The sequence below is a fragment of the Psammomys obesus genome, unplaced genomic scaffold (assembly GCF_907164565.1).
Source record: "Psammomys obesus unplaced genomic scaffold, mPsaObe1.curated_primary_1811, whole genome shotgun sequence".
Classification (NCBI taxonomy): domain Eukaryota; kingdom Metazoa; phylum Chordata; class Mammalia; order Rodentia; family Muridae; genus Psammomys; species Psammomys obesus.
The window spans coordinates 22,016,686-22,160,864 of NW_026596064.1; the positions used below are offsets into that span (position 1 = coordinate 22,016,686).

Below are 144,179 nucleotides of genomic sequence, written 5' to 3' on the forward strand. Positions count from 1 at the left end.
TGCTGTTGAAAGGTATCCCTCTCCTAAGATCTAATAATGTTTGGCTGACATAATTGGGCACTCCAGAACCGGGTTCACATGTGCTCAGAATCTTCATATCCCCTTGTTGAATTGCTCCACTAGTCATTATGTAGTGACTTTATTTGTGTCTGTGTGTGTGGAGTGAGTTTCAGCTTTTATTTCACTGAATATATTTTGTGAAATCAGTTTACCTTTCTCTTTCTGGAAGATGGAGAATTTAAGTATTTACTTTCTTAATGGTGTCTTACGAGTCTAAGATGACTTTTAGGGTTACATCCAGGCCTAGACTTAAAGTTGAGAAATTCATCTGCTGTGCACAGTGTGCTGTATCAGCTGCCGGTTACACTCTGACTTTCTTAGTTTCAACATTTCTGTTCGGTTCTTCATTTTTTTCTAAACTGTTTATTGATTTATTGATTCTTTATGAGCTTCACATCGTGAACCCCAGTCCCACTCATCTCCCCATCCCCTTTTATCTGCCCTCTACCATGTGACCTCCTCCTCCAAATAAAAAAACACACATACAAAAAACAAACAAAAATAAACAAAACAAAGCATAGAAAACATCTCATCATGGAAACTGTACTGTGTCAAACTGTGTGTCCTACAGCATATCCCTCTGTCCACACATCTTTACTTCCGAATGTTCATTGCAGTGAGTCATTGATCTGGCTTCTGTGACACCATCAGTATTGGATTCTCACTGAGACTCCTCCCTGTTATCCTCTTGTTGCCTAATGTCTTGCAGATCTTTCGGCTTTGGAATAACAGGACTGGCCATTTCATGTGCCCCAACAGTTCGCAGATGATGTAGATTTGGTGATGGGCCAACTCAAAGCCCTGGATCTGGGCCTGGGTGGTGAATGAGCTGGGCAGCCCACCTGCTCTCCCTTATCTGTACCACCAGGACAATCTCTCCAGCACTGCTCTGGCTAGGCCACCCAGTACTGCCATTGGCAGGAGACAAGGTCTGCTCTCCTTCTCTCTTGTGGCCAGATGACCAGCACCTGCACCTCCAGAGCCAGCTCCACTGTGCTGTCCAGTCAAGCACTCTCCCAAGTGCTGTAGCCTGAGAGTTGCAGGGTCTGCTCTCCCACCGGGAGGGGAGAGGCCAGCTCTCTTGCTCTCAAGACCTCGAGGCCAGCTCTCCTGACTACTGAAGGCAGGGAGAATTGAGAGAGGAGAGCATCACTCTGATGCCCACTCTACCTCACTGCAGATACGTGGCAGGCCCAGCTCTCTCACGCTCTCCAGTTGGCTCACCTGCCTGCCAGGTTAGGGACAGGGTCCAATTTCCCAATTGCTGTGGCCAGTGAGAGGTGGGGCTAATCCTTCAGAGTGCAGAAATGGGTGAGGGGAGAGGCCACTTCTTCACCGCCTCTGGACATTCACGTGGTCCTAAGCAGCTATCCAGACCAGGGTCGTCTCCATGTTCTCTTTTGCAATATGAGCCATGGACATTGACATGGCCCTCAGGGGCAGCATGGGCTGGGACCTCAACAAGGCTTCAGGTGGCAGGGCTAACTGCTCACCACGGGCTATTCCCCTCCACCCTTGACTCTACAGTTTCATCTCCCTTCAACAATGCTCAAACTGATCTGCTTCTCTTTCTCCCCCACCTGTCCACCACATACTTGCCCCTTGTAGCAGCTCCTGCTGCAAGAGTGTCACGCAGCCGGCGGGCCTCTGGTTGACATCCTTTGCCCAAGCTGCGTGGTGGGTGATGGCAAGTACGCTTCTAGGTGTCTACAGTCTGCCCTGAGGCATGGCAGCAGATCAGCCCATGGATGTCTTTCCCAGCCTGTGCCACAGTGACATGGCAGCGGGCAGGTCAATGGATGTCTTCCTCCTCCCATGCTGCACAGAGTGGTGGTGGCATGAGTGTCCTTCCCCACCCATGCTGTGTAACATGGAGGTCAGCAGGTCCCTAGATTTCCCCTGATTTTACTTTCAACCTCCCCTGCTTCGATGGCCTGAGATACTGTGATGGCCTCTTGTCACTTGACATCATAGCAACCAGAGGTCCCAGCCGAAGGCAAGTCAGGCGGTTCTTCATGTTTATCTACCTCCTTGTTGAATTTCTCATTCAGATGGTATTAATCAAGGCTTTCCAGAAGCACAGGACCACTGATTAGAAAAAAGGCTTATTGGATTGGCTAACACAGTTAGAAACTGAGTTGTCTGATAACGGCTGGCTACAGGTAGGAGAGGCAGAGAAACCAGGCTAAGAACCTGGAATCGTCAGGACAAGGGGACCCGGTGATGCACTCCTTAGAGGAAACCAAAGGTGACTCTCCTTAGAGAGTCACTGGTGGGAGTCTGTGTGGGAAAGCTGACGACGCTAAAATCTGATGTCCACAGGCCATTACAGATGCACTTGCTCAGGAAGAGCACAGCTTTCTCTTCCATTTTCACTCTACCCTGGTGAACAGCTTATCCCATAGTAACACTGTCATCCAAGTCATCAGGGGGTCATCAGCTTCTATTTCCGATGGCAGAACTCTCCAGAGATGTGCTCACAGACATGCTTTACTAATGGCCCTAGGCACCTCTCAAAGAACCAATCAAGTTGACAATTATGACTAACCAGTCTTCTGTTGTATCCTCTTATATTTTACTGAATGTTCTTAAAATCATTACTTTGAATTATTTGTTAAGTATTTCATCAATTTTCTTCTCTTTGTGGTTATTGGTAGAGAGTAATTGTGTTCCTCTTCAGGTGGCATACCAAGTTTTGTTGTGCTTCTAGTTTCCCCTTGTTGATATATGTATGTCTAGCAGATACAATGCCTCTAATAACTTCACAAAGCAGCTTTTTGTAGTGATGTTTCTTAGTGTGTGTGTTGATTTGGTTGGAGGCTAGCTGGGTTTCGGCTTTCGTTGGGTGCAGTAGTGTATCTCCACCTAGATTCTAACGCTGCAATGGACGGCTTTGAGTGGAACGTCCATGGAAAGAGAGGCAGCCGGTCCACCAACATGCAAGCCACATGAGACTCAGGGATATACAGCACACCAGGTAGGAACATGTGGGTTACCTATTGTGTCTGAGGGCTGCACAGGTGATTTGTGGGACCTCATGTGCCTGATTAACACATATAAGGTTGTCCAGCTGGGACCTGGAGCTAACACTGGATGGGTAGGGACATCCTGATGCTTCCTGGGGGCCTTGGTAGACCAAGCCTCTCAGTATAGGCTGTTAAGCTCCTTATTATGGCCATGAAAAGGCAGGTGAGAGCACCTTGGTGCTTTCCTAGGAACTTGGAGAGGTGAAATGCTCAAGAAAGCTTTCCTGGCTGCTTTACAAGGGCAAGGGTGGTGTCCGGAATGCCCGTTTGCTTCCTAGGGGCCTCTGATGAGTCAAATCACTCAACACCAACTGCCTGGCTGCCTCTTTAAGCTGGGAGTGCATGGATAGGGTCACCCACCTGATTTTCAGTGCTCCTTGGGACAGTCACCTACTATCTCACAGTACCCCTGCCAGGCAGATTCATCTCAGGATGGTGTAGGGAGGCAAGAATCCAGCTAGAAGGTATAGCGTAGACTGGGCTCCTCCATCATTCTTCACAGCTCTGCAAACCAAGCTCAAGGGGGACTGAGAGAGTCTCAGGCTTTGCCCAAAACAGATATTTTATGTGTACGTAGCTTCCTACATGCCCTGTCTGATGTGCAAAGTCATTCCTGGTTCTGTGTTGATAGCAACTAGAAAGGTGAGGCAGTTTACTCTATATAAGTAGCCCCCTTCTTTGCATGGCCATCACATACTCGTGTGCAACATCTCTGCTATGTCTCCACTGTGCTCCAGCCCTGAGCCCCAAACACTCAAGTCAAGAAGGGGTTGTCTTGTGTCTGTCTGGGTCTTCTTTTGTAGAGAAGAAGGGCACCAGGCACTCTAATAGACGTCTGCATTCAACTTTCAAAGACAGAGAAAGAATCCTGAAAATGGCAAATGACTCAGCATATGCAAGGGGCCCCTGACCAATTAACAGCAAATTTTTCACCAGAAACTTTGGAGATGACAGTCGATAGGTCAACTACAAGCCAAGAACCCTGTGTCTGTGCCAAAACTGTCCCTCAAAAGTGAAGGAGAGGCTGGGGCCTTGCAAGATAAGCAAAAGTGGGGGGAGTTTATTACCATTAAACCTGCCATACAAGCAATCACTGACCATGATGTCCCGCATGGTACAGCGAACAGGCTCCAGACAGCAATCTAAAGCTGTATACAAATATAAACACTTTAATTATTATAAATATAAGGTCAATTACCAAAACTTATATCAGTGAAATAAGGTTATTGTACTTTTTTTGTCTATATGATTTAGGAAATGGTTATGGTTTTCTAAAAACACTCATTAGCCTAACAGGTAGCATCTGTGACTTTAGAATTCCACATTTGGTTTTCTACATAATTTAAAAGATTAATGCACTTAAAAGAATAATTTATCCGTGTCTGGGGGCACACACGCGTAGAGATGTAATTTAATAATGCCAACAACTGGAAGGGACAGGGTCGGAGCTATAAAGGAGGACAGTACTTATATGTCATCAAAGTTAGACTGCTGAGCATTGAAATTAGAGTTATGTAACTTGGGGATGTTAAATGCAATCCCCATGGTAACTGCAAAGAAAATAACTGAGGATATGCACAAAAGGAAATGAGAAAGAGTTTAAACATTTCACTATATAAATCAACTGAACACCAAAGGAGAAAGTAATGTATAAATAAGAGATTAAAATCCACGGCTTTTAAAGATAGAAAACACATAGCAAAAATGACAGAAGTTAAGTCCTTCCTTATCAGTAATTACTTTACATGCAAATGGATTAAACTGTTCAATCAAAAGACAGAGATTAACAGGCTGGTTTAAAAAAAATAATCCAACTATATGCCATCTACAAGAGACTTGTTTTAGACCCAAAGGACCAAATAGGTTAAACATGAAAAGATGCAGAAATATTTCATGTAAACAGGTACCCAAAGGGAGCAAGGCTAGCTACAAGAATATCAGGCAAAATAAACTTTAAAACTGTTTACAGGAGACAACGGACATTTTATGTTAATAAAAACATAACAATTATAAATGCTTATAAACCTAGTTGTCTCTTTGATGACCTATTAGCCATCAAAATACATGAAGTAGAAACCAGAATTTTTGAAAAAAGAAATAGGCAGTTGCATATTTTAATTGAAGACTTCAAGATCCCACCCTTAGGAGTAGATAGACTAACCAAACAGAATAGGAGTAGAGGACATATCCTAATAGGCCAGCTAGATTCAGCAGACAGAGACAATATTCCCTCTGGTCACGATGGGATAGTTAACAGCCATTAACAAAATAAAACTGGAAAATTTACAAACTACAAAAAAACAAAAATTTTTTTTGAATACTCTTAGCAAGCAAATGAAATAAAATCACAAGGGAAATTGGAAAACATTTCAAGGCAAATGAAAATGGAAAAACAATATATCAGATTTATGGGAGAGAGTGGGAACCATGCTAAGAGAGAAAATTATGGTTATAAACACTTTCATTAAAAAACTAGAAAGATTCCAAATCAATAAACTAACTTTACAACATAAGGACTTTTTAAAATTGCGTTTGTTTGACTTTATGTGTGTGAGCGCCTGCACGTGTGTCTGCGAACCACATGCACTTCCAGGGTCCTCTAAGGTCAGGAGATGGTGCTGGATCCCCTGGAACCGGAGCTACAGATGCCTGAGAGGACCCCAACCCAGGTCCTCTCCAAGAACAAGAAGTGCTTTAAACTGCTCAGCCATTTCATAGCAAAAAAAAAAAGTCCCTCATAAGAAATTTTTAAAAGAACAAACTAAACTAAATGCCGGCAGTAGAGTGAAATAATAAACATCAAGTCATATTTAATGAAGTAAAATACTGCTTCAAAGTTGAAAAAAAATTGATTTTTGTTGAACAGATCAACTCCAGGAAATATGCAATTTTTTATTTAACACATATAACTTGGGTTTTACAGCATGGGAAGAGATAGAGCAGTCATATTTGTGTTATAAATTTATTTAACACCACTAAGCTGTGCATTTAAATTGACTAAGATGATGGATTTCATGTTATGTGTATTGTAGCACAATAAAAATATTTTAAACAAAAGAAAATTATTGTCCAGTGCCTACAGACGGATCTATTTTACAGGCTTTTTCTTCATGCAGTTGCTTCTCCACATATAATGAATAGAAAATCATTCCGTTAGAATGCAAATTCTGCATTTAGTAAGTTTGGAGTAGAGATTAATATTCCTTGCTTCTAATAACTTCCAAAGTGAAACTAGTTTTGTTGGTCCTAGCTCCTAACCCATATTTCGAATAACAAGGTTTTTATAAAATTTATGGAGCTACAACAGACGGCATCTGAGACTCAAGCCAGGCGCCCCAAATAAATGGCCATCCCTGGCCTCAGAAGTAGATGTGAGGCAGCAAAAGTTGAAATGTGTTTTCCGAACGCTGAATGTGACAAGTTCTAGAAACAGTGGGTCTCAAGTCACCCGCTACCTGTTTCTCCATCACAAAATTTTTGCTTAAAATGACACACGTTTATGTTGCTCATGAACCTGAAATTGGGCAAAGCTTTACAGAGATATCACGTGTCTGTTCCACGTGACACTGCTTTGCACTGCTTTGGCATAGTTCAACTGGGGGCCAGAATAGCCACCTTAAAAAAAAAAAATCCTTTTCTGGATTTTAGCTATGCTGGGTTCCAAAAGCACACAGCTCAAGAAAACAACTTAGAGACACATGATGTTTTTATGACCTGGCCTTGGACATACCACGACATCACTCCTGCCACACTCTAGAAGCTTATGAGTGTACAGAGGAGAGGCCAGGCCTTCAAGAAGAGAAGCCTGGCTGTTCCTGTTAATGGCAGTAGTCTGGGAGAACATGATGGATGATGTCATCTTTGGAAAATACAGTTTGCCATACCTGTCAACCACAAATCAATTGAGATGCAAACCTTGGGGGCTGGAGAGATGGCTCAGTGGTTAAAAGAAGGTTTTGCTCTTGCAGAACTAGTTCAGTTCCCTCTGGCCTCCAGGGGCACCTGTACATGCATGTGAAAAAAATTTTTTAAACAAATAAATTTTTGGACTAGTGCGATTGCTCAGTGGGCAGTGAACTTAGTTCACAAGCATGACAGCCTGAGTTCCATCCCTGGCACCCATATAAAAATGGAAAGAGACAACTGACCTCACAGAATTCTCCTCTGACCTCCACACATGCGCCATAGCACATGGACACACGTATGCATCATATACATACTCTCTCTTGCATGCAAATACACACACAAATAATAATTTTAGATATAGACAAAAGATGAAAATTTCCCTAACTGTGGCTTCTGCTCATTCCCATTTCTGTGGTGTTTTAAGGAGAAAGAAAAAAAAATGTAGAAAGTCAAAGTAAAGGAATGTTAGAAGCGTCATAGATTAACTCATGGAAATCAGGGGGAACGGGCTAAGAAATGATGGGAGAAGTAGAGGGCGGAGGTGAGGATTAGGCACATAGGAAGTTAGACATCACTGTAAGAACAAGTGCGGTCCGCTCATTTCCTGCTGCTCCCACTGTCTCCTGCTGTAATCAAGAGTGAGGGGCTCTGAAGCACCTTGGCTGAGAAGACCCCATAGAAAAGAAGCAAGACTGACCCTCACTCCTGGGCAAGAATAAATGAGTTGAGTGGCGTGGGCTAGTTTCCTTCCAAGAGCTGGAACTATTTAACAAAATGAATACCAATGTGAGACATACGGTTTTCCTTGTTTTCTTTCATTTTTTTATTAATTAATTCAATTTACATCTCAGTTGTAGGCTCCTTCCTCCTCTCCTCCCAGTCCCACCTTCCATCTCTGCATCCCCTCTCTCCTATTCCTCAGAATAGGGGTACCCCCCACCAGACACCCCAGCTCATCTATTCACATGAGGACTGAGTTCGTCTTCCTCCCCTGTGGCCTCGTAGGAAAGTCCCATGGGGGAAGTGATCAAAAAGCAGATAACATAGTCCATGTCAGAGATATCCCCCACTTCGGCCCACTTGAAGCCTAAGATGCCCATCAGAATTATCTTCTTGGCATCTGAGCATTGTGATACATCTAACCTGTACTGTATGACTAAAATCTGCCTATAAGTGAGTATATACCATGTATGTCTTTCTGGGACTGTGTTACCTCACTCAGGATGATCTTTTCTAGTTCCATCCATTTGCCTGCAAATATCATGATTTCCTTGTTTTTAACGGCTGAGACATAGGGTTTTCTTAGTTTCCATCTATCTCTAGACCTCATCGTAGACGACAGGGGAGCTAGACTTGGGAGAAAGAAACTGTCTGAATAACTACCTACTGAATCACCACCTACTCTGGCCAATTTGTCTTCTTAAAACTTCTGAAGGCAGTAATGGAAGCACATGCCTGTATAATCCCAGCATGTAGGAGGCATAAACTGGAGCACTTCTTTCTTATACTATGTCTCAAAATTAAAATAAAATAAAATAAAGTAAATCAAATGGAACAGTATAGGGTGGGTGGGATATTGTGGTGATCTCATTGAAAAACAGATCATCCTTCAGACGAGGTCTGCACTCTTCCACTTAAAGTCCCTGTGACAATCAAATCGGGTTCTCACTGAGACGCGACACTTACAATGAGCTATAGGTACATGATGCCCTGTGTCCATGTAGGCTCCTCACACTGGCTCCCGAACCTGCTTCAATTGGTCTTTACAACTGTCCTGGTGAGTGTAAGTTCTGTGGAGGTTTAAAGGCCATGGGGATATCATGCTGGACTCAGTGGTTGGTGCTCAGGGCAGTTCTTGCTGAATTGTGACCCTGGAACAGCATTTCAAAGACCTAAAGGGTATTTCATTCCAAGACTTCCCTTAGTTTCTTCCCAACAGTACGGCTGTTCTGTTTGTTAGAAGCACCTCTGCCCTTACTCTGCTTTTGAACCCTCAGCTTCCAAAGTCAAAGATAAAGCACCCATTGGCTGCTTTGTGAGACTGTTGGCAATCATGCTACTTTGAAGATTATCTGGAAGAAAGATGAGAGAAATGAGCTTAGTTTTCCCCGATTTTTGCCCAAGCATATCTGTTCTGTGGACATTCTGGAAGAAGATGTCAAAATCTCCAAGGCCAATTATAAATAAGAGTTTTATTTATGTTTTAAAAAACAAAACAAAATCCAACCTGTTCAATGCAGTGATATGAATGAGAAGTCCCAGGTTGGCTAAAACAGGCAATGGCTTATTTTCACTTACACTAAAGACCTAAGAGAAAGAAAGAGCCATCGCATTTGATCCCTCCCCTTGGAATTCCCACACCAATCTCTCCCAGTCCCCAAGGACTCAGTATTGCTATTGAGACACAGCTGGCTTGAGACTGAGCTGCCTGCCTAGAAGTACAACCTTGGGCATGTCAGGTAATTCCCCATCCTGGTACATCTGCTTATAAATAAAACGAAACCGTTTGTCGCTCTTTTTCTTCCTTTCAACTTTACCAAAGAAAGTCACTATGAAAATGCTAAGGGAATTCCCTTCCACACTCATACACTATAATTATATATGTAATTATATATATAATATATATAAATATATATAATTATATATAATAGGGCAACACTATAATTACACAAAATATGTGCAAATGTTAAAGAAAATAAATATGGATGCCTTACGACTTTGAGGGGAGGACAAGCAATGAGACAGGGTTTCTGTGACCTTGACTGGCCTGGAAAGTATTATGTAGCCAAAGCTGGCCTCAAACTCAAATCCTCCTGCCTCGGCTTCTTCAACGTTAGCATTATAGATGTGAGCCACCGAGCCTGACTTATTTTTCTTGCTGCTGTGACGGGATACCTGAAATAAATAAGAGAAAAAAAGACTCTGTAATATTAACTTTAATTTTCCTGAGGTAATTGTTGTCATGGAGGTTTATTGCCTTGTCTGCTAACCTAGGCCTAGTCCTGGAAGCTTCTAACCTCCATACAATCTAATCTAGTCCTAGAATGTTTTCACCCTCTGAGACTTAAAGCTGAATAAGTTCACCCTTTCTAGGTCTTTCTGAGCTCTGGCTGGCTGGTTCTACCCTGCTGTTCTGGCTCAAAATGCTCCAAGCTGACTGATTCAAACTGAGTTTTTTTCTGTTTCTCACTGAATTGCTCTGCTTAACTTCAAACTATTTCTAGCAATCTGTCCTAATCTTCTGGCTCATTCTCTGGATCATTCTGTCTTCACCTGTGTCTAGCTTTATTCTCTCTTCAACCTATCTCTGTAAAACTCTCCCAGTAAAACTACCCCTCAGTTCCACAAACTGAACTGACACAAACTCACTCCATTGCACTGCCTCTCAACTCACTGACTGAACAGAACTGACTGGAACTCAGAGACCTGTGTGCCTCTGTCTCCTGAGTGCTGGATTAAAGGTGTGTACCACCTCACCTGGACCTAAACTTTTCTTTACCTGAAACTTGCTCTATACCAGGTTGGTCTTGAACTCAGAGATCTGTTCTTCTCTGTCTCCTGGGATTAAAGGTGTGTCTGTATTCCAGCAGTATCACACAGACCAAGAAGATCTTTGGATGTGATCTCTTGCCAGAGCAGCCATGTTCTGGGTTAAAATTCCTCTAGAAGATTCATCTGGGCTCATGGTTCAGGAGACACAGTTATTATTCTTGGAAGGCATGATGCCACAGGCTGGAGCAGCTGGCTAAATCGTGTCATCGGTCAGGAAGTGTAGCAGCCTCTGGGAAGAATCAGGGATAAACAATAGCTCATAGGTCCTGCTCCGCCCTACTAACCTACTTTTTCAAACAAGGTGCTACATCTAAAAGCCTCATAATCTCCCAAAACAGTGCCACCAGCTGTGACGAGTGTTGAAACACATTAGCATATGGGGAATATTTCACATCCAAACCGCAAAAGCAGGGTTCTGGAAGGCAAACCTATAATGGTAAAAATCCACGTGAGACTCTAAATCCTTAGCATGCCTTTGCTTCATTCTGCTTGTGCACTATTCTGTTAAACCCTGGTTCTCTGATTCAGATAGACCAGGTTTTGGCAGTACCTGGCCTCCTGGTCCCTTAAGGGAAGAAGAATCTGAAGGTTCTTCCTGAAGTTGAGAGCCTTAGGGCATCCTCAACCTAAGCGTGTTACTTCAGTAATATTATGAGCAACCTTGCAGACAACAGCTAATTTTCTAAGTCTCTTGTTTGTTTGCTGTAGCTACTATCACACAATTTTGCAGACTAGATGGCTTAAGCAACAGGAATTTATTTTCTGACAGTTTGGAGGCTTGAAATCCAAAACAGCGTGTCATGGAGTTTGATTCCTCCTGAGACTCTTTTCCTTGACTTCCAGACAGCCATCATACCTGTGTCTCCGTCAGCCTGTCTGTTGAGTGTCCTCCTGCCATCTCTTTCTCTTCTCACAAGGATGCCAGTCCTACTGGGATGGGTCTTACACTGGAGACCTAATTTCAATTTAGTGAACAATTTGAAAAAAAAAAAAAGACTTATGTTCAAATCCAGCCACATCCCAAGGTTAGGACTTTAATACATAAATGTAGAAGACACTAATTAGGTAATAATAAAACTGTAAAAATAACTGTCATGTGAATTGATGCAGGCAAAGACATCACTTAGACCATGCTTTCGAAATATATCACCATACAAAGGTCATATTCTCACTATCATTGTATTTATTGCTTTTCTGTTGCTATGATAAAATACCATGACCAAAAGCTACTTATGGAAGAAAGAGTTTATTTGGGTTTATGGTACCAAAGAGGTAAGAGTCCAATTGTGGCAGGGAAGAATAGCAGCAAAAGGCAGGCACAGCAGCAGGAGAAGGATGCTAAGAAATTATGTAGCAATCACAAGCAGGAAATAGATCCAGCCCTAATGGCTCCAGACAGCTCTCAGCAAAGAGTATGTGTGATTGCCACTGAGAAAAAGCCATGGTTACTTCCAAGAATGCCACTGGTTACCCTTTGGTCTTAGTTAGGGTTATTATTGCTGTGATAAAACACCATGACCAAAAGCAAGTTGGGGAGGAAAGGGTTCATTTAGCTTACTCCTCCACATCATAGCCCATCACTGAAGTCAGGACAGCATTTCCAACAAGGCAGGAACCTGGCTTGCTCCCTCTGGCTTGCTCAGCCTGATTTCTCATAGAACCAGGACCATCAGCCTAGAGATGATACTACCTTTAATAGGCTGGACTGTCCTCTATCAACCACTAATTTTAGCAAATGACCTCCAGGCTTGTCTACAGACTGATCTTATGAGGCCTTTTGTGTATGTGGGGGGGCATCCTCTCAGCTTGGGTCAAATGATGTAAAACTAGCCAGCACAGAAAGTGAATCTGCAAATGAGACAAAGTCATTAATTCTTCTATCCAGGCCACACCCCCTAAGCCTCCCCCAAGCATCACCACCAGTTGGGGCCCAAAGTGTTCAAATACCCAACTCTATGGGGCACAGTTCTTTTTCAAACCACCACAGTCATTATAATGGCCATTATAACTGCTGTGTTTCTGAAATATTTTCACTGACCTGAGAAAACTAAATTTTCTATCTGTAGAAAATTTATACCATAGTAGTTTAGAGAATTAAGATGACTAATTCAAATCCTGGATCCATTTGTTAGATGGGTGACTTTTGACCTTCATAAATCATATTTAATTTTGTGTGTGTGTGTGCCTTGGTTCATCAACCTATAATAATGAAAAAAAATGGCTACTATGTAAGATTGCTGAAAGGATTAAAAGAAGCAATGAATTAAAATGACCATGCTCTATAACTGATGGTTATTGTCATTAGTGGTATTTAGACTTGCTGGTGCTCCGTCTCTCTCAGCCAGTAGAGGTCTCCATCATATCCAATGGGGACTCATTTTTGCATAATGCTAGGCACTTTCTGCAGCTTCCAAAGCTCAGTGGCAGAGAAACCAATGAAAGAGTAACAGCCCTGTCTGGAGATAGAAAAGACTGGAAATAAGAGGACAGAAAGTAGTTAGGATCTCATGGCAAAGAGTTACTTGAACCAGTGAACATGAATGAAGACTGTCTAAGGTCTAATGCTGAAGTCCACTAACACTAACCTTAGTCGTATCTCAGTTAACTTGTAAAGCTGTAGTTTAAAATAATAATAATAACGGTAAGAAAATACAAATGGGAAAAAAGCATATGCCATGGACAAGCAGAAAGGACGAATTGACAAGTGTTTGTAAACTTCTGTGGGAACAAGACACCCTGCTAAATAAACATTTAATATTGCTCATAATACTAGCTGGCTTCTTCTTCATCATGAGCTATATCCATTTCTCAGTGTTGCTTCTGCTAGAGTATATTCTCTTTAAGCTCCTTTTCCCAGACAGGCGCACACCTCCAAATTTAATTATTCTGTCAATTGTGTTTTAAATTGTACTGATTTCCATTAAGTGCTAGTGCTATCTATTTGTTGATCTGTTCCTTCTGAACCAATCATCTTCACACCTACCAAAAGCCAGAGAGGCAATTAAACTGGGGATGCTGAGAGTTATTCAAAAGAAATCAAAGCATGAAGGTAAAGGGGATGGTAACACTGAGACTAAAAGGGCACTGAGGGAAAAAATACAAACGTACTAAAAAGTACAGTACCGAGGAGGTAAAGCCACGGAGGGAAGAGAGGAGCGCGGGATAGAAAGCCAGCCTGTGCCTCAGCCATCTCTCTCAGCACCAAGGACAGAGCCACTGAGCGGCTAACCCAAACAACGTTCAGTGGGGTCCCTCCCAAATCCTCCAGGGAACACGGACGCCTTGGAAAAAGCAGCTCTGAAGCACGCAGTAAGGTCTTGTTAGGAAAGACGCAAGAGTAGTTCTCATGTAATTTCCACCTCAGAGGCAAAACCAGGTGATTTCCTTTCTGTATGGAAATGATTCCATAGTTTCTGTGTCCTGGGAAAGGCAAAGTTTGCTTTGCTTCAGTGTGTGTGCCGTCAGTAAATGGCTTCAGGAACTAAGGCGCTAAACTCCACAGTCTCCAGACACCAGAAGAAATTTTCAAGGTAAGTGGATTTTTCTTTTCATTTCTAATTTAGTGGAAGATTATTTGATTAGCTTGGAATTCTGTGGTTCTCTAAGAATATGCATTAAATCTCCGAGCTACTCTAGATTTAAAACACGAAACCCAGAGGAAGCTGTGTTCATTTTATTAAGTGGTTGGACCTGCTCTCTTTTTCATCCTGCCCCCCACCCCCACTCAACTGTGTCCTGATGGGCTCTAGAATCCATAGCAAGGCATACATAAAAGACAGAAAATAAAAGAGCTGTAATTATTCCTGGGAATTGCTAGGAGGTTGACTGAATTCCTCTTAAGGATTTTACTTAATTGTCAGAGTCTGTTATTTTAAACTCCCCACTTCAGCACCCAGGTAATGCAGGGCCAAGGGTTTTAGAGAAACACCGTTTTCAATACACTAAAGTCAAGCTGCTTCCAAGTCAGGATCCAATTATCCCAACAGAGATATGTAGTGCCCGAGAGGACAGTCATGTGTGTTTTTTCCAATGATGATATATGATTTGGAAGGCAATGTTGTTTCACAGTAAGACTTCCATTGCTTTTGTGGTCTGTTGGATCAACAGAATTTGTGTAACTAGGCACCTGTGTCACTCAGTGCATCTAGTTTAGTTTAATACTATCTCAGTGCACACACAAAAAACAAAAAACCAAAAACCAACAATATAGTTTAGCAAAATGGAAGTCGGATTCTAATGTATTCTGCATGCCTGTTTGTACTTCACAGGGAAAGCCCTTTGCTTACTGATACTACAAGGTCAGTAAACTGTTTGCCCTTGGGTAAGAATGAAAGACAGCCATTTGACCTGGTGTTGGGACCTTGTAGAACCAAAGAGAAGGAGAGACCATGTGAGCTTTCTACTTAGATACTTGTTTGTTTATAGTTGAATGTTTTCAAGTGTCTGCATGGTTAGTGGTGAGTAAGGGTGGTGATAATAATAATAATAATAATAATAATAATAATAATAATAACATCCAAATGGAAGGCTTCTTATAATAGATAATGTTAAATATCAAATATAGTCAAATATAGTATTAAATTTAATTTCTAATGCACTGAAGTTTGCTGTCAAGAAATATCCACTTATTGATTACTTGATCTACTGTATTTTCCCATTTTATCTCTGGTTAGAATGACAAAAATGTTCTGATTTTGAAGATTGTCAAGGAAAGTAAGTAAGTACGCTTTATTCGTCAGGTTCAGTGAGGAAAACAAACAAACAAACAAACCCTGTATTATGTTAGCTACTGGATCTCAGTACCCACCCATGGCTTTTCCTCTGTGTATCAACCAACAATGTAAATATATCCAACTCTATAAATATTCTATATACTTCAATGCACTTGTGAGTCTTCATTATGAAATGAATTAGAGAGCAGTTTGCAAGAATAAAGCACCATGGAAATGCTAAAGACTACCTCTAATCATAATGACAATGTAACTCCCACCACCGGCCCTGTGAGCAGCACACACCTGCAGTGACTTTAAGGAGCTGGATGAAGAGATGTGCACAAGCTACTCTCAACATGTCAGATCCTCACATTATCCCCCACCCCAGATTGGTCTGCTTCGCCTCCACGGGGGAGGACTTTAAAACACAAGCTCTGCACTCATGTCCTGGGCTGAATCAACTCCACCACTTCCTGGTTGATGGCCTTGGCTAGAAATTAATCTTTCTGTGACCTGCTCTCTTCGTCTGCTAGAATGGCGATGAGAATAGCACTGACTTCATTCTTCCTGTCGTTAGGAAATTTCAGTGTGATAAAGCGTATAAATGTTAGCTATAAGAATTATAAATTTAATCAGGGACTTGGGAAGTGTGAGTTGAAGCAAAAACCAGAAAAGCTCAGGACACTGGTGATCGTCATATTTGTTAGTGAAAAGATTATAGGTGTCAGGGATATGAAGAAAGTTATGTCATGGAAGCTGCTAGTTCATTCTGGCTTGAAAGAAAAAAACCATTCCAACCTAGAAATGACTCCCAGCATCCATGTCTGCTGTTGTGAGTTTCAAACTTGAGGAACCCTCACATCATACACTGTGTAATTGTTTGCAGGGGAAGGGCTAGAACAAGAACTCATTCTCTCCTGGTTCGGGAGGAATAACCCTCTTTCTGTTTCTCTACTCATTTGGTCTTTCCTCAGTGCCTGGGTTTTAAAGGTTTTGATTCATGATCATTTGGGACCATTGCTGTGGGCCTGTGGTGAGAGATCATCATGGCAGAGGGAGTGATGGAGCAGAGATGCTCATTTCATGGAGACCAGACAGAGGGTCAAATTGTATGAGCCTCAGAAAGTTGCTGAACCTCTAAAGGAAAGATGGCCATATCCTTCCTCAAGAGATGCCAGAAACATTACAAATGTAAACATTAACAAGTGTTACATGGGACATATTAGTGTCTGCCTAGCACCAGAACTAGCCCTAGAGTGGGTATCTTTGAAGGAGACTAACCACTCAAGGTATTTGGGTTTTATTATGTTTGGGGTGTGATAAATTCAGTGTCTTTAAGGAAAAGGAACAAATAGTTAAATCCTATAAATCTTTTTTATTATTTATTTCATTTTTGAGATTGTAATGTAATATAACATTCCCCCTTTCCTTTACTCCCTCCGAACCCTCCCAACCGCTCTCTCTTGCTCCCAAATTCACAGCCTCACCTTTCATCAATTATGGTTACATGCATGCAGAAGACTGTTTCTCCAGCTCTCGGTATTTCTTCGGTGCCTGTAGTTTGTTGTGTAGGGCGGAGGCCTCGTGGTCTTTCCAGCAGCCACTCTAGCATGCCCATTGTTGTTGTTCTGGTTCAGCTCATGTTAAATAGTCATGTTGGTGAGACTTTGGGATTGAAGGTGCAGGTGCACTGAGGAACTGAATATTAGCAGAGAAAGATAGGTGCCAGATAATGAGAGCGTGTTGATCCTGTCTCCGTGGCTTTTAAACTAGATCATGCAGCCATCCTACACACTAAAACAACCAAGGTGAATCAACACCTTATATGAATTCAATCTTCTTAAAAATCATAAACAATGTTGTATGTAGTATATCTTTTTAATTAATTAATTTTTCATAAATTTCAGTTTATTCACTTTGTATCCCTGCTGTAGCCCCCTCCCTCACCCCCTCTCAATCCCATTCTCCCTTTCTCATCTCTTCCCATGCCCCTCCCCAAGTCCACTGACAGGTGAGCTTCTCCTCCCCTTTCCTCTGACCCTAGCCTATCAGGTCCTATCAGGACTGGCTGCATTGTCTTCCTCTGTGGCCTGGTAAGGCTGCTCCCTCCTCAGGGGGAGATGATCAAAGAGCTAGCCACTGAGTTCATGTCAGAGACAGCTCTTGTCCCCCTTACTAGGATACCCACTTGGACACTGAGCTGCCATGGGCTACATCTGTAGGGGTGCTAGGTTATCTCCATGAATGATCCTTGGTTGCAGTATCAGTCTCAGAAAAGATCCCTGTGCCCAGATTTTTTTTGGTTCTGTTGCTCTCCTTGTGGAGCTCCTGTCCCCTCCAAGTCTTCCTATCTCCCCCTTCTTTCATAAGATTTCCTTCACTCTGCCCAAAGTTTGGCTATGAGTCTCAGCATCTGCTTTGGTACCTTGCTGGGTAGAGTGTTTCAGAGGCCCTCTGTTGTAGGCTCCTGTCCTGTTTCCTGTTTTCTCCCATTTTCCATGTCCATTCCATTTGCCTTTCTGAATGAGGATTGATCATCTTACCCAGGGGCCCCCTCCTTGCTTAGCTTCTTTAGGTGTACAGATTTTAGTATGTTTATCCTATATTGTATGTCTAATATTCACTTTGAGTACATACCATATGTGTCTTTCTGCTTCTAGGATACCTCACTCAGGATGATCTTTTCTAGTTCTCACCATTTGCCTGCAAATTTCATGATTTCCTTATTTTTAATTGCTGAGTAGTATTCCATTGTGTAACTGTGCCACAATTTCTGTATCCATTCCTCAACTGAGGGACATCTGGGTTGTTTCCAGATTCTGGCTATTACAATAAAGCTGCTACAAACATGGTTGAGCAAATGTCCTTATTGTACATTTGAGCATATTTTGGATATATGCCTAGGTGTGGTATAGCTGGACCTTGAGGTAGCACTATTCCTACTTGTCTGAGAAAGCACCAGATTGATTTACAAAGTGGTTGCACAAGTTTACATTCCTACTAGTAATCTTCTAGCCCTTGCCCCTTCCTCTCCCTCTCTGTCTCTCTTCTTCCTTTTGTCCCTCTCTCTCTCCATGTCTTTTTCTCCTTCTCTCCTCCTCTCTCTCTCTTTCTCTGTCTCTGTCTTTCTCTCTGTCTCTCTCTGTGTGTGTCTCTCTGTCTCTTGCTGTGTCTGTGTCTCTGTCTCTCTCTCCTGTGCTTGTGCAGTATCTGTAATATATGAGCATGTATGTGATGTGGTACAGAAATCAGAGGAAGGCGTAAGATGTTCTACTCTTTTGTTTCTGCCTTATTCCCTTGAGTCTTTCATTGAATTTGGACCTAGGCTGACAGCCACCAAACCCCTAGCATTCTGCTGCCTCCCCAACCCTGGATGACAGGCACTCTCCCAGCCATTTACAGCTTTTTACCTTGGTGTTAGAGATTCGAAATCAGGTCTTCAGCAAATGCTCTTCTCCACTGAGCGAGGCAACTCCTTAGCTTCCGCTTTGTACATAGTCACTTTCCATATGCTCTAACCTCCTAAGTTCTTTGTTGAGGGCATCAGTAATCTACTAATCACAAAGTACACCAGACAATCGGCAATTGTGTCTTATCTCTCTCATTTGCTGTCTCACACTTTCCTGTCAACAGTAAAAGCACATGCTACGTCTCAAGCTAGAGCAACCCTCTCTAGTTACTCTCCTAGTAACTTTGTTCCCTCCCCTACTTGAGATTGATCAGGGTCCAGTTTTTTTGTTATTACAACTAGTAGCTAGATCAGGGACAGTGCTAAACATCATCAATGCACGAGGCATCCTGCAAAACAAAGAACTATGAGCCCAAATTGTCTGCAGTGTCAAGGCTTTACACATATAATTGCATTTGGGCTTCACAATAACCCCATGAAGTGGGCATGATTTATCTTCCTCGTTCTGCTGATGAAACAACAGGTCTATCATTATGAATTATTTGGAGAGTGATTATTAAGTTAATGAATTCTTCAGACTCTCAGCTTTATCCTGAGACTAGTTCACTATCTGTTATCGCATCTATCACGAGGATAAACAGGGGGAAAATCCAGCTCAGAGCTATATAAGAAATATTCATTTCAAAAAGAAAAAAAAAGTCCAAGGGGGGAAAAAAGTGGACATAATTAACCAAGAACAAGAGAGCAGTATGGCATACCTCATTCATCTCTGCTTTCATCTCTCACACCCAGAACTCTGGAACTACCACAGTCTACCTACCCACTGCTAGGAAGAATCTAAGACCAAAAATAGAACAATGTGAAACCACAAACCAAAATCCATTCAGTCTTGCTTCCAGCATCAGGTCCAGGACTGACCTTCGGAAGTGAGGACTGCCTTCCAACAATTAGCCCTTGACATTCCCTGTACCTTTTCTTTTGTTTGTTTGTTGTTGTTGCTGCTGCTGTTTTTCTTAAAGCAGCTGTCAGTCCTTGGGGCCGAGCACAAAGCCTGGCAACAGGGTAACAGGAATCCCTTGGCCTTTTGCTTTTCTTCTTACTTGACAGGGGAGAGGAAGGTAAGGCTTCATTAAGCAGCTGCAGACTCTAAGAAATGAGGAGACCTAGCTCCTGCCTTGAAGGTAGCCCAGCTATGAAAGGAAAGGTACTCTGGGCCTGAGCCTGCCTCCAACTGGGAATATCCTTGAACAATCAGAAAGCGCTGTGTTTTTCCGAAAGCTCTTGGCAGCAGCAACGCTATCTCCAGGGTAGCGGCTGCCCTTCTGCTAATAATGAGAAAATTATAATTATTACCAAGAATTATTATTATGTGTTAAAAAATATATTGACTGCAAACAATGCCCCGTGATCAAGAACATTTTTAAGTAGTTTTCTGAATTCATTCCAAGGTGGTCACCCTTTTCTAGCCATTTGTTCATTTTAGCACTTGTTTCAGAGAGAAATGTTTCAAAGTGAGGTGTAAAATGATAGCCATGATTAAGCAGTCCCTTTATTCAAGGAGAGCTGCAGGTAAGAAGACTGAGAGAAAAAGCTGACGAACACTGACTTGACTCCTACTCTGGCCAAGACCTAAAGCAAAGTCTTTCTTCACGAGGGCCCATATATGCTGTGTCTAAGTGCCATAACGCTATTACCAAAAATAACTTAGAAACAAATTTTAACCCTTATGTCTTGGGAAAAAGTAAAAAAAAAAAAAAAAAAAGTTAACTTTCTAATAAACATATTAGCAAAATACAACAACCTGGAACTCCAGCTTTGATGACACAAATTTATATAAAATGTGAGTGTGTGTCTGTCTTACGTGGGGACTGTGTCTTTTTCTCTCCCCAAGCCAGCTGCACAGAAGATTTTTTATCTAAATGCCAACCGCTAGTCACATGGACCCAGGCCTCACACATACATTCAGATCTAGAAAGAGGTCCTGATGCACTAGAAAAATAGACTCCAACAAATTTCCCAGAAAATTCTGGGTTCTTAGATCCAGAAACATGATCTAGATGGGGGTCAAGGATTCCCAGTAGATCTATGGAGGATATGGCCAGAAAAAGACCTGTTAGCTGCTGCTATGACAAAATACCCCAGCCTAGGAAGCTTATAAACAACAGAGGTGTATTTCTCACATTTATGGAGGCTAGGAAGCCCAAAGTCAAGCCACCAGCAGAACCGGTGTCTGATTCACAGATATCTGCCTTCACACCGTGTTCTCACATGGCAGGAGGGAGCTAAGGCCTACCAAAGGACCCACTGTTCAAGCCCAATCGCTCTCCTAAACTCCCATCTCTCTTGGTACCGTCACCATGCAGGGAGTTAAAGAGGTCAGCAGACAGTTGCACACGAACCATTCAGACTGTGGCAGAAGGCAAGAATGACCATAGAGACGGAGGGAGTAGTTGCTTGTACCTGAGTTTTGCAAGCCACAGACTTCAGGTCCTTTCTCTGGTGACTTCAGGTCTTTTTCTGGTGCATGGCCCTGCTGTACTGATCCCTCTGAGAACAGGCCTTTTCTTCAGGAGTGAGGTCCTTTGTGCCCTACGAACACATGAAAATCTGGTTTGGAGAACCCGGAGTCCTTTTCAGCCTGGTCCCTATAGAATGGGATCATGGGTGCAGCAAATTCAGTTATCTTTGCCACTCTGAATCCAAATCTCATTTGTTTCGTTTGCTTGGCTGCTTTAGTTTCTGTTGTTGCTGTTGTTTGTTTTTTAAGCAGAGTTCGCTATGTAACTCTGGCTGTCCTGGAACTCGCTGTGTTGATGGGGCTGGCCTAGAATGCATAGAGATCTGCCTGCTTCTGCCTCTGAAGAGCTAGGATTACAGGCATGCATCACCACTACTGGCTCAACCCTGCATGCTTTGAGGGCTTATTTTCCCAGTGGGATAGTAGCAAGGCAATTGCTATAGCTTCACAAATGCTAAAAGGCAAAACTGAAAGAGGTAGAAGACCGTAATAAGCATAGGATTTCGGATGTATCCCTTGCGTCTTTGGGTTTGGCCTCCCTGTTTGAAAAGCAAGGGCATCGAGCTGGGTTAGAAAAGATTGAAAACCAGTCATCACTGCACTGGCCCATGGATTTTGGTAGGTAGTAGGGGGCTTTATAGAGATTACACATTTACAACTAGTAACTAATCTTTTAAAATTAGGAGCTTTCAAATAAAATTCTACATGTAGAATTCCCATAAATACAAAAGCCACTGTACTAAACTGAAATCCTCAATATTTTCTTCTCTAATCTAGTCTCTCAAACCCATTACTCCCTGTATAAAACAGGAAAAAGAAAGGGATATTGAAGAAAGTTACAAGAGACTAACAGATATGGGGGGGGGGAGTGTCACAAATATATCGGAAGAGGTTCGAGCAGGCCTGGAGATATGGCTCAGAGGGTAAGAGCTCTGGCTGATCAAGCATGAGGACCTGGGTTCAGATCCCAGCACCCACATAAAAAGCTGGATGTGGCCACATGCACTGTGAGGGAAAAAAGGAGAGAGGATCTCTGGGTCTCTGGCTGCAAGCCTAGCTCCTGGCTCAGGGAGAGAGACCCTGTCTCCAAGGAATAAGGTAAACTGAGGTACAGCAGGAAGGTCAACATCCTCCTCTGGCCTCCACATGCACACAGAATTGCATGCACTCACACATACACACATTCAAATATCGTACATACCAGACTACCACACACACACACACACACACACACACACACAATACGTTTTTATTAAAAATTTGAAAAGAAAGGAAACTAACATGAACAGGTAAATAAAGAAACAGTACTTGTATAGCATTTGAGGTACAAGGCATGGCTTCCAGAGTCTGACACACAAAACAGCTCTTTCGTAAGCCAGTCATGATGCGTCATGCCTGTGATCTCGGCACTTTGGTGGTCTCAGGCAGTAGAATCACCTTGAGTCTGATGCCAGCCTAAGCAACATGTTCCAAACCAGTCTAAGCTACAGACAGAGACCTTGTCTCAAGAAAAAAAAAGTAAATGACTAGAATAGCTCTGCTCTCTTTTGAGGGACCGGAGTCAAACCCAGAGGTGAGATTTATGTGTGCTGCCACTGAGCTTCAATCCTGCCCTATAAAGTATTTCCACAACGCCTGGGGTGAAAATCTTAGGAAATGGGCTCCATTGTCCCTCCATTTTTATCGAGATGAAATCAGGAGCTCAGAGGTGAATGGCCGGGAGCTAGGAAATGGCCGGGAGAATTCTCACACTGCAGCAGCTTGCATCCCACACAGGGTGCAAGCATGATTCTTTCAGTCGCCCACACAAGCGACCACAAGTGACCACTGCCTCATAGACTCCAGCTGTGCTGGCCTTCCTGCGACTCTCCCCACGCCCCAGCCCTTCCTGGAGGCAGCCCCTACTCCTTTTGCTTGGGCCACACTCTGCTAGGTGCCTGCCCAGTTTCTTTACCTCTGCCAGCCTTGACTTCCTTTGTAATACATGCATGAAGGCTTCCGGGGGACACCACAGACGCCAGCTCCATTTCTGATTTACTTTTCTCCAAAATGCATATCATCACTAAAAAGGCATTATCTTGATTGTTAGATCCCCTGTCCCCTGTGGAGGCTTCACAAGGAAGGGATTACCTGTTTGTTCCTAGCTCCATTTCCAGCAGTGCCTGCTATTATATAGGAAATGTTCAGTAAATATTTGTAGACGCTTTAAACCGAATCTATATATCATACCCCAGCTTCAAAGAGTCTGCTTTGACCTACATTGTTTTCCGTCTTTTCCTAGAAACGTTTTGGAGTCACATTCCTCTGCCTGGGCTATGGCACCTTTGAGTCAGATCAGCAACCACATCAACTCCACCTGTGGGGCAGAGAACTCCACAGGGGTCAGCCGGGCCCGCCCACACACCTACTATGCCCTGACCTACTGTGCACTGATCCTGGCCATCATCTTCGGCAATGGTCTGGTATGCGCAGCTGTGCTGAGGGAGCGTGCCCTACAGACCACCACCAACTACCTAGTGGTGAGCCTGGCTGTGGCGGACCTGCTGGTGGCCACTTTGGTGATGCCGTGGGTGGTGTACCTGGAGGTAAGTGGGCTCATGGTACACGCTGCTACAGAGTGGGTAAAGACTCAGAATTCCCTTTGTAGCGCCGGGAGGACTGGGGAAGGACGGAGAACTGCTGGCATTCTCCCTTTACTGAGGGAGCTGACACGAGTGAAGCTCGTGAGGACCAGAGGCCTGGGAATAATTCTTTGCCTGTGGGTCCAGGATCCAGGTGACTAGACTTGAATGATGGGACCCTTCCTAAAAATACTCTCTGTGCCGGTCATGTGATAATGATGAAGGGACAGTGTGATGAGCTTCTTTATCCAGGTTCAATCTATCTGGGATGAGGGGTACAGGGAAAGAGGAGGAAAAAAAATCTAATAAATGAGAGGAAAGTAAGAATGGTCAGAAAATAGATCCTCTCTCTCTCTTCTCTCTCTCTCTGTCCCTCCCTTTCCCCCTCCTATCCCTCGCCGCCTCCTATTCCCCTCCCCCTCCCTCTCCCTTCGCCTTTCCCCTCCCTTCCTCTTCCCTTTCCCTCTTCTTCTCCCCTTATGTTTCATCTGCTCTTCATCTTGGCTCCTTTCTCTTGGGTTCTGGCTCTCTGTAGATTCTGCTACCAAAGGATCAAGCTAAACCTTCAAATTTAAAGTTTCCCTCCCTCCATTAATAGCACAAAGCCCTCGCCACTCCAGTAACACACCAGTCTCTAGAGAATTAATCTTGGGAGGAACACTTCTTAAATTTGAAAGTATTTTCACTTAAAGGTGCAAAATAGAGTCAGGAGGTGATCAAGACAAAACACCATTTGCTAACAAGAAAATCAGGGTGCCCACATCTGTTCCAGAAACACACAGCCTTGCCAGGAAAACATGCAATTATTAAAGAGATGTTTTAAACGCCTTAATATGCTATTAATATTTCTCCTCTGCACTGAGTGTCATTCTAAAGAGATATCCAATGAAGGATCAAAATGATGCTATGATTAAGAGAAATTAAGATTCATCAAATTAATATTTCAGTTAATATTAATAGTGAAGGTGACAGTTAATTAAGTATGACATATCACGGGAGAGTAAAAGCCTTGAACACAGACTGCCTATGCTAGTAGTGGTATTAAAGAGTAACTGAATACTAAAATTAGACTTAGAAGTGCAAGTGGGGGATACATGAGAAAATAAATGAGTAGGTATAGAAAGAACAGAAAAGGAAGAAAAACAAGCAAGCTAATTGAGATAGTTCTAAAGGGGGAAATATGTATTTCTTCTTCCAAGTTAATATAATCTTAATGATGTGGGATCTTATAATTAGCTTGACTTTTCTGTCAACCCAATTATGCTAAGTCATCTTTGGTGTCGAGGTAATGTCTTAGTCTTCTCCTGGATTCATGCTACCTACTGTAAAGGGAGCGAATTATTTATTATTTGATAGCCACCGATGATTAAAAAAGGAGTTCAAAACATGCAATATTTCTGTTCAAAAATGAGTCTCTTCGCGTACCATACCTCAGTGATTCCCAGTAGCAGCTGCACCCTGCCAATCACTACAGTTAAAGGACTCCTTAGACCTCCTACAGGATGGATGCCAGGAAGAAATAGAGGTAATTTTCACTCCAATAAGCATTTCCATTTATCTATAACAAAATTAGGCCTGTTGATGTCTATAATAAAGTGATATTGACCAAAGCAAGGTCATCTAGATATATGGACGAACAGAGACATGTCCCCACTGGGAAATGGGCTGGCCCTGAAAGCCACTTTTCAGTCTTACCAACTTGCCTCAAGGCTCTAGTGACTAGAGTCTGGTCAATGTAATTCAGCATCTCTGAGTCTTTCTCCAATAGTCAAGGGGTCTGTCTTAACAAAGCACAAGGTAGAATTTAAAGCACACATTGTTCAACTAAGACATGATTATGTCCCAGAGAAAAGCCAACTGCCATGCTTGCTAATGAGTCTTGACGATGGCGCAGTTCGTGTGGCTGTTCTAGTAATTGTTGTGTATATATATATATATATATATATATATATATATATATATATATATATTTAAGAGCCCTCAGAGGTAGGACACACATGAGAAGGAAACTGAGTCAGAAGAGTCACAAAGTCTATAGTCTAACTTGAACATATTCATCTTGTCTGAGGAAAAACTGACTGACTTTCTCATAGTAACATGTGTGAGTTAGAAGAGACAATTGTGCTGTAAATACTGGAAAGCTTGGCTTGTGATTTTTTTTTCACATGCCAGAGTTCTGGAGGAAGGTGTCTGATGGTGCTATTTAGCTGCCCTGTGGTGTGATCAAGGCTCATGCTCTTCTATCTGTCCTCTTGGCTGTTTTGACAAGCTACCTACTTCTTTATGCTCTGACAGAATAGCTGACAAAGCCTCAAGCATCATGCCAGTAGCCGAGAGAGAGAGCTGGACAAGGCAAGAAAAGAAAAAGTTTAAGTTTTGTTAAAAAGAAAGCACAGAGGGTGAAAGAATTGCTATAAAATGGGCAATAAATTGTCATCCAATACCACTTCTGTTGGAATTCACTGGAATGAATGTCATTCCAACACAGGGTCACTTTATAAGAGTGACTCAGAATAGGGCATCAGACGACATGAAATTACATGAATAAAATGGATATAACCACACTTTTCATGCTGGGCTGATAATAGTCTCAATTGTCATTACCTAAGAGGGTACCTTGGTAACTAAAAAGCACAATGTATAAGTAAATCTGCTCAGAGATTTTTAATTGTGCTCCCATTTTTTAACAGTTTCGTGGCAGCGCAGGCTGAAGGCATACTTCGATAAGAGTTCTAGCTCAATTTCTCCACCGTTCTTTCTTCTCTGCCTTCTTCCTTAGAGACCTCATGCACAGGCAAAGCGATAAGCTGTAAGCCTCACATAGGCACACCATTTCATTTACACAAGAGAGAAATTCTGGAAGGGGCAAGAGGTTCTCAATTGGACTGGCTCACAACACAGGACTTTCTCTAAACTGATCACGAGTCAAAACTGGGTTAGAATAGTTAAAAACCATATCTCTTCCAAGGAACACATCAGTAGCTCGGGGTTCTCCTGGGTTCCCAGTAGACTGCAGGGATGGCTGAGAAGGTGCTACCAATGTGAGGCCATGTCACCTTCCTCACAAAAACACACGGGAGCCTGCTCTCAGGAGATGCATAACAAGAAACTCACAATGGCCAGGCACAGAACTACCTCAGTATTCTCTGTCCGCTGTCTTTGTAGAGCTAGTCAGGACAAAAAAGAATACAGGCGGCCTTACAAATCATATGTCAGAGGTGTCCTCGCGTAGCTCTTTCTTTAATTCAGTTTGCATCGTTTTCTGGGACCAATCTTTTCTGTGGAGTTCTATCTCAGATTAGCTCTTCAGTTTCTAATTTCCTGCTTTATGGGGCTGCAGTCTGGAGCTCTCTCTTCAGGCACAAACATCCTCCTTGGTTCCACTTGGCTGAGCACTTTCCGTGATACTCAATGCAGTTACATAAGGATGGGGGGGGGGAGAATGCAGGAGACTATTTGAAATACAGTTCCCGCTCCGAGTGGTCCAGCTTACAATTTTTTTCATCTTTATGATGGTATTGAAAGTGATACAGGTTCAATAGAAACCACACTTCAAATTTTGAATCCAGGCCTTCTCCCAGGCCTAGCTGTTCATGGCACAATATCCCAAGTGTGCTGAGAAGCATCAGGGATCACAGCTCCCATTCAGTCTCATGTCACCTAGAGGAAATCAACACTGTACTGGCCACGTGCTGTTGTGCTCTGCTAGGGACAGGCTCGGTATACTAAGGGTATTTTCAACTTATAACACTTTCCGTTAGGTTTTTTGAGAATTAGCCCCTTCGTTGCTGGAGGAGCACCTGTATTAAACTCAGAGGATTTGGGTCTCAGTTTGGACAGGAGAAGATTCAAGGAATAAGAAGTGTAGACAAGCACAGAAAGTGACCCAACCCTCTGAGGAATCATATGCAGTTAATGATTGCAAGGAGTAAGACATTTTCTTCAGAGGCTTAGCCAGGGGGGGGGGGGGGTACCACATGCAGATTTAGCTGTGAGACAGGTTAATTGGTCCTTTCCTGACAGAACAGGCACTGAGTGCCAGGCTGCTTGTCTTGTCTCCTGTCTCAGCAGGCTACCTCCATTCTCAGTGTTATATTTTGATGCTGGTATGTTTTTTACAGCCCTCTCCCCCAACTCTTTCTCTGTCCATTCCTCATTCTTCAAGGGGTTGAGATGTTATGTTGTTTGTTATTGGCTTATACAGATATCCAAAATAATTTCTAAAATATCCCTGTGCTTGAAAGAACTATAATGAGCGCAATGCTTCTAGAGGTCCAGCTGGTTGTCAGGTAACCTCCATATATCCCTTGATCACCTCTAGTTCTCTGGGAAAAGCTAGAATGCATAGTTCCAATCTTTGTTGGTCTCTTTATTGCCCAGGCAGTTTTTGCCTCTGGTCTTGTAGCATTTTGATCCTGTCAATTTCTTCCTCGTTCTGCACAAATTGGGAAAACAGCACTGCTTAAAGATCCCTCACCAGGATGAGATTCATTTCCTGTCTGGTCAGATATGAATCTACATCAGAGAAGGTGTAGTAGACAGGGTCCAGTGTCAAAGGCCCTTTTACTGGACAAATTCAAGCCACTGAGAGCTCAAGAAAGAGGGACTTTCAGACCAAGATTACTTAAGAGTATATTCTTTTTTTCCCAAATGCATATGAACTTTATTTATTGATAATAAGCTACATACAATAAAAACAGTTATGAAACAATCAGGAAAGCCATATGTAAAAGTTATACTCAAAATGTTTAGCACATTTGTATTTTGCAAGCTTGAAGAAAATACTATTCACCCTATCTAGGTGAGTCCAAAGTTCTGTACCTAGGTCATTCTTGTACTCTTTCATATCTTGATTTTATTAACTTAAAAAAGCATCTTTCTAGACCTTGAAATGTTTTCTTAAATCCTATCAACTTAAGCCTAACTATGAAACTATAACTATGTAGTCTTCAATCCCATCAGAGACTTGAGAAGGAATAAAATTATTACTTAAGTAGGAAGCGAAGGTAAGCAGCTTCCAAAGCTAAGAGATGACAGAGATTGTTTATTGCCTGGTCAGTCACCCATTTTTTTGACTTGAGACATGTCAACTCCTAGTAACACCCTTAGTCTACCTCAATAAAGATGACGAGCATCATAAAATCTCCTTTTGGAAATAGCTTCTTTAATAGCAAGCTAGCCACTGGGCAAAAATGCCCCAGCTCTCTCTACAGACAATATGCTGTCCAGTATAGACAAGACTTGGGCACAGGCTGAGTTGACTGCCAAGCTTTGCCATGACAGGGTAAGAAAGCCGTTTATATTTCTTACTTCACAGTTATGTCTGTCAGACACATTGGGCCATAAGGCTGAAACTGATGCCCCAATGTTATAGACAGAGTATATTCTTAAAATTTGAAAGTACTGAGTCATGAGTAAAAAGAATACTGCTCATTGAGACTTAACAGAGTTGTGTGCAAGTCCACTTAAGCCTGTCCTTGGACAGACTGTGGGGTGATAGCATTTTATCATTCTTTTCTTTTAAGGTCGGCTTTAAGTTTGTCCCCCTGGAGTAACTGTCCAACACACTAACTTTGTAATAAAAAGAAGTGAACTTTTTGCCAACTGTGGTGGTACATGACTTTAATCCCAGCGCTTGAAAAGCAGAGGCAGGCATATCTCTGAGTTCAGCCAGGACAGTCAAGGCTACACGGAGAAATCCTGTCTTAAAAAAAATCAATAATAATAATAATGAAGTGGACTTTTGACTCCCATTTTGTAGGGAACTATCAGCAAACCACACTTCAAAGGGAATTACAAAAGAAAACAGAACAAAGCCTAATGATTTACATAATTCCATATACCTATTATAAATGTAATTATATCTATAATGTATGTCACCTATTATATGTATAAATACCTATGTGTGTATATACAATGTGTCTGTTCGCCTTAAATGGCCTGCATTTAATCTTTCAGTTTGTGGGAGAGGCGAAGGTTGGAATGTAAAGCACTTGAACACATGTTACATGTTACACGTGCTCCAAAAGATGGCCATAATGACATCACTGAGTATCAATCAGGCTTTGGTGGGTAGCCATTGGGATTTCCAGATTCTCGTATTCAGGAACAAGGAATCAGATAGGATGATAAGGATAGTTGTAGGAGCAGGGATGGGTTATAAAGAAAGAGTCCACTTTCAGGGAAGGAAGCTGACCAGAGCTAGGAAACTTCGAAACTCAGTGCAAGGCTGGATGAAAGACTATCCCAAAGACTGGGAGTTTTACATATTGAGGGCCTTTTGAACATTTGTATAGCAAAAGCTTTTTCTCATAGGTTCTATCTGTTACATGTTGGTTTTAGGGTTGGTTTCCAGTCTTCCTCTCTGCCAACTGATGCCTTTCATATGTTAAGTCCTTGTGATCTCAATCCTTGCCCCTAGTCTACCTCAACAGTGTGACTAGCTAGGAACATGCATAGTTCCCACAAAAGGTACCATTACTGACATTTTCAACTCTGATGACATCAGCTTAATAAGTAATTTTGGGGCTTTACATCCTAGGAAAACTGGATCGTGGAGTGTCATAGACATAAAAGGGTCATAGACATATTTATACAGGAGTTCTTGCTTTTGAAGCAAAGTAGCATATTTAATTTTTTCAGGCATCTTACACGTTTTTGAAAATAGTATCAATGGGTACAAATAGACTTATTATCTGGTGCACAAGTGCATCTCACATACATGGCAGCTGTATTGAGCCAGAGTTGTAAAAGATCTCAACCCAAAGCAAAACTTACATGAGCACTGATTCTGTTAAAAATCTGACCCAAAGAACAGCAGGAAACACAAAGCATCAAATCTGTATTTTTCAACACTCCTTTTGTAAAATTACTAAATGTAGGATATTCTAGGAAGATCCAGTTGTTTCAGATATAAAGGACTAGAAAGTTATAGAACCATTCTGACCAGGCGCAGTGGCGCACTCCTGTAATCCCAGCACTCAAGGAGGCAGAGGCAGGCAGATCTCTGTAAATTCCAGGCCAGCCTGGTCTACAAAGCAAGTCCAAGACAGCCAAGACTACACAAAGAAACCCTGTTTAAAAAAAAAAAAAAGAAAAAAATCATTCTGATATTGCTAACATAGTAACACATAGTTTCTTATATTCTTGAAGAGCCTCTAGCAATTGTGAAAAACTGTGTAATTCATCTAGATGGCTGTATTAATATAATTCTTAGCTTTGTATTAGATGATGATATTTCAGAAATCAGAAACCATGTGTGTGCCATCTGTATCCTTTAAATCATATGGTTTTACTTTTTAAGATATTTGGCTTGGAATAAGGAAAAGAAAAACTAAATAAAATTGGAGCTTTGTGGGAGTGCTGGGGATTGAACCGTGAACCTCCTTAAATCCTAGAAAGGAATCTACCACTGAGCTACACCCTCGGCTCAAAATGACACATTTTGGGTAAGAAGTCTAATATTGTCTCAAATAACACTTAATTATGAAGTTCGTTAGAATGTTAGTTTATGTCTGAAGTTCATGTGTGGTTTTCTTGATAGCATTCTAAATATTTGTTACCTAGTTAATACATGTATACATTCATATCTATATTCTAGACATACCATGGATGCCATTTGTAGCATAAACAATTGTATATTCATAAAAGACACAATGTAATTAGGGTGTAAACAGTCTGTGATGTTTTTGTCCCCAAATCTTTTTGCTGAATGCTCTTTAAAAACAAGAGAATTTTTGTCATAGACAGAACTATGTGTGTTTATATGCAAACATATCTAAAAAACATTAAAAGGATAAATTTTCTAATGATATTTCTATCATGTTGCAGCTATTACAGGTTCATTTGCATAGTATTACATTAGAGATAACAACCACAATGGCTGTAGTAGCATTACATGTATCATAACATTTTGTTCTATATAACATAATAATTGAGTCCTATCATGTAATGAACATAGAAACTACAAATCTAATATTGCTTTTTGTAAACAATACTGGCTGTATCTTAATAGTCTTATAGTGTACCTATCTATCAAATTGGGTGTTAAAATCTCACAACATTATCTATAACAAAATGCATTATATAATCGGTTGGTTTGAACTAGTCTTGACTATCAGCTTATCATCCCAACAGCAAAACCCAGGCTACCTAAACACTGACTAAATACATGTATATTTCATGGGCAAAAAGGCCCAGAAACCATGCAAACATATGTACACACATAGGGCTAGTCCTTCAATTTTCTTACCCCATCTCTTAAATTTAAGCTTTAAGATTGCCCAGCAAAACTCAGTTTAGAAATTTTTATGAGCGTTTAACAAAATCATATCTTAACAGTTTTATCACTCTTTAAATGCAAGGCGTTAGTTGCCTCTGTGTTTGGTATGAGGTGAACAAATAAGGATTTTGCCTATCACATTCAGAGTAATAGAAAACCTTGTCCAGAAAGTGAGTATTGTTCTTCCTAGTTTATTTTTGGTCAAACAATCATGCAAAACAAGTGTAGCAGAAAGACTGTTGAGAAGTATATACATCCATGATTTTACATATATTTCAGCCTTAACAAAATCTTATATTTAACAATTTTACATATAAAAGTCCTCTTAGAACATGAAACTCATAGCTGTAATTGCTTTTATTCCCTCAGTAGAGAGGATGAATTAAGAGTTGTACCCAAACTTTATAAATACATGGCTTGGACTAAGCCCAGAGTGTTTCTATTTAAATATCCTTAGGCCTAGGCCTGGAAGCTTCTAGCCTCCATAAAATCCAATCTTCTGCAAGCCTGGACCTTGAAGGCTTCATCTTTCAGCCTCATTTGCTAACCTAGGCCTAGAATATTTTCAGCCTCCAAGTCTTACTGCTGAATAAGCTCAACCTTTCTAGATCTTTATGAACTCTGGCTGACTGGTTCAACTCAGCTGTTCTGGCTCAAAACTCCTCTCCAAGCTGACTGATTCAAACAGGCTTCTCTCTGATTCTCACTAAATTACTCTGCCTGGATAAACTGCCTCTGTACTCCACAAACTGAACTGCACCAAACTATCCTGTACTCCCAAACTCTACTGTACTATCTCCACCAACTATACTGCTCTCTCTCTCTCTCTCTCTCTGTGAAACTCTTAAGTAGCTTCTCTTTCCTGTCCTTGTGAGAGTTGGGCATACCCTCTCTGACTTATTTTGTCAAATATTTCTCTGATTCATCATTTTGATGTGTCCCTCGATTAGATTTCATGGTTTGAGATTAAGAATATGTACTAAATTCCAGCCAGAGAGATTAAAGGTGTATGCTAAGGGTATGTCTTAGTCTAGCCAGATCACACAGACCCAAGTCTTTGGATGTAATTTCTTGCCAGAGCAGCCATGTTGCTGGATTAGAATTCTTCTACATAAAGCAATAATGAAATAAAAGGTGTTTTTTTGTTTTTTTTGTTTTGTTTTTTTTTTAATGTACCTCATTTAATGTACTCAGGCTTGGCCACCTTTATTTATCAAGACAACATCATGAAGCAATTATATTTAGGTATTTTACATGTTGATTCCCAAATGTATTTAAAACCATGCATTTTATTAACATGCAAAACCTTTTATGCTCTCCTGCCTTCTGTTTCTCTTGACTACTCAGGGGAAAAAAAAACAAATGTAAAATTTAATTTTTTTTTTAGACTCTCTTTTGGAAGAAAATTCTTATCAAAATCTCTGTAGTCAATATAAAATCCCATAACTTAACAAAACTTTCATCTTATGAGTTAATGAATGCAATTTTTTATAAACACAAACTGTACTTTAAATATTTTACTGCCCCTCCGAAGAACTTACTTTAGAAGACCAGATGTCTCTTTTTTCCCTTTTATTGAAAATAGACTTTTTTCTCACATAATATATCCTGATTAAAGTTTTCCCTCCCTCTACTCCTCTGAGTTCCTTCCCACTTCCCTTACCATCAAGATCCACACCCTTTCTGTCTCTAATTAGAAAATAAACAGGGAAAATAATAAAATATAACAATATGAATCAAAAATTAATATGTCAGAATAGGACAAAACAAACAAAAGAAAGAGAGTCCAAGAAAAGGCCCAAGAAACAGACATAGATGTAGAGATACACATTTTCATACTTGGGGCTCCCATAAAAGCACTAAACTGGAAGCCATAATATATGCTCAAAGGACCTGAAGGGTATAAATAGAATATTTTATTAAAATAAAAATAAAATGTAAGATAATTTTTTTTTAAATCCCTGACATGACATTGTAAGACAAGGAACCTCTGAAGATGCCTTGGAGTTCATTTTCTGTTGGCCGTCTACAGCTGGGCATTCAGCCTACCCTTAATATACTCTGTTTCCCTCGTGAGACCCCTTTGGAGAAAGCTAAATTTTTATTTGCAAGTAATTATCAATTGGAGATAGCTTCTGGGTTAGGGATGGGGGCTTGTGTCCATTTCTCTTTTCAGCTTCAGGTCCCCATCAACCAGATGTCTCTTGGTTTATTCAAAGCACGTTAATGTTTTGCGAAATGTATTTAGTAGGCCCAAAGATATCATTTGAATAGGTTTTAAGAAGTCAAGAGTATCTAAGTTTTAACATGAGATTGCATAGACTTATGAAATCCAAACTGTACTGGTGACGGACTAAAACAAGTGAAAATCACCTGCCTTTATTCTGTACTGGCATTGTGAGTTACACTTCCTCATCTTTTGTGAGACCTTATGCCAGCAACAATGGCTCAGAACATTAAACAAAGTGTTAACTTGGTGTGTATTCTTAGGCCAGAAAAGGACTCATCACCTAAAGATATCATAGACAGTACTCCCCACGCCTTTACCAAATACAATAGAAATCTTCCTCCAATGTACTCATTTTTAAATGCAAACAGACAAGGCCCCGGGAAGCATAACCAACCAAATTTTTAACCCATAACAACAGTAGCCCCATAATAAACAAATGACCACAGGAGCCACATCAGACAGGGTAGCTGATTAATCTACAACTGGTGCTACGAAGCATCCCTAAAGGCTATCATGCCTCAAACATAAAGATAAAGATGAAACCTCTAAATCTAAATGGACCCATTTCAAACCAGGCTAGGCAGGTGAGTATGTCAAAGTGGCTGTGAGGTGCCCAACCCTGTCTCATACATATGCGGTGCAACTCTAATACTTCAGGCTCAGGGAGAAATTGCAGAAGAGGGGGCAGAAAGATTGTAACAGCCAGAGGCCCAGGACACCTGCTGGTTGATGCTGTCCCTTAGATATGGCATAAGAAATATACCCATGAACTCTCAACAGTATAGTTGCCTTAAGAAGACTGACAATACCAATTTGACGTGCCAGAAGGGGCAGGGGAAATGTGACACGGTTTTCACCCCTAGTTAAAGAGCTACAGTTGATCCATGGCTGTTGAGAGAAGGCGAATCTGTTTCCTCCAGGGACAAGGCCCCCACATAGGTTACCCAATCCCAAGTGGTTAAAAGCATACACTTTACTTATGGTAAAAATAGCCTCACTTCCCATGAAAACCTTGTGACCCTGGGGTTTTGTCTAATGAGCTATAATTCTATCTAATATACCTCAAGAAACCAGTTCTGATCTCATTTAAGCTCTTTGGCAAATCTTTGAGATGTAGCTTCAGACCTTCATTTCTGTGGCTTCATCAAGAATTCCAGCTTGATCTTAGCAGAGGCCTCCGAAGAGCACGAAAGCTGCTGCCAGAAGCAGCATGGAGCTGCAGCCCATTCCAAATGCCACCGACATCCCACAGAGGTAAGAAGATGTAGCCCATTGGTGTAAAGCACCTTGCCTGATACATGCAAGGCCTTGGGTTCAATCCCCACTACAAAAACAAACAAACCACCACCACCGCAATAGAAACACCGTGGAGACCACCAAACAAGCCAGAGACAGGGCTGAAAACATTTACCAAGAACTTCCCAAATCACAAAACCAAACAGAGTATTAGTCAAATTCAAAGCCCCTCCCCATTATCAATTCATCAATACACATTTATAGGTAGCCAATGCTGGCACCAATGGGAAAGAGGAGAAAGGCCCCCAGTAGCTGGAAGTCCTCCACACTCGTTTTCTTCCCTGATGACTGAACCCAAAACGGTTATCAGATATTCGAGTCCACAACCTCCCACCTTAGGTTTCCTCTGTTCCAAAGGAAATTAAAAATAAAGCAGAAATTGTTGGAGGAAAATGGACTGATTTACAGTTTAACCAAACCAGAGACAGAATGAACCGAACTTGTCCCTGCCCTGTCTGTGGCAGCCTTTCAGAAGACTAGCTAAAATTGAGAAGATACATACATTCGGCTGTGATGTGGTTTAATGGGTCCTTTCCTGGCAAAAGGGTGACTGCATGTCACATTGGCTCCCTTGTCTCACAGCACTGACAGTCTGGCGCATTTCTATAAGGTGTGTGTGCTGCTACCTGGGGATTCTACCAACATGAATGAAAATAAAATTATTTATTTTAACTAAGCTGGTGTTGGGCATTTTCCTTCACTTACGGACATCCACATCAACTCTTAGCAAAAGTCCTCCTGTCACCAGTAGAAATCACAGATATTTATATTTTCAAATTACATTGTGGTTGTTATAGACATCTTGAAATACTAAGTGAAACAAGGACACATGGGTAGTGACAGAAATAGAGACCTTTTATTAAAAAAAAGAAAGAAAAAAGAAAGGAAGGAAGGTAGGAAGGAAGGTGGGAAGAATCAAAGAAAAAGAAAAATACACCCTAGAATGGAAGTGGACCAAGGGACCAGGAAAAGCCCAAGGCTTCAAGGCCTTGTCCTATCCTGTTTCTATCCTCTGTACCACATTTACACAGCCGCCAGCTCCTAGGCAGTTAGGAATGGTAGGGCTTTGTAAAAGTCCAGTTTTGTTATATGTAGAATGCAGTTGGAGGTGTTTCCAATCTTCCATTTGTCTCTGGAACTTCTCATTCATTCACTTACCTCACTTCAGCCCCATCCCCATAGCTTTGGTCTCCAAAATCTTCTTGAGGCGCTTGTGTGTTAATGAGGGGTGCAATCCCTGCCAAAGAGGGGGTCCCAGACCTTCTCTCTGTCTTATCAATCAGTTGGGGGATGAGGCTTTGAAATTTTTGTTGTAGTTTGGATCCCTGTAGCATAATGTTTGAAACCATCCTATCCTAGAAGACGCACATTTTGCTGGAATAAAAATAATAATAATAATAATCTGGGCTAGGAACAGAGAATAATGAGACCCAATTTCAAAACAAACAAACAAAAAGAAATACTTGAGGGAAGCTGAGGGTGTGGCTCAGTTGTACAGGGCTTGTCTAGAGTTTCTAAGGACCTGGGCTTGTGCCCTGTCACCACTGACATTAAATGAATACACACTGTTCAGCACCCTTAGGGAAGGTGAGGCAGGAGGACCAGGCTGATCTCCATGGTGAAATCCTGTCTCAAAACCTGACGTTTATGGAGCCCTGTTTTGGGAACAACGTTTCTGAAGGTAATATCCCCACCTCCAACCACCACCACCAAAGACCAATCCTTCCAAACTTCCCAGGCTGTGAGAACCACTTGAGGGACTCATTATTTGGAGTGGGGCTGAATCATTTGCTTGACAAGAGCCTCAGGTGATTTGGGGACTGCTGCTTACAATCAGTAAGTGTGGGAAATGCTGCTTTGGGCCCTATCTGCTGGAAATCAATAGCCAACTTCTGGGACCTGAAGACACTGCCTTGCTTCCTCCCACCACAGGGAATTAGCTCTGTTCATTAGCAAGAGAGAGCAACAGCACCTGGCTGCCTATAATTCTCAAGTGAGTTATTCATCAGAATTTAGGTGGAAAAAAAAGTCTCTAAAGAGCCTTAAATCAATCAGGTTTTCTAAAATTCTGCTTTAATTTCCAAGTTACTTTGCCTTCTCTGAGTCTCAATGCTTTGTATTTATCTCTCTGTCAGCATTCATCACACGGCATGATAGTTCTTTTCTGAGGGTCTCTGGTACAGGTCCTCAGATCCTCCACATCTCCTCACACACTACCCTCCCTACTCACACTGACACTGGTCAGAGACGCTGGGAACAAAACCAGGGTTAATTCATTTCAACAGACCCACCCATGCCACGTATCAAGCATGCAAGCAGTCAATAAAATAGTAAGTTTCTCGGTGAATGGGTGGCCAAGTGCCAGACCTCCTTCCTCCAGTGCTGGTGGAGTTGAACTGTGTGCTTCTTGGCAGTGCTGGGCCAGGATGGGAGTATCCGAGAACAGCAGTCATCACAGTTGGTAGAAAGTGGCTGAAAGTCTAGCGCTTTTTGATAGTTGTATGTTCTTTTGTTGTTGTTTGTTGTTGTTGTTGTTAAGATGTATTTATGTATGTATATGAGTACTCTGCCTGCATGACAGAAGAGAGCATCAGATCTCATTATAGATGGTTGTGAGCCACCAGGTCGTTGCTGGGAACTAACTCAAAACCTCTGGAAGAGTAGCCAGCTCTTAACTAACCGCTGAGCTATCTCTCCAGGCCCTAGCTGTATGTTCTTAAGCAAAGAACCCCTCTAGGTCCCCAATTATCTACAAACTGGGTATCACAGTCCCCTGACTGAGTTGGTCTGAAATGATGTGCGCTGATTACCTATCATGTTTTTAGCTTCTGATTTTTGTCCTTTACTGGTATTTTACATTATATGGGAGACCTTAGTATAAACATTCATATATATGTGAATGTGTGTGTGTGTGTGTGTATATATATATATATATATATATATATATATATATATATAGAGAGAGAGAGAGAGAGAGAGAGAGAGAGAGAGTGTATCTCACCAATTACAGACTCATTTTGTTTGGATGGTTTTTTGTTGTTTTTTAAGACAGTGTTTCTCTGTGTAGTTCTGGGTGTCTTGGAACTCAATTAGTAGATCATGCTGACCTCAGACTCAGAGATCCACCTGTCTCTGTCTCCCAAGTGCTGGGGTTAAAGGTGTGTGCCACCACCGCCTGGCATACAGACTCATTTTAATGAGTCTGCTCTCAGGAAAGCTAAGTGACAGCATCTTAGTGGAAATCACTTCAATCAGCTAATCGCGTTTTTTTTTTCCCTTGGCACTCAGCTAAGATCAAGGAGAGAATGGGATTTCTGATGGCAGGTTCTGGAAAGGGGAAACAGAGATAGAATGAAGTCTTGTTCAGGGTGACAGCTTGAGGGTTCAAGAAGAAGGCAAAGTGTCCTTTCACATAGCCCCACACACATTGCTGTTTTGCAATCCTGGGATAGAGGCAGTCAAAGATGCCTTTTCCCCAGACAAAAGTCTCACCTGACTTTGCTCTTCCTCTTCCATTCACTTCATTCCTTTCCACAAGCTGCTTCTCCCTGTGTGATTCTCTATAACAGCATTGCCTACCCACATTCAATACTCCATCTGCCTCCACCAACCACGTGACCTTAGACAGTAGCCTTAACCTCTCTATGATTGCTTCCTGTGTAACAGAGTTATTAATAGACCTGCCAATACAAAAGTAACAACTCTGCTTTAAAGAAAATAATAAAAGTCCTTTATTCTGAGCCAACTATGAGTGACTTTGTCTTCAGAACTTGGATTCAATGGATGTCATGGAAAGAGTGACATGAACTTTTATAGAAAGAGAAGAGAGAAAGTAAAAATATGATGCATTGGAGAAATAACTGTGGTTGGGACACAACCTAGGAGAGCTAGGGAGGAGGAAGATCATATTGAGTATTAGCATTTTTAGCTCTAGGATTGGTGCATGCTGGAAGTCTGCTAACTTCAGCAATTCATTCCAAGAGGTTTATCTAATAAACCTTGAGAACTTTAGGTCAGAGACAAAGATTAAAGTAAAAGGGAGGATGTGTGTGTAGAGAAAGAGGTGGCTCAGCAGTTAAAGGCACTGGCTGCTCTTCCAAAGGCCCCAAGTTCGGTTCCTAGCACCCACACAGTGGCTCACAGCCACCTGTAACTATAGCTCCAGAGGATCTAATGCCCTCTTCTGGCCTCCATGGGCATTACACACATGTAGTGCACATACATAAATGCAGACAAATACTTAGACTCATAAAATAAATAATTTTTTAAATGAACAAAGTATTTTTTTTTCTACAGGAACTAAGCCTAGATAACCCTCCACCTGTGATATCCCATTCCTCAATAAGCACAATCTTCTATTCCACCAAAGCCAGGCAACAGAGTAGAGGCCAGAGAGCTTGTGGGATCTTTAAGATAGACGAGGCTTCTTTAGATACCTTCGGCTTCCCAATCTCTTCTCAGGGGATTATAATCAGCACTAAGAGGCCATGTTTGCAAAGTGCTTCACAGGACACCAGGCACTTAGGAAGCATTCAATAAGTGGCTTTTAGTGTGTCAGAGACCGCTCAGTCTTGACGGCGGTATTTGCACGCGTAACCCCTGCTCTAGGAGCCCCAGAGCACCAGGGAACAAGTAAATGTCTCTGCCATTATTGAGTTGGTTAAGTAACACTCATTTAATCTATCAAATTGCACATGCCTCAAAAAGCTGTAATAGTACATACAGTAAAAACAACAATAACAAAAATCTAGTTTTCAAAGTTTTAAAGTTGTAGAAATTCATGGAATGGGTGATATGGGTAGATGATACAAGTAGGAGAAATTTCAGTAAATGTTAGTTTGTTTTAACCAGACTGACCTCAGTGTGTTCAAGAATGCCTTCTACAGGTGTGGTGAGAAGGCTCATCAGATAGAGGTGTTTGCCTCATCAGCCTGGCACCCTGAGTTCAATCCCTGGATCCTGCATAAAAATGAAAACAGATAACTGACCTCACAAAGCCTTCTTCTGACTTCTATACCCATGCCATGGCATGCATGCCCATATAAATCATACACGCACATAATAATAATAATGGTGATGATGATGATAATGCTTTCTTTCTCCAGTTATCACACGAGTCTCCAAGGATACACCCTGGTAGTACATTTTGTAAAACATCTTAACAAACATACTATACCCTCCTCCTGTAGACTATTAGAGCTTCAGAAGTGCTTGTTTGGTGAATGAATGAATGAATGAATGAATGAGTGAATGACAAGAAAGCACTCAGATTGACTGCAGCCCTAACTATTCTTTCTCCTTTAAATTTCCCACAACAGAGATACATACTCACTCAGTTATATGAAAAGAAAAAAAATCAGTTTTCCCCAACTCAAAACTCCAGTTGCATGACGGACGTATATTGAATGAAATTAAGAACACACGCATTCAGTCTGGGGGAGAAGCTTTCATACCATGCAACTGTCTCATGCAATCATCTCCCACTCTCCTGTCTCCCTTGAGTCATTGTGTGATAACTTTATAGATCAAAATCCATAAACTCCCTTTCTCAGAAGATTTTGTTCTCAGCATTCCTGTAAATTTATGTTAGGCCTTTATTTATATAGAGCCAAATGCTCTAGCTAAAAGAAAGTAAATCCAGAACCAAGTGAACAAATACGATTACTTCACTTGTTTTAACTTTTCATGGGTTGCTTTTTAAACAAAACATCTTTGGTCAGTGCTTCTCAAAATAGCCTGAAGATGACCAAATATAGAGATCAAGGGGAAGCTAAGAGGGAAGTATGCTCCAGGAGAAGTTGTAGAAGAGAAAGGGTAGACCCCTCCAGGTCTTTCTTTACTGGCATGGCACAGGAAGGATCAAAAGAGTCTCAGATGAGGACCAGGCAGAGGGCAGCAGCTCCTTTCTCACACTGGCCAACATCTGCTGGACCTATTTGTTTCCCTTCCTTCTCTTAATAGGAATCAAGCTTGCTCAGAAGGGACATCAAAGACACATCTACAGCCAGGGACACAAACTCTCACCAAGAGCCATGATCCCTCAGAATGGCAGCCCACAAGCCTCAGAGCCTATAAGTAGCAGTGTACATCTTGATTATTTAACTAGCTTATGTAAATATGTAAAGATAAAATAGAAATATGCTTCCTTATAAAATGATTTGCCTGAATCACTGACGTTTTCAGTGTTACTCTCGGAAGGCTATTGAGGTTGGTCCCACATGCACAGGCAAGCAGGTGAGAGCTAGCCTCACCTAGCTGAGAGCCAACCCTACTTCCCTCTGCTCCTCTGGACCCAGTCTCCTCCCACCTTTTTTAAGTTGGGATGCAGGGTTGGGGGTCAAAGGCAGTCATACTGATTAATCTTGTTGTTCTCACAGATGTTATTTTATGATGTTTCCAAGCTTTACAACCTGAAGTCACAGAGATGTTTGCCTTGGAGTCATGTTTTATGTAAAATGTGTTCTTAGCTTATTTCCTGAGCACATGGTGAGCTCTCTACTGGGCAGAGGGCTTCAGAGAAGCAGTTTTGGCACACGGCACACATTGGGCAGTTACCCAAGGTCTTTTACCAGCAGCCGAGCATCTACAAGTTAAGATGTATCTATGTACATAGCACTTAGCTACAAGGAGCACCCGTGAGATTGAGCCTCAAGTTTGATTGCCAAAACTTAGTACAACTGGGGGTATTTATTTTAAGATGGATGGTCATGAGCTCAGATCGTGGGACCCGGAGTCACTAGGTCTATGGGGTGTTCAGAAATTTACGTTTTTAACAAATATCCCACTGTGAACCACTCTGAGAATCCCTGCACTAATTAATCTGGAAGATTTCTCCCAGCACTAACACTCTACCATTCTGTCCCTTCCTTAGCAATCAATCCCAGGCAGCCTGGCGCGCCCTCTGTGCCTGTCAGCCCTCTGTACTGATGGCACGCACCACGGGGAGCCAGGAAGGTACGCTGGCATCTACCATGAGCAGCTTAGGGAAGGCAAGAGGGTTGATTGGGTTATTGTTCCTTCCCTGGGGAAAATACTAACACCTTCTTGTCTCTAATGCCCAGGTGACAGGTGGAGTCTGGAATTTCAGCCGCATTTGCTGTGATGTTTTTGTCACCCTGGATGTCATGATGTGTACCGCCAGCATCCTGAACCTCTGTGCCATCAGCATAGACAGGTAGGGCTGGGAGTCCCCATCCACATTTAGGAGACGGGTGGCCCTATCCGGGTGCAGAACATACTCACTTGAGATATCAGGGTCACTTCCAAGGGAACTTGTCATTGGTACAGTTTCTTTCCTCATTTTTTTCCTTTTAAAATAAGTTTTGCATGTGAGGAAAAATATATTGTGACAGAAAATAATTGCCCTATAAGGTTTCTTAGGCTTTCCTCTCTTCCAGCCAACCCACCCTCATCCCCCAGAATCCTGGATTGCTTTCCCTTTGTTCTTCAGCACTTTTGTGATTCCTCAATTGGAAGGAAAAGAGAGAGAGTAGAAAAAGACACAGAGTAGGTTGATGGGTTGGTAGGAAATTCTACAGATGTTTTTGTTGCTGGTGAAGGTTGAAGAGGTCTGAGAGGGCCACAGAACAGGTTGAGATCTCTACCCGATGGTTCGAGGTTCTTGTTACCTTCAGAGAAAGAATTAAAAAGAGACAAAGGGAGGAATAGAGTGGAAGTTTTATTTCAGGGCAAAAGTACACAATAAGAGAGAGTTCGGTACCCATTATATTATATAATTAATTCACAATAATAGGAGGTAAAAGAATGCGTTCTTTTCAAGAGAGTCACGCTGCCTGAGCTCTGAGATAACATCTTGTAGGAGACTCCAAAAGAGAGGGGCAATATTATTGAGTCAAAATTGGGAGACAGGATTTGTCCCAAATTGTTTGTTTTCCTTTTCTTTCCCTATATAGGCTTTGGGATATGTTATAACATCAGATGCATGACAGGAGCTAGAGATTTGGGTTAATGATATGGAGACATCATCATAGCAAAGCAAAGCTAAGTCACCTCAGTTGGTGGCCATGTTTGTCCCAGACAGTTCTAAAATACCTTGTTCTACACTGTTTTCAGAGTCCTGTGTTATCCTGTGTCAACCTCTATCGACTGAGTAGCTAGCCTCTCTCTGTTTATTCTCTAAAATTACCTTTTTAGCCTGCTTTAGTCTGGTTGGTGGGTTGGTTAGTTGGATTGGTTGGTTTTGGCAAGAAGAGGAAAGAGAGAAAGGGAATGGACAAGAGAGGCAAGCACTGGTGCATTTCTGGGGAGGGAGGGAAGAAGGAATGAAGCAGAAAAGCAAACTTAGAAACCATATGATTATATTTGTTCCTTACAGAGTTTTTTTAAAAGCAAATAGGGACTAGGAAGATGGCTTCCTGCCATTTCAGGGACTCTGATGCCTCCTTCTGGCCTCCACAGACACACAGACACACACACACTACAGTAAATTTTTTTTTTTTTTTTTTTTTTAAGGAGAGGAAAGTAAATTCTATTATCTAAATTTTCTTCTGAGTTGCTGGAGTGGATTTCTGCAATTTTGGCTTTGTTCTCTGTGTCCCACCCATGCCACATGACTTGAAAGAGATCCTGAACTCACAGCCCTTGTACTGGGCCCCTCTGTTCCTCATTCCTCTTTTTGTCCTCTTCACCTCACTCTCTCTTCCCCACCTGAGTTTTCAGTTTGCCACAAAATATCCTGAACTGAGGGGGTCCTTAAGGTGTGTCACAACAGTCAAGGCAACAAACCACAAGATGGTGAGTATGAGTACTTGGTTCAGTTTGACTTCACCAAATAAGATCAAACTTAGAGAGTCTGACACCAGGTGGTTTATTTCCAGCATATTTAAACACAATATAATTTGGGAAAAAAAAAAGTTTCCTGGTGTAACACAATCCCCAGCACACAAAGAAGCATAATTACATCGAAACTCAACTCAGGACATATGTCGTTTCTTCCAGGAAGATGGATTCTGGAGGTAGGCTACTTGTACTGGATTAAGGGCCCAGGGAAGGATTTGCCATGGTTTAGGTCATACAGATAGCCCAGAGGTCCTTTGGGCTATTAGCCACCTCTGGTCCTGGTTGTGGGAGCTTGGGGGAGCCCCTGACTTTACAGGTAATGTAAGGGCCATTTAGATTACTAGCCATATCTGGTACTAGTTGTGGAAGCTTGATATGGCCTGGCCTAACAGATATCACAGCTTACTAGGCTATCAATTACCTCCAATTCCTAGCTTTCCGGATTAAAGAACAAGTTTTACATCTTTTTCACTTAAAAGACAATCATGCACACTTAACATTCCTGGTTTCTCAGTGATCTGTAGGTTCAAGGACCTTCATGTTCCTAACACTGAAAGCCACTGAGGAAGAGAGAGTTGCCTTAGGGCTCATGACCTCAGGTACCTGTCAAGAGCCTCCAATTTTCTTCTATGAGTCAAGGAAGACTTCCTTTCCTCCAACCTATTCTCTCTCTCTCTCTTTCCCCAAATAATGATATCCCTCTATATTCCACACCTTCAAGAAGCGACCTCCAAAGAAGATAGGCCATTTACTGGGATCTCACCATGTTGAACTAAGCTTTGATACACATTAACTCATTTCATCCTGACAACTCCAAGTTGCTATTAGTACCTAGGTCCTCAGACCTAGGTTAGCTGTTAGAGTCCTACAGCTAGGATGAGGCCATAGCAGGATTTGAGTTCATGTCTGTGTGACTCCAGCTGAATTGTTCTAAGTTTAGTTGTGAACCTCAACAGATATCCAGCTGTGCTCCTCTTTCTTCTCTGAATTCTAAACAGCAAGACTCTCTTACTGGTGCCCTCTCTATTACTAAATCTTGGATTTTTTTTTAAACCTGTATCTCTTCTACCTACCACCCTCAACCAACATACACTTACCAACTCTATTTTTGTGATTTCTTTTTTTTTTTTTTTTCAAATTTGCTTCTGTTCTTTCTCTCTTGTTGCCCTTGCTTACTTGAGGTTGAGGGGACCTCTCACTGATCTTTCACAACTCTCTACCTGGCCTTTCAGATCCTCTGAAAAACTGACCCCAGAAGTATAGCCCAACTCAAAACACCTCCTTGTCCCCCCGGGCTGTGCGAGGATTCAACATGGCCACACTCACTCTCAAGATCTGCATCCACTTTTTTTCTTTCCTTGTTTTTATTTTTTGAATCTAATTTTATATGAATGTGGCTTTGTCTGTGTACCATATGCATGTGGTGCCCCGGGAGGCCAGAAGAGGACATTAAATCCCCCTGACACTGGGATTACAGATGGCTGTGAGCTACCATGTGGGTGCTGGGAATTAAACCCTGGTTCTCTGGAAGAACATCCAGCATTCTTAACCACTAAGTCTGCAGTCCCTGATTTCTTTTTTCTTAACTATTTTTTGTTTATTCTCAGAAATTCTCACACATGTCTACAACATATCTTGGTCTTATCTACCTCTCATTCCGCACCTCCAGTTTCACGCAGGACATGCCTATCACATTTCTCTCCCAATTTTATGACATCCCTTTTATAATTATTTTAACCCACTGAGTCCAGTCAACACCAGCCATATGCTCTCGGGCATGAAGTCATCCACGGTGGCACAGATGACTTCCTGTTCCTAAAGAAAAATTACTTTCCCTTCTTCAACTGCCAATAAGAATGGAGCCTCAGAAGGCCCTTCTCCCTGCATGCCGAAGTGTGGACTAATACCGAGGTGAATTCCCATGCACAACAGCCATGTCAGGTCCAGAGAAAAGCATGTCCCAGCACTCCTCCAGTCCTCCAGCTCTTACATTCATTCTTCCTTCTCTCCTCCCATGTTCTCTGAGCCTTGGGGTAGGGAAGGGGGCGGGATATAGATGCCCCACCTGCAGCTGGGCACTCACAGCCCTTCCTCAGCCCTTTACACAGTAATGTGTCTCTGCATTAGTCACCACCCACTTCGGCAAAAGCTTCTCTGACCAGCGTTAGAAGCAGCAGCATGAATCTACGGACATAAGCGTACATCCCTAGAAGGTAGTTTGACAGCACTATCACTTAGAAAAGCAGCATTAAGCACACGTCTTTAATCCCAGCAGTCTGGAGGCAGCCAGATCTCTGGGAGTTTGAGGCCAGCCTGGCTAACAGTGAATTCTAGGACGGCCAGAGCTAAGAGAGAGAGAGAGAGAAACAACATTAACAAGTCCTCCCCTGGGGCCTATGACTACAGTCTTGAGTTCTGACCATGTTTCTAGTACCAGGCATCAATGTCCTCCTGTGAACGAGGAGTGGGTTTCCCCATAAGCACCATTGCACCAGTGGGCACATCTTGCTGGCGTGTCATTGTTGTAGTACTCAAGGTTTGTCACTGGATAAGGCCATTGATGTCGCTTTTTCTCCAGCAGCCTACACAGCACCTTCCAGCACTGTGAAAGCTAGCCAGCAGGGAGGGTTCCCTGATCAGTTCAAAATTTATTTCTCTGTATTCTGCAACCAAAGTATGTGGTATCTTAGCAATAGGGTCTTACTATGTAGCTATGGCAGGCAACTAAGCAATGACAAAAGTCAGTGTTGTTTGGGCGGTGGGGGATCCGCTAGGGCCTTTCTCACCTAATTTATAAGGAGGTAGCCTAGTAATGAGTTCTTCTCATGTCTTCTGGGAGGATTATTCATTAATGTGAGTTACTTCTGTTCGAGCCCCTTTAAAATTTTTGGTTACTCTGCCCTCTACCTCTCTTTTCTCAACCCCCCCACTTCTCACCCCATCCCTGCTTAAACCCCTAATTCCCAGTATTCTCCCACTCCTGTTCTTTCATATCATTTTTATTATTCTATCATCTATTAAGTTTTTTGGGTTGTTTGTTTTTTGCTTTGATTACAAGATCAGAGGTTCCCAAGCATGTGCTTCTTCATGTGCACTTTGTTTTGTTTCTGCCTTCACACAGCATGGTCATCTTTTTTATTATGCATACAGTGTTCTGCCTGCATGTATGCCTGCAGGCCAGAAGAGGGCACCAGATTTCATTATAGTTGGTTATGAGCCACCATGTGGTTGCTGGGAATTGAACTCAAGACATTACTCTCAACCTGAGCCATCTCTCCAGCACCCAATATGGACATCTTTTTAATCTCTTCTTTTTATGTGTTTGCTTACTGTTATGCCCAGTTTATGAGACCTCCCAAAGTCAACCAGGAATTGACTCTACTGCAAATACATGAGGGTTTATTGATACGTGCTCAAGCCCAGGTTGTAAACTTCCTGTGGAAGCAGGAGAGGAATGTGCCCTGTGGTCTAGGGGAACAAGGTTTGTAAAGGAGAAAAAAATGCAAACAGGGAGTTACATGCCTTGACGATACATGATTGGGTAAAGGGAAATTGACTTTTGAAATGATGGGTTTACTTTAGGTGCCAAGACCACAAACAGTTCTGGCCTGGACATCTGGGCTGGTTTCCTAGCAACTGTATCTCTAGTGGGCAGGGAAAGAATGCGTAAGGCTGGTTCTTCATCCGCAGGTGGCTAGACATGTCTCCACCTGGTCGTTCAGGCTTGTGCTTTAAACTTTAAACCAATACCCAAAATTCTTTGGTCTCTCACTTACATCCTTCTTATGCTCCAATGTCCTTTGCAGCTGCCTCAATTCCCATAAGGCTATTCTAGATCCCTACCATTTACTTCAGATACTCATGCTGCCTTCTTGTCACTATGTGAGGTCCAGCCTGCCTTTATCACATGGCCCAGTTCAGTGGGCCAAAGTTCCTTCCATATGCTGAAATAAGAACCTAGAACAATATCCAAAGAGTTAAAATGACCCTTTCCTATGGTAACACTGAAACCAAACCACCACACCAGATGTTTTCTTACTTACTTCCCTTGGTAAGGCATTTAACTGGGAATGAAAAGTAAAGGATGTGTCCACAAGCACTGGAAATAATACTATTAAAACTGTGTTAAAATACAGAATATGCATATTGATATGTATATCTGTAAACATACCAAAAATATTAAGTTGTATATTTTGACTGGATTAATTATGTAAAATGTGAATTCTTTTTCCATTAGTCTGGTAAAAAATAAAGTGACAGAAGTTTTATAGTATGGTTAGCTATTTATACAAATAGCGGGTATGCTTTACTATTGCCTTTTTTTAAAGCAGATTTTGGTGTTTTTTGTTTATTTTTAATGTATGGGTGTTTTGCCAGCATGTTTGTATGTATGCCATGTATGTGCTATGCCCTTGAAAGCCAGGAAAGGGAATTCAGATCTTTCAGAACTGGAGTTATAGACAGTTGTGAAATGCTATGTTGGTGCTAGGAATCAAGCCCAAGTTCTCTAGAAAAGCAGTCTACGTTCTTAACCACTAAACCACCTCACCAGCCTTCCCAACCTGCTTTCTTCCAGCACCCAGGATCACCAGCCCAATGTGGCACCACCCACAATGAGCTGGATCCTCTCACATTAATCACTGTGCAAGACAGTAACCCCACAGATTTCCCTACAGGCCAATCTCATGGAAGTATTTTTCAAATTAAGATCCCCTCTTCTCAGATTTGTCTAAGTTTGTGTCAAGTTGACAAAAACTAACCAGTATACCTACATAGAGATTATAGGTCTTTTCGTTGTTTGTTTGTTTGTTTGTTTGTTTGTTTTGGTTTTTTGAGTCAGGATTTCTCTGGATAGCCTCTGATGTCCTGGACTGGCTTTGTAGACCAGGCTGGCCTCAAATTCACAAAGTTCCACCTACCTCTGCCTCCCAGAGTGCTGGGATTACAGGCATGCACCACTGCACCCGGCTACTATTTCTTTTTTATAGTGTTATTTCAAATAATGCTAAAGTAATAATAGACTATGCTTAAAACCAAAGTATATAAGACTTTTGAAATTAACCTTATTCCCTCCCAGATGTAAATTTGTAAATTACTGAGAATCTATAAACAAGATCATAAGTCTGTTTGCAGTCAAGGTGGATTTCCTAACTCCCTTGTAGCTTATAATTATAAGAACCCCTTCGACCCTTCTAACCTGTTGTATTAGTTACTTCTCTTGCTGCTATGGCAAAGTATTCAACAAGAACAACTTAAGGAAGGGTTTGTTTGGTTCACAATCTGAGGGTACAGTCTATCGCATCAGAGAAGGGCCATGAGATAGCTAGTCACAATGCTCAGACAATTGGGAAGTAAAAAGAGATAAATGCTGCTCCTCAGCTGATTTCTTCTTGTTACCCCTTTTCACTCAGTCCAGTAGCCCAGCTCATGGGGATAGTACAGCCCACATTCAAGATAAGTCTTCCCTCTTAGTTAAACCTCTCTGGAAACACCTGCACAGACATGCCCAAGGGTGTGTCTCCTAAATGATCCTTAAACCATTGGAGTTGAACAATGAATATTTTAACATAATATTTTTATTAATTCTTTCAGAATTCCTTGCAATATATTTTGATCATACTCATTCCTATTCTTCCACCTACCTCCTCCCAGATCCATTCCCTAATCTCTCACCCCTTTCCAACTTCATGTCCTTCTTTTTGCTTTTCTTTTCTTTTCTTTGAATGAACCCATGAATCCAGTTTGTGCCTCACATATACTAATTGGTGTAGGGCCATCCAATGGAATGTGGTCAACCTACCAAAGGCTACATCCTTTAAGCAAACTAACTCGGGGGCTGGAGAGGTGGCTCAGCGGTTAAGAGCACTGGCTGTTCTTCCAAAGGTCCTGAGTTCAATTCCCAGCAACCACATGGTGGCTCATAGCCATCTATAATGTGATCTGGTGCCCTCTTCTGGCCTTCAGGCACATATGCAGACAGAATACTGTATGTATGCATGCACGCATGTATATGTACGTGTAAATAAATAAAAATTAAAAAAAAAAAAAAGAAAACTAACTCTCCCTCCCCAAAAGCCATCAAGTCAATAGCTCTTCAGTTAGGGATGGGGGCTCATCAGCTCCTCCCTTCCATGGTAGAATGTGACTGGGCTTGATCCTGTGCAGGTCTTGTGCTAATAGCACAATTGCTGTGAGTTCATGAGTGTAATAGTCTTCATGTCCAGAAGACACTGTTTCATTCCAGTCCTCTCTGACCTCAGGATCTTATCATCTTTCTGCTGTAATGGTTACTCCCATAACATATATACCACTATTGCATCCATAAACATATCTTGCCATATCAGTCATTATTGTACTTCACAAGGTTCACAGCTAGGTAAGAATGTTGACAACTCCCCACCTCTACCCCCAGCAGCCAACATAGTATCTTTCTGTATTCTGAAATATTCCTGTAGCCAGTAGAAAGAAAGTTTCCTGGTCAGTACCAACAGTATAGCGTCTTCAGCAGTAGGGTCTTACCATCAAGTTTTGGTGGCCAACCAAGAGAAAGGGCAATAGCCTATATTTTTGGGGAGTCCCTAGGATACTCTCAACCAGCAACTCAAAGAAGAAATACCACACCTACCTACAGCTTCTAAAATAAAAATTATCCTTTATGTAGGGTAACTTCAATTAAACCTTTATATATAGATATACATATATAGATATATATATAGTGAGATATATGTAAATATACATATATGCAGATACATACATGTCTATGTATATGAAGCTTAGAAAATTGTAGGTTTCCATATGGCTTTTTTTATTAGTCAGCGTTCTTTAGAGTATCTTCAATAGATACTGGAATTCCAAAGAAGCAGGCTCTAATTCCAGAAAATGGACTTGACAGCAAGATGAGAGCTAGCAGGCAAAGAACAAAAGCTTCCTTCTTCCATACATAAGATTCTAGCAGAAAGTGTAGCCGATTAAAGGTGTATCTTCTTGATTCAAGATACAGATTAGAAGTTGATCTTCCTACTTCAAATTAAGCAAAAATCCTTCACAGGTGTGTCCTCCATTTTTCAATTTTAGTTCATTCCAGACATAGCCAAGCTGACAAGCAAGAATAGCCATCGTACTTTTCAAACATTCTTAGTGTTGGTAATCCCTCTTCACACACCTCCTCAGCCCCACCTTCTCTTCCTCCCTCCCTATTGAAACCTCCCTTCCCCATTATTCCATGTCTCACCTATGTTGCTGAAGAGGCAGAGGCAGAAGGATCATAAGTTTGAGGTTAGCCTGAATGATGAATGTTACCCACATCTACAGCTTTATCTTATCAGCCTGTACACCTTGCTAGTGTAACCCAGATTCCATTCTATTACCTCATTTATCAAAAAAAGGGGGGGGGTGCTTTTAAAACCTTTAAACAATGTAACTTCAGAAGCCACCAAAATAATATAAAGACATTTAAGTGTGAAGTCCATATTCTTGAGAAGTCCACTCCCATGTCTTAGGTATACATTGCTCTCTTTTCCTCAATCTCTTTTTCTCCTATGTCTGGACTTAAATCTGTCACTACTTTTATTTATTTATTTTTTTCCTGATAAACCCCTACTGTGCTTCAGACTGACTCAGCCTGAAATTCTTTTCTGCAGCAAAGTCCAGTGCCTGGGCTGCTCCTTGAGGAGGTCTCTGAGAGAACTTCTCAGGTTGCAACAGGCTGCAGCACAGAACTGAATCATCTACTACTACTGACAAATGAAGAAGAGCAGACAGTTCTCTCCTCCCTCCTTTCCCAGTTCCTGATCTTCCCCTCTACCCTTGTTAGGCCCAATTCGAGAGACTCCAAAAGACCACTAGGAGTCAAGTCCGTTGCAAATCACACTAGGATCTTTATTCAAACTTAAGCTTGGGCCGCCAATCTTCCCTGTCATAGCAGGTTAGAGAGTGAGGCCCTGAGTCTCGAGGAGGCAGTTTTTAAAGGAAAAAAACAGCAAGCAGGGAATTCCAAGCCTTGGAGTTACAGGAAAGGGTAAGTATTGGCTGAAGGGTTCAGCAATCAAGATGACCTTTAGGCTAATTGTTCCAAGTCACCTGGCCAAACCAAAAGATATCTAAGATATCTGTACGATGACCTGCTGGGTGGAGTGGAGGACCCACTAACACATTCTGTGGCATTTATGACAACCTGTGGGGTGAAGGCCTGATTATATTTATCTATTTAAACATTCTGTGATATCCACGACAACCTGCAGGGTGGAGGGCCATGTCAAAGGTTAAGTCACTCCAAGCTCAGTCAACTTAAGATAGAGTCTGAGAAACAAAATGGAGCCACCCCTGCCATCCTCAGTTCCTTCACCCTCACCTGAGGACACCTATATGTTCAATACACACAATCACAACACACACATACACAGAGAGGAATGAGGCCAAGAAGCATAAACCTTTAAGAAGAAGAGTGGGAATAGAAAGCACCTGATGCTTCATTTGACTGAGCTGGTCATAAGAGGCTGTCTTTTTGCAATTTGCCTGCTGGGCAGACCCACCATTCTCTGGCTTGCAGAAGGCATCATTTTGCTGGCTACAGCCATGTTAACACACACTTCACCTTTCAACACTTAAAAACCCAGTGAGAAAAAAAAAACAGTAAGAATAAACGTCAGACTGTCTTCTGTTTTATACAGGAAGGCCCCCAGAATGCTCAGCTCACCTAAAAGCTGAAGGAAGAGCTGAGCCTCCAATCTCAACGGGGCAGGGGCTTACATTTTCTAATGGACTGTCCTCAGCCAACCTCAAAACAGAGCTCCCCACCCCCACTCTAGGGATGAAAACAGGCCTCAGAAAAGCTGTCTCCATTCTCTTTCCCTGCAGTGTGCAATACAGAGCATTAAAATCTGTTCATGTGATGCCAGATAGCTGGTCAACTCATTAGAAATACAGTCATTCACACGGACCTTTGGTCTTGACACAATGCCAGTCATCAGCCTGACAAAGTTGACCAAATGGATTCAGTACTTTTTTGGTCATGAAGCCCTGGTCCATAATAGCAGGGTGGTAAGAGATAGGAAAAAAAAAAAAAAAAAAAGAAAGAAAGGAAATGATAAAAGGGATTTTGAAAGCAAGTAATAAATACTATTGTCATTAGATTCTCAGGCTTGGCTCTGGATGCTTGGATTAAAGCCGCCTTTTTCCTTTTTTAAAAATCAGAGTGGGAAGTCCTCTGATCACAGGCCCCCATCCCACGGCTCCTGCGTCTTCCCAGCAGTCAGTCCCCTCCCATTGCATCCTGGGTCAGTACTAACTCAAGGAGGCCGCCGAGAACGTGTCAGAAAAGGAGGACATGACCAAAGCGGTGAAAATTAGAGTCCTCAGAGAGGAGCCCGGGAATAATGCAACCAAATTCATTCACCAGAGAGTTCTTTAAGTGGCTCTCAAATGGCACCCATCACACAAGCAAGCCTCCGCGCCTTTGCTGAGAGCACAATAGGTACCAGATGAGTCACAGGCACCTTGGATTTTTAGTTTGCATCTAAATAAGCACTTTATATTTGCAAAGGGCTTTCCAGTCATTTGCAAAAAGCTTTCTCCTTCAACAACTCCACCAGGGGAGCCCACGGAACTAAAGATTTATTGAGCCCCCTGTCTGACCAAATAAAAGGTGCTGAAAAGCAGCCCTCTGGGCTCTGGGCTCATTAATCCCAGGCAGGGAGTTAGAGTCAGACCCTCCCACCCAGGCCGGGTGCTTCTTTCTTTCTGCAGTCACCGCGAGGCACCCCGGCTTGAGGACAGCAAGAGTTGGACGGCCACGATATTAAGACCTTAATGAACAGCCAGCCACATAGACCAAGAATCAGGAGATGCCCCGTGTGTGCCAAGGTCCTGCTGCCCCTCATCACAGGTCCTAAACCAGACCCCATGAGTGCTCTCCAAACCGCAAAATAGGCCCCGTTGTTGACCAAAGTTAGGGAAGGGCAGCTCAGTTCGGGCCAGCAGCCCACTTCTAGAAGTATAATTTCCTGTGTCCTCCATTCCCTGGTTATCTGAATTTGCATGGGTCTAGGGACAACAACAACAAAATTAACTACCATTTATAACAAAACAGTCCAGCAAAGAAGGTACATTGTCCCATTACATAGACACACACACACACACACACACACACACACACACACAGCGAGACAGACAGACAAACAGTGAGACAGAGAAACAGAGAGACAGAGACAAGGTAGAATCACAAAGCTGTTAGGTAATAGATGAATGAAAGCAAAAATTCTTGTACTTTGAACATTCTGGGCTAGCACTCTACCACACATAGGGACATACCCAGGATTATGTCACCTAGCTCAGGCTACCCATCAAGTCTGGGATTTTCCTACCTCCACCTTCATCCCCTAAATGCTGACATTACAGGCTTGTGCCGCCAGGCCAGCCTGTCCAGTCAATTTCTCCTCCAGCAAACTACCGTGGAGCCTCACTCTGGGCCTCTAGCTGCGAAGTCACACTTCCAAGTTCCATATCTAAGCCTTACAGCAGAGACTTTAGGCCAAGCAGTCACCCTTTGCAAGCTGTTTGGTTCCCGTGTCTGTTTTAACAGAGACATCAGCAGCTACCTCAGCCCTTGAGACATGCTCAACCCTTGTCTAATAGATAATTTTAATGTGCCCTACCTGACGATCATAAGGAAGAGAATGACAATCAGGAAACCTAAAACCGCACAGACACAAACCATCATGGATCTCTTAGGCTAGCACAGTAATGATGGCGATGACAATAAGAACCGCCTTTCAAATTTTAAATTGTACAAAAAAAAGAAAAGAAAAAAAAAAAAAGGTTCACAAATGTGATCTCGTTCCATAGCTGTGAACAGTCTTGTTGGGCAGGGAATTTGAGTCAGAAAACCCAAGCCCACTGTCCAGCTGCAGACCTGGACTTCTGACCCCAGCCAGTCCTAAGCCCCAGGGCTGCACCGCAGTGCCCGCTGCCTGCATTCGGGTCAGCTGAGTACTGCACCGGAGAAAGGGCCCAGCCAGGCTTCCTTCCCCACGCAAGCCAGGCCGAGCCCTTCCGGCTGCTTTTGGCCACTGCCTGCCTGCGGTTGGCCTTCAGCCATCGCTCGGGGAGGAAACCAGAGGCTGAAGGGTCTCCCTTGGGTGGGAATGCGGGGTCCTCACGGAGCTCCAGGAACTGAAGGGGGGCGGTTTCTCCTCCCTGCCTCCCCACAGAGCCTGAGAGCCCCCAGGTGAGTGGTGAACTTCTCACCCCGGCAGATCTGGCGAAGTTCTTGCTGCGTTTTGGTGCCCTCCAATGGCGGATTCTGGAACAGCCTCGAGGTCTTAGCCACATGCTGGGGGTTGAGGGGGGGAACCTCATTTATTCTAAAGGCTTAATCGTTTAAAAAGAAGAAAAAGGGGGGGTTTACTGTGACAGTGGAAGACTGTAGTCTCGTCCCTCATTTCTTACCCAAGTGAGCAAGAAGCTCTGACAGAAGTTCTCCCTTAATGCAGACTTTCTAAGACTTGTCTAATAAGATACATTAGATGTTAAAAATACACATTTCTGGGTTGTAACTTTAGAAGTACCTCAGCGAAACCAATACGGGCATAGCCTGGGGATGCGCATTTTAACAGCACACCCCTCACATTCCCTAACATCCACATCCCCCTTCCACATTCCCAGAACCCAACACACTGGCAATTAGCAGAATCCAACTACTTGGAGAAACTCAGTTTTGGTCTCCCAAGTATGAACCGCTGGGCCACTCTGCCTTTCCTATCCCCTAACCCTTGCTTCCATGCAGGGGTATGATGGCTACATGTGCACTTGAGAGGGGATTGGAGCCCTTGTCAGACACACCGGCTGAGCAAGGACCACTCCCCTGTGAAACTTTGGGTCCACCCTGACTTCCCTGAAGCTCTGATTCCTCTGTTAACTGAGCCATGCTCCGTACACTCTCTCGTTCTTTGAAATAACGGAGCCTCCAAACAGCTGATGAGCATTAAAGCATGTTCAAGGCAGCTCGCAGCCGCTCCCGCTGCTATGCTGGAACTGCGCTGGTGAGAGCTGATCCGCGGCATCCTAAACATTTTTCGAGTTGGTTATCGAACCTTTGTTGGTGGCTTGAGGTGAGCAATGGCGGGGGTATTTACACCACAGAAATTGGTGAGTGTTACAAATTAGGGGTGTGTGTGTGTGTGTGTGTGTGTGTGTGTGTGTGTGTGTGTGTGTGTGCAGAGAGAGAGAAAGCGAGAGTTGGTTGTTAGCTGTTTTTTATCCCATCACTGAATATATAGCATGACTAGGTTCTTTCATTCTAAGGATTTGTGCCCATTCATTTTTGGTGCGTGGTGGTGTTTTTGTTTATTTTCAGTTTTTATAACAAAGTTTAGATAATGAAAAGTAAGTATGAAAAAACAGGAAGACTCTGTCTACTGCAAGTCTGAGGCAGAGACAGTGGTCACATCTGTCCCCAGCCTTCAGCTAGCTGCAGCTGGTTGTCCATGACAGCAGTGGGATTTAAGCCCCTCCCCAAAGGCTTCCGGAGTCCCCATGAAGTGATGCCCTCGTGACCACACTTGACTTGGACCCCAGCAGGAAAGTCCTCAGAGTGATAGGCCTGAAGGTTCACCAGGTGAAAACGTGCTGTGTATTGTGTGCTCCAGGAGAAAAGAACGGGACTGCCATGGCCTCTCTCGGAGTTCCTAGGAACTCTTAACAGGGCTTTACTAAACCAAGAACCCTGTTTCTCCTTCTTCAGAAGAAAGCCGCTAGCTTTCATCTCCAAACTCCCAGCAGTCTTTAAGCTGTTCCGTCAGGAACACAGATGCTAACTCTAGCTACATACGGGCCAGAGGGGGAGCACAGGCAATGGACACACCCGGAAGGAACGGGGAACTTTGCTCAGCCCCTTCTCACCTGGCATACATTTTGTTCTCCCTCAGCTTTGGGGTGCACAAGACAGAGTAAGGAGGCTCCTGCACTAGCATCTGTCATGCTAGTCCCCTTGAAACTGAAAAGACAAAAATTGTTGATTACATTTAGACCCATATCTAAAATCCCTTGAGCCTAGCTAGGATTAGATCATTCCCTCATGGCCACTGAGACAGACAAGAGCTTTTTACTTGCTTTGTACATAAACCTTTGGGGAATACCGAGCCATAAGATGCTTTGAGCCATCTGGTAATGTAACAAGTGGCTATCTCTCTCCATCGGTGAGGCAAGCTCAATGATGACTCAAGACACCCACGCTTGGGGTGTCAGTGCTGCTGGTTGGCATTGGTTCACTTTAAGTTCAAAGTTAGAGCCCTCTAACTGAAGAGGCCCAGAGAGGTGACTCAAGAGCTCAGCTTGGGTGATAGGAAGGCAAGATTGAACTCCCAGGGAGGAAGATGGATAACGGACTGGACAAAGACTGTGGGAAAGTATCCACCACCAGGCCAGTTTGCCCAAAGCCACAAGTACCAATGCCAGGAATTAGTGGCAGATCGTGTTCACAAAGGAAGTTGAGCTCATGCTGAAAGAAATCAGTGTTGGCCTATGTGTAAAAAGAGGAGCCAATGACAGAGTATTTATTTTCTGCTGTGGTGGAACAAATTATCACAGGCTTAGAAATATAAACAGCAACCATTTTAACCTCACAATCCTTGTAAACTGAAACACTGCACAGGGTAGTCAAGGTCTTGGTTTACAAGACAGAGCTCAAAGTGGGAGCCGGACTGTGTTCTTCTCTGGACCTTAGATTAGCTACTCACACACTCAGGTTGATGGTGGGATTCAGTTTCTTACAACTGTAGCAAGGTGGCCCTGACTATCTCCCATGATGTCAGCCAGGTTTCTTCTATAGGCCTTTTGGTATTCTGATCAAACGAGGGCAGTTTGATCTTCCAGGCAGGATAATTCTCATACTTTGAAGCTCTTTGACTTTGGGACAACCCCGTCTCTTTGAAGGCTCACCTGCTAAGGTCAGGCTTGCCCCAAACAATTTCCCTTTTGATTAACCCAGACTCTGCAAATTAGTCATCTAATCACAGAAGGATGTTACAGGTTTCACAGGTCTATCCCACGTGCAATGGGAAGGGATTAAACGCTGCAGAAATCCTAGAGTTCTGTCTTGGAGTTAGGAGGCAGGGAGAGCATCATGAAATTGGTAAACAAGCTGGTGTCAAAAGGACACCTAGATAACAGATCTTAGGTGGACTTAGGCTAAGTGGAGGAAAGATCATAAGATTTTAAAGCACCTGTTGCTTTTCTGCCTAGAACAGCTGAGTCCTTCTGATATCACACACTTGTATGGGTTTCCCCTAATCTGCCTCTTCAGCTATTCTCCATCATATCACCCAAAGGATTTCTTTCATGATGTTTCTCGTACTATGTTAACATGTCTGCTTGCATTTTTATTGTTCACCTCCTTCTCTGAACTCTAAAGTCAGTGAGGATAGGGTCAGTGTCACTTTCAGGGGTCTCTCTCCATCCAGAATGAGGCAGCAGGCTATACACTATACATAGCATACAGTAGGGGCTGGATAAACACCGAATGAAAAGTAGACAGAGTAAGTAAGCAAGTGATACAGAAAATCCAAAGGCCAGCTGAAAGGTCTCAGTATTGTGTCTAGACTTCTTGAAGAGGGCAAAGAGTAGAACTGGATGAAAAGACGTGGGGTGCTAGGGTCTGCTTCAAACATCTTGAGTTTGTCTATGGAAGTCCAACAAGCAGTGGAAATGTGTGTGGGTGACCAAAGAAAATACACTAGCCAATGAAAAAGAGGAATAGGCTTAGGCTGTGTGCAATGCTCAGGCTTGACTATCAGTCTGGTTGGATTGGGAGATTAGTCATCACTTCCCTAGGTGGTGTGTGTGTGTTGGGGGGGTGTTCTGAGATGATTAGGTCTCAAAGGATCTGGCATGGTCACTGGTGCAGCCCACTGATGGTCTAAGAATATGAACTGACTACTGAAAGGTGATGGAACTGTGGAAGGCCGTGCCTACTTCGAGGAAGTCGGTCATTAGAAAAATGCCTTTGAAGGGTATTTGCTGGTCCTGGCTCCTGCCTGGTTCTCCTCTCTTCTTGCTGGATGCTTGAGATAAACAGCCTCCTCTTCCACACACTCTTACCACCACAGCGTTCGGCCTCACTGAACTGCTGAAGGAATGGAGCCACCCAACCTCTAAATTTGTGAGCCAAAAGAATCCTTTCTCCTTTTAAGTTGTTTCTCTCAGACGTTTGTCACAGCCATGGAAAAGACTAACGTACCATGTGCATAAAAACTGGATTCCAAAATTAGATTCCATTGGATGCTCGTTCTGTTTTCCAAACCCCTTAGTTGGCATGCTTATCGCTCTGTGAGTAGAATGCATATTCACATACAAGCAGGGAGTAAGCATCTCACTTGGACATAGTACTACTGCTGTCCGGAAAACTGTGGAAGAATGGGAAGGTACACACCAAAGCCTTCAGAGTGTGAGGCCTGTGAGTAGGGGGACTGTGGGTTGTGCTGGGGATACAGAATCCCACTCACAACTCGATGCTGCTCTGCTACCTCTTTATTCTTTCTCCCTTTCTTCATGGCTCCTCAAATGAGTTCTTCTTCTCTCTTAACCTTTCTGCTACTTTCACTCAAACATTTTTTCTTTTTTAAAATATTTTTTACTTATTTTTTTTGCCAATTTCATCACTGTATCTTGATCATAAGCACCCTCAGCTCATGCCTCCCATCACACCCCCAACACATCCTTCCCCTACCTTCATGACCTTGCTCTCCCTTTCCTCTCTCCTATCTTTAATTCACTGAGATCTATCTATCTATCTATCTATCTATCTATCTATCTATCTATCTATCTACCTATCTTTTTCTCTCTCTTCTTCCCTTTTTCCCCCCTCCCCTCTCTGTAACCCCCAGAACTTAGTGCTTGCTACTGGAATGTTGACGGATTATATCGGCTTGGTCTTAGGCAGGTCCTGCGCATGTAACCATAACTGCGGTGACTTAACGAATTCCATGGCCATATCGTGTCCGTATGACAGCCTTCCATAGCATGCCCCACCCCCCATCACCCAGCCCTTACATTCTTTTTGCTCCTGCTTTTGTGCTCAAGCACTTTTCTTAACTCTTTTCAAGTAAGTAACTTTTCTCTTGTCATATGTCTCCATGTGAGCCACCCTCTAGTCAACTGGTGTTCCTATCCTGCCTCACACCTGTCCTTACTCTTTTATAGGTACACAGCAGTGGTCATGCCAGTTCACTATCAGCATGGCACTGGGCAGAGCTCCTGTCGGCGTGTGGCACTCATGATTACAGCTGTGTGGGTGCTGGCCTTTGCTGTGTCCTGCCCTCTCCTCTTTGGTTTCAACACAACAGGTAAAACTATTGGTTTCACTTCCTAAACTCATAAGGTTCGCATCATATCTGAGTGTCTGTGAGTGGTACCCATTCCAATATTTCCATGCCTATTAAGTATAATCAAGTAGGAATGCTGTTGACTGCAAAGCTTTGGCCTTTGTTGGGTATAAATTAAATAGAGAGCAAAACTTCATTAATTATTGTCATAAAAATATAGTTTTGGCCCAGCTCATGAAAAGTCTGTCTTATCCATGTTTAGAAAGAAATGTCATTGTATTTATTGGAAGAAATGTAACAGTTAAAATACAAAACTATGTTAATAAGTCAAGCAGGATTTCTAATGAAAAGTTAACTATTCAGAACCAACCTACAATGCAAAATAGCATATCCTAAATACTGAAATAAGTTATTCTCCAATAAGAATAATTTCTGACATTTGAGAACTAGTTCTGAAATACATATTTTTATTATGCAAAATTGTGCAGAGGATAGATGACACATGGTATATCTCCTAGATGGATGGATGGATGGATGGATGGATGGATGGATGGATAGATGGATGGACAATGTCTGTATCTGAGATGGTTTGGATTTTAACCCATGTGTCAGCAATCCAATCCACATTTACCTATCACATGAGCCATCTTTTAGCCTCAGGAAATCTGTATGTTGAATGAAAGCTATTAAAAATGTATAATAAGAGGAAAGAGAAGGACATTTTTCTGTAATTATAATCTCAAAATTATATATATATATATATATATATATATATATATATATATATATATAAAGAAATGCATTATGACAGAAAAGGGAAGGGGGAAATATTATAATTACAACATCAACATTTTAAAAATATTTTTTAAAGTTAAGAGAGTGTATAATGGGAGCGTTTGCTAAGGAAAAAAACCTAGATGAGTAGTGTTCCAATGTCATGTAGAATTTTTATTTTGTCCATCTAGACTGTCTCATTCAATTCTTACCAGGTTCTAGATTTTTGAATTCCTGATCTATATGTACTTAGTAGTCACATAAAAATAGTATGCTATGTAAAAATTCAGTCAAATTCCAAATTATAAACAATCTTCCAGGCATTGTGTCTGGGACAATGATATTAAAAGTCACAGCACCCTGAGGAGACTTCAGAATCAGAAAGCTCTAGATTCGAACCAGCTCATCCTAGTTACCCGTTGTGTCTCCTTGAACAAGCTACTGGCCTCTCCTAAGCTCGGCTTCCTCACTGATGAGCTTAAGGCAGCAATACCGTGGTCGTGGTGCATAAAGGAACAGCTTCAAATGTATATTCAATCAGCATATTTTGTTCCAAAGTTTTCAATATTTATGTTTACAAATGGCTTCCTACAGACAAAAAGAAAAGCCCAAAAAGTTCATCTCTTAAGTGACACGGTCTATGTGAACTTTATAATGTCTGACATATCAGCTCAGAGCTATAACAAAACTGCATATGTCTTTATAAGTAATGTAGGGGATTTTTCAGAGCAAAGTTTTAGACTGGAACATAGTAGAAATTGAATGAACCAATCCAACTGGACAAAATAAGAAATCTAGCCGGTTTTCTTTTAGTAAATAATTTTCAAATTTTATGTACGTGAGCATTTTGCCTGCATGTATGTACGGTCTTTGAACGTACATGCCTGGTGCCTACAAAGGTTAGAAGAGGGCACAGGATGCCCTGGAACTAGAGTTAAAGACAGCTGTGAGCCACCATGTGGGTGGTGGGAAAGGAATCAGTGCCCTCTGGAAGAGCTAAGTCATCTCTCCAGTCCGCAAAGACGTCCATCTTATTCGCTAACGTTAGGCTACATATTATGTAACCCTGCTCTGCATCCTTTGCAGAGGCTTCTGCTCTTTAACAGGGTTTACATGGAGACAATGTGCGAGTGCGTCAGGCACATACTGCCTTCTCAGGGTCAGTCTAGTTTGTCATGTACACTAAAGGTTAAGAAACCATGTCATCAACAAACGTCTTCCTGGTTCACACAGAATGTTCATAAAATTTTGTCTGTTTTCATTTTGTTCTTCACTGCTTGTTACTTTAGAGTTTTGGGTTTGTTTTTGTTTTGTTTTGTTTAACTGAATGACACTTTATACACAGGAGAGTATGTACACGTCAGAAAGCATTTTTCATTGAAACGGCTAGAGGAACTTCAGAAAACTAAAATACCTTTGGTGCTCGGTGTTAAACGGGCCCAGTGGGTTAGTCAGAGAGCCTGCACATTACCTCGTTTCCCTGTGCAAATGCCCTGTTAGGTGGATCTCTTACTTAGGAACTGAGTACCGCTGCTTGCCCAAGGCACTGCTTATTTGCTGGGCCCCAACACATGTCACCTGTGGGATGAGCACAGTTCCCCAGGCTGAGCCTGGTTCCCTTACACTATCTGGGATGCTGGCAGAGGTGGTCCTCCACACAGGCACACACACACACCCACACACACATACACACACCCTAAGAAAAGCTGATGCCATCTCCAGATCTGACAGTAGACAAGAGTTCCCAGCTAATGTCAACATCGCAAGCTAAGAATGACGAGCTAATTGCGGCACGTTGACACCAGTGACATCATTATTGTTCTAGAAACAAAATGCAGAAAAATCATCCCAGGATCTTCAAATTGAGGAAAAAAAAAAAAAAAACAGAAAGAAAGACTTGTAACCTAGCACGCGAATGGTAGAAAACCCCTGCTTCTCTCAGGGTCTTTCTCTTACTTTGTACTTTATGCTTTTTTTTTTTTTTAATGTGTTCACTTTATGTTTGAAGGTCATTTTGCTTATCTTTGTTTTTGAGACGGCATCTCACTAAGTTGCCCAGGCAGACCTTGAATTTATAATCCGCCTGCCTTAGCCTCGCGTGTAGCTGAGATTATATGCTTCTGCCACGAAGCCAGGCTTTCTCTTTAAGTTTCTTAGCGACACCGTACCAACACCTCCAATTATTCTCATATTGTGTCAAATGCAAGGTCTATTATAAGGGCCCAGTAGGTATTAGCTGGAGTCATTGTTGTGATTATGTAATGGAAAGTTTTCTGAGCCTTAAATTGCAAGTAAACAGCGGCTCCAAGGAAGATGCAAACAGTGGCGGTTCTCTGGGAGGTCACAGGGAAGATCAGCTATCCCTTTCCAGAGCACAGTTCAGGGAATTCTCCCAAGCGGAGCTCAGGCATAAAGAACCCAGCGTTGGTCTCTGACACAACCTGACCCTCATGATGCACTTTCTTTATCCTGATAGATAGCCAGTGTTCTATTGCTGTGAAGAGACACCATGACCACAGCAACTCTTATAAAGGAAAGCATTTGATTGGAGCTGGCTTACTGTAGCAGAGATTTAGTCCATTATCATCATGGCAGGTAGCATGGCTTTGGTGTGGCGCTGGAAAAGTAGCTGAGGGCTAATCCCAATCCATAGGCAGAGAGCAAGACACTGGGCCTATCATGGGCATTTAAAACCTCAAAGCCCACCCCTAGTGGCCACACTTCCTGGTGACCAAGCATTCACAGATGAGCCCATGATGGCCATTCTCATTCAGACCACCTCATGGTCCCTCCAGCCACTTCATTAAAGCACTCTTCCCTGCTAGCTTGTTGACACTCCTTCTCTGGCAAGTAGAGATGAAAAGGGCCTCAGGGGTTGTCGGTTCCACCTGATTTGGAGCATAGCTGGACTTCGAGAAATGTTACAAGAGCTTTTCACTTAAGTTCATGGCCTGCCACATGTGTTGCTGAACCATTAGAGGCCAAAGAAGCAAGCCAACCGTCAGCCACTTTGAAGTTGCTGTTGCTCCTGTTCTTTGAAAAGGGGTAACAGGAGGTAGGATCTTGGGTGGGAGAAGTTCCAGGGCCGTAGCTCCTGACCAGCCAGCATTGCTCCAGCTCTACCAGAGCCCCAGCAGTCTAGTCATCAAGTCAACAGCCCCTAACGATGCAGGAAAAGGTGTGTGTGCTGGAGCAAGAGGCCAGTGGCAAAGATTTCCAAATGAGCTCATTTCCTTCCATTTCACAGATAAGAAAAATAGTATTCGAATTTCTGTTAAATCAGATACCCATTGTGCGACTTTTAAAAGAGAGTTATAGAATGAATAAGCAATAGATAGTGATAGGATTTGAGAATCCTTCTGGGAAGGAGACTTAAAGTTAAAATCTTATCCTCTCCTTTAGGGGGGGAAAAGAGTGCTATTTATTTGATTTTAGCAATAGAAATGTCACCTGGATTTCAGAATTCCGGAGTTGGGGGAAAGGGCTTGGTTGCTCAGAAAGTTAAAAAGAAGAATAAAAAGCACACTGTTTGAAGGAGAGTGACTCATCCTGAAATCAGACTCATCAGCATATCCGTCTTTGGAATCGGCGACGTTAGGTCAAATTCTTCCACAAGTCTAAAGTTCATCAGTCTTTCAAGTCAACCTTCTCTCGACCTTGTTGTTCACATCACTGTGAGCTCAGGTTCTCAGCCTAGCTCACAGAAACCTCCAAGACCCTCCTTGTTGCAGCGATCTGGTGCCTCCTCCTTTTTCTTTGCATGCATACGTGTGTGTATGCTGCAAAAAGGGCAGAAGTTTAAGTCAGGGTCTTCCGGTGTTGCTTTCCACCTTATTTTTTAGGACAGGATCTCTCAGCAAATTTGGAGTTCACTGATTTAGCTAGACAAGCTGGACAGTAAGTTCTAGGGGTTCTCCTGTCTCCACCCACTCCTACCCCAAAAGCTACCCCCACTCCCACTCCCATCCCAAGTACCGGGGTTGCAGACACACCTGTCTTTGTGCACGCATGCTGGAGATCCAAGTTCAGTACAGCAAGAGCTTAAGACACTGAGCTGTCTTCCCAGTTCCCTCCTTAGTGTCTTACTGCTCAGCACAGGAGCTTTGAGCACAGCATATGTTCCATTAAGCTGAGTGAGTAGATGTGTCTTCACCCCCAACCCCTGATCCCCACCCCACTTTTTTTTCTGATTTTTAGAAAGTGATACTAGAAATTTACCTGTCTGGCCTCCCTCCCCACCCCCAGTATCCTATAGCCAGTAAGTTCTTAGGTGCCTAGATAAAATGCTCATTTGTACATTTTCATTTTTATTTTCTTCATCCCACACATCCTTTCAGTAAATCCCATGCTTCCATACAGTTCAGATCACTCATCAGACAAAGGCACCATGTCTCCCGAGGGACTGGATGTCCTCCCACAGGACTCATCAGTCCCTGACTCCAGGGTCTCCACCCTGCTGTGCAGACATGAGACTGTAGCCCGGTGGAGAGAATTCCGGAAGAGGCTGCAAAGCTTGATCAGAGCGCTGACAGCAGCTGACTTCAGTAGGGGAAGCAAGGAAGGGATGACAGAGCAAGTTCGGCGATTGTAAATGAGACCCATCATGGTCAATGACCCTGAAATAGCTACCGGCTCCATCTTCATTTTCTTCTTCTTTCATACCAACAGTCACAATGTTTTTAATGGAAAAATAAATGCTCGCACATGATAAAACATTCATAAGGTGTAATGAGATACACACAGACCTCTCTCTATGTCAGTCTGCCTCCTGCCCAAGATTGCCAGGGCCCCCATCCCCTCCCCTGAAGCAAACACTAATACTCCTGTAAGATGTTGCTTATAACAAGTAGGAGTGTGTGTGTGTGTGTGTGTGTGTGTGTGTGTGTGTGTGTGTGTGTGTATGTACAGAAAAGCATATTATACCTACTTCTGACTTTGGGACAAATGAGGAACACTCAACTCACTAAAGCTGCCAGCAAGATAAATCTTGGGAAAGTAAAGTCCCCTGGCCCCTTCTTACCAACACATGCTGAGACTCCTCCTCACCACAGGTGGCACTGAGATCTGGGCCAGCCAGTGACAGCCGGCAAGCTGCCTCCCAATGGCTTCAGTGCTCATGACGACATGGCTCCCTAGGGACTGAGAAGGCCCACCAGCTGCCACCACATTCCTGCCCTCAACCTCATTGTCCCCAGAACAGCAGATGTCAGTTTGGTGATCACTCCTCAGGGCCGTATGTGCTGTTTGCTAAGGGATGCTGATGCTAGGTCTGGTGAAATAGCATCAATCTCATGCCATCTCCAACAGCATGAGAGGATCTGGGAGCAGGCTGGGAGGGTTCTGGGCCATGCTGTCGCTGAATCGCCTCCCTGGGTGCTGGCCACGGCTCTCTTGTTTCACTTTATTCTTCACTGTTTCTCCCTTCCCTTCCCCAATATTTGTTCCCTGTGAGTCCTTCTGCAAACTTCTATTTCAATCCCCCAAAACTCAGAAGGGGTGAACAACAATGATACAACAAATAAAAACCGATAACAATCATAGCAAACACTTACCTTCATTATTTCTCATAGCTATTACGCCAGAAATATTTTTATCCTGTTGTGGATAATGAAACTAAAGCTGAGTACCTCAGATGGTGATGCCAAAGCCACTCAGGTAATAAGCAGCAGGTCCTTGTCTCACACCTGGGGCTGTCTGTCCTCAACCCATTTCAGAAGACCAAGAACCAGAACTAGAGCCCCAAGTGGCCACTGCCCTTTCTGCCATCTGCTATCTCAGGCCACATCACCCACAGCCAGATCTGGGCCTGAGCTTCCACTCTTCTATGAAGTGTGGACCAGGTGTGCCAACAGCTATTGTTGGAAGTGTGGGATGAGGCCCATGAGTGCCCTTTCCTGGAGTAGAAGGAGTAGAAAGTCAAAATTACGGAAGGCGGGTTGATTCGGTATTAGACTGGCTAGAGAAAAGTGTCTTTCATGCTGTATTGCCTTAGGCCACTTAATGAACCTTTCTGAACTCCAGCCTGTGTATGTAAGAATGGAAGAGTAATGTCCCATTCCATTATGATTGGGTAAGATCATGTCCATAAAGTCCTTGGCCTGTTGTCTAGCAGATATTAGCTTGTTTCCTTTTTTCTGTTTCAAGATGAAACAAGTCTCTGGCCTTGTCCTGGGTACTGGATGAATTTCAACATCTAGTGAAGAAAGTAAAACCACTGGGCTTCCCAAAGAGAAGGTGAAGGAACACTCGGGCCATAAGGACAAGAACTCTTTACGTTTTAGACATTTATTTATTTTTATTTTATGTGTGTGTGTAAGTACTGGCATGTATATATGCATATATTGGGTGTCTGGTACCCACAGAGGTCAGAAGAAAAGTGTAGGACTCCCTGGAACTGGAGTTACAGGTGGTTGTGAGCTTCCACGTGAGTGTTTGGAAATAAACCTTTGCAAGAGCAGCAAATGCATGTAACCATTGAGCCATCTCTACAGCCCACTCCTAGAAGCTCATTCTCTTTCCCATCTCTCTTCCCATCCTACCCAGTGCTGGGAGTCCTTGGAAAACCAAACACCTGTCCTAGTCCTCCACCACCTGCCCCACACCCTGGATTCAAAAGAAGCCCTTTTCTTTTCATGGCATTCAGCCATCTGTTTATGCCTCAACCAGCAGACTCTTTCCTGGGAGTGGCATTCTCCCAGAAGCCTCTGCTCTCCTGTTCTGTGCTCCTCCTTAGCTTCCCAGGCTACATTCCTCCAAGTTACAACTGACCATTTGCATGGAAGAGATCACCTGTCTAGCCAGACTGTTTGCTCCTTCAAGGGCAGACAGTGCGTCTTATTCATCTTCACAGCCTCTGTTCAGATCGGTGTCTGGAATATAATCAGTGGTAAATTCTTTTGAAGTCAACTTCGAGAAGTACAAAGATGAATTAGCTCTCTTCCTTCAGGGCACTGACAACACTGGTTCCCATCGACCACCCACACACACACACATCATCTCACATCATGCTCAGTGCTCCACACTGAGGACAATTGTCTTCTCTTCTCCCCTTTTCCTACCCACAGGGGACCCCAGCATTTGCTCCATCTCCAACCCTGATTTTGTCATCTACTCTTCAGTGGTATCCTTCTATGTTCCCTTTGGGGTGACTGTCCTGGTCTATGCCAGGATCTACATGGTGCTGAGGCAGAGGAGGAGGAGACGGATCCTCACTCGACAGAACAGCCAGTGCATCAGCATCAGACCTGGCTTCTCTCAGCAGGTGAGCACCTGGCAGGAACTAGGGGAAGACACACCAGCCCCCAGCCCCCAGCCTCCAGCCATGGGTCCATCTGTGCGGATGCTGCCGGCGTCCGCACTAAAGGAGACAGAGTTCATCCCACCACTCCTACTCAGCTGCCATTGTGCTTTAAGGGTGGGAAACACAATACTGAGAGTGTACTGGGTCTCTCAAGATCTCACCTTACTTGGTAAGCCGATAGCACACTTTGGACTTCTCTTCAGAGCCTTCCAACTGCAGCAGTTCAGATGTCCCACAAGGTCTGATTTGATTGAACTGGGATGGGGGCAGGATAGCATTTCCCTGTGACTGTTGTATCATGCACTGCTTTCTCTCCTCAAACCACCCATTCCAGGAGTCATCCATTGACACCTGTCTTCCTGATCTGCCCCTGTGTCAAGATACTGACCAGCCGGGGAGGAGTCTTTCTAGGTTCTACAAAGAAAGTTTGGAACCTCAGGACTGCTCTTCCAGTTCCTTAAGCTTTAGATTTTGCCCACATTGCTGCCTGGAACATGGTGGTTTTCCTCCATGAATACCAATCACTTCCAACCAATTAATAAAAGGATCCTCCTAATGTACAGCTACTGTCTTCATGGAGCTTGGAATCTGGACGTGAAAATCAACCTCACCTCCACGCAAACTTCAGTGAAAAAGGCTAAACTAATTAGGATGTTTTCCAACTGTGAAGTGAAAGCAACAAAGTACCCAAATATTAAGTGCAACAGAGGTTAAGAAAATGACTGCCGCACTCAGAAAAGGGCGTCCTTGGGAGTGAAAGAACTGAGTTTAGTCTTAAAGACAGAACCAGTTCGGGTGTCTAGCTCAATCTCTGATGACTTGTGTAGAGATCAGACTCTCAAGGTCGAAGTCCTAGGACTAGCATAGAAAAAGACAACCATTCTCATGAAGTAAAAGACCATGACCCTGAGGCTTAGGAAACAGATATTGTGCGTTGAAAGTACTGTCGTGCTACATACGACATGGTTCATTTTTGTAGAGATTATCCACAACTGATTGTTTCTCCTTCAACCTACCCCAGTCTTCCTGTCTTCGGCTGCATCCCATTCGGCAGTTTTCAATAAGGGCCAGGTTTCTGTCCGATGCCACAGGACAAATGGTAAGTAGGCATGTCTTGGATCATGGAGAAAGAGTGAGACATCTTTCACTAAGATGCTGATTTGTCTTGATTTCACTCCTACCACAAAGTGAAATTCCTCACTGATCCCACACATGGTTTTGTAATATATGCCAAGATCCCGGAGACTGTATGATTGAAGTCTCAGAATGGGTTTCAAACAATGACATTCAGAAATCACTAGACTAGCAGAGTAGACCTCAGTGACTGGAGGTGATGATTTTTGGTTGTGGTGAAAGGATGCCATCTACCAGAAGGAATAGAATGTCAATGAAATGGACGCATGGGACAGAGAAATAAAACTTTCAAGTATCCTGAAGGTTACTGGCTGTGTACAAAACCATGACAATCTCACAGTCACACTAAGCCTCCCTCGCCTTTCAAATTCAAGTCAAGCCCTTGGCCTGCATGAATAGCAGAAGGCAGAAAAGAGCCTAGAGATGTCAAGACAAGGGTTCCTCTTCCAGACCTCACATTAGTAATTAAACTTCAAAAACTGATAATGATGAAGAGTTGAGTCTTGTCCAGTCTCTCTGTAATTAATTAACAACTCCGTACACGGGCCTGATGTAGCAATTAGAGACTCTTGATGTAAATGAGAACAGATAGATAAACCGTTTAAAATCAACACTGCAGATCCATGGTCTGAGGAGATGCCAAGGCTGAAAGAGAAGCGCTGACTTCCCAGGAGGGATTGGAAAGCCACGAGGCTGCAATGCCAGGAGTATGGAGAAATCGGTTCTGTCCTGCCATCTGGGAGTTGAAATGTCTCTGCCAGCCAGCCAGCCATAGAGGAATCAGTGTTTCACACATCAGCTATGGAGGGAGGGCTAAGGACTTACAGTGCAAACAGAAAAACACCAGCATGGAATCTTGGAAGAATGAGTTGATTCCTGTAGGACAGATAGTCACATTACTGTCATGGAGGCAGGGTGTTTTCCAGTTGCATAGGCACTCCAAGAACTAACCCCCAACCCCAACTAAAACCCCAACAATTTACTTTCAGAAGTAACACACTGGAAGTTAAATATTGTGATTTTTAGGTAATAGGTGCCAGCCTAATCATAAATATTGTCTTGACTGTGGATTGAAATAACATAATATATTTATATTAATTATTAGGAAACCACATCAAAACAAAAGCCAAAAGTTCTGAAGTCTCCCGCCAAAAGGCTCATAGTGTGAATGTCCCCCATCTGGGCTTGGTTCAGGCACCAAAGTTTCTAGCTTACCTAGAGAGACAGGAGGGAGGAAGGATAAAGAAGGAGTAACTGGCTTTTATGACTATGGTAGTAAGAATTACAGAATCCTACTTCCTATTCAAGGTTTGTTCAATCTTTCAAATATCAAAATTTCAAATGCCAAATTCATACATATAACCCTCTTCTCCAGGCAAAAATGCCCCCCCCAAAAAATCACATTCTGTTTTCCTAGAGTGTTTTCTATCTTACAATTGAAGTGTAGAGACAGTTAATGTCTTGAAGATTAACATCTACTAAATAAGAAAGTTATGATGCAAATTTTAGTTTTCTTTCTTTTTTCCTCCTTTCAATATTGATATTTAAAATTTCAAAAATAAAAAAAAATGTGGTACATACCCATAACCCCAGGCATTTGCAAGGTAGAGGCAGGAGAATTAGAAACTTATGGCAAAATCAAGGACAGCCCGGGCTATGTGACACCAAATCTTAAAACAAAGAAAAATAAAAATATTAAATTAAAAATATTTTAAATGAAAAGACAAAACAAACCCAGAGTCACCACCAGGTAGCTTCAGCAGTTATCAATTTGTGACCGATCTTATTTCATCGATGTGCCCACTCACAAACACACACACCCTCTTAAGAATCAAATATCAAGTACCTAAGGCCCATACCTTTTCATCTCTTAAGCGGCTGTTACTGTAATTTATTTGTTTAAGAACTCCAAGCCTTTATCTTGTAGCGTTTCCCACACTCCAGATTTGCCAACTACATACCCCATAATGGCGCTTAATATGTTCATTGATGTAGCCAGGTCTTTCTAATTCAGAAAGACTAGGCTATAATACTAGGGTGCCTTCCTCGTGTCTTGCTGTGCTGATGGAAATCCTGGGTGGCTGCTTCTCAGTTGTAAAATCGGAAGCGGATTTCATTTCCCTAACTTCCCACGGTCTCACCACTCCCCCTGTAGGTTGTACACAGGGAGGCTTTCCTCCTTTCTTTCTGTTCATCATCTTTTCCTTTCAGGAGCACATAGAAGACAAACGATACCCCCAGAAATGCCAGGACCCCCTTCTGTCACACCTGCAGCCCCTCTCGCCTGGCCAGACACGTGGGGAGCTGAAGCGCTACTACAGCATCTGCCAGGACACCGCCTTGAGGCATCCAGGCTTCCAAGAAGGAGGGGGCCGGATGAGCCGGGCGAAGAGGACTCGGAACTCCTTGAGCCCCAACATGGCCCCCAAGCTCAGCTTGGAGGTTCGAAAACTCAGCAATGGCAGGTTGTCCACATCCCTAAAGTTGGGCCCTCTGCAGCCTCGCGGAGTGCCACTTCGAGAGAAGAAGGCCACTCAGATGGTGGTCATTGTACTTGGTAAGTCTGAGTTGGGTTAGTTGAAGCTAGTGCTGGGTGCTGCAGTGTGGGCTATCATAGCCATATTTAAAGAAGGTTGGACATTCAAATATAAAATCTCGATAATGCAACAGAAAACGTTTCTGTATGAATGTTAACAATGATGGAAACTCAAAAGACCCAAATGAAGTTTATGAAGCCATTTAAGTTGGGTTATCATAATGATTATATTGTTAATAAGTAAATCAAACGATAATGACTCAAAAAAAAAAAGTGGCACACATTGGCTTTTTAATCAGTATTTGCTTACTTTAAAATAGTAAAAAATTACTTTAAAAATAGTGAGAAAATAGGACAGCAAAATGCTACTGTCATATGATGATAACTAGATCATTTTAAATACAGGGGGAAAAAAGACAAAATTAATTCTTCAAGATGTCAAAAGTGATCGTCTTTGAGTAGTGGGTGGTTCTTTTCTTCTATGTTCCTGTATTATCGAGTTTCCCACTATGTATATGGCCATTTTTAAATTTTATGGTAGAAAATCTAAATTCTAACATCTAATTAATTAAGGTTTGATAAATCACAGGTGTCACAAGCATTAATGAAGGTGATTTCACTGTGGCCAGTATCACTGACAAATCTCAGCATTCTCACCCAGTTCATAGCACAGGAATTGAACTCATTGGGTCTTTAAGGGTTTTACCATCTTTATCAGAGATCCTTCCTTCATAAGAAGGCACTAAATAAATTCTGAATTTAATGTAAAAGGAAAAAAGATTGGCCAAGAAATTTCTACAGGTCAGACTAGAAAGTTAATTTAGTAACAAAGGCCTGAAGGGAGAGAAGTGTGTCTAATCATATCTATTTTGTGGAGCTGTTGTGAAAATTAACTGGGTAATAGCAATGGAAGAAAAGGCAAATCAATGAGTGAAAGCAACACTAAGCAAACAGAAAGGAAATGGCAGGGAAAACTCCAAGCATAGTGCCCAGTACAGAGATGATTTATAAGTTGTTTTCATGTCATAAGGAGCCATGAACAAACTCCTTACCCAGTTTCTCTCTTTCTCTGCAACCCAGGAGCCTTCATTGTCTGCTGGCTGCCCTTCTTTTTGACTCATGTTCTTAATACCCATTGCCAGACATGCCATGTGTCCCCAGAGCTTTACAGAGCCACAACATGGCTAGGTTATGTCAACAGTGCCCTCAACCCGGTGATCTACACCACCTTCAATGTGGAGTTCCGCAAAGCCTTCCTCAAGATCCTGTCTTGCTGAAGGAGGAGAAGATGCCACACTCCATTTACCCACTTGGAGATGCCAGGCAGTTCAGACCCCTGCCCAGCAGGGTCTGCTTGGAATGACTACACTGTCCTCTGGCGTGTGTGGTATGAAGAAGATTTGCGAAGCAGGACAGACCTGGTTAGGATTAACCAGCTCCATGACAGAATATTTTCAAATTTCTAAGTGCTAGGCAATCAATCAGAGAGCAGTTGAAAAAAAAAAAAAAAGTATGGGACGCACAGAGAGAATTGTCATTGGAGACATGATGCAATACAGTGAAAGAAAAATGAACAGGTCTTAGCAGCCTCGGCCTGCCAGGGGTCCTTGCACTCATAGCCAGGAAGCCATCTTGTAGAAGGAACAAGCAGTTCCTCTTCTTTCAGACCTGTAATTAACTGTCAGCATGGATAACCCTGAGCATCCATGGGGTCCATTTTCTTGGGTTTCCTTTCACTCTATCCTGAAATATGAAAGGCAAGGCCAACGCTTCTACATTCTGCTTTTCTGTGGAATGGAATTGGCTGCGTTGGGGGAGGGAAATTCTCACCCTGGAGCAGACACTGTCCCACACTGGGGCTCAGGCTTTCCTTCTACTCTTCCTTGCATGTTAGCTCTGGTCAAGAGGAACCTTTGCTTTATTCCCTGATTTCTCAGGACAGTTGTGCTGTCTTGATTTCCAGAATTATCCAGGACAAGATGGTTAAGTGAAGAAGGCAAGTCAGTTCCCTCTTCAGTGTCATGGCTGAACTTTCTGGGTCAGAGAGTGCCTTCGATAGGCTATCCATCATTAGAAGGATTTCACTAGCCAGGAACTTCAATATGCTTAACAGAGATCCAAAACTTTCAGACCTTGATACCCACCAAGCGTTTGGAAAGTGCCAGGCACCTCCCAGGTTCTGAATAGATAACAATTGCTGAGGAAGTTGCTGTCCTCAAAGAATTCGCTTGTGTGTGTCATTGTGTTTGCCCACGTGAGTTATAATGACTTGCCTAGACTTTCAGAGGACCTCGGAATTGAGGGTGCTAAGGTAGATGGGCATTCCAAACCATCACATGGATAGTCTTTATAAAATCCTAGTCAGAGCCTAAACATCATTACTCTAACAACTATGATCAGAGCGTAGCAAAGACTGGGCATGGTGCCTCAAGGAAAAAAAAAAAAAAAACACCAGAAATAATTTGTAAATGTCATTCAAAATGCATTTAGAAGACACTAGAATACTCACATCATTTACCTTCTCACCTACATGAGCTACTTCTTTATTGATTGCAAAATCAAGATCAAATTTAAGGATAATTTATGAAATGCTGTCAGCCTGAACTTCGATAAATTTGCCTTTAAGAGCATTAGTATATAGCATGACAGATAGTGGCTGTCATGCTGTTAAAACTTTAAAAATCCCAGGAACTTTATGAAGAATCCAAGGCCTCCCCAACCCATCTTTATTTGTCTGACCCAGATGAGTTAGTTGTCTGATAGTCCAGAATGTTTTGAGTCCATCCCTTAAAAGCATTATTATTATCTATAATTGGCACCATAACACAGTACAATAATTGGTATTGTAAAACCAAATCCTCTCTGCAACTTCCTTTAATACTCTGTGCCATATAGTATGATAGGTTTATGTGACAAGCAGAGCTGAATCCTGGACAGTTAAATCTGGAAAAGTAAAGGTTTGTGACTTCTAGATTTCCCCATGGCAAACAAGTAAAAACAGATGAGCCTATGGGGTAAAATTTTATAGATTTCTATGTAAAAAACAATCAGAATTCTAGAGGCAGAAATATAAACCCCAGTATCAATACCTTTGTTAAGAAAATATGACAGCAAATAATTTTTATTTTATTTCACGTGTATGAGAGTTTTGCCTGAATGTATGCATGTACACCACATGCACACACGGTGTCTGCAGAGGTCAGAAGGGGTCCTTGGCTCATTTGGAACTGGAGCCACCATATTGAACCTGGGAATAGAGCTCAAGTCCTCTCAAAGAGGGGCAAGGGCTCTTACTCACTGAGCCATCCCTCCAGCCCCTCTGTGTCTTTTCTTGGTATCAACCTCTATAATAACCTTATGTGATATGACATTATTTTATAGATGAAGAAATGGAGACAGAGGGAGGTTAAACAATTTGCCTCTAGGTCAAACACTGTCAATATAAGTGTCAGGGAATTTGAATGTACATTCATCTGTTTTCCATGCTGGCCCATGGCTTCTTGCCAAAAAGGAGAGGCCGGGGCAAAGGTGGAAAGAAAAGGACAGAGCAGAGATCCTAGGATGAATCTAAACCAGCATCCATCTACTATATCTGAATACCTTGCCTATGTTTTTAAATTATTTCCCAACCCTGACAGTATTTGTCCATGAAGTTGTGTCAAAGCTGAATTTGAAGCTCTAAACACTACAAATCCTATATATATATATATATATATAACAAGCAGGTAAGCACAGTGCACATGAATCATTTCCCTAGTAGACTGTAAGCTTCTGGTGGGGGCATGGAGCATGTACCCAAGTATCTAAGCTTCCTGGAATCCAGCCTAAGAGAGTAGTCACATCCTCCTGCCGTGTTCAAGTCTTACACAGTAGCATCAGAAATCTACAGTCTCCAGAGAGTGGTTAGCTCTGCCTTCTCCTTCACTTGCATATACGAGAAGTAAGGCAAAGAACTGTGGCCCCCAGTTGGTTAAAGACAGCCAATTGTACTGAATCTTAGCTTATTGTCCTTTGCCACATCCCCCCCTAGGACTTGCAAAAACTTTTAACTCCCTATAGATATAATGTAATGTTACATTGTCACTTCTATCATTTAACTGCAAAGCATCTATTGACTCCACAAGCACCTATTGGCTCCACTGTGTCTACTAGTCTGTTCAATGTCTACTTCCCAGAATTTTTCTCTAGCCTTGGAAGAACTTCCAAGAGAAATCCCAAACCTGTCTCCAAAACCCCCACTGCAGCCTCTTTGTCCCAAGACCCTTCATGTCACCTTTTCTATCTCTCCAGTTTCCACCATGGGCCAGCATATTCAACCTCAGGGCTCATCTCTCTCTCTCTCTCTCTCTCTCTCTCTCTCACTCACTCTCTTGCTCTCTTTCTCTCTCTCTCTTCCTCTCCCTTTCCCTCTCCGTCTCTCTCTCTTCCCCTCTCTCTCCTTCTGTTCCCTCCTGTCTTTCTTTTTATTCTTCTCTCATACAATATATCCCAACTGCAGCCTCCTCTCTCTTCACTCCTCCCAGAGCCGCACCCCACAAGCCTCCCCCTCCCCCAGATACACTTCTTTTCCATTTCTCTTCATAAAAGAGCAAGCCTCCCAGGAACATCAGTTGTACATGGCCTGATAAGATACAGTGACACTAGGCACATACATACCATCATATCAAGTCTGAACAAGACAACCCAGTAGAAGGAAAAGGGTCCCAAGAGCAGGCAAAAGAGTCATAGACAGCCCATAATCCCACTATTAGGAGTTCCACCAGAACACAAAGCTATACAACCATAACATACATGCTGAGGACTTAGCACAGACTCATGCAGACTCCATGAATACTGCTTCAGTCTCTGAGGGCTCATTATTTTCATTGCCAACATGACCACAAATCTCAGAAAACATGTGAATCAGGGCATACTTCTTGGGGAAGACACTTCCAGAACCCAGAGAAATATCTGGGTACTTTCCCACTATTTGTGTAAACTGCAAGTAGCACAGATATATTAATATATTCCACTCATCATTCGGCTCACTCAAATAAGCAAATATTTCCCTCTTCTAGAGCATCATCCTTTAATACTTCATTACACATGTTCTTAATGAACCATTTATTCAATAAATGCTAGTTTATCATCTTCTTATGTGTCAGTCACTGTGCTGGGTACCAAGAAGCACTGGCCAGGAAGACATAGCCCCACCCTCCTCAAGAGGGTCCAGTAAGGGGACAATTTATATATGCAATGCTAACCTGCTTATTGTCTGTTTTTAAAATGTAGGATTCTGGGTATTTGGTAGTCCAAATTAAGTTTTGAGATGACTTCCTGAACAAATACTGTCAGAGTTGAGATGATTTTTAAAATGTAGAAAAGATATTTCAGACAGAGTAAGTCCCCTGTAACACAAAGATCAGAACAAGCAAAGATCATAGAAGCAAACGCAAAAAAAAAAAAAAGAAAGAAAAAAGAAAAATTACATCTGACTATAGAAACGAAGCTGAAGGGATGGGGTGGGCAAGGAAGGGGCTTCATTTTTCAAGACTTCATCTAGGGATAGAACCAGCAGCAGCTGAGCTGATTGTGCTGCCAGTTGTCATATAATACTTCTAGATCTTAGAGCCCAGACTACCATGTGAGCCACACACACTGTGAGTGCCCACCACTGATTTACGTACCTATTCTTCCCGTGCTACTGTGGGTTTCAACAAATACAGGCTTTATTCTGAATTCTTTTATCTCTTACTAAAGAAGAGAGAATGCCTAGTTGAATGGACTTGATACCAGAAAGGGTTACCATTAGGCAGCTCAGAGACTTTGGATCAGAAATCAAGGGAGGTCAGTCAAAGAGATTTGTTTTTGTGAATGCTCGGGTCAGAAACACACAGAGAGGCAGAAAGGTTAAGAGTGTCATTTGCAATAGTTATTTGCTGGAGATCCTGGCTCCCAGGTCTGTGCTTCTCATCATTTGGTATCTGCTGACATTAGAAGACTGGAAAAGCTTAATTTGAATCAATACACAGGGAGCAGAGAAGAGATGACAGGCAATTAACTTGATTCCTCCATTCTACCTAATTGTCTACTCATCAGCTGAGGAAGCAAGTGAGTTGCCATGACTACCTCCTGACACAAAGACTCAGCGCAGGTGATGCCATTGTCAGCTCATCTCTGTGGTACATGGCTGGCAGAGGCAGAACCCGAGAGTCCAGGCCAACCACAAGACCCAGGACCACTTGTGCCATCACTCTCACCCCAATTAATCATCTGTCTCCAGCATTGTGCAATGAGTTTCTGCTTTGGGTAGAGTCTTGTTCCTGGGAGGAGAAACTGCAGACGGCTAAGGATGATCATGCCCTCAGGCAGAAGCAGGGATGACTCCATGTTGGCTTTAAGCACCTTCTGGGAAACACAGTGTTCAGACATGAGTCAAGGGCTGAAGTTCTAGTACTAGCATGGGCAAGTGACTTTAGGTGAGTGATATAATAGTCCTGAGAACAATGGAGACCTAAAGCCCTGGTCTTTCTTCTGAGAGCATTTGAAAGTTAGCTAAAAATCGCTAGTTAGTAGCTCTCTTTGTCTATTCATGTTGCTATAGCAAAAGACTGCATCCTGAATAATTTATAAGTGATAGAAATGTATTTTTCTCACAGTACTTAAGACTGGAAGTACCTATGATCAAGGCACCAGCAAATTTGTTGTCTGGGTGGGCTCAGTATCTGTGTATAAGACAGTGTCTTATTGCTTCATCCTCTGAATGGGACAAATGTGTCTTCACACTGAAAAGGTGAGGGGCTTTTTTCCAACCACTCTGGTTCTGTCCAGCCATTTTGTAAGGTATTAATTCCATTCATAGGGGCAGGACCCTCATGGCCTAGTTATGTCTTAAAGACCTTACTACTGCTGCCTTGGTAATTACATCTTGGCATGAATTTTGCAGGAGACACAAATGGTCCAACCAGAGCAGAGGGCTTCATCAACTAGAAAGCCCTAGAAAATGCAAAAAGTCATTGTCATCCTTGGATTTGTTCTTACTATTTACTTCTCAGCTTTCATCCCTACCTGGCTAATGTCCTATCCAGATCCTCTTCCTCAAGTCATTTGGCATAATCTTTCCAACCTCACCGGACCATCACCACACAATCTTCTTTGTCTTGTCTTTTGTTCCCTAAACATACCCAGGATACTGGGCTGACTTTGCAGTCTGACTGCTGGATGAATGGGTAGCACCTGACAGGACCCCATTTCTCCTCAGACAGCCACCTGCTCAAGCAGGTTGTGACCTAACACTCAAGTTGATGATGTCAGAAACTTCTTTGCTGAAGTCTTCTTTGTGTCCCTTATTCCTCTCATCATCAGCAGATGAGAAGTGGAACACATATATATTCCTCAAAACTGCCTGACTTTGTCCCTCATGGTGCCCTTTTCTGCCAACCCATCTTCTCACTCCATCTCTTCTGGTCTGGCATTTGGGACACTAATATTCAGGGCTGCTGTGACAAGGAATCTACAACTTAAAACAACTTAAAACAATATGGACTGTATTAACTTACAGTTCTAGAGGCACGAGGTATGAAGTTAAGGCACTTGTAGGCCTGTGCTTTCTCTGAAGGCTCCACAGAAAGATCCTTTTGACTTATTCCTAGTCTCTAACAGTTACTGGCAATCCCCCTGATTTGTTCCTTAGCTTTTGGCAATAAAACTCTAGTTTCCACCTCCAACTTCTTATAGCATTGTGTCTGGGTCTAAATTTTCCTTTTATAAATCATTGGATTAGGGCTGTCTTCACCCAATATGACCTTATCTTAACTTGGTTACATCTGCAAACAGTCTATTTTAAAATCAAATCATTTATAGGTCCCAGAGATTAGGACTTTAGCTTTGCTTTTTGGGAAATACAATTCAGCCTATGAAATATGATGAGAGTGGTCCCAAAGAAAGAAGATTTGGGATGTGGATAAATTTGGATATAGGTATGAAGGTCTTATCATCCATAATATAAGAGGTTGGATTTCATCCCTGGCATACAGTCCCTCCATGGTCTGGGTCAACTCTGTAAACTTCCTGGAGTTCAACTTTATTTTTAGTAAAAGTGTCTAGCCTGAATTCCTAAGACTATGATAATACAAGCTAAAACTATTTGTAGAAGGATATAAATTATCTGCTAAGCCCTTAAAACCTGTAAACATGCTTATTAATAAAAGTCAAAGATAATTCAAAATCAACCATTTGCTTCTCTGTGTCTGAAAAGGGGAAATTGAAGAGCAAACTCATTGTGGGTGGGTAAGATACATGAAAATATCCTGTATTTATCCTGTTCTGTGCCATGCTACTCTAGACAGACTGAAAGTGATGAAGGCTATTTTGTTGTTGTTATTGTTATCTTTAAGAAAAACTGACAAAACTGAGTCTTGCATTACAGTTGAGCAGATTCCACGAGTCGCCACATTAAGACCCTTAAAAAGCTTGTAATTTATCGCAAGCTATAATCATGAGATCTGAGAATTGAAAAGGACTGTATTCCAGTTCTTAGGGTAGAAATCCTCCCTTTAATATTTCTGATCTGTGATCAGCCATCTATACTAAGGAGCTGGTTCATTACTTCACAAGACATGTGACAAGTTGTCCTTTAAAAAAAAATTTTTTTTTTTTTGGCCAGGTCTGGAGAGAGAGCTCGGCAGATAAGAGCATTTGCTCTGTCTCCAGAGGACCAGATTTTGACCCTCAGTTCTACATAGAGGCTCATAATGATTTGTAACTCTAGTTCCTGGGTAACTGATGCCCTCTTTTGGCCTCCATGGGAACCAGGTGTGCAAGTTATGCACAGATCTACACACAGGCAAAACACCCAAACACATAAAATAAAATGATACCGTTTTTAAAATTTATATTTAAAAAATCCTGCCATCATTCAGCCAAAATCTGCCTCCTTTTAAAACCAGTCTTTAGGTTCCATCTTCCTTACGTTAGATTAAGTTTCAATTCTTCCAGCTCTAATTCAAGAAGCATTCTCTTTGCACTGCCTATCTTGGTTGATTTCCTTTGAAAATAGACATTTTATTAGTTTCTCTTAAACTACAAGACCTCAATAGGTTATAATCCTTTAAATGTTGTTGAATCAGTTCACAGTGCCATGGATTCATTATCCCTCATGATTGGAATATTCAATTTTTAATGACCCAACTCAAATTGCATTGACTTTGTAGGGCTTGTATTGAAATTCTGAAAAGGAAATTTGCATAGAGAATGGAGATGTTTAATAGGCTATGACTTAGGGATCAACACATATAACGGGGTGGAGGAAGCAGGATAAGAGCAAAACTATATGATTGAAGAGTACATAGAAGAATCCCATAGGGAACGACGATATAGGTAGACCATCCTTGCTATCAGCCAGTCACTAGACGACAGCTACCTCCAAAGAGTAAGCGTGACTTAGGGAGATGCTTTCTTCAGCTGAAAGCTCTTATTCCATTCTTAACAACTAGAACAAATGCCCAGATGAATCTAGGATGCACACATGCCAGCGTCCACTGCAGTGGACCGTTTATGCAACCTTGTTGTATTTTCTTCATATAGTAGACTCTAGAAACAAGAGCACCAGGAATCTAGTTGGTGTCCCTTCCTACGGGAGCTTAGTAGAATGTTCTATAATCTCCAGCAGGTCACAAAGTAATTTTCATCTTTTCAATACAAAGGAATAAAGTATTGGTTCATGGTGCAATATGAATAAACACATTAAACTAATTCAAGAAGCCAAATCACATCTGTTATAATTCTATTCTTATTAAATATTCAGAATAGATAAATTCACAGAGACAAAAAGGAGGCTGGTAATTCCAAGCATGGAAGGAAAAGAGAGTGAGGGCTAACTGCTTGATGGGTGGGTGCCTGATGTCCTCTGGAGTGGTTGCAGGATACGGTAAGTTGCTAAGTGTCACTGAATTATTCACTTTAAAATGACTAGCTTTATATCAATTAAAACTTTTAATATGAAAAATTAACAAATCAAAAAGGATGAGGACCTTTAACATGTCATAGCCTCAGACTGGAAGACTCAACATGTCAAGATGACATTTTTCTCTGAGTTGATATATATACTTATGCAATGTCTCTCAAAATTCCAGGAGGCTTTTTCGTCTTTTTTTTTTAAAAAAAAATTGTACGAGCAGATTGTAAATTTATATAGAAATGCAAAAAAAACCCAGACTAGCCAAAACAAATTTTAAAAAGAAGAAATATCCAGAATAGGTAAATCCATAGAGACAGAAAGAAACTAATCATTTCCAAAAATGGAGGATGAGGGTTGGAGAATTCTCACTCCCTGATTTCAAAATTTACTGTAAGTTACATTTATTAGCCAGACTGGTGCTACATGCCTGTTGGTAGGACTACAGCACTCAGGAGTCCAAGGCAAGGGGATTGTGAGTTTGAGGACAGCTCAGACTAACAAGAATTCAAAGACTCAAAGGCTGAGGATGTGTTCCATGTGATCATAGAATGTTTTCCTAGTGAGTGGGCACAGGCCTGGGTTCACTATAAAAAAAAAATAATAAAGTTACCAAATAGTATGGTATTTGCATACAGATATACAAGCTGGGAAAAAAACTACTACAAGTCCAAAATTTAGAGAGAGAGAGAGAAATGTAGATATGCATATAAAGATAGATATAGATTTGATCTCAACAAAGACAGCTTATAAGTAAAAGTGTTTCAGACAAACAGCTGAGATAACTAGACAGCAAGAGGATAAACTTACACTAAGTGGAAGAAACAAGATACAACAATGTATAGGTGCTAGATATGGCAGCAAATGCTTGGAATCCGTGCACTCAGGAGACTGAGGCAGAAGTTTGAGAACAGCCTAGGCTACACAATAAGTTCAAGACTAGCCTTGGCTGCATAGCAAGACCTTGTCTCAAAACAACAAACAACAAAGAGAAACACAAGAGCTGAGGATATAGTTCAGTAGAGTGTTTGCCTGCTGTGCACAGAGGCAAACATTCCATCTCTAGCAGAAGGGGGGAGGTGAATTACACAGTCCTATTTGTATGAAATGTACCCTAAAAGACAAATCTATAGAGACAAATAATACAGTAGTTGACTTGGGCAGGAAGCAGAAACTGAATTAACAATGAATGACCATAGAGGAATACGTTAGAAACTCATTTGTGTCTCCCCAGAAAGCCCTAACCAACAATCTAACCATACCTGGATATAGGACCTATAGGGACACAATTAGGAATAAGTTTAGGTCGTAATAATGAGGTTATTATAGGATAATATTTGTGTCCTTAAAAGAAGAGAATACTTGTGAGGTTAAGCAGTGCATAGCAGGGTACAAATTCCCTGCAGGAAGCCCCTGAGAAGCTGGTATATGAAGTTATCAGTGTAAAGCTTAAGTTGCAATAGAAATTGAAGGTTTTTGAGGGATGCTAAATGATCACATATATTTGCTAAAGAAAGCTGTGGACACTGAGAGAAGCCAGCCTAGGTGAATGGTCATGTATGTTACAGGTAGGAGTGCCTTAGAAGACAGGACTGCCATGTCTACCAGAGTCCACTTAATGACATCCTGCTCCCTGGATGCTGGGCAGGGAGACAGAATGTCTGGTGTTTGCTCTCATAGGTTTCACTCTTGCTTTGGTCCAATTTCCCTTCATTTTAGAATGGGATTTTTTTTTTTTTTTTACTTTTGATTGCTTCTCTGTGAATTTCACACCATGCACCCCAATCCTGCTCATCTCCCCTTGTACCCGCCCTCCATCCTTGCAACCTCCTTACGTCAGACAAAAAAGATCTCATCATGGAAGCTGTAGTGTGTCGGTGTGTCCCTCCCGCAGTATACCCTTCTGTCCACACTTCTTTGCTTGCAAATGCTCATTGCAATGACTCATTGATCTGGTACGAGGCCTCTGGCCTCTGCTACTCTATCAATACTGGAACCTCACTGGGTCCCCTCTTGGATATCCTGTTGTTGCCCTGTGTCATGGAGATCCTGTGGTTTTGGATCTGTAGGACCAGCCCCGTAGTACTCTAGCAGTTCATAGATGGGGTAGATACTAGGATGGGCCAATTCAAAGTCCTGATCCAGGCCTGGGAGGTATCTGAGCTGATTAGCTTATTGGCCCTCCTGCTCTCACATTCTCTGAGCTGGCTCACCTGCAAGCCCCACATCCAGGACGAGCTCTACTGTGCTGCCCAGGTGAGGTGCCCTGTGTCATGGAGATCCTGTAGTTTTGGATCTGTAGGATCAGCCCAGGCCCTTTACATACTTCAACAGTTCATAGAGGGGGTAGATATTGGGGTGGGGCAATTCTCCAGAGTCTTGCAGCAGGTGATAGCAGGAACAGCTTTTCTGCTCTCATGACCCAAAGGACCAGCTCTCCTGACTACTAGGGGTGGCAAGGGACAAGGAAGGCAGAGGGCATCTCTCTCTTGCCCACCCTGCCACACAATAGACAAATTGTGAGGCCAGCTCATTCACGCTCACTCCCTTAGGAGCCAGCTCACACGTGCCATCGCCATTAGGGTCGGTTCTACTGTGCTGACAAGGTGAGGGGCAGGGCCTGCTCTCCCCAGTGCTGCAGCAGGTGAGGGGCAGGGACAGCTCTCCTGCTATCATGACCCCCAGGGCCAGGTCTCCTGCCTGCTGCTAGTGGTGGAGGCAAGAGGGGAGGAGGGTATCTCTTCCTCATCCTTGCCACTGCACGGGTGTAGCTCACCCCTGCAAAATGCTCACCCCTGCTCTCCCAAGTACTGCAGGTGGCTAGGGATGGGATCAGCTTTCCTGCTGTCATGCCCCCAGGGCCAGTTCTCCCACAACACCCAGGTGAGGGGTGGGGCCAGTTCTGTACAGCCCTGAGACATCAACATGTCCCTGGCAGGCAGCCCAGACCAGGGACATCCACCTGGCCTTTGGTGGCAACAGACCCCTGCTGCTGCAGGGCCAAAGAATCAGATGTGGCCCCCAGGAACAGCACAGAGCAGGACCCCACCATGGTCTCCGGTGGCATCACTAGCTACTCACATCAGGCTGTTTCTCACCCCCTTCTCCAGTTCTGCCTCTTTTCATTGTGCCCACACCCTTCTGTTTCCCTTCCAATTCTCTACCACTTACTTGCTCCTCTTAGTGGCACCCGAGGTCTCTGAGTGTCTGGGTTCACCCAGGAGTGGTCTCAGGGGTGCTATGCCCCATTCTTGCATTATGGTGCCAGGCAGAGGTCACCTTGGGCATGGTCTGCATCGGGCTGGTGGTCATCTCAGGCTGGCTCCCTGTCTGGGCCCTATGGCACCAAACTGGTGGCCGTCTCAGGCTCACTGTTTTCAGGGAGTGTTAGGCTAGAACACCGAACATAGACATTTCCTCTCTCCTCTCTGCCACCTACTGATGTGTATGACACAGCAGTCATAACTGAAACATCTTTAGGGGCAGGTAGAATGGAAATTTTTGCTTCATTTGTACACCATTATGTACTGGATTATGTAAGTTTCCTTTGGCTGTTACTGGGTCTCACGGTTGAAAGTGTGCCTTGTTGGGGCTGGAAAGATGAGCTCAGCAGTTAAAGGCGCTTGCTCTTACCGAGGGGCTGGGTTTGACTCCCAACACCCACTTGCTGACTCCCATCCAACCATAACTTCATTTCCAAGGTATCTGATGTCCTCTTCTGACCTCCGTGGGTCCCAGGCACACACGTGATATACATACATACATGCAGGCAAAACACTCACCCACATAAAAATAAAACAAATGAACCTAAAAGAGCTTTTATGTTTGTCATGAATTTTAGAAGGGATTGAGTTTGAGGCTTTCAGGTGTTGCTGAGACTGTTTAGATAATGGAACTCCTGAAGTTGGGCTAAATGCCTGTTGTGGTTGCCTGTCATGAGGTGGTTGCCATCCTTGGTAACCAGAAATGAACTGTTAACCATTTAAAACTTGTATGTCTTGCATGGGCTCATGATGTGAATGTCTGATCCTCAGCTAGCAGCGTTATCTTGAAGGCTGTGGAATTTTTAGAGATAGGCCTGTGTGCTGGAGATGGACACTAGGGGCAACAAGCCTTTGAAGATTATCCCCTACCACCTGGTTCCAGCACACTCTCCCTTCATGGTCCCCTGTTATGAGAATAAACTCTGCCATGGGCTACCTACCAGCATGGACTCCTCTGTACTTTCTCCACCATGGTGAACTAAGACCATCTGAAACCATGACCCCAAATAAATCTTTCCTCCTTTGTATCTACAATCTATCTGAGTCACAGTATCACCGGAGTAACTTCCTTTAAAAACTGAACATGCTGTGTCCTTGTGTCCTTTCCCTCTGGTTACTATCTCAGAGACTTGGTTTTCATTGTTCTCATGTTCCCTAAGGGAACTGGGCTGAGTTCCTTCCACTTTCACAAGAAATCCACATATACAAGCAACTGATAAATTTTAGTGGAATTATCTAAGATGTGAGCAGAGGGACAAGTAGAAAACAGCCTCAGGTCACTGTATTCCAAGTTCTGTCCCTTTTCTGGGTATGTCCTTTACTACCTTCATCTCAAATTTGGTCTGGTAGCACCCAAGTCCTCTGTCTTGGATGACTAGGTTCTAAAGATTTCTGTCCCTTTTGCAACTGAGTTAATATTGATGTACGCCTTCTACACAAATACATTCTCTCTCTAAGAGAAATACCATCTTCCCCATTTTGTTAAAACCATCTTTTGCACCTTGGAGAATTCATAAGCAAAACAAACAAATGGAAATGTACAAACTCTTACAGTCTGTTGACATTACACTACTTACTCAAAATATGAGTCATTCCGTGTTTGGGCTTCTCCTTTTCCCTAAGCAAAGCAGCTCTGCTTGTAAGGCTCTGCTTTTTCCTGATTTTGTCCTCCTTCATGCTGTTCTTGAAGGTGCATGGTAGATTTTGTGTGTGTGTGTGTGTGTGTGTGTGTGTGTGTGTGTGTGTGTTGAAACTTATCCATAATATCCCCTCTGCCTTTTGTTCATGTCCCTTTCAAAGCCCGTGCTCTGCAGAGAACTCCCTGTACTGTTGCCTCTTTCTTGATCTATCTTCCCCTTCATCACTGGAATTACTTCCCATTATATTATAGCCAGGAGTTTATTGTTTAAATCTCCCACCTCTCCCAATTCATACTCTTTTCTAAAGTCTGACATCACAGAATCACACCTGTGGTAAGTACTCTTTTGAAGTGAAAAGTTAATTTGTAATGCAAATAATTACTTCTTTATTTATCTCATTTTCAAGTGGGTATTTTCACATGGCAAATTTTCATAAAGATAAATTGGGGGCAAATGATTTCACACTTTCTCCTTCTCTGTCACTCCCTCCTTCTCCCTCCCACCTCCTTTCTGTCCTTTTCACCTCTGGTTGTCTCCAGTTTCTCCTTCTGAGATCGCTGAAAAGCCCCTGAGTTTTTCTCCCAGGGCTTTTCCTAAGTGAAAAACTCTCTGCTCATGTGTCTTAGTCAGGGTTTCTACTGCTGCAATAAAACACCATGACCAAAAGGCAAGTAGAGGAGGAAAGGGTTTATTTGGCTTACGCTTCCATATCACCATGCATCTTTGATGGAAGTCCAGGCAGAAACTTAAACAGGGCAGGAGGCAGGCGCAGGAGGCAGGAGCTGGTGCAAAGGCCATGGAGGGGCACAGCTTACTGGCTTGCTCCTCATGGCTTGCTCAGCCTGCTCTCTTACAGAACCCAGGACTACCAGCCCAGGAATGGTACCACTCACCATTAAGAAAATGCCTTACAAGGCTTGCCTACAACCCAGTATTATGGAAGCAATTTAAGTGAGATTCCTTCCTCTCAGATGATTTCAGCTTGTGTCAAGTTGACATAGAACTAGCCAGCACACCATGTAGTGAAGCAAATCTTTGTTGTACAAGAAAAACACTCAAACCCATCTACTTCCATGGAAATCCTTGAACAGATCCTGGTGCAGAAGGCTCTTTGGCATGGAATTAGCCATGTCCGACACCATGATAGCTTGCAACTTCCCTTTGCTGACTGTTCTGCTTCTACTAACTTCAGTTAAAGTCTTCCTTCTGCAGTTGACAAACTCTAAGAAGTGGATGTTTTTATGCCTTGGTCTTTGCAGGAGTAAAAGAGGACAGTAATTTCTGTTCTATCTTATAAAGTCTTTGGGGGAGAAAAGTGGAAGATAATGTAGATAGCAAAGTATGACTCACACATAAAAGAACATATACTCCTTATATTTAATCATAGGTCTGTTCACTGAAAATATCAAGGGCAGAAATTTTGAGCACGGAACAGGGCAGAAATGAATTGTACCTAGAGAAGACGGTGAGCTGGGAACACTGGGTCTTTAAATCAAGAATTGCCCTGTGCTACCTACATGGAAGTGAGGATGTTTCACAAGATGACAATGCCTTTGTACTCCGAACCAAATTAGTTCTCTTTTGAAAATATGATGAGGACAAAGCTGCCTACAAGCTTGGGCTAGAGGAGTGTGGAGACAAGAGCAGGGCTTGCTTAGAATTATCAGGTGAAGGTAAAGTGGGCGAGCGCATGTGCTGTGAGATAAACGAAGTTCTAGGCAAAGAAAGGAAGTAGGGGGGAAAAAAAGCTTTTTCAAATGAGGAGAAATCAACATATCCTCAAAAACAGGACTGAGAAGCTGCCAGGTAGCAGCACTTTTCCACTGAGTATGAGAAAGAAGTCAGGAAAAAGCTTGAAAGGATGAATCTTTTTAGTCAAATAAGTAAAAGCTTAGTCAGTAACTCCCCCCATCTTTGAAGTCTCACCGTCACCCTATTGTCTCTTTGCCAGAGAACAGATGTCTTAACGTCTTTCATTAAAAATGGGGTACCACAAATAAATATAGAGTGTTCTGATAATTCTTGTGAAAAATAACAACCTAGATTTACCTAGGAAAAGGGCTCCTCAGCTGGGGAATTACCTTCAATAAATGGGCCTGTAGGCATCTCGGTGTGGCATTTTCTTGATTGGTGTAGAATGCCCAGCCCAGTATGGGTTGTGCCACCCTGGGGAGGTTGTACAAGAAAATCCCTGCTTTGAGTTCCTGCCCTGGCTTCCTTCAATGACGGACTGCAACCTGTAAGCCAAATAACCCCCTTTTTCTCCTCAAGTGGTTTTTGGCCATGGTGTTTACCACAGAAAATTTGTACATTGTAGGGACACTTCAATTGTGCCACTCTGCTGATTATGAAGCTATGACCTCATCCTAACTCCTAAAGAAGAGATAAAGAACTAAGAAAGAAAATTTGAAATGTCCATCTGGCAAAAATGCTGGTTTCTACAAGCTTGATCATGGCCTATGAGATTAAAACAAAACAAAACAAAACCCAAAACAATTAGACTTTCTCTATGACTATTTCCACCTTGAAAATATTACAAAATATACCAAGCACTCAGAATATTAAAAAATAAATAAATAACCTCATAACAGCTCTATCAAACATTGACAGTTTCTCATCCTCATTTCTGATCAGGTACGAGAAGGATGAATATAAAGAGGTCCTCCTTGTGTCATTTCCTCTTCTATGCCGGAAGGAATCACGAGCTGGCATTCGGTGTTTATCACTTTCCTATGTAATACTTTGTTACATATGCATGTATCCATACAGCATAGGATTGTAGGCTTTCAAAATGTGCATTAAACACTGTTCTCTGACAATCCCTTTCCCGCAGAAATTGATGCTTGTAGATTTAGTTCATTCATTCATTGCAATTGCTGTGTAAACATAACACTCTCCTGCTGATAATCATTTACTTTGTTCTCAAAGCTTTATTGCTTTAAAAAGCGGCAGCAGTGAATGCTTTTGTACATGTATCCTTGAGCACGTGTGCTAAATTTTCTCTGGAAAGTAGACCTCCAAGAGAAATTACTGGTAGTGACATTTGCACATCTTCCTCTGTAGTAAATGTTATCAAATTGCTCCCCGAAACAGTTGTATGCATTTATTTTCCCATCCCTAGTTTATGAAAGTTCTTTCTTTGTGCATTTGTGTTATTGAATACAGACGGTTGGTCCCCAGATTACAATGCTTCTAGTTATGATTCCCTAGCTTCAAAATGGTACAAAATCGATATCCATTCAGTTGGAGCCACACTTTGTATTTTGATATCTTCCTGGGTTAGCACTATTTAGCATACAGCACAACACTCTTCTGAGGTGCTGGTAGCAGCAGTAAGCCATGCATCTAGAATCCATACTACTGAAAAGGTAATCAACCAATATTCTACAATGTGCTCCACTGCTAAGCATGACATTTAGCGCATGGAATGCATTTTTAGCCTACAGTATTTTCATCTTAGCAATAGGTTTATTGGAATGTAAGCCTCCTAGTGAGTTGAGAAATGTCAGTATTAAATTTGCTGGTCTAATGGGTATTATTTCTTTCTAAGCTCTTTATAATTTTATATCCATTGTTGCATCATTATCTTTTCCAATACCTATTTCTTGAATGTAAAAATAGAAATAATTTTTATATTGATCTTGTATCTGACAGCATTGAGGTTCTCTAATGAAGTATGCCTGTAGTTGTTAGATTCTCTTAGCTTTCCTGTGCAATCAAATATGTTGACTAAAATGAGACTTCTTTTGAAAATTCTTTTTCATCTTTGTAACTTGTATTCTGGCCCTGGTGGTGGGTGCACAGGTGAGCCAGCCCCACCACTTGTCTGACATGCAGTGGCATGGGCTTGGGAGAGATGCCCTCCCCCTGCCCCTTTGACCCACACCACCTGCAGTGAATGGGAGAGCCTGCTCTGGGATCATGAGAGCAGGAGAGCTGTCCCTGCCCCTCACCTGCTGTAGCTCTTGGTAGAGCAAGCCCTGAACCTTCTCTGGGTAGCACAATAGAGCTGGTTGTGGTGGTGAAGATGCAGGTGAGCCTGCTCTAAGGGCATGAGAGTGGGAGAGCTGGCCCTGCCCTTTGCTGGATTTGGCATTGGATGAGCTAGCCTGGGCAGTGCCGGCCCTGGTGGTGTGAGTGTGGGAGAGCTGGTGGGCTGACCAACTCAGTTTCCACCCAGGCCCAGATCTGGGACTTTGAGTTGGCCTACCCCATCTAAGAACTGCTGGAGCACATGAAGAGGCTGGTCCTATAGAGCCAAAGCTGCAGGATCTCCATGACACAGGGCAACAACAGGATATCTGAGACAAGCCTCAATGAGGATCCTGTATTGATAGTGTAGCAGAAGCCAGAGGCGTCGAACCAGACCAATGACTCATTGCAATGAGCATTTGCAAGGAAAGATGTGTGAACACAAAGGTATACAGTGGGACACACTGTGACACACTACAGCTTCCACGATGAGGGTTTTTTTGTTTGGTGGGTTTTTTTTTGGGGGGGGGGTCGTGTTGCAAGGGCAGATAATAAATATGAAGGAATAGGAAGACAAATGGGATTGGGATACATGATGTGACATTCACAAAAAAAAATCAATAAAAAGTTTGTAAAAAAACAAATATTGTATATAATATGTGCAAGCTTTGTATATAAAATAGATTTCTACACCTAAAACATAGTCTGCAAATTCCTATTCCTAAAATGAATGATAATGTGTGAATAATTATCAAAAGTGCCTTTTTTTAATCTAAATTGATCACTCTCTTTTTTTATTTGGTTGTGTATATATTCCAGTGTAATTTTTTTTAATTCCCTCATAAGAGCAGATGAGATAAGAGCCATAACCAAAGTTTACTAATGGTTTTGGCTGAGTCCAGAGTGTTTCTATCTAACCATCCCTAGTCCTGGAAGCTTCTAGCCTTCACACAATCGAATATTATGCAAGCTGGAACTTTGAAGGCTTTAGCTTCCAACCTCCATTTGTTAACTAAGGCCTAGAACATTTTCAGCCTCCAGGACTTACTCTAGCCCTTTCTCTCACCTTATAAAACAAACAGGCTTCTAAGCAATAATAATAAAATAAGACAAATAAAAGCAAATCAGAATAGGAAAAAACAAACAGAAGGAAAGCAGTCCAAAAATGGGCACAAGAAACAGATATTGACATAGAGACATACTTGTTCACACACTCAGGCACCTCATAAAAACACAAAATAGGAAGCTATAATATGTACACAAAACTTATAGGTTAAAACTAACTAATTAAAATTAATTAAAAAATAAAATTTAAATTTAAAAATAGCCCTGACCTGACATTATGAAACAAGGAACCTCCAAAGATGCTGTTAAGTTCATTTTCTGTTGACCATCTACAGCTAAGCACGTAGCAGTTTGTCTCTCCAGTGAGACTCCCTTGGAGAAGACTAAATTTCCATTTTCAGGTGGTTATCAGTTGGAGAGAGCTTTTGGGTTAGGGATGGGGCACTTCTCTTTTTAGCTCTAGGACCTCATCTGGTGCAGACTCCCTATGTATGCTGTTTCAGTCTCTGTGAGTTCCTATGTACAAGGGTCCTGCTCTGTTTAAAAGGCTTTGTTTCCTTGGTATCCTCCATCCCCTCTGGCTCTTACACTCTTTCTGCTTCCCCTTCTTCAGGGTTCCTTGAGCTCTTAGGGGAGGGTTTTAATGGAGATACCCCATTTAGGGATGAGTGGTCTGAGGTTTCTCATTCTTGGAATACTGTCTGGCTGTGGGTCTCTGTATTTGTTCTCATCTGCTGCAAGAGGAAGCTTCTCTGAAGATGACTGAACGATGCTCTGATCTATGAGCATAGCAGAATATTGTTAGGAATTATTTTATTGATACATTCCTTTTGTAGAACAGTTGTTAGGGTCTGAGAATCATGGAAGAAAGACCCCAGACTCAAGTAGTATGCAAAAGCAAAAGAGCATTTATTTTGCAGAAGTTACCAGCATTCTCGGATCACCACCCTTTTCAAAATAGTGACCCAGAAGTGAATACACGGGCTCTTTTTATAGACAGTTAGGGGTTTTATGTGGTAACTCTTAAACTAATTGGGCAGGAAAGACACAGAGGTACAAGGGGATTCAGGACTGGCTGATTGTTTAGGGATTTCCCCTAGTTACTGGGGACTTTGTTGACTCACTGATGTTTGGCTTTTACTCATGTGCTGACCTTTAATGTGATTGGCTAGGGCTGGCTGTGCTTTACTTTGGGAAGAGCAAGGCCATAAAGTGTTCATAACATAAAGTATTCATAAGCATAGCCTTTGGTCAACTTGACCTGTAAGCTGATTGATTGTCTTCAGATTGTGTGGCTTTTTCAGGCATTCTTTGTCTGAACTCTGAGGAACAGACACTCAGGCCTAGTCAGACAAAGTCAAGAAAAGAAGCCTGTAATGGCGTCAGATTAGCCAAACAGATAGTCACTAAATCTGTCCCAGCTTATTCAAATATCAAGCCAGCCCAATCAGAATAGATCAGGGCCATCTGGAATGGTATGCCCGTAAACTCCAGACCCCTCAGCTATGTGACCTCGACTGGGATTGGATGGTGTCCATGGAGGCTACATGACTCCAATTAGAATTGGCTGGCTCCTTGGCATTAAGTCCTCTCACAGTGGGATTTGTTTTTCCTCTAAGTCCCTTGGCTATACAGTCTCAAGTCCTTGGTCACCCAAGCAGAGTTGGGTATGTATGGGTTCCATCTCATAGAATGATCCTCATGTCAAATCAGATATTGGTTGATTACTCATTCAGATTTGTACCACCATTATACTAGTATATTTTGCAGGCAGAATAGCACTTCAGGTTTGTAGGTGGGTAGGTGTTTATAATTCTCCTTTGGTAGTGTGTGGAGTACCTTTCAGTACCAAGAACATCAGCCAGTAGAAGTAAAGGCTCTATGTAGACACCAGCTCAAATTCTCTGTGTTCAGTGAGTTGTGTTATTTTTTTTAGGTATTATTTTTAGCAATAGGGCTTTGCCAACAGTTTGTGGAGAGCAAACTAAAGTCTTTGCAACAGCCTAGGCTCTTTGAGGATTCCCATGGGCCTCCTGTGGCCAACAACTCAATTAGATGTAACCCATTCCTGGTCCTGAAGCTTCATTTGGTGTTGAAAGATGTCCAGCTGAGGGTCTGTCTTCCCCGTTATTTGGTGATTTCATCTAGATTGCCTTCATATATGTATATAATTACAAAGTATATAATTAGGTGTCCATATGACCCCTAAAATGGCCCTTAATTTTAGCTGTCCTTCCCTATATTTCCCCCAACATCCCCCTTTTTCCTCTCCATTGCCATATGATCTTCCCACTTCAGCACACACACACATATAATCTATAACTTTCCTTCCCTATGGAAATCTATTCTCCATAGTTCTTTATGCTATACCTAACCATTGTGGTCCTGAAGACTGTAGCTTGCTTATCTTTGACTTAACAGCTAACATCCACATGTTAGCAAACACAAACCATATTTGCCGTTCTGGGTCTAGATTAACTCACTATGATTTTTTTCTAGTTCCATCCATTTACCTGTGAGTTTCATTTTTTTTTAAACAAGTAATATAACGTATAAATGTATTACATTTTCTTTATTTATTCACCCATTAGCAGATATCTAGATGTTTCCAATTTCTGGCTATTATGAAAATAGCAGCAACAAACATGATTAAGCAAGTGTCTGTTTGTAGGAGGAAGCATCCTTTGTGTATGTGCCCAACAGTAAAACTGGTACAACTGGATCTTGAGGCAGATTGATTCCTATTTTCCTGGGGACTGCCACACTGATTTCCATAGTGGCTGTATGAGTTGGCATTCTGTATAGAAATTTTATCCAGCAACATGTCTGCTCTGATCACATCCAAAGACTTTCTAGGTCTGTATGATTGGGCTAGAATGCAGACATGCCCTTTAATGCCTTTAATGCCAAACAATGAATTTAGTTTGTAGAAGGAAGCACCAATGTTTGAAAGTGATGTCTAATTGAGAGGCAGATAAAGTGACAAATCAGAGAAAGATTTGACAAAATGAATCAGAGATAGCATATGCCCAACTCTCATAAGAAAAGAGAAGAGACACAATTTATGAGAGAGCAGTTCAGAGGGAGAGAAGGCAGTTTGAGTGGGAAAGTTTTACAGAGCCAGGTTGTAGAGAGAACAAGCTAGACACAGGTGAAGACAGATAAGGAGCCAGAAGATTAGAACAGATTGCTATTATCTGAGGCCAAGCAGAGCAATTCAGTCAGAAGCTGAGAGGAGTCAGTTTGAATCGGTCAGCTTGGAGAGGAGTTTGAGCCAGCAGAGTTGAGAACAGCTGAGTTGAACCAGCCAGCAAGAGTTCAGAAAGAACTAGAAAGGGTGATCTTATTCAGCAGTAAGTTTCTGAGGCTGAAAACATTCTAGGCCTAGATTAGATTGGATGGAGGCTAGCAGCTTCCAGGCCTAAGCCTAGGTTAGCAGATGAAGAAAATAAACATCCAAGACAACATTTAAAACAGGTATATAAAAGTTATTTTTACAGCATTTTCATCAACAATGGATGAGTGTCCCCTTATTCCACCAGCATAAGCTATCATTTATTTTATTGAGCTTGCCCATTTTGACAGGTATAACATGAAATCACAAAGTGGTTTTGATTTGCATTTCTCAGATGGCTTAAGGATGTTGAACATCTCAACCATTGGAGTTTCTTATCTTGAGAATTCTCTGTTTAGATCTGCACTCCATTTTTAATTGGGTTATTTGTTTTCTTGATATCTAGCTTTTTGAGTTCTTTACTTATTTTGTATATTAGGCCTCTGTCAGATGTGTAGTTGATAAAAATATTTTTACATTCTGTAGTTTGCCACCTTGTCCAAATGATGGTGTCCTTTGCCACAAAGAAGCTTCCTAGTGTCATGAGGGTCCACCTTATTAATTTTGTTGATTTTAGTGTCTGCGCTAATGGTGTTCTGTTCAGAAAGTCTTCTCCTGTGGTAATGAATTCAAGCCTATTTTCTACATTCTCTGCTATCAGGTTCAATGTATCTGATTGAGGTCTTATGTTGAGGTCTTTGATCCATTTGGAGTTGAGTTTTGTGCACAGTGATAAGTGTGATGTAATTGGATTCTTCTGCATGCAGCCATTCAGTTTGATCAGCAGCATTTGTTGAAGATGCTATCATTATTTATTTCTGGCTCCTTTATTAAAAACCAGGTGTCCACAGATGTGTGGATTTATGTCTGAATCTTCCTTTTGATTCCATTGATTGATGTGTTTGTTTTGTGTCAATATGCTGTTTTTATTACTATAGTTTTGTACTACAACTTGAAATCAGAGATTGTGATCCCTCCAGCAGTTCTTTGATTGTTCAGGATTAACAATGCTTGTTTTTTTTTTGTTTTGTTTTGTTTTGTTTTGTTTTTGTTTTTTTTTGTTTGTGTGTGTGTGTGTGTGTGTGTGTGTGTGTGTGTGTGTGCTTTAATAGGAAGTTGAAAACTGTTATTTCAAGATTTGTGAAGAATTGCATTGGAATTTTGGTAGAGACCACATAAAATCTATTGATTGTTTTTGGTTGGATGGCCATTTTTTGCTATATTAATCCTATTTATCCTACCAATCCATGTTCATGGGAGATCTTTCCATCTTCTGGTATCTTCTTCAGTTTTTGGGGGGTTTTTTTGGGGTTTTTTTTTGTGTGTGTGTGTGTCTTAAAGTTTTATTATCATACATGTTTTTCACTTGCTTGGTTAGAGTTACCCCAAGACATTTTATATTTCTTGAGGCTATTGTGAAAATCACAGCTGACATCAGCTTGCACATTTTTAACACATGGAAATTTTAACAAATGACTGGAGGTTGAAAAATGAGCCAGCATGAAAGTGAGAGTCTCTTAGGAGCAGTCTCTCAGTGTTTGAGGTGGGGTTGAAGACTACCTCAGAATCTTCTTGCAGTAAAGTACCAGGAAAGTTTTCTCTGTCAGAGAGGAAAAATGTAGCCATCTTACCACATCCAAAAGGGTCTCCATTGCAAAGAGCTGTCTTGCATTGCAAAGAGTACCTCAAGCCTCATTTTGGGAAGGGACTATTATCCAGATTCAATTTTGTATTTCTCTTCTGTCTGACTTAAGGGTGAGTAAAGATAAGGAGCCAAGAAACACTTGGGAAGGTTGTGATTCAGAGACAGTCACACTAAAAGGCTTAGATTTAGTGATAACACTATAGAACCCCTGACCCCATACATTTAAGCACCTCATTAACAGGGCCCTGGTATAATTATTGTAGATTATAGTGGAAAGCTGCAGACTCCACTCAAAAAAAATTTTTTTAAGAAAATTCAAAACACTGGTAGCACCGCAGGAATTTGAAGACTTCAATAGCTAGGGCCAGGGCTCAACTACTAGATTAGGACACAGTTTTACAGTAAACATATGATGCATCATGTCCAACTTTCAACAAAAGGTCATAAAACACACTGAAACGCAAGGGGGAAGAAACAGCCTAGAGCAACAAAGCAAAGAGAACATAGGTTCTGGAAAAAAATGTGTGATATTCAGAGATGGATGAATTGGGTGAGAAGATAAACAGAATGAAAAGAAATGCTGGAAATAAAAAAGCATCAAACAGAAATGAAGAATACCTTTGATGGGTTCATCAGTGGGCTAGACACAGCCAAGGAAAGAATCATGGAGGTTGACAATGTTAGTAAAAATCATTCAAGCTATAATGCAAAGAGAAAAGAAAACCTTAAAGGGGGAGGGGGGAGCTAGAGAGATAGCTCAGTGGTCAAGAGTGCTTATTGCTCTTGCAGAAGACCCGAGTTCAGTTCCAACCATCCACATGGTAGCCCACAACTGTCTAGTTCCAGGTGATATGACTCCTTCTTCTGGCCTTTGTGGACATTAGGCATGACATGGTACACACACATATATACAAACACTCATACACATAACATAAAAATAAGTACATTTTCTTTTAAAAAGAAAGTAAAACAGAATAATTACAAACTGGGACAATTTCAAAAGCTGTAACTGTGAATGACTAGAATACAGAAGGAAAATAAAGAGAAAATGGAGCAAAAATGTTTGAATAATGACCAAGTTTTTCTTTCAAAATCATGATAGCAACTAACCCTGAGATCCAGGAAGCTCAAAGAATACTCAGCATTCTAATTATCTGTATCTAGAAATATATTAATTCTATAAATATGCATATATAAAAAGCCAAGAATATATGTAGCTACCTCATTCAAACGGAAGGAAATAAACAGAAAAAAAGGAAAAAAAAGAAGCTCTCCATACAGAAGAAAAAGATATGTATGAATTACACCAAATTTCTCTTCAGAAGCCACACAAACAAGAAGAAAAAAGTGAAATACTTAAAGTACTGAAGTAAATACCCACTCGCCCTTATCTGAATTAAATATTCATGATAATAAGCAACCCTTAAAAATCAGAAGCAAAATGAAATGAATGAGTCTTGTGAATAGAGTTGATGGCTTAATCACACAGCAAGAAATCATTTCAAGTGATATTAAAAACACAGTAATTTTCACATCATCTCTGAGATGTGCACATCTCCAAAAAAAAAAAAAAAAATTGAAGGATTATAAAGAGCCTCCAAACTGTTATGAGATAGTGCATCATTACTCACAAAATTGGCTTTGTTATTGGAACACTACCACATATGTCTTCATGTATGGGAAAAACAACATAAGCAGTAACTCTGATGTCATTAAGAAGAAAATTTTTCAGTTAAAAATAAGACACAAGTGTGAAACCCAAAAGTCATTTAAAAAAAACTCCTTCTAAACTCTATTTTGAATTTACAGTATATTTTCTTTTTTAAGAATGTGTACTTTTTTTTTTGTCCTTTTTCACTAAAAAGAAAAAGAAGAAAGAAGAAAAAAAAAAACAAACCTGGAAGCAAGGACAGTAAATGCAGTAATAAGTACTACTAGAACCAAGCATATGGTCTCTAAAAGGCATTTCCCAATAAAAAGAATGAGTGTTGCTTGGGGAAATGGTTGGTTCCAGATTGGAGACAGAGATACATGATCCTGGAACACAGTATTCCAGAAAGAAAGCAACAATAAAAGCCACTGGGAGCATATCAAAGGGACTCAGAAGTCAGCAATGTGATCCAACCATTGGCCAAAGCCAGAAAATGTGAGGGTCACAAAGAATAACTAGGATGGTTTTCAAATGCCAAGTAGGGGGCTGGAGGGACAGCTGGCTCATCTGTTAATGAGTCTTTATTGCTCTTGCAGATGACCCAAGTTCTGTTCCCACCACCTAAAGCATTAGGCGGTTTATAATGGCCTGTAATTCCACCTCCAGGGGGGATCTGCTGTTCTCCTCTGGTTTTCGTACGCGCTCCACTCAGGTCCACCCCATACCTGATACATAGAATTTAAAACTAAAGTAAAAATCCTTAAAACGCCAAATAGCTGGAAAGTGCAACTTACAAACTCGTTCAGTTTTAGGAGATGCTAAAAAACCAATTCCTCGGAAAACTGATAAATATAAGAATCAATCATCTATCCTGTACAAGTTGAACCTCAGTATAAACAGGTCATGGAATGCCTTTCCCCCCACACCCCTTTGGAATACCCCAACTAAAAAATTCAAAAGAAAGAGCATGCTATCATCCGGAAGACCCACTAGAGTCATTTCAGGCTGGCATGACAGAGCACTGTAGACAGTGGCTTGAACATTTTCTTTTTTTATGCTTCTGAGAGTTAGGAGAGCCAAGGTCAGGAAGTCTACAAACCCAGTGTCTGATGGGCGCACCCCTACCGTTTTTGCAGGGAGCTGCTGCATTAGTTACCTCTCCTCCTCACACTTATCTAACTTATGTGCATGAGTGCTTTGCCTGCATGCATGTATGTGCCCCACACCCACGGCTTGTGCCCACAGGGGTCAGAAGAGCACATTAGACCCCCTGGAACTAGATCTATGGATGGTGTGAGCCATCAAGTGGGTGCTGGGAACTGATCCGTAGCCTCACAGGGTCATCAAGCGTTCTTCACCACTGAGCTATCTCTCCAGCCCCGCTTACTTTTCTTCTTGTGATGAAATACTCCACAAAAGCAACTTTCTGTTGAAGGAAAGAAAGGTTTATTTTGACTCAGATTCGAAAGCACAGTCCGTCATGGTGGTGAAGGCACAGCAGCAGGAATGTGAGGCAGTAGGTGCCATTACTTACAAGCCAGGTAAAGACAAATGCTGTACATGGCTCCCTTCCTCTTTTTTCGTTCAGTGAAGGGTCCTGGACTGTGGAATAGTGCTGTACACATTTACAGAAATCTCTCTACCTCAGTTAGCCCAACCTAGAAACTGTCTCACAAACATGCCTAGGGAGAAGCTTGTTTCCATGGTAACTATAAAAGCCTATCAAGTTGACAATCAAGATTAAAGATCACAGCCTCCTTCTTGCTAGAGCCTCATAAGACAGCGAGCAAAGAGCCTGCACTGTGGTCTCTCATACATGCAGCAATTCCATCAGGAGGGCTCCATTCCTATAAATTCACTTACTCTCGGAAAGTCCCACCTCCTAATACGACAGAGTTGGTGTTAGAGTTTCATGTTCATTCCCATTTTCCTCTTTCATTTGCAACCACTACTGCTAAGCACTTTCTTCTTTCTGACGAGTCCCTTCCTGTTTTCATTGTTTCTTTTTTTTTTTTTTTTTAATTTGTGTGTTTGTTTGTGACCCATTTGGTTTCTTAAGGGCTGTGTGCATGAGCATAAGTGGGAAGTATTTACTGCAGCATGGCAACTTTTCAGTGGCTATGCCACTGAGGAATATGGCCAACATTCACTAAGTTCCAGCAGCACTTCAAGGAATGGAACCTCAGATGCCGATCTCCCACCACTGAGAGAATGTTGTGTTATTCAAGTAACTATGAGCTCAAGAGTACAACAGCCATCTTATGTCCAGAAGGCAGCATTTTACGACAATCCTCCCCATCTTCTGTCTCTTTCTTGTATTTTTTTTTCTCTCCCACCTTCACAATGATCCCTGAGGCTATATAGATGTCCAATTCAGAGACGAGCATTCAATTATTCCCATCGCCTTGACCAGTTATGAGTCTCTGCAGTAACCATTGTCCACAACAAACCAAGGTCGAGAGCAACACTAATATATGGGCATAAGCATAAATATGTAGAAAGCAGTTTGAAGACATGCCCATTTAGCGAAACAATAGTAGTCAGCCTCCCCTGGGAGCCTTTGATCCCCCTAACCACATACTTCTGACTGTTTGCAGCAGCAGGCATGAATTCCCACCTGCGGAGTGGGCCTCACATCCAAGCAGAAAGCACTTGGTTGCCGTCCTACCAGCCATGCCACCATTGCGCCAGGAGACACATCTTGCCTTGCAAGTCGGTATTGCAATTTTCAGAGTTCCCACCTCTCTATTGCCATGAAAACTAGCCAGCAACAAGAAAGCTTTCAGCTCATGATTTCTCTGTGTCCTGCAATTGAAGTGTGCGGAGTCTTTAGCGATAAGCTTTTACATCACTTCTGGTTGTCAATTAAGAGCAATGGCAATATAGGTTGATGTGGAATGATTTTTTTTTTTGAATCGCCACTTAGCTGCAATATTAACATTAAAAACCTTGGAGTTGTTCCCTTTGAGTTTTACTTATTCAGAAAATAAGCGACATAGTATAAGGGGCAGTGTTTATGGACTAAAAGTCAACAAATGTTATTGAGAAGGTTAACAGCATCAACTGACAACTTTTAGAAATTGGTTTTTACCTCCAAATGGACACTCCAAATATGAATTCTTAGCTAGTATCTTGTCTTTAGCTTCAAAAATCACACACACACACACCCCATCAATAAATTAGGGGCTGGAGACATGGTTCAGTGAAGAGCACTGGTTGCTCTTCCAGAGGATCTGGGTTCAATTTCCAGCACCAACATGGGGCTCACAATTATCCATAACTCCAGTTCTGGCAGATATGATTCTTTCTTCTGACTTCACAGGCCCAGGCATGCTTATGGCGCATAGGCATACATGCAGGCAAAACGCCCATTCACATAAAAAATTACAATAAATTACACTAGTTACTCTGATCTATGTCCATGTCTTTGAAAAAGGTATTCACAGCACCAATTAGCTCAACATCCTCCTGAGAAATTGTTCTGTCTGGTGTTTGGCACTGAACCCAAGGCCCTGTGTATGCTATTTGTGCACCCTATTACTGAGCTAAAACATCCAGTCTGAGGAAGACCAGCTATTTTATTTATTCATCATTTGTTTGTGTGTGTGTGTGTGTGTGTGTATGTGTGTGCGCACACACACACAGCATTCCACAGTGCATGTGTGGAGGTCAGAGGACAACTTTTGAGAATCTATTCTATCTTGTTGAGTCAAGGTCTTTTCTTATTTTCACCGTGCAGCACTCTGGATGACTTGGCCTAGGAGCTTCCTACTGATTCTCTTGCCTTTGCCTTCACCTCCCATCTCAAAGTAGAAATGCTGGGACTATGGATGAGCACCATGGCCTCTAGCTTGGTCCTGTAAATTAAACTCAGGTGTTTTTATCCACTGATCTGCCTACCTAGTCCTAGATCATTTTTAGAGATTTTTATTGGCACATGTTAATTATATGTGGCAGGTGGTTTTTGCACGTACATAATGTGTTTTGATCCTATTCTCTCCCATTAACCTCCCTTGACTACTAGTGCTCCTGCTGAGCCCTTCTTTCTCCCCAATAGATGCCCTTTCTACACTCGTGTGTTTAAAAATGCCTACATTGCAGCTCTTTCCATTCCCTAGTAATGAATAGAGGTAGCTAAACAACACTAAAAGAAACACTTTGATTTTCTTTATCTATAGATAACTGGCATCTAGACAGCTCATTTGTAGTTAGGATATGATTTGCAAGGTTAGATGAGCAAATTGAAGCTTTCTAATTCTCGGCAAAATACATGTAATTTTAGAGTTTACTCATGATCTGTAAATTCTAGGAAGGCAAATGTGTTATGTACAGTTTTTGTAATTTAATCCCGAGTGTCTAGACAATGCCTGACACATCACTGGAAGTTGTTATGGTTTGAATATGAAAATGCCACTCCTCACCCCATCAGGCTCAGACGTTAGTGCCAGCTGGGTGGCACTATTTTGGGAGGTTGTAGAAATTCAAGGAGTGCGGGCCTAGCTGGGAGTCACTGGATACAGACCTTTTGAGGCTCTTGCCTTCTGCCCGATTCTCGGTTCCTGCCCAGCCCTCTGGTTCCTGCCTGGCTCTCTGGTTCCCATCTACCATGAGGTAAGCAAGAGAATCTCAACTACATGATACTGTTGTGTGATAACCTGCCTCTCAACATTCTTAAAAATGTGAAGAAATGTGACCAAGAATGGAATCCTCTGATACCTTGAACCCAAAAACATCTCTCTGCCTTTAAATTGTTTATGTCAGGACTTTTGGTCACAGTGGGGCAAAAGCTAATAGAAAAATGAGTTAACATCTCATGACTGGAAAAATGAAAGAACAAGAGACATCAGAGAGTAATAAGAGGTGTGTGTGACTAAGCAATAAACCTGTGCAAACATAGTGGAGAGTCCCTGATGATGAAAATGTTGGGTTTTATGACTGATTGGCTGGGACAAATTCAAAAGACCATCAAGACTCCATAAAAACAAACAAACAAAAAACAACAACAAACAAACAAAAAAGATCATTTGATGGGATCACAGAAGACAATCCCTGATGTTCTCTCTTTCCCATCTCCTCATCAAAGCCAGAAACTCACAAAAAGTATGAAGAGTCCATCATAAGGAGAAGGGTTAGGCTAGGGAAGTGGTATAACATACAGGGAAGGGATTGGTCTACTGCATCTTTTGAGGTTGGATTTTGGGGGACGTGGCTTGCCAAATCCCGTGTTGCCCATAGTCTTAATAATGGGCTTCCTAAAATGTATCTACAACACAATGGTCTGTCCCTGCATTTAAAAATCACCATTCCCCTGGGAGTTGGCTAGATTAAGAAAGTACTAAAGCAGCAGCAGGAATGAAAGTAAACCACCCACTGTGTGACTGACAAAGGGGCTATTGGCTCAAAAAAAAAAAACAAAAACAAAACACCTGGGCTGCACAAGGCCAGAAGAGATGAGTTGTGCAGAAGGGCTGAGGCAGATAAGGAAACCCCAGGCTCTCCTGTCCTTGCCTCTCATTTCCTGTTGGGGCTTGGGGAGTCACTCTCCCTGGACCGCCATCGTCTTCAATGATCGGTAACCTTTCTTCTGCCTCTAAAAACTGCATTCTGTGTGTCACCAAAAAAGCCTTATTCTGACAAGGAGGAGAACCATAATTTTTCCCCTTTTCTACAATTTAAATGTCTCCTTGCCTTTCATTTATATGTAAATATATGAGCTTTTGACCAAGATAACATTATCATCTCTGGGTCCTTTCATTATCAAAATCTAATGCCGATTTCCATGACTAAAAAGGGATGAGAGAGCGGTTACTAAGTCATCCTGACCTATGCTCTTAAAAGAGAAAGGATGCTCTGTCTATATAAGAAAAACACAATTTAGGAATGCCAAGGAATGAAATGGGGAAAAAATCTGAGCTCCTGCCTTATGGTGCTGAGTTCAAATTCTGAATTCTCTGTTTTGTATCCTGGAGCAAGTCACTAGAGTTTTGTGAGTTCCTTTTCCAAACATTAGAGAAGGTGGTATTAATCTAGAACAGCGGCTTTCAACCTTCCTAATGCTACGACCCTTTAATAACACTTCCATGTTATGGTGACTCCCCCCCACCATAAAATTATTTTTGTTGCTATTCATAACTGAATTTTGCTACTGTTATGAACTGTAATGTAAGTATCTGTGTTTCCCTATGGTTTTAGGCGACTCCTGTAAAAGGGTCGTTTCACCCCTAAAGGGGTCGCGACCTACAGTTTGAGAACTGCTGATCTATACGGTTACCACAGGTAATACAGAAGGCAGTTTGCTAGCGTGTGTGAAGTACTGAAGCAGTTATAATGAAAGGGAAATGTGGCAAGCGCAAGCAATGGGTTAAGAGTGGAGACCATCCTACAGACAGGAGAAAAGAGAAAATTAGCCAGCTACTTCCTGTTTTCCTCAGTGAACATGCGTATTACAAATAGCAAGCATTACAGAGGCGGGAGCTGGGAAGTAGGAGTACAATGAGAATATTCAGGGATTCTTCCCTCACAGAGCCGGCACTCACCTTGGGAGACCAGGCACAGAACTGAGGCCCTGAGGACAGTGTGTGGCTGTAGCCACATACAAGGGGAGCCAGAAGAGACACCCCCCCCCCTTCAAAGAGTCTGGGCTCCCTGAAAAGCAGGGTTTCGTGGGAGTTTTGATTCTTGGGCTGGACGCTGAAGAATGAGGAGTAGGATAAGAGGGAGCGAAGCAAAGCCCGTAGCAAGTGGGCAAAGGCAGATCACAGGAGGCCCAGAAACTTGGCTTCGTAGCTTGACTCAGATCTGGATGGTACTGGGAGCCATTGAAGGCTTTTGGTGTGGGAGATCTCGGCGAAGATATTTGTGAAAACTTAGACCAGCAGCAGTGAGTAGTAAAACAACAGGAAGGAGAGAATGGAGACAAGAGGAAGGAAGAGAATGAGGGTAGGATGGATAGTATCCTAATTATATTTCCTCTCTTAACACACCCTGATAAAAACAATTTTAGGGAGAAAGGTCTTTTGGCTCAGGGTTCAAGGTCTCTCACATTGGAGTTGGAGAAGTTATAGTATCAGGAGCTTGAATCCGCTGGCCACAATGTATCCAGTCAAGCCACAGAAAGCTTGTCCTTGGCTCACTTTCTTTTTTATATAGTATCTCAACCCAGAGAGTGGTGCCACCCACAGTGGGTAGGCCTTCCCACCTCAATTACCTAATCCTAATCCACCACAAGCATTCCCAGAAGTCTATCTCCCAGGTGACCCTAGGTCTCATCAAGCTAACAATTGAGATTAGCAGTCACAGACAGGGTAATCTTTGAGTCACACCTTAAATCTGAGCTCACCGTCCAACCGTATCCTCTCCCTGCTATGTCTTGTACCTATCCCTTCCGGATACTGCATTATTCATCCACAGAATAATTTTTCCATCTGGATTTGACTGGAAGACAAGAGCTATGCACATGGGCAAGGAGTCGAAGTGGAGAACTTGTGTGAATGAAAGAAAACAGATACTAAGTCTGGCTTTGGGCATATTGGATCTGTGGTATTGTGACTGAATATTCAAGTGCAAAAATAAAGTAGAGCTGATCTTTTTCTACATGACTAGAAGAGACTTTAAAAAAAAATGTGAAATTGGAGAGTCTAACCAAAATCAGATAAAGAGTGTAAGAAAGACAAAAAAAAAAAAAATTGAACACAGTGCCACTCTCTTCTTGTTTGATGTCTAATTACTATGTGGGAACAGGGTTTATTTGCATCGTTTGTGTTTTCTTCAGCTGGCATCATGGGGAACAATAAACGGAATTGTGATGGAAATGTTATTTAAGTTTGCTAAATGAAAATAAAAATAAATGAGTGGGGAATAGAAAATGCTAGGAAATATGGGTAAATATTTTAGCTTTGGGGGGGATGTGATTTGCAAAACTCTTATCTATCATGTAATTGGATTCTGTGAAAGGATTTATGGCCAACATGAATGATGCTGGGAGAATTCTAAGACAGTGTTTTAATTATTTGGAAGGAAAACAGGTCCTAAGAGGAGAGACCACCTTCCTACCCATCCATAAAAGTTGAAGGAAAACTTCGCCGGACCACCAAGCTTGCGGTCGTAGGCTTGAGGACTAAGGTCGCCTGGATTCCTTTGCAGAGGAGTCCGGAAGATGCTGGCCGGGTTCCTCCATTATTGGAATAGCCCTCACCCCTTCACCTTTTATTTATTTTTCTCCCTCTGCTGATTTTATCTCCTCCTCTTCTGCCTTTTTGATAGGAACTATAAAGCCATGGTTATGAGAATGGCTATAAAACTTTATTTGAAGCAAAGATGATTATGCGAACTGGGAGGGAAAGGGGGAAAGAACTAAATATAAAGAAATGACTCTGAGCTGTTAAGAGAAGACCGTTAATAGCAACATCTTGATTCTGTTAAGAGATGAGCTGGAGCCATCCGAGGCATGCAGGGAACAAGGTGATAATAAGAGAAAATGTGTTTCACAGACAAAGGAGCAGACAGCAGGGGAGAAGAGCTCGGGAAGAGAGGCGAGCACTTGGAAGAGGGTGCAGAGAGGGTGGTTAATCCCCCTGAATCATACTGGTGGGAGCACGGGGGCCATTTGAACTCCTTGGCAACTTCAGACAGGCCTCAAGAGTGGAGCTTAAGGAAGGAGAACAAAGGAAGAGTTCACTGTGAGTTCCCCTTGCAGGAGCAGGGTAAATTGCTTTCAGGTCAGCTCTAAAAGGTGGTAATAATAGGAAGTGGAACTGAGTAACAGAAAAATAATAACGATGTGCCGGGTCACTGGGAGCTCGCCTAGCATAAAGTGAGCTAAAACTACCACTGACAAGATGACACTGTGCACAGGTCCTAGAACACACTGTCGCTCCAGTCACTCCTAACCAGTGTGGCAGGCTAAGCTCTCAAGAAAAGGACTGTTCTGAGGATGTTTGCTCCCCGGACAAACAGTAATTGGGTTCTCAGTGAGCCTGCTGGGGCTGTTGCTGGGGGTGTAGGCGGACGCCTGATGTTATTGGACCAGCTGGTTTTGTAACACCAGAAAGGGTCATCAGAAAGTGATTCTTAACCAGGTATGCTGGCGCACACTTGTAATCCCAGCACTCTGGGGGTGGAGGCAGATGGATCTCTGTGAGTTTGAGGCCAGCCTGCTTAGCTAGGGCTACACAGAGAAACCCTGCCTTGAGAAAAGAAAAAAAGTGATTCCTAGGAAATGGATGCTGATCCTGGAAGGGCACAGGCCCAACCCAAAACAGTTGTGATGCAAAGAGAGCTAACATGGTAACTAGAAAGACTGTGTGCAGGCTTGGTTCCTCATGAGCAGGATGCTTGCATCACTCCTGATGTCATATGTCAGAGTCCCAGGTGCTAATGAGGCCAGAAGGTAATTTAGGACATGATGGTGCATCCCAACAAATGGGATTAGTGCTCTTATAGAAGAGACCCTAGAGAGCTCGCTAAACTTTTCTCTGTTATATGAAGTATATATTTCCATATATGAAAACATAAGGCAATACTTTGGGTATCCAGAAGAGAATCCTCTCAAGAACCCAACTATGTTGCCACACTGATCTCAAGACTTCTGGCCTCCAGACCATGAGAAAAAAAAAATTTTTTTTTTAATAAGCCATCCAGTCTCTGGTTCTTTGTTACAGGCAGCTGAGTAGACTAAGATGCCCTTAAAAGGAAAGAACACCAGCTGCTATTTTTTTATTCTTAAGACCAAAACTTACTACCCACAAAATTGGTTGAGCAAGGGTGAGTTATTCCTTTCTGGGCATGGTACAATGGAGCACATGGCCTGAGGACCTCATATGGGCTTTCTGCACTCTGAGAAGACCGGGTTTCAAGCACTCCAGACTGACCCAGAGTTCACTATGTAGCCGGAGACGACTTTGATACTCCTATCCTCACCTTCCAAATGCTGTAATTACAAGTGTGTGCCACCATGCCTCATTTTATGTGGTGCCGGGGTCAAGGCCTCACGCCTGTCAAGGCAGGCACTCTACCACATGAGCTACATCCCAGTCTCTCACACAAGATTTTTTAAATCTCTTCTTAAAAAAAAAAAAAAAAAGTGCATGCACATACGTGCATCGTTGGGTAGAGGAATGCCAGTGTGAGCGTGGAGGTCGGAGGTCAACTTGGTGGAGCTGGTTCTCTCCTTCCACCTTTATGTGAGCTCTGCTGACTGAATTCAGTTTGGCAAGCTTTGTGCTGCAAGTGCAACCACTCAGCCACCTTGCCAGACCGATGCACATCATACATGCGCGCGCGCACACACACACACACACACACACACACACAGATGCCAAAGCCACCTTTGTAGATTTTTAAGCCACAGCTTGCAAATTAGGCACCCCTAAATTAAGTTCAGAGAGCAAAATATTTTTTTTAATTGCTGCAACATTTAAAAAGCGTGAGGACCCAGATTTTTGGCTTCTCTTGAAAGGCTGGAATATGTGGCAGGCCTGGCCTCGGCAGCAATTAGCAGGAAGTGGGTAGCAGCTGCACGGCTTGCATGGCCACCTGCTCTCCAGTTTGGTCACCTCTACCACTCTCATTTGGTTGAGCATATAACTTGTGGAAATTAGGGCACTTCTGAGGGCGAAGGGAGTGCCAGTAATAATTACCTGGACCACAGGCATAACCAGGACTGTTATATCCATTAAGGACAAAAGACTTCCCTGTTACATTGCTTGCATTAACTCGCTTCAGTTTTCCTTGCATCCTGTTCTTTGGGTTTTGTCTTCTAAAGTCGTAACCTCACGATGACAAGGAACATAAATGCAAAATGGAGAAGTGAAGGTGGAAAAGAAATCAAAGCTGTTCGATACAGTATTTCAAATAAGCTGTAAGGTGGTTGAGATGGCCCAAAGGTGACTGATGCTTGCTACCAAGCCTGATGACTTGGGTTTGAGCCCTGGAACCCGTGTGGTGGAAGGAGAGCCAATTCCCACAAGTTGTCCTCTAACCGACACACCTGTCCTGTGTGGGTTCATGTGTGTGTCCAACACGCACACACACAACACTAAATAAAATGAACATCGGTTCCACCAACCCTTTCTTGCTTAGTGCTGCTGTGTTAAGTGTGACCTTCTAGGCTCTCTGACCTACACAAACAGCACTGCCAGTTTTAATAAGCTGAAAGCCCATAGTGACAAGCATGACTAATCAAACTGTAGAGAGCAGACTGTTTCTAATCACGGAGGCACAGGATGGTCATTTAACTCCATTTCTGTCAGCTTCATGCTGCCTCCATGGGAAAATAATTCCTGATAAGGCAGTTGCTTCACATTCTCAACTAGACCCTTTGATGGTCTTTGAACTTTTTATTAAATGGCTTTAATTATAGCATTGGCTTAAAAAAATGTTTTCTCTTTACTTTGCTCCAGAGAATAACAAAATAGCTCTATATCCTCAAATGTATAAGAAACCCCAGACTCTCTACTGACCACTGTATTCATTTGAGATAATCAAAACCTTAAACCCTTTCAGCCATCTTCAGGGTGTGGCTAGCTGGGGGATTGGGAGATACTGATTGGCAGCTGATTTTGAACCTGTAGAGGAACCAGCATGGTGATGTGGACACAACTGTCAGGTCAACTCTTCCCACTGGGATAGTGCCATCAATTCAGTCTTGATCCTTTCAGTATAGTCAACCCAGAAGCAAGTCAAAACATGGAGGGAGAGCAGGGAGGGAAGTATTTTTGAGACAGGGGCCTGCTTTGTGGCCCAGGCTGGTCCTGAACTCACAATCTTCCCATTCCAGTCTCTCAAGGGCTGGAATCACAGGCAGGCGCCGCCACGCCTACTCATAACTAAGAATTAGCTGCCATGGTGAACAGCTGTGCTTTACTCAGGGGAGGCTAGAATTTAACCTGGGAGCCGAGGAGTGACCTTACTTCTGGAAGATCTTCGGGCAGGCTAAAGTAATGTTCTATTAAACCTCAGTTCACAACACGGGGATAACAGCCCCTCACAGACAGGCTTCTTCGGTCAATGAGCTACAGAAGCATTTGCTATGTCGTCATAGCATTGCTATGGCACAATGCTCCATCCAAACAGGGCCACTGGGGTGACCCGGCAAGTAAAGGCTCTCGCCAAGCCAGACAACCCACATGGTGGAAGGAAGGAGAGGACCAACTCCTGAAAATTGTCCTGTGCCACAGGAGTCAAGGCATATTTGTAAACACACACAGAGAGACTTTAAAAACTGCTGCCTGACAGCAGTGCCACTTGCCTTTTAATTCCAGCACTTGGGAGGCAGAGGCAGGTGGATCCCTGTGACTTTGAGGACAACCTGCTTTTCTGAATGAGTTCCAGGACAGTCAAGGCTACGCAGCGATACCCTGTCTTGAAAACAAAAACAACAAAAATACTGCTCCAGAGACTGTGAACGTATTACTATGCATTACCATGTCATTTTAGCCACTACCTATATAATGTATAGAGGCAGGTAATATATACTGAATAATATTCCCTTAAATGCAACATTTATATAGTAAACACAAATGATTAAATCTGAAGAGAGTTTTTTCCCACGAGAAATCTTTAGGACAGTCCCTGTACCATGGAAATTTAATACTTTAGTAGACTTATTACCACTTATAAAAAGGCAATATGCAATGAAGGTTTATTTTAATTAAAAATGTTTACTGAATATTGCCTTTACTACATTTACACATAAAAGGAAAGGATTTTTTCAAATGTGCTAATAAGAAAAAGATCCAAGGAACTGAACAATGTTTAACAGAATTTTCAGTGTTTTGGAGATAAATGAAACTCATAAATTTATATGGATTCTTGGATATTTACTAATATTCCCCTCAATAATGGGTTTGGTATTGACCAAGAATACTAACATATAAACAAGTACAAAACACATTCAACACAAAACAGAATCTGTCTCCATAAGCATCTCTTGGATTCACAGAGCAGTCATGCCCCAAAAAAGGAAAAACAAAGTTGGACTTCCATCACATAAAAATACAGTAACTATATAATTACTATATACAATGTTCAGTAATGCCACTATAAATTGAAAATCAATAAAATATGAGAAATGCATTTCTTATACCTACAAAAATTGATCTTTTAAGTTACATTATTTTTATAAAAACACATGTATACACATATATGTTTCGTGTACTCCTTAGAAAAACTGATATAGAAAAGACACATATAAAAAAAGCCCGGCCATGCCACCAAAAAAAGAAAAGAACTATAGAGAACCCACGAAGGACAACCAGCCTCAGGGTCTGCAGATGCCAATTCACTAACCACTTCAAAATCCACAGGACAAATTTATTGCTGCATTAAAAAAAAATAAATAAATAAAATTAAAAAGGTCAGGCCAATAGGGATTAATAATGAGAGTGATGAGTATGGCTGAGATTCTAAACATTTTACTCCCAGCAGAATCATTTGGTCTCACCCGCTTTTGCCTGTCACCATTTAATCCAGGATTTGCCTGAGCTTACAGCTGAGTGGGATGGAAACTGATCTTCTAATGTTGTGCCAGGATTCTAGCCACATAAACACCCAGCAAAGGAATCTCCCACAAGGGACAGAGCTAGTCATTATGCAGTTAGACAGTTTGTGAGCCTGGGGCAGATCATGCTGGACCTGCACGACCAGAAAAAGCAGCTAGGCAAAACCTGGTTCCTAACGGGCTAGAATGGTGGCTTAGAAGACAAGTCACAAATAGGCGAAGGAGCTAAATGAAGTCAAGTGATTACAAAAGCACTGTTTGAAGCCCATATTTCATGAAGAGATGGGGAAAGCTAAGTCAAGAGAGCCCTTCTGAGCACTGCCATGGAAGCACTAAAGACGAAAGCGTGCCCCAAAGCCCCTTGCAACATGAGGAGACACAAACTAAACCGTTGGTCAATGCTGCTAGACGACTTCTCCAGGCAATAGCTGCGCCTCCAACTATGACAAGCTACTCAGGCAGTCATCTCCACGCGGGCCTCATCCATCTCAATGGTTCCTAGTTCCTTATCATCCCTTCCAAAGTCTCTCTCAAATCTAATGTTTTTTTCGTCAACTAAATGCACCTCTACACTTTGGTAGAATAAGCCTAGAAAATTTAAAAGTCACAGTTCAAATCATTGTGATCAATCTGGTCCACAGAAACCTACAGAAGGCCTCCCCCGCACTCCTGTGAGCAGTTTGGGGCTGATGGTCTTCATCCCCACTGTAAACACTGACAGCTCAGATCTCTGCTGCTTTGCTGTTTCTGGACATGAGGCAGGTTTGTATTTTCCAGTTCTCAAGACATTTGTCTGAGGATGAGTTCTTTCAACTGTGCCAGTGTGCCACTTTTCAGTGCTTCTCGGATGGAGCAGAAAAACCGGAAGTAGTGTTCAAAGTTGTGTATCATGAGCAGGACACCAGCCAGGAGCTCATTGGTCACCAGCAGATGGTGGATATATGCGCGAGTGTGATTCTTACAGCAGTAACAGGAGCACCCTCTCACAAGCGGGTCAAAGTCTTCCTGGTACCTGAGGGAGGAAGTCAAAGAGAGTACAGGAAGTGAAGACTCTAAGAAATCTAGACCCCAAGCTACCCACTAGGTTACCAATGTAATGACAGCCTTGCCTGGCACCTGCTGGAGAGGTGCTCTGACAGACTGAGCCTCACAAGCCTGGGGCTGAGAACTCACAGTGGCCACTCATCCAGAAAGAGCATCATCATGGCACATGATGTTAGGTCTCCTCCACACACGAGCATCAGTGCCAGCAGCCACAGAACCACCTCTGTACAACTTACAAAGCTCACACACTGTCTTAGACAAGTTCTGCATCTTCCCTTGCAAATGACCATTTTCATTGTCATTTTACAAATATAGACTCCTACTGTATATTTAGAGTGAGGCCTCTGGTAGGAAACTTTGCCTGGGGCCTTGAGTCTAGGCTCCATCACTCAACTGGGCATGTTTCTCATGCATTAACGAAAGATACCAACAGCCTACATCACTGGATGTGAGGGTTACGTAATTAGCTACTACAGCAAAAGGATGTAACTCTGAGGGGCGCATACTAAAAATTATTTTTGTGTTAACTTTTATCACCTACTAAGGCATGTGATTTATGTAGCTCAGCTGGCCTGGAACTTGCTTTATAGATCAGGCTAGTCTGACTCGCAGATCCACCCTCCTCTGCCTAATCACTGGGATTAAAGGTATAACCCCCCATAACCCCCTCAGTTCATTCTTCATTGATAGCTGACTTATAGCCTGTATATAGTCAAAGGGACTTAAGCTCTTCTCAAGTACAAGTTCGACTTTGACTTGCAATCCTTACTTTCCTCTGTCATTATTAAAAGTAATATGAATAAAAAAACACCCAGCAATGGATTGGTCTCTTTCTGACAGCTTTTCTAAAGCAATAGTTATCTAGCTTAACGTCCTGACAAGACAAACTATCCAAAAGCATACGCAGAGAGGGAGAAAAAAGGGTTTCTGGAACCATATTCGAGAAGGCCTAAGTTATGTCCAACTATAAATATTTTACGAAGTCATAAACTGAAAAGGGAACAGTTACATAAACTTAAGACAGACTGAAATTAAAAAGTCAGAAATCAAAACCTAAACTTCAAATAATGTCTTACTTTTTCTCCTTCAGATTAATTTCAAATGATGTCATTTCTTGGTTGCACACAGTTGCTTCAATTTTCTTTATTTGATCCAAGCATTTTATTTCTTCTTGAATTCCATTTTGTTGCAATACTGAAGGAAACCCAATAAAAAGTCTTGAATTAAAATCAGATAAGGAGTGAACACTAGAAAAATTTTATTCTAGTTATAATTTCACAACCTTTAACCCTGTAACTTAGAATTATCTAAAAGGAAAACAAATAGAAGTACATTTCTGGTGGCCAACGACTATTATCTACACCATTAAGACAACTGAAGATATCTAACCAAGTCCAAGCTAATCACCGATCCAAGTATATAATACATAATCTTGTCATAAAAGAATGATTAAAAAAAAGTTATCACTGTGACTTATCACAATGGACACGTAGATGGACATGTAAATAAACTGGGCTTTGTGACAACCTATATTCTAGGTAGATTAATGTACAGCATGATTTTAATTTATGTTTTCTGTGCGGAGACTCTGGCGACAAAATCCACACCGTCCCCTTGAGCTCCTAGCTTAATGGAAGAACATTCCCTTAACCACAAGAGGAAGGCCAGCTACTCTACAGGAATCCAGCTCCCTTCAACAGAGGTAAATAGAGAAGAGGGATTTGGAAAAGGAATGACAGCCATCTGTGTGGATCCAAGACAGCCAGATGCCTCTGGATGCTTCTGGGTAATTTCAGTAAAATGACACGGGGCCAAAACACAGACTGCTATGGAACTGTCCACACGAATCGCGTGCTGAGAAGGAACACAACAAAGCTCTGGCATTTTGGAAAATCCTTGTCATTTAGGGGAAGAGTTGACAACTTCCTTTAAAGTCTTCACCAGGTAACGTTGCACAGACTTTATAGTACATACAGAGACACAGATAGGATTAAAGAGTTGAAAAGAAAGTGAGAGAAGACAAGGAAGCCCTTCTCTGCAAGCTGGAGGGGGGACTGTGCAGACATGCTTCAAGGGAGTTGGCCCATGGTCCGTGTCACAGGTCCTTTTCCACTCTCATGTGTGTGTCAGAATCTGAAATTGCTTGTCTTGACTTTGAAATAACTGAACAATAAAAGAAAATGGCAGCACTTCAAAGCAATATTAGCAGAAGAAAGTAGCTTTCATATCTCAGTATGTAAAAAACAACCCAGAAAAGCAAAAGGCGGCACAAGGATCCGATGACGATGAGTCTCCCTGTGAGTTAATTGCATGGTGCTTGCAAAAGGGAGACAAGAAATCTTTTGTGGATAAAAAAACAAATTAACTTTTACTAAGCTGTTCAAAGGTTTCCTTTCCTTAGATTTCCATCACAATTCACTCTGAATTTTCTTTCTTTCAGGCTATGAACAAGGAGGTCTTGTTTTATTCACCATAAAAATCACATTCTCATACTGATGACCTATATATATAGTATTAAGGGCCTTGCCCTAGGTGCCAACATCCCAGGGAACACAAAGAAGATATCAAGATCAACCTTTATGAAAGACTGGTGCTATGTGTACATATTTCTGTCTTGTGACTTAGGCCAAAAATTAACAGGAAATAGGAGAAAGAGAAAGATAAGGGTGAAGCAAACTTCAAAAGACCCACATGTCTCTTCAGGATTCAGCTGGCAATCAAAGGTGAAAGTCAGGGCACAGCCCCGCTCCGTCACTTGATATGGGAAAAAGCTCTCAAACAAGTCCACTCCTCTTTCAATACACTCGAGCACTTCATCTGGCCGGCTGACACCACAGATGAGCCTGCAGAAACAATAATGAGAACAGCAGCATGAGGCAATGGCCAGAATGAAACTAGAGAATGCTTCCAGATCAACGGGGCATTAAAAACAACCATATAAAAAAAAACAGTGACAGAGCTCAGGATGGCAGACATGGGCCTTAATGTGAGGCAGGGCTTGCAGCTTAAAGGAAAGGCACATGAGCATGGTGACCAGTTTCACTGGTGATTTAACTGCTGTGTTGCTTTGGGCAGTTTCTTCACATCCCTGTTCTAGTCCTCTTGTCAGAGCAAGAGCAATTGTAAAGATCTTCACAGAATCATCATGAGGAGCAGCTGAAAAGCAAACAGTATCATTTCTAACATTTGTCCTTCCCACCTTTCTGATCCACTTTCCTGGTCACAGGCTCAAGTTTAGCGCCCATCTAAACACTACACAGATGTTTGTTGTTTTGTTTTTTATTAATGTTAATTTTATTATTTTTTCACAATTTATTCATTATATATCCTGATTGAAGCCCCTCCTTCAACCCCCTCCCCCAGTCCCACCCTGCCTCCCCCCCTTCCCAACCCCTTCCCCTAGTCCACTGAAAGGGGGAATTCTCCACCATTGCCATCTGCCCATAGCTTATCAAGTCTCATCAGGAATGCCTGGATTCTCTTCCTCCGTGGCCTGGCAAGGCTGCATCAACAGGGGCGAGTGATCAGAAAGCAGTCAACCGAGTTCATGGTTGAGGTAGCCTCTTCTCCCCTCACTTGGAGATCCACATGGAGACTGAGCTGCCAATGGGCTACACATGAGCAGAGGGAGGTTCTAGGTCCTCTCCATGCGTGGTCCTCCATTGGTACATCAGTCTCTGTAGGACCACCCGGGCTCAGATCCTTTAGCTTTGTTGGTCTCTTTTTGGGGCTCCTGTCCTCTCTATGTCCCTCTATCCCCACTCCTCTCTTCTTCTGTAAGCCTCCCTGCACTCTGCCCAAAGTCTAGCCATAAATCTCAGCATCTGCTTCAATTTCCTGTTGGGTGGAGCCTTTCAGAGGGCCCTCTACCATAGACTCCCATCCTGTTTCCTTCCTATCTTCCACTGCTTCTGGTGTCTATTCTGTTTGCCATTCTCAATGAGACTTACACATCCTTCCTAGGGTCCTCCTTAGTATAGAGATGTTTTTAAAAGAATACAATTTGTTTTATTTCACCATCAAATATTCCCCATTTTTTAAACTGTATTTTGCAGATTCATTTAATAGTTCCTCTTGCTCTCAGAGTTTCAGCACTGACGCCAGGGTCTAAGAGTCTACTTGGCTTTCATTGTACTTTCTTTGTTAATGAAAGTCTGCACTGGGAAATGAAATGGTGTCTTCCAAGGCAAGGGTTAAGGCAGTCTGGGAGCATTAATAATTTTCAAGGAGGTTTTGCCATAAAACAAGACAGAGATGGACATGATGAGGACAAGCTAGCTGAAACTATTTCTTTTTTTAATGTTTGTTTTTGTACCCATAGCCCTTTTCATGAATTAGAGGAGAAAGGCTTTCAGACTTTCTGATTCCTTAAAGGAGTTTTTAGAAAGGACTTATGTAATATTAAACAAGCAGAACCCTTAAACGTATGCCAGCTTTCCTGACTACAGCCTCCTTCAATCCCTCTGAGGTTTTAGAACTCCACTCCAACTGAAGCAGGCATTTCTACACACTCAGAGAAAAACAATCCCAGCTTTCAAATTCAGAAAGAGACATCTGTGAACACTTAGTACAAGAAACTCCAGAAAATGACTAGAAAAGCTCATCTGAGCTGTTCATCTATAGCACAGTGAATGGGCACAGGAAAAGGATGATGTTAAAAGTTGGTGTGGGGGGGGTGCACGTGTGTGTGTGTGTGCATGTGTGTGTGTGTGTGTGTGCGCGTGCGTGCATGTGCTCATACTTACAAAGGCTGGTAGGATAGCTGTTAAGACTGCTCTAGGGGACCCTTACACCTTGTGTGCACAAGTGTTATTCTCTAAGCTATCTCTAAGATGCACGTACTTCACTGCATGTAATTATATCTGGCTTTCAAAAAGTAATACGATTACACATGCCCTGTCTAATAATAGTCCTTGAGAATAAAGTAGCATCTCAGAGTCAAGTTTCTCAATGTGTCACAGGTAAAAAGGCAAGAATATTCACATTAAGGATAAAAGACTGAAAAATCTTTTTTTGACATATAAAATTATATGTATTTTCCACAAACAATGTATTTTGGAATTTGTATACACTGTGAAATGGGGAAACGTAGCCAAATAACAAATGCATTATCTCACACAATTACCATTTTTCTGGTGACAACACTTAATTCCCATTCTGTTCAGTTTTCAACACAACATTATCATCGTGAACCACAGTCGCCAGGCAGCACAACAAATCTACTAAGCCTACTCCTGTGTTTTAACTATAATTATGCATTCTTTGACAAACATCTTGCCCACCCTCCTTGCTCCCACTCTTCTTAGCCTTCAAGGAGATGGACATTTGCACGTTCCACAAAGGTGAGGTCACACAGTAGCTCTTTCCGTACCTGTCTTATTCATTCAATACAATGACTTCTAGGGTTACCTATGGGTTTAGGTTTTGGCTTGTATATTTTTAATAAAAAAAGAAAATGTGGCTGGGGATATGGTTCAGTTGGTAAACTGCTTGCCTAGCATGCACAAAACTCTAGGCTCCATTCCCAAGCACTGTATAAACCAGGAGCAATGGCACATGCCTGTAATCCCAGCTCTCAGGAGGCAGAGGCTGAAGGATCCAGAGCAAGTTTGAAGCCAACCTGGAGTACACAAGACTCCACAGAAGTACAAATAAATACATTAAGAAAAAAAAAAGCTTAGATACTAGTATGATATCAGTTGCTGAAATCCAGAATTTCCAGATCCTCGCTTGTTACCACGCAGTATTCTGAGATACATGCAAACAAAAGAACCAACTCCACTAGCCACGTCAATTAAACAAACGACAAACAAAGCAACACCACTCACTACTAGCTAGAACTTGTCACAAAAGCAGTCTTCTTGAAGGTTCTTATCAACAGAGCATATCCTCATCCCACAGATTCCCACATGCCTTGCTTTACACTGGAGTGCTATGACTTCACACTTGTCTCCAGGTACCATGTTACCATGAATACAAAGCAGGGTTTGTATTTGGCTTAAGAATGACAAAACACTTGCCCTCAGTTATGAGGATCAAATAAACTAATTCCGTGCCAATTATCCCCTTCTACATTCTGAAACTAGGATAGCAGCCTCAATGCAAATTTCCCAGCTGGCCGAAAATAAGACAGGAAGGACATAATCAAGACATGGAAAAGACACCCTGTAGAAACCCTGCACAACACTGTCATCAGCACCTCTGGCCGCCTCCCCCAAGGCTGGCCTGCAGCCTGAGCCAGCACTGGCCTTGGCTTATCCTCTGGCAGCTCGGCAGTGACCGATGACAGCAAGTGTAGCCTGGTTGCTGTGACTGCTGGATTCCCTTGAAAGCCGTCCAGAAGGAAGCCCCCTACAGGTCGCTTGGCTGTCTCTCGGGCCGACCTCAACCTCTCTTCCATCACGTCTCCACCTTCAATCACTCCAATGATCACACTTTTCTGAAGGACCTGAGAGAAGAAAGAATTGAATGCTTTTAACCATTGCAAGAACCTGAGACTTTTGTTTGCGTGAACTTTGTGTGATTGTCCAATGGACAGAAAGAACTCATTGAAGGTGCTACAGATGAAATGTCTACGGCAGATGGTGAACCCAAAGAACCTTTATGGCTCTTAAGAATATATTGTAAAAACAACATGTTTTATGTCCACCCTTGAACTAAATGTACTCTGAGCAGGTACAAAAGAAAAATAAGAGTTTTAGTTTGAAGGACTCACCAGGCCTTCTTAAGGTAACCTCCGAATCTCTCAGCTACAGATAAGTTTAGGAACGTAGAGACAATCCAGCTAAAACAACTGGACTATACATTTTGAAAAAAATAAGGATTCTTCTTGCTCCTATCTTCAAAAAACCAAATGTGATGGATAAAACTAATATCTAAACATAAAAAAATATAGTTATGCAAGTATTAGAGACTGCATTGAACTTTTTATTGTCTGTGTATAAGGAAGGCCTTCCTGGACAAACTAAAGGCTAATGGAAATGGCTCAACCTGCATAACCAGGAAGACCTCAGACCCTCAAGGCTATAGTACACAGCATACCATAGCAAAGGTGAAGATCAGAAAAACACCCAGAAAGTTCTTGAAAAAAGGTCTCTCTACCCCCCAGAACTAGATAGAAATTATAAAAATGAAACTCAGAAAATAAATGCCATGCACACATAGAGCTACCCAGTCAGTAACTAGAAATGAAATGCAGGTGGGAAACAGTGAGAGCCTCCCCTCAGTAGCAAAACATGTAACAGAGACAACAGAGTGGGTCCAAGGTGTGGAGAAATAGCATTTCTATACGCAGACAACCAGAGCATAAATCAGTTCAGCTCTTGGGTGGTTTGAAAGAGCTGTCCCTTGTAAGTCTCAGGTATTTAAATACTTGGTTCACACTTGGTGACTGTTTGAGGATTGGGAAGCGTGGACTTGTTGGAAAAAGCGTCACTGTGAGTGAGTTTAAAGTTTCAAAAGCCCATACCATCCCCAGTGTGTTCTCACTGTCCTCTGTTTGCACACCAAGATATGAGCTCTCAGCTGTTCATGCCACCATGCCGTCATGGACTCTAACCCTCTCAAACAGTGAGCTCAATTAAATGCTTTCTTTCTTAAGGTGTCTTGGTCATGTTTTACCACAGCAACAGAGAAGTAACTAAAATGGGGGCAAGAAGGCAATGTTCATAAAAATGTTAATGCTTTTATCTTTGAGTCATAAAATTCTAACAATCTCTCTTATAAATATATTGATTCATTATGTATCAAGGTATATAGAATGTATCAAGATAAATGTATCACAATGTATATAGAATGTACGTATCAAGATGTATAGAATAATGAAAAACTTAATTGAGAGATTAAAGTAAAAACAGTACAGCTTTCTCAGCAGCTGTTTTTAAAAGAATAAAGGAGAAATAATAACCCATGCATTGATAGCGAACATTTAGGACACTGTTAGTAGAAAACATGCAAACTGCTGAACATATGATTACATTAATGTATTGCAGATATGCCTATCTATGTACTAAATATACACAAGAGACTGTAAAGATAAGCTGTTCAGGAGATAAACCAGAAGTGGCTCTGCGGGGAAGGAATCTGAAGTGCTGTGGGAGGGCTCTGTAACTTAAACAGAAGGTCATCCAGACTACTTGTTTACTGTAGAGTAATTTAGGGGTAATGATGGTTAAGGATCGGGATTAGACAGCTTTCCTAATCTTGGTGAAGGATGACAGGACCTGGACTAAGGTAGTGGTGTGATAAAGAGGAAAGACAGCATTTGACAACAGGTCAAGGGGTACAATCAACACAATTTGCCTGAGAATTGTACAATGAGTGCTGCTTACTGTTTTACAAGTTCGAGGAGATGGTGACCAAAGCAAGGACAGGAAACAAAACAGTGAAGGATGTGATGATTACTCTGTTCTGTGTATTCTAAAATTGAGTATCACTGGGGCACGTGAATGGCAACTTTTAACCATTAACCATACAAAGCAAGCTATTGATATAAGCGATATAAATCAGAGTGCCTAGACTGTGCCAGCAGATGTTAGGCAGGATGCCACCACTTCCCTCTCCTGCTTCCACAGCAGATATGGCTAACAGATAACACTTCCTGTAGCCCTGGCACAGTTCCAACCACCCCAGGTGAAACCACTTAGGATCCTCAACCAGAGCTGGGCAAGACTTTAATCCCAGCACTTGCGGGCAGAGGCAGGCAGATCTCCGAGTTAGAGGCCAGTCTAGTCTATAGAGCTTCAAGGGCAGACAGGGCTACACAGAGAAACCTTGTCTCAAAAACAAAACAACAAATAAAAATAACAACAACAACAACAAAAACCAACAACAGAACAAGATCCAGTAAGTAAGTGAAAGGAATCATAGAAAAAGATGTATACAGATGCACAAAGTCGATCTGCATAGGCCTGCTCCTTCACACGACTGTCATAGCCTTATGAAGGAAAGTCCTGCTCACGGCTGTAAGAAGTTTTGTTGTGTACTGTACTATGTAAAGTGAAACACTTAAGAAAGGAGGCACTATCAATAATATCAAGACAATACTATAAGCATTAGGGATAGAGACATAAGCCCCACATCTGACTAAAATGCACAGCAACAAATAAGGCTGACTGCAAGGACTCAGATAAGGGACTAGAGAGCTTATAGTCAAGAACACTTGGCTTTCTAATCATCTTTCTCAAATTCCTTTGTCCTGTTTCTCTCTAACAAATATTGCAAAACCTGGTTAATAAGCCAATACCAGATCCTTAGCAAAATCACCACACTGGACTCCTCTACAAATTAAGTTCTATTCAGGACAGCAGTGACGTTCTCCCTAATTAAGCTTACTAGCCAAATTAATTTTACTGCTAAAGTCCAAATTTGGCCCTACTGATTACCATTAATTTTTTTTTTCAAACAAAATCTCTCTAGATCACCTAAACTGGCCTTGAATTTATGATCCTTCTGCCTCAGTATCCATGTGCTGAGTGCTGGCATTATAGGAATGAGCCATCAAGTCTGACACTGTGCCTTTGCTTCCTTGCTTCATCTGCTTTCTACTAAGTATTGCATCCTTCAGTAGCATATTAACTCTGTTCTCAAGTGTTCCAATTTACTGACACAGCTTAATCTTCATCACCTCATCATAACACTTCCCTACTGCTATACGTCAGACATTCTGCTAAAGATATAATGACACACAAAAAATGAAGACCACAGCTTAGTAAAAGCAGATACATAAGAAAAATCAATACAGTACAGTATGGCTGGGGCTACAGCACAGCACATATAAATTAAAGAGTTATCGAAGGATGATTGGGACTTCTGGAAGTGTCACAGGCAGTTTCATAAACAGATGAGTGAATCAAATGAACTTTATGGAAGCAAGAGAGGGAATACGCCTGGAGATAAGAAAAGAAAAATATGTGGGTATAGGTGGCCCACAACGAAACAAATGCGTGCCTCAAGGAACTGCAAAACCACTCAAGGCCTGACTTCGGTCATAGGAGAAGGCAGTCCATGATGAGCAGGGGTATGCCAGGTACATGAGAGAGCTGAAGTGAAATCACTGAATTCTCCAGGAAAGCAGGTGGTGGGCTCACATCTGTGCTTTCCGGTGATCGATTAGAAAGCAGAATTGAAGACCTGTTAGATAAAAATGAGAATGGATGAAGGTAGCTAAAACTGCTCAGAGGTAACCACCTCCATGAGAGACTGGATACAACAGGAAGTGTGAGAAGGAAGGAGATTTGAGGCATGTTTTAAGCGGTAGAGTCAAGGATGAGTACAGACTGGACAGTAAAGGTGGATGATCCCTTAGGAAGCTTAGATTCCTGGGCACTGGAATCTGGTGAATGCCATACGCTGAGGTAAAGTATTGGGGAAGAGCAGGCTTGAGGAGGTAAGACCTCCAGAGCTTGAAGGACATTCTACAGCCACAACTTAGCTATAGCCCAGTAATTATACAGTCACAATTCTCCAGGGAAGTAAAAGGAAACTGATAGTATATACATTTTCCGAAGGATTCACAAGTACTTAAAACTAAGGGAAGGAAGGCAGCATGGGGACGACAGACAGGGCACAGTGAAAAGAGCCTAAGATGGAATCCTGGAGAAGAAAACTTCCTGGGGTTCAGAAAAGAGAAATAGGAACAAGTGAAGCAAACAAGCAAGAACAGAAGTAGGTGGTGAACAGCCAAGGTGCACCTTGAAGCAGAAGGGAGGTGAGCATCTCCACAGCAGCTAGCAGGCAGCCTCACCTCAGACTCTTCCTGTAGTCTCAAGCAGCTGTCCAGGAACAGAAGGGACCGGTCCACAGACTTCCTGGCCCTTTTTATGGAAGTTGCTTCTGCACAAGATGCCTCCCCATCCGAGAGGCACTGGAACCAGTCGGGCTGCAGGGCCTCCTGAATTGCCATGAACTTGGAAACAGTCATTTCCACTCGACCTCCAAAACCCCACACAGACACAGACTGCCGTGGAGCAAGAGATGAGGAATTAACAAGAGTAACATGAAAATTAAAAGTAAATAATACAACGGTGTGTGCTAATTCCTAACAAGTGGAGAGATCTGTCAATCCAATAACCTAAACATGTTGAATAAAAGAGATTCTCTATATTCCAGATTTTGGGACCTTATAACCCAGAAAATAACCTTCCGTGGTCATCCAGTTCAACTCCTAGAGTTATTCCACCTCTCTGTTGTATCACTCAGATCACCTCCATCCCAATTCAAGCCTATGGAAACTAGACAATCTTGAGTCCTTTTAAACTCCCACTACCATCTACATTTTAACTGAAATACCTCCCTTCTACTTCCTTGCCTGGCTAAATACTATGCATCCTTGAAGAAACTGAGTTGAAATATTACCTTCTTTAACATGCTCAGCTCAGATTCCCCGGACAGAGTTCACTGCTAAGTTCTTACAATGATTTGCATTTATATGAATAGTAAAACAGACTATTTTTAAAAGTTCAAATTAAAAATAAAAATCATAAGTCAGAAGAACAATTGAAAACAGTGTTCATCCTGGGCTGTGGTGATACACGCCTTTAATCCCAGCACTTGGGAGGCAGAGGTGTGAATGGATCTTTGTGAGTTCAAGGCCAGCCTGGTCTACAGAGTAAGTTCCAGGACAGCCAGGGCTACACTGAGAAACCCTGTGTCAGAAACAAACTAACGAACCAAACGGTATTCATAAGTGAAATTAACAGACACTGTGTGCAGGAAGTAACTGCTCTCGTAAGGCAGTGGTGCCCACTGAGCCCTGCCCATGCTGTCCTAAGGGATTGTGCCGACAGAGCTGCCACTCAGGTTAAACTCAGTGGGTCTACCAATACCATTCGCTACAGCCTCTGGCTAGAGATTCAGTCTCTTTGAAAACTCTGATCTACCAGCAGCAGAACTGACTGAAGCTCCATGATACATAGGTCCAGGCACTCTCCCACTCCTCCCAGTGCCAACACTACACACAAAGTGTTGTATCCAAAGACTACTTACTCTCCTCCCAGGATTTCCTATTTGGCAGGTACCTGACTTTCCTCCACCCTCTAAACTGTTCCAACAACATAAAAATGCTGAGGGTCTATTCCCAAACTTCATTCAAGCAGCCCTCCTCAATCGTGAATCACTACATTCTGTTAAAATCAACTTAACAAGAGGGCATCAAGGAATCAACCCAGCCGCAGGGACGTGCATTTGAGGGCCACCATAACTGGACTTCCCAGGACAAGACTGCAGTCTTGAGGGTCCTCCTGAGAACACACCTTATTTGTTACATAACCAGCTGGGCCGGGGCTGACTGGATCGTGCAGGGAACAATAGAAGAGTGATTCTGGCATGCCTGTATAGACACAAAAAGAACTGTTCCAAGTGCTATGGGAAAAGCTTCCCAGCTTGTGCTGGTAGATAAAGCAATTCTTATCTCGGCAAACGGTTTGCTGATCTTGGATTTATAGAGGGCCTGTGAAAAAGAAGAGAATGATTTGAGACCTTCCAACCTAAAGGAATTAAGTCTAAAGGCTCATGTTGTGCTGCCATGACACAAACCTAGACGTATCTGAGAAGAGGAAATTCAATGGGAAATTGCTTCCATGAGATTGGCCCATAGACAAATCTGTGTGGCGTTTTCTTGATTAATGATTGATATTGGTGGGCCCAGCTCACCATGGCAGTGCCATTCCTGGGCAGGTGGTCGTGGGTTCTATACAAAAGCAGTCTGAGCTGGTCATGAGGTGCAAGTAAGTAAGCAGCATTCCTCTGTGGCCTCTGCTTCACTTTTTGTCAGGATATGTGACCCTTTAAATAAGTACTTTCCAGCCCGAGTTGGTTTGGTCATAGTGTCTTTATTACAGTAGAAATCCTAAGTAAGACAGAAATTGGTATCAGAATCAGGGAAGACTGTTGTGACAGACACGACCATGTTGTTTGGGAAAGCATCATGAAAACTTTGGAACTTTGGGCTGGAAAGCTTGGAGCTTAATGAACTGTTGTGAGACCTTGGAAGATAAGGCTGGGACAGATGTAGACAGTGGAGGTCTGGCTTAGAAGTTCCAGGGTCCCTCAAAGCCACTATCAGGGCCGTTCTTCTAACATTTTGAATTGAGAACCTGTGGTTCTCGTCAGCTGAATCTCTAGAGTAAGTCGTGATTAATAAGACACCAAACCCACTAAAGCAGTGGTTCTAAACTTGTGGGTAGCGAGCCCTTTGGGGGGAGGGGTCAAAGGACCCTTGCACTTATTAGATATTTACATTGTGATTCATAACAGTAGCAAAATTACAGTTATGAAGTAGCAATGAAATAATTTTATGGTGGGGGGTCACCACACAGCACGAAGAACTGTATTAAAAGGCTGCAGCATTAGGAAGGTTGAGAACCACCGCACTAAAATGAAACCTCTGCTTTTCTGGGACTATCTATGCTGGATAGCAGGAACTGAAAACTCAGCAGTAAGACAAGATAACAATGAAGTGGGCATATTTCCTCAGGGTCAGCACACAGAAGCAGTGATCTAGAGAGGGCCAAGGCTGGTTCATGCTGGCAGCTGAACTTTGTAAGAATCTCCCACATGGTACTGGTTTTGAAGGCATAAAGAGGTCATGAAAAGCAGCTGAAGCTTGTCACTATGAGGGATCACAAGGAGAGGCCACTGGTGAAGGTACAGCCTCATCTGTAGCAGAAAGCCCAGGACTGAAGGAGTCATAGAGAGAAGCTGGGGCCTGGTACCATGTGACAGAGTTGGAGTGCCTGAAGAGAGGCCAGCCAGGCCACTGGTAAAGGTGTAGCTTATGGAGAATCCAGCATACTGGAGATGCCAGGGCCAAGAGATAGCCACCAAGGACAGCAGCAACTCTTCAATAGAGCTGGTCTGCACCTACTAGGTAAGCTGGATTACAGAGCTGGAGAAGTGCCGCTGCCAAATCCCAGATGTCAAGCGCTGAGCTTTTCACACTCTGAAATTCTGGTCTTGCTTTGATCTGATTGGTTGTGCCCTGGTTCTTCCTTATTGGAGTAAGGAAGTATGTAATTCATTTCTTATAAACTAAGCCCATAGTTCAGAGACTTTGGACTTTTAAGGCGACACTGAATTTTTAAAGAGAACTTAGATTTTTAAAGTGTTGAAAAAAATTTTAAACTGTGGGACTTTAAAATTATGTTTAATGATACATTTCAGTGACATACTGATCACTTTGAATTTGATTTGAAGGCTTTTAATACCTAAGTTTTGTTTTGTTTTAGGTTTGGTTGGTTTTGGTTTTCTTGAGTCTCAAATTCACTCTGTAGCCCAGACTGGTCTTGAACTCTAAAGCTCCCACCTCTTCCTCACCACTGTGGCTCAGAAATTACTATCAAGTATGCTCACTCTAGGAGATATCCAAAAAGCACTACCTACTAGAGAGACAGAAGATGGAGTCAAAAACTGATTTTGTTAACAATAATCACAGGTCCCTAGGGTTACAGGAAAGTTGTAGGATACTGTGAATGGATCTAATTTGAGTCTCACTTTCGGTATGTTTAATGGACCCAAGATGACTAGATTTGTGGATGCTTAAGTCAAAAGGAAAATTATTTAAAAACAAAAAAAACAAAAACAAAAACAAAAAAAACCTCTTTTAAGATGATTAGTAAGCCAAGGGCTGGAGAGATGGCTCAACAGCTAAGAGCCCTTGTTGCTCTTTGCAGAGTATCTGGGTTCCATACCAGCTTGGTGGCTCACAGCCATCTGTAGTTCAGGTTCCAGGAGGGGGGTCTAACACTCCCTTCTGACAGGTGTGCACATGGTAAACATACAGACAGACAGACAAAACATTCAGACACATAAAAAAAAATTGAAAACAATTAGATAATCATATATATACTTAAATTTCATATGGAACCCCACATTTTCCACAATTCACTTTTTCAAAAGAGGGCAAAACAAATTTAAAACATTTTAAACTTCTGAAGTGTTCTACTTTATTTGCTAAGTTTCAGTTATTACAATTATCTCTACAGAGTGCACACTGGCCATGAGCACTTAGTGAAAAGCTTGTAGACTTTAAAGCTAGTGATTAAAATTGTTCTCAATTTATGGAGACTGTTTATGTAGTCTCCTCTTCTGAACCTGTCAGGCAGCATGCAGCTTCCTTCTAAAAAGGAAGAACAGATGACCAAGGACACAGCAGCCATTTATTTACCTAAGCAGGCCTACATATTGGGGGAAATCAAGGAGAGTGTGGTCCACAGAAGACCTGGTTTTGTAGCTGCTACCACTAAGGTTTTCCTCCGACTAAATGGGCACATGTTTTTGTGCATAATCCTGCTTCCAGAACAAAAGACAACAGTGACATCAGAACACAACTGCATATGAACTCTTCACCCTCTTCTTTATGAATGAGGCTCATGCATGAGGAGACAGCTCTGCAGAGTCCTATGGCTTCCGCTCTGGTTATTAAATCAGTGTGGAGTGTTGGCCCTACTACACCTGTTTACCATCACCGCTGCTTTCACCCTCACCTGCCTGACACCTGTTCTCCCCTAATCCAGCCACGATAACCACTCATCATCCTTTTCCTCAATAATTCTTTCTTTAGTCTGACCACCTTTCACAGGATATATTGCCCCTGTGGTCTGTCATGATAATATGTATATTCTGTCATGATATATGTATGTAACCTTGACCCTGAAAAGCACCTAGAATCATGTGCTTCCCAATGAACCTTCAATCTTCAATGTTTCATTTAGATGCCCCAAAGATTATTAGAAGAGGAGGAGGAGGAAAAGAGGAGGAGGAGGAGGAAGCAGAAGCAGCAGCAGGAGCAGCAGCAGCAGCGGCAGTGGTGGTCGCCACCAGCCGGTGGTGGCACATGCCTTTAATATTAATCCCAGCAGTCAGGAGGCAGAGGGAGGTGGATTTCTGTGAGTTTGAGGCTAGCCTAGTCTGCAGAACGAGTTCCAGGACAGCCAGGATTACACAGAGAAACCCTGTCTCTAAAAGCAAAAAAAAAAAAGGAAAACCAGAAAGAAATGAGAGAATTCAGCAGGGCCTCCAAACTCCAAATTAACACACCACAAATCACACACACATGTAATCTAAATAGTCTTTACCTATAAAGCTTCCAACTCCTTTCTTATACTCTGCCAAGGCTTCATGATGCTCTGCTCTGTAAGAAAACCAGGAAATTGCACAACACAGCAAGGAATGGTTCTCTAGCTACTCTGACAACACCCCAAACCCTCTTCTCCAAATTAGCCACATTATGGTGAAGGCCATCCTCAACAGCAAAGCACACCACTATTCAAGCTGTCCAGGCAGCAGGGCTGGGCTCATTAGTTAAAATGAAGGTACACAACTTGCCAGCGGTATATGAGAATAAAAACCAATGCAAAAACAACTGCTTCAGAGCACTGGGATTTTCTTCCCTTTTTTCCACCCCTTTAAAAATCACTACTAACACAATAACTCAGTTACTTGATAATACAACAAAATCTTGAATTAAATATCAAGTTAATTTGTGCTTAACAAAATTATTTGACTCTATTCATCTTGTTTGCATAAAGCTGTACCAGTAACTATGGGTGCAGAGGGCAGAAGGACCTCTGAACTTCATGTGGTACTCTTACATGCAGGGCGCAACAGAATGGGCCTGAAAGTTGGAAGAAAAAGTAAAGCACTGGTAACATACAGGTCTGGCCTGTGGCTCCAGGTGAGGACCAACTGTTATATAATATCTAATACTTCTCTTCTGGTTTCGTTTTAAAACTCTACTAATTTATGCATGAGAAAAAAAGAAAAGAAACTTTCCTCTGCTGCATCTAAGGGCTGGATACCTGAAAGATTAGGGTCAGCACTCACAGGGATGACAGTGTGAGCTGGGCCATGGCTGGGACCCCGTGGATATTATGCAGTGTTTGATGAGTCAGGTGTGGGGCAGAGCCAGTCCTGGTGTATAGGAGACAGCCTGGAATGTCCACTGTGCAGTCCCCGGCTTTGCCCAGGTTTTGAATTTTTCCTAGACGACAGCCATTAACGACTTTGATGAGACTCAGCTTCATCGTTAGGGATTCTTCTAGGTTCTAAGAAGAAAACAGCATTAAATTTAGAAGGCAAGTCATGACATCTAAAGGCAAAGAAAGCAATGTACACCAAGATGAATAGCTGCTTGTCTATTACCTCAGTTCATACTTGTCTTCGGTATTAGGACTGGGACAGGGGGAAAAAACAGAGACCAAGATTCCTTCCCCAAAGTTCCAGAGCAAAATGCTAACACCAATCGCTTTGAAATGTCTGTGTGTGTGTTTGCACATGCACACACGTACATGCTTTTGTGAAGCTGACGAAAACAAAGCAAATGAAAGAACTGAAATTAGAAGGTTTCACTGTGAAAGAATGGCACATGAGGTCACTCAGGTTTGAAAACATGCAGAGGGAATGTCATGCCACTTAGAGCACACGCTGCTAATTTAAACGCATTTCTTTCTCCAACTTGAGAGAACACTAAGCAATATTGTTTTGTTTTTCTAATAGTGTTGTTCAATTCTTTTAAAAAAAAATCCAAAACGCTACAATGGATATATACAAAGACTACACAGCATAACATAAAAGATTATCTGCAAAGTGGGTTTATATTCTAATTTATTCACATAGAGATGAGAAACTACAGGAGCATATAAATGATCTTTGGGTAATTTCATAATGGGAACAATAATTTTTTTAAAAGAAAAAATACAGCAGATATTCTAACTTCTATAAATACACCAGGAGTGTTGGGGGGGGGGGAACACCAGAAAACATTATTTGTAGAATGTTGTTAAATAATTAGTACTTAGTGTGAAAAATTCTGAGCTTTTAAAATGCACTACAGAGTTTGATAAACAGTGTGGCTGATCATTTATAAAATGTCAACAGAGGGTTAGTGAGACGGCTCAATGGGTAAATGTGCTGCCAAGTTTGCCAGCTTGAGTCTGATCCCCTCACAAAGGCGGAAGAACAGACCTGACTCTGCCAAGTTGTCCTTCAGCCTCCACATATATGTGCTATGGTCCTTATACATACACACATCATACAAATACACTTTTTAAAGTTCAAGTGTCACTGGACATACCAACATTTTATAAACACTGCTATTACACGACTATATCAAGGATCCTGGGGAATTCTTGACAACAGGACCAGGCCACAGTTTTGTATGCATGTGTCTGTACGAGTGCTCACTCTCATAAATGCATGATGGTGGAGGCCAGCAAGTCGCTTGGCTCCCCAGGATCCAGCTGTCTCAGCATCCTAGTGGTGCGTGACAGGCGCATAACAGCCACGCCAGGCATTTATATGGGTGCTGGGGACCCAAACTCAGGTTCTCACACTTGCCCAGCCAGCACTTTACAGACTGAATCATCCCCACAGCACGCCCCCAAGTTTAATTAGTAAACGATTTATTACAGTTATGTGATAAACTGTAACTGCAAAGCCAATCTTCTGAAGCTTTACTTTCAAAGTTAATCATTGTTTAAGACAAAATCAACAGAGTTGGACAGATACCTCAATAGGTAAAAGGACCTGAGTTGAATCACCAGAATCCACATTTTTAAGAAGGTAGGCCATTGGGTGGGGTACATGCCTGTAACCCTAGGTCTGAGGAGTTGGAGACGAATGGATCCCTGGGGGCTAGGTGGCTGGGCAGCCTGGCCTAATCTGCTGGCCCCAATCAACGAAAACCCTTTCTCAAAAAAAGGTGGTCCAGGCCTAAAGAATGACATTAGATGTTGTTCCCTGACCTCCATTAGCATGCACAGAGACGTGCACCACCCTCCACATACACAAAAAGATGAGCAAATAAACAATCATTCACACTACGTAAAAACAGAATTTGGAACCACAGAAAGTATATTTAAATAAGACAGTTATTACAGTCATAAGAATATTAACCATCAGAATAATTACCTTCTATAAATTTATATAAATAATAAATTATAAAACCAAGAACAACGTTTGTGAAAAAGTCATTTTCCTTTAACTATAACATCATTTCAGGTTGACACAAATGAAGAAATACAACTACTGCTATTAGGGTTTGGAAAGATAGCTCATGGGCCAAGCGCTTGCCATAATCATGAAGACCTGAGTTCACTCACCAGGACCCATGTAAAAGCCAGGCATGTCAGCAAGCATCTGTAACCCAACATGGGTATGGAAGTGGGGGGGGGATAGGGTGGACAAGGGGGTCTGTTAGACACTTGGAGCTCACTGGTCTGCCAGCCAAATAGACAAATAGGAGTCCCATATTCACTGAAAGAGCCTACTTAAAAACTAAGCCTGGGAAAACATAGACAAGGAGGGAGGGGTAGACCTGGAAGGGGGAGGGCTGTGAATCTGATCAAGATATGTTGTATGAAATTCTCAAAGACTTAAAGTATTACTTTAAAAGGGAAGGGTATAAATACTTTCTAAGTTTTCTAAACTCAATCTCAAATTTATTCTCAGTTGTTTCAACTCCATTTAGTTTCTCCTATTATCAGTAAACATTTGCATTAGTCATCTCAAAAAATTAATGCTATTACAAATAACTGGGAGGGGTGCGGTGGCACACACCTAGCAGAGGTAGGCCGATCTCTGTGAGTTCAAGGTCAGCCTGGTCTACAAGTCCAGGACAGCCAGGGCTACACAGAGAAACCCTGCCTTGAAAAACCAAACAAATAAAATAAAATAAACAATAACAGTTAAGGAGAAACAGTTTTAACAGTAAATAGTATAAAAGCTACTTTCTAAAAAGCAAAAACTTTGTTGATAGTTATTTAAACTATTGGAGAATGAAAATTTGTTCTGCAACATTATAAAAACATAATTACAGGCTAAGAGTATAACCTCGAAAAATTTACACCAGAATCATATTCATATATTAATCGGCTAGAACTTATTTTATAAACTATTGTAAACCAGCAGCACTTTGAAGCCATGCTATAGCAAAGTTAAGAGCAGTAAACATCTGAGGAAAGAAAAATATGGAGCTACTTCAGAAGGCTCTAGAAACCAGAATTTGCTGTTCTTCCCCGTCAGAAAATGTCTTGAGTTGTTTAAGGTATGTAAAGAGCTTAAATGTACACATGAATTGTGTTTCTAAATTAAATTCAGAAAGGTAATAAGAGCCTTCACAGAGGAGTATCAGAATACGTAAAAAGTAAAGCTTAAGAATGGACAGAGAAAACATAAAAGTGTCACAGGTTTTTTTACTCAGATGTAGAAATTACAGAAATTAAAGGAGGCCATTTTGCACAAATATATGGAATAAAATGACAGAGCTATACATAGCACCACTGCAAAAATGGCTGGAAATTGTGTTCTAACCCAAAGCCAAAATGCAAAGCAAAACTTAATCTAATGTAAAACTTAGAATTTTTTTTAATGAAACTCAAGTCAACAACTCCAAGAGCGATTTTTAAAATTGGAGACTAAATAACAAAATCAGATTAAGAAAATGGGTCAGAAGAAAGAAGGGGAGTTAGTCTGATGAGGAAAGGATAGGAGTTCCACAAGGACCAAATATATCTGGGCACAGGGTCTTTTCTGAGACTGACATGCAACCAAGGACCATGTATGAATGTAACCTAGAACCTCTACTCTGATGTAGCCTGTGGTAGCTCAGTAACCAATTGGTTTCCCATAGTGAGGGGAATAAGGACTATTTCTAACAGGAACTCAATGACTGGCTCTTTGGCCTCCCCACCCCCCAAGGGAGGAGCAGTCCTGTTAGGCCACAGAGGAGAGCTTTGCAGCCAGTCCTGAAGATACCTGATAAAACAGGATCAGATGAATGGGGAGGAGGTCCCCCCTATTAGTGGACTTGGCAAGGGGCACGGTGGAGATGAGGGAGGTAGGGAGGGACTGGGAGGGAATGAGGGATCGGGACACGGCTGGGATACAGAGTTAATAAAATGTAACTGATAAGAAAAAAATAAAATTAAAAAAAAATTTAAAAAGAAAAAAAAAGGGAGAAAAGAAAATGGGTCAGTAAGTACCTGAATACCCTACAGAAGACCCATTCAGGAAGCTTAATAAAAACCAGGGGCAAAGAGAATTAGCTTAAGTAACAATTATATTCATAAAGGCAACTGTCACAAGTCCTCTCAATATAAAGAAACTCATTCTCCAAGCACTGTTCAAAAACTGACCTGGCACCATACAAAAAAAAAATGTAGAAGCATTTAAACCTGGAAGCCCAGACTCTTGGCTTCTAAGACTCACTCTTCCCTTGGGGAAGGTCCTGGTCATTCTCCCCTGAGGGAAGAACAGAGATGGCCTAAGGTCTCTCATGTAACAGGAGAGCCTGGGGCATAACTGGCTCAATCCTGACTGCATCCTCCCTGTTACCCTTCTCCATCTACCTGTGACTGAAAACACAGCTTCTTCTACTCTTAACCAGAGCCACGTTGCTGGGAAGCTCTTGGTGACAATGGAGTACAGCTGCTTACACATTTTCTAGTCACAACCCTCTTCTGCCAAAGAAATTGTCATTAAACCTATGTAACATAAAATAAACATAAAAATTACTAACAAATCAAAGAAAATTTAAGACACATCTCTGGTACACACATGATTTTACTTTTTATTAAATATGAAGGGACTGAGGAGCTAGCTCGATGGTTAAGCACTTGTGTTGAGTGGGAGGACAGGAGTTTGGATCCCCAGAACCCATGTGAATGCCAGGTGGGCATGACAGCCTGCCTGTAATCCCGGCCTCAGGAGGCAGAGAGTGGGCACCCTCTAAGCTAGCTGGCTGAAGAAACCAGCGATACTGGTAAGCTCTAGGTTTCTGACATCAGCCTCAGGCCTCCACAGGCATGTGCACACACAAATGCAAAGTGATTAAAGCAAATTTGCATACTAATAAAAAGAATGTGCTTGTTCATTTTTACATGAAGAATTAAACATTGGCTTAATACTTGAAATTAAGGAAATATACCTTGAATATTTTTCAGAGTTAATTAATATTTTGATTTTATAATCGTCAATGCTTTGTACGGGCAGAAAGCTTTGTATGTGGAGTAAAACACGACAATTCACAAGACACGACAGTACTGAATCTGAGCTAGTGTTTGGGACAGTGTTTGTTGGAATCATGTGGTATGAGGGCAGACAAAGTATAGCTACTCATTCAAAACCAAGGCTGCAGTGAAGTTCCACAATGCTACACAGGATGAGTGCTGCCAGACACACTTTGGGTTATTTGTTTTTAATTCATAAACGGCTGCTAAATACTTAGAACCCTTCTACTGTTGCCAAATTTTTAAATGGTTCCCCACCTGCATTTGGGAAAACCCTTATGGATCAGATATTCAGTTACAAATGCTAGCCCTTTGAAGACATTAGCCCCCAGTTCTTAAATGCAGAGCTTGGCTTCTGTGTGATACAGTTCTTTAGTTGGGTTGGTTAATTCCCAGAATTTTAAAGGTCAAATTCAAACCCTCCGCTTAGAAAACTGAATCCTTCGTGAGCTGGAGAGAGGTGCTTGACTTATACAGTCTTGATGCTGTATACCTACATTCTGCTGTTTAGGGCTTCTTGAGTTTCACCAAACTATGGTAATTTCAAATTATCGAAGGGCAAGCTTATAAAAAATGGAAAATGGTTTCAAAGAGGGACCTGCGTATTGTCAGTAATTCTATTCTGTGAAGATACAGTGAATACTGAGAAATCTAAGGACAAACCAGTTGTGATGGTGAATGCCAGGCAGTCCCAGGCAGGCAGTCCCAGGCGCAGCCTAGTTGCAGGAGGATATTGACTTCATGGCTAACCTGGGTTCCATAGTAAAAGCCTGTCTCAAGAAATAAAAAAGAAAAATGGACAGTACTAGAAAATACATTTAAAATGTATTCACTACACTAATTTATGTGTGTGTGTACACAAGTACATCCAAATGTATGATAAGTTCAGTGTGGAGATTAGAGGACAGTTTTTAGGACTCAGTTCTTCCTTCTACAATGGAAGGCCACAAGAATCAAAATCAGGTCACAAGGTGTTTGTGGCAAGTGCCTTTACCCACTGAGCCATCTTACTGGCTCTGGAAAATGCATCTTAGCTGGAAATCAACACTCAAAAAACAAAACATTTTTTTTCCCAGAACTAGAAGAATTAATACTTCCTTTTCTCAATCATTATTCGATGTTAGATATGTTTTTCTAACTGTAACTTTTTTATGTACAAGTCTTTATTATGATTAATGTATGCAATACAGACATAAATGTACACTCATGTACATAGTTGGGTTTGCTGATGTTATTGCTTTGGGGTTTTTTCTTTTGTTTTAATAATGTGCCAATGACCGGGCTATGGCAGCTGCTGAGAAAAAACAGCTCCCATGCATAAATCAAAGGATTTCTCTGGCCCATTGTATCCACTAGAAAGCTGTACTTACACAACAGCCTCCAGCAACCACAGGGCATAGTTTCTAAGAGATAACTTGGGAGTGACATAATCACTAACTGAAGCAAACTTCAAGATGCTGACAAACGTCTCCACAACATCAAATGGAGATGTTTTATTTGTTTCTATCACCATGTCCCTCCCACCATCTTTCACTTATTGTAAGTCTCTTATATTGCTGGTTTTGTCTTCTCCATTTCATTTCCATAGAAGAAGTATGTAGGGGCCTTAAGGAAGAACCCTTAGGGTGTAAGGAAAACTGACCAGGAATGAGCAAATCTGTGTTTCTGACAACACCCTGCCCTAACACCACTAATACCATTCTGCCCTCATCTGCCAGGAGAGAAAGAATTTTTAAATGTTTCTTGAATGCATTGTCTTCTTGGAAAGATGTCCAAATTTGGTAACTGAATGCAGCAAGCTTAGATGACATTTGGGGGGCAAAGAAAAACTACAAATATGCAAATATTAAACATCCATATCTCCCCCATACAGAGCCAACAATTATATACATACATAAACAAACTATGAAGGACTTCTGAACAATATGATGCTTCACCAAGCTGACTCAGAAATGATGGATGCTACAAAAGTCTAAATTAAAATTCTTACCCTATTAGGTGGAGGGAGAGAGATAAACTAACAATATTAAACTTTACTAGGTACACATGTTAAGAGTTTGGAAATATCCATCAAGAAAATGAATGACAGAATACACATTATCCAAACCTTTCAGAAAGGAATAGAGAAGTTTAAAGAACATTTAAATTATCCAATAAAAGTTAAAAAACAAAAAAAAAAAAAGCACATCAAAAATTGAAAGTACAGGGTTAGAGAATTGACTCAGGGGTTAAAACTCTTGCTTTTTGTGCAGAGGAACCAGGAGTGGCCCCTAACACCCACATAGCAGTTTACAAAAGTCTGTAATTCTGTCTCCAGAAGATCGAGTTTCCTATTTTCATTTGAGGGTACCATGCACATTTGTGGTGGGGATATATATATATATATATATATCATACATGTATATACATACATACACACGCAGGCAAAAATACTCACGCAGAAAGTAAAAATAAATCTTAGAAAAAAGAAAGAAAAAAAAGGAAAAGAAAAAAATACATACATCCAGCAGAGAGTGTTGGCACATCTTTAATCCCGGTACCCGGGAGGCAGAGAGGCAGGCAAATCTCTAAGTTTGAGGCCACCTGACTACAGAGTGTGTTCCAGGCCAGATAGGGATACAGAATGAGACCCTGACTCAAAAACAAATGCAGATGATGACCAAGTAAGTATAAATGTTGTTAATCACACTAAGGGTGGACTAATCTCATCCACTGATAGGCCCAACAAGCATAGTAGCTACATTCATTGAGTATTTACTGTGCTTTATACATTAACCCAACATACAATATAACCAGACACAACATAGACCCTATTTTCACCTGTTGTTTATAAATTAGTCAAGTGAAGCTAATAAGGTCACTGTGCTTGTTTGAATAAGAGTGGCCCCCACTGGTGCATATAGTTGAATGCTTAATCATCAGGGAATAGCACTATTTGAACGGATTAGAAGGATAAGGGATGTGGACTTGTTGGAGGAAGTGTCACTGGGAATAGGTTTTGAGATTTCAAAAGCCCATGCCAAATCTCTTTCTGCCTAGAGATTAGGATGTAGTTCTCAGCTACTGCTCTGGTGTCTGTCTGCATGCCAACATGCTTCCTGCTATGATGACAATGGATCGCACCTCTGAAACCGTAGGCAAGCCCCCAATTAAATGTTTTCTTTTAAAAGGGTTGCTTTGGTCATGCTGTCTCTTCACAGCAACAGAACAGTGACTAACACAGTCACCAGTGATACCTGGCAGAACTGGCACTGAAATTACGGAAGAACAGTTCTAGAGACCAGTTCTACACACTGGTGGCTTAGGGGAAACTGAAGTTCGTCAAATAGCATGTGTAATGTTTTCATATTAACTGTGGTATTTCCCATTTTGCTACAGTGTTAGTGTTCTTTTCCCATCTCCCTCCTCTGCCTCTAACCGACTTTCTCAGCCTTTATAGCCTTTCTCTATACTCACCCAAACATTTAAATACACCTGTTCTCCAAAAATGGACACATGCTATATTACATGCCCGTCTCTAAACCCTGCTTTTCTCAGAAAAAAACAGGCACCTCTCCCCAAGAATAGCCATGAAAACTCTTCCAAAAGAACAGTGCAAGGTCTGAATGGAACACAACCCGTTCAACCATGTTCCTTCTGGTTTATAATGAAATTAGAGGGCAAGTGCAAGGTCTACGGGGCACAGCTTTCCACAAGTTTAAAGTCTGGTTTACATTTCCTTGCAGAATGTTTTACATACATTGACTTTCAATCATTACAGTACTTCCAGGGTTTAGGTAAAATGCTATTTTGCCAGTAAGTAAGCTCAATTGCCAACAAGTAGCTGGATCTAAAACTCCATTTCTTAATTTCTACCCTGCCTTGAAAGTACATCCACCTTCAATGGACTGTTCTCGACAACATCCAGGCTTGGCTCTTTAAGTTCAATTTTCTCTTAGTTCCGTTAGCCATCCCTGGAGCCCCAGACTTTGCTATTCTTATACATAACTTCCCAAGTACCTGGTAAATTCAAAAAAACTTCCAGCTGAGCAGTTCACCCTCGGGCAGAGGCTAGGAGAAAGAAGGTCCTTTTCTTTCTGAGATGTAAGTGACCGGAAATCTCACTGGGGAGACTGAGCTGGCAGAAGCCTAGAACAACAGGAAACCAAGAAATGACGAGGTAGGAGCAAGACTGCAATGCGATCAAAAAATGGGGGCGACTCACCCGCCCTCAGCATGGAAAAAGGACACTCACCGGTAGGTTTTAACACTCCGCGCCTTCAGGACCCTTAAACTCCACGCAGAAGCTAACACGTGTTCGGTTCGCACAACTCACGGACCACTGGACCATCGCCTTTGCCGCAGAGCCAATCAGGAAGCCCTGCGTCATCACCAAGCGCCAGACATACGCAAAGGCCCTGCTAAAGCAAGCCTAGCGAGTCCAACGTTGCCATGGTAACTGGGCGAACACGAGCTTCCCGCGCAATGCCTCCTGGGAAGAGTAGTTCCGGAATGCCCGACCCCTGGCTAGTTGGTGATTGACGGAACTACAACTCCCAGCACCACTTGAAAGCAGCCTGGGAGGAGGCGCGGTTGTCCCTGTTGTTGCCGAAGTGTAGGCCTCAGCTGAAAAAATGCTGCTAGCGCCCCAGGAAGGGTTGGCCTCTAAGAAGAGAATGAAGCCGAGTCGCTGGCAACGGTTCTCAAGGAAGCTGAATCCCAAGGTGATCCCAATCCGGAGCTTTGAGGAACATGGGCCGGCCATAGGCGCCCCATAGCCCCAAAACCTGCTTCCCGTCTGGTGCTTCCTCACTCTTCCCCCGGGGGCATGCTTACCTGGCCTTGACGGTCCCAGAGCCAGCACATCCCTAAGAGGCTTGGTCCGAGGAGCTTTAGAGTCTGTGTACTTACTACTCCAGTGGGCTGCATCCTGTAAAGATTATTTCCATCTATGGAGAGGTCTGCTAGTGCCCGTCAGGGGGAGGGGAATCTGCCCCTAATCCTTATCTCTGCCTCCAATTGAAACTTGCCGCACATTTCTCCCTCCCCCCCGTTCAAATCTGAACTAAGAGATCTTTGAAAGGAAAAAACAAAAAACAAACAAAAAAAAAAAAACCCCATCACCTTAAATTCTATCTCCCTCTTCCAATTTTACATCAGATATCTAAAATGAACCCAGAAGTCCAGGTGGTTATATCGCAATACTTAATTCATATGTTATTTCTGAATTCCACCAGTATTCAAAGATAGATCCTCCCGTTATCTCTTACCTCTTCTAGCTCCTAAAGGCATGGGGGGAAAAAACCCATCAACACCATTTTAAATTTGGAACATACAAAAGTGATGTGCAAAGTCACAGTCACACCGAGTGTGCCTTCCAGAAGACTATTCTCTTTAACAGTCACAAGAATAAATGCTTTACATGTAATTGAGAGTGCTGAAATGGACTGGATTCAACATTAAGCTGCAGAGCAGTTTCACCAGCTGTTTTAACCCCTCAGTTGCACTTTCCTTTAAAAAGAAGAAAAAAAATCCTCTAGATGTGTGGCTTTGGTGGGAGCCTTGGGCCATCACTCTTGTGGGTTATTCTAAATATAGCAGCTATATGCACAGGGCACATTCCACTTAGTGAAAATCATGCTTCAGATACTAGAGGGCATAGGCCAGAGCATTAGAGAGTGGAAACTGAGGTTGCTCCGACTACAAAGTATCAGTTGCATAATAGATGGGGCCTAAAATAGCATGTGAATATAGATTTGATGATGAGGGGTAAAAAAAAAAAAAAGAGAGAGAAAAGAAAATTGGCACAACGTAGAACTACACAAAGCAAAAAAAAAAAAAAAAAATTTTTTTTTTTTTTTTTTTTTTTTTTGCTGATAGTGCTCATTATTACTGTCTAGAGGATAAAGAAAGTAAAAACACAGAGCGCCTTGAAATTCACCTGTGTTTGAATAGGATCAGCTCTTTTTTTGTTGCAGTGACAAAGTTATTCAGCCAGAACAGCTGCATTAATTGTGTGTAAGGTGAGCTGAAGGTGAAGTGTTAGGTAAGTGGAAGAGTATTATACCTTTCCCACCAACTTTCATGTGCCAGCTAATTGGCTTGCTGTCCCATCATTTAAAAAAAAAAAAAAAAAAAAAAAACAAGCTGAATATTTTTGCAAAGCAAATGTCCCTGTTTGCTCAGTGATTATTGCAGAGAGCTCTGTAAGCTTCTGGGAGTCACAGAATAGAGAGGAGGCTCCTTGTTATCTCGATTTCTCATTTCAGATTAATAATTGACTCATCTGGGTAGAGATTAATTTGTTTTCTTCATTTTATGCTTGGTGCAACAGTAGATTCTTGTTGGAACAGACAACACCTCAGATGTAGGAAGGACAGGAAGGCATCTGGCAAACAGGAAAGGAAGAACCATAACAGTCTTTAAGCAGAAAATTACAGAGAGAGGTGAATTAACCAGTGTTAGTATGGGTTTCATGAGGAGAAGTACATGTAGTTTTTCTATATCTTGACTCTTAGCCTCTTAGCCCTGGAGAACTTTATATATATATAAATATATATATATATACATATATATATATGTATATATATATATATACACACACATGCCTAGAGTGCAGACCAATTACATTACAATCTCAAGGTAGATGTAGGCAGGAAGTAATAAGGATGTCCCAGACAAGGCTTCCTGTTTCTCCTACTGCGGCCTAATGTGCTTTCATTGCTAGTCAGTACTGAACTTGCCAATGAGAAGTTTGGAGGAAAGGATAAAGAATATGTTTCCATATGTTTTACTGCAAAGATAGCTTAAAATGGTAATGTTGATAAAGCTATTGCTATGTATTAATGTTTTGTATCTATTTTCTACAGTCGTCATTTGACCCTGGCAGTGTTGGGCACTGGATTAAGGTAAGGCATTTCAAAATCAGAAACAGAAAGAAATGTGATAGACATCACAGTAGATCTCCAATCTGCGTATGCATGGCTGTTGTTGGCCCCATGTGTTTATGTATGTCACCTCAATTTCATACTTTTGAACATCTTTCATTATTCTGTTGCTTTTCATGACTTAAGTATGAATGATGAGAAAAACAGGTTGACACATGCCTTTTATCTTCCATGGGTAGTACGTGAAGAGGCTGAAGGAGGAAGAAAAGAGAAGCTTTGGGAGATAATGTTGTAGCCTTCTTCAGACACAAGGATCACTGTTTTGTAGTTACTTTAAAAAGGGGATCCACTGGCAGAAGCTATATGGCTATCGCCAGAATTCTTTAACATCTAAAATAATACAAAAAAGGAGTAAGAATTTTCATAAAGAGGCGTGTATTCCGTCACCAGCAGTATTGGAGCAAACTCTAAATTTCACTTAATATTCAACTAATAAAGAATACGAGCATCCATTAAGAGGGAGTTGGGTTAGAAAACCTCCACAGAAACTTGTAAATGATTTCCTGATCTACAATATATTCTAGTCCTAAGATTTTAACTTTTTTTTAATTCGGGTGCCATTTGAATTGAATGAGCCTTTAAAACACTTCAGGAGCATACCTCTGGATGTCAACTTAGCAAGTCATTGTAATCAGTTTATTTGTGTAGCTCATCGTTCGAAATTATGTAGTATTTTCCTGAGAGAATATTATCTGACAGTAATGTTATCTAGGTTGACAGGCATTGAAGGCACCAGGCCAGATAGAACCCCAGCTAGCTGTGTATGTATATATATATACATACATAAATATATATATATATATATATATATATATATATATATATATTTAGCAATTTGCTAAATTTGCTATTATTTGTTAAGTGCCTACTAAATACAAGCTCGAAATGTTGGGTAGCAGAGCTAAAATGAGACACAGGCCAGAGTTTATAGTACAGTGGAGCATAAATAGCCAACTTGAAGCTGATAAGAGAATTAAAGACATAAGGGAAGTTTATGGTAGGAGGCATTAATCTAGATGGGGCTGGGGCAGAGTCCCTGGCCACTGCCGAAGACAGCTCAAAAGACAGCTAAGCTAGATCCCATCATGAATGCCAGACCCTGGAGGACCACACAGCCTCTGGCATCCCGCTTGTGCATGTCAGTGTCCAGAGTCCCAGTGCTGAGTTTCTGCAGGCCTTAGTCACACACCTACTCACTATCTCTTTTAGAGGGGGAGATTTAATGAAAACTCCAGGATAAAATTCCATTTTGTCTTGTTTTGATGATTTTTCTTCCTTCATACAGCTGTCAGCCAGCTGGACTCAGATTTTTATCATTCCTCTAAATCTTCTGCACTGGCTCGTTCTCCATCCTGCCCTCAAATCTCTCATCTTGAAAAAAATCAATAAGTTCTTATTTGACCCTGCAGTCCTTTCTGATTGTAGAATGATTTTATTGTCTTATCTAATATCTACAGATAAATATAGTGTGGACTCTCAGCTTTTATACTTTCATTATTCTCTCATATCCACAATTATTTTTGCTCAGTTTCTGTTTCTTAGTCAGTACAAGTACCAGCAGTACAAGTACCAAACACACACAAAAAAATCTATTTCCATTTCTGTTCCACAGAAATTATTTCCTAACCAAATTTTTCATCTTTTGATAGTCATCAAACTTCTCTGTTTAATTTGATAGCTTCAGCATCTGTGTTTTAAACACCATCTCTTCCATTATCTTTGTCCATTGGACT

The 144,179-nt window shown here is 42.0% G+C and overlaps 3 protein-coding genes, 1 non-coding gene and 1 pseudogene across 9 annotated transcripts in view; 2 read left to right on the forward strand and 3 right to left on the reverse strand.

Moving 5' to 3' along the window:
- The first annotated feature begins 23,498 nt into the window (after positions 1–23,498).
- Positions 23,499–73,752, forward strand: Drd3 (dopamine receptor D3). Of its 2 annotated transcripts, XM_055625093.1 has the most exons (7): positions 23,499–23,768; positions 42,673–42,785; positions 60,605–60,747; positions 68,565–68,761; positions 72,209–72,344; positions 72,444–72,491; positions 73,551–73,752. In XM_055625093.1, the coding sequence occupies exons 1-7, from the start codon at positions 23,499–23,501 to the stop codon at positions 73,745–73,747; spliced, it is 1,104 nt and encodes a 367-aa protein (XP_055481068.1). In that variant the 3' UTR covers positions 73,748–73,752. The 2 variants fall into 2 exon arrangements, with proteins under 2 accessions (XP_055481068.1, XP_055481067.1); XM_055625092.1 differs by having other exon boundaries at positions 72,209–72,491.
- A 12,035-nt stretch (positions 73,753–85,787) lies between these two features.
- LOC129689884 (small nucleolar RNA SNORA17) lies at positions 85,788–85,891 on the reverse strand (annotated as a pseudogene).
- Positions 85,892–111,643: 25,752 nt separating this feature from the next.
- Positions 111,644–139,860, reverse strand: Qtrt2 (queuine tRNA-ribosyltransferase accessory subunit 2). Of its 3 annotated transcripts, XM_055625189.1 has the most exons (10): positions 139,755–139,860; positions 139,520–139,648; positions 130,338–130,558; positions 129,590–129,645; positions 125,768–125,844; positions 124,261–124,473; positions 119,765–119,964; positions 116,208–116,359; positions 114,593–114,710; positions 111,644–113,484 (listed from the first exon to the last, which is right to left on the reverse strand). In XM_055625189.1, the coding sequence occupies exons 3-10, from the start codon at positions 130,535–130,537 to the stop codon at positions 113,253–113,255; spliced, it is 1,248 nt and encodes a 415-aa protein (XP_055481164.1). In that variant the 5' UTR covers positions 130,538–130,558; positions 139,520–139,648; positions 139,755–139,860; the 3' UTR covers positions 111,644–113,252. The 3 variants fall into 3 exon arrangements, with proteins under 3 accessions (XP_055481164.1, XP_055481166.1, XP_055481165.1); XM_055625191.1 differs by lacking the exons at positions 139,520–139,648; positions 139,755–139,860 and having other exon boundaries at positions 130,313–130,396; XM_055625190.1 differs by lacking the exons at positions 130,338–130,558; positions 139,520–139,648; positions 139,755–139,860 and having other exon boundaries at positions 125,768–125,964; positions 129,590–129,630.
- LOC129689889 (small nucleolar RNA SNORA84) lies at positions 136,784–136,916 on the reverse strand. Its single transcript, XR_008722205.1, has one exon. It is a non-coding gene; the product is annotated as a small nucleolar RNA SNORA84 (small nucleolar RNA).
- Positions 139,861–140,103: 243 nt separating the features above from the next.
- Ccdc191 (coiled-coil domain containing 191) overlaps positions 140,104–144,179 on the forward strand; it is a 66,435-nt gene continuing 62,359 nt past the window's right edge. For all 3 annotated transcript variants that reach the window (XR_008722178.1, XM_055625240.1, XM_055625241.1), the window contains exons 1-2: positions 140,104–140,223; positions 142,369–142,407. Coding sequence is in view for 2 of the 3 variants with exons in the window: in XM_055625240.1 (XP_055481215.1) it covers positions 140,134–140,223; positions 142,369–142,407 (129 nt within the window). In the remaining variant the exon portion in view is untranslated. The remainder of the gene's footprint in view (positions 140,224–142,368; positions 142,408–144,179) is intronic.

What these genes read in the sequence shown, in the direction of transcription:
- Drd3 (XM_055625092.1), top strand. Translation starts at nt 23,499, where the DNA reads ATGGCACCTTTGAGTCAGATCAGCAACCACATCAACTCCACCTGTGGG. An exon ending in CGTGGGTGGTGTACCTGGAG is followed by an intron (nt 23,769 to 42,672) that starts GTAAGTGGGCTC and finishes TCTAATGCCCAG; the next exon opens with GTGACAGGTGGAGTCTGGAA. An exon ending in TGTGCCATCAGCATAGACAG is followed by an intron (nt 42,786 to 60,604) that starts GTAGGGCTGGGA and finishes ACTCTTTTATAG; the next exon opens with GTACACAGCAGTGGTCATGC.
- Qtrt2 (XM_055625189.1), bottom strand. Translation starts at nt 130,537, where the DNA reads ATGAAGCTGAGTCTCATCAAAGTCGTTAATGGCTGTCGTCTAGGAAAA. An exon ending in AGGAGTTGGAAGCTTTATAG is followed by an intron (nt 125,845 to 129,589) that starts GTAAAGACTATT and finishes GTGTCTATACAG; the next exon opens with GCATGCCAGAATCACTCTTC. An exon ending in CTGCCAGAGGATAAGCCAAG is followed by an intron (nt 116,360 to 119,764) that starts GCCAGTGCTGGC and finishes TTGTTTCTGCAG; the next exon opens with GCTCATCTGTGGTGTCAGCC.